Source organism: Pituophis catenifer, unplaced genomic scaffold (assembly GCF_029215685.1).
Source record: "Pituophis catenifer annectens isolate HBS135680 unplaced genomic scaffold, rPitCat1.0.hap2 SCAF_2, whole genome shotgun sequence".
NCBI classification, from domain to species: domain Eukaryota; kingdom Metazoa; phylum Chordata; class Lepidosauria; order Squamata; family Colubridae; genus Pituophis; species Pituophis catenifer.
Window position 1 is genome coordinate 99,013,251 of NW_027256882.1, and position 144,179 is coordinate 99,157,429.

A 144,179-nucleotide genomic window follows, 5' to 3' on the forward strand; every position below is an offset into this window, starting at 1 on the left:
AAATTTGTGGACTGATGAACGTAACCGACTGCTTGTATCAGTTCAAAGTGAACTTTGTATATTTTTTAATATTTCTCAACATTGTACTGAAATTAAATAATTATTCCTTAAACAGAAAGAATTGATCAAAGCTGCACAGTCAAATAAAAAATACCCACGACAGCAAAGTAAAATGTAATTTAATATTTTACATATTATTATATTTGATGTTTTGAATTTTAAGTAAAGTTTTGAAGTGATTATTTTAATACGAGTTAAAATGTTTGTAAGAAAATATATAATTTAATTGTAAAAATTTTTTAATTTTTTTACTACTTAACCCCCTCCCCCCCCGCTTGTCTGCTATTTTTTGGAAGCAGACCTGGCAACCCTACACACAGAGCCATATCAGTGGATACATGAGCTCAGCCATTTCTGGCCTCCGGGGGGGGAAGGAGGCTGTTTTCACCCTCTCCCGGCTCCTAGAAAGGCTATGGAGCCTGAAGAGAGCAAAAAACAACCCTTCTGGTCCCACCAGAAGTTGGCAAATGGGCTGTTTCCGGCCTCTGGTGGGCCTCCGGGGGGGAAGGCCATTTTCACCCTCCCCAGGCTCCTAGAAAGCCTCTGGAGCCAGGGGGGGCAAAAAACAGGCCTACCGGGTCCACCAGGCCATCGTGTTCCAGAAGTAGGGGGCGCGCGGGGGGCCGCACGAGCATGCATGGGGGACACATAGAATTATGGGTGTGAGCACACGTGAGCGCGACCCTCCCCTGCACCCCCCCGCTTTTGGCACACGATGGTAAAAAGGTTAGCCATCACTGACCTACACTATCTAACATAACGTTTGTAAAATCTTTATCATCAATTTCCTTGGAAGCAACGAGGTAATTGCTAGAAGGGGGTTTTGAGAAATGTGCATTATATGTATCTCAGCCTTTGTCCTCTCATTCAGCACTTCGTTTTCTGCGTTTCCTATCAACTTCCACATGCCATATTTTTATCTTTTTTACCTTTTAAGGTAAAAGGGCAGAGAGCAGAGTTCTGATTTTATTTTTCATACACATTAACTTTTATTATTGAAAACTGTTCAGAGTCGTGGAAGATGGGGAATATATCATATTATGTAAATAAATCAATAGATTAAAAAGAGGGGACTTAATAATGCAATGTTGTTTTTAAATGCTTTTTCAGTTGTATTCTGAAATGTTAACTCTGGTTTGTTTACTTTTAGAGGCAGCAACCTGACCTTTGCTGATGCAGTGACCAGAAAATAACAGGCTTTTGCTGCTCATCTGTCAATTTCAGTTTTCCAACTCTATGGGATGAAACCAGTTGCACATTCTATTCCCACTCACGCTACAGTATCTTGACTAGAAGATGTTTGTCCACTGAAAAGAGATGAAGGCAAAGCCACAGGAGAAAGTTAATTACCTTGCCTATAATCTTTGGCTTATTCACAATATTATTCACAGTAACTTGAAACAGATGGAATAGGATTTTGGAAGTGATTTTGATTATTTATGTGGTATCAGGTGGTTATCCAGCCGAAGAGGCATATTATGGGTCCTATCAGCCATAGACTTGGGCAGGACCTAGGAAGAACGTCTTTCTGATGTGGTTCCCCTATGGTAAAATAATTTCCTGGGAGGTGAAGCTGGTCCCAATCCTGTTGGCCCTTAAAAATGGTCTTTTCTACTAGCTGGGGATCCCATGATAGAATGGGGCCTGTTAGATGAATGTATGATAATTAATAGAATTCACTCTCTATTTTGCCACCATTTTCTTTTTCTACTTTTTACTTATTTTTTTAATTTAAATTGGTTGTTTGAATGGTTTTCATATATTTTATTTATAGCGTATGTCCCCTCACTATGTGAGATGGGCAACTATACAAATATGATTAAATAAATATCCACATAGATACATCTCTTCCAGAATGATCTCTTCCCAACCTGGTCCTTCTGATCTTTCAACATTGTTTCCCATGTTAGTTGTTCCATTGATCTTGGTAACCTTCCAACACAGTAATAATTGGAGTATTGATTTCTGGCTTCTTTTTTTAATACTAGAGAGATTCTCCTGAAATTTTATTCTCCAGCTTCATTTCTATTTCCTAGGCCAGTGGCTGCCAACCGTTTGGGAGTCAGGTTTTATGGACAGCATTTTTTCCACAGATGGCTGTGCATGTGGTTTTATGCGATATCTGCATCCTGTTTGTGTGCAGATGGGGCTTCTGTCTGTGGCTTGCGCGACCTGGTTCCTGGTAGGCCACAGACTGGTGCTTGTCTGCAGGCCTGGGGTTAGGGACCCTTGTCCTAGGTCGCACAACACAATGACATTTTCCTCCTTACTATTTTTAACTTTGGCATTTGAGTCTTCATTCACAAACAGCACATTTTGCTTGCACATTTTGTTGATACTCTCTAGTATTAACAAAATGTGCAAGCAAGATCTATTTGTGAATGAAGACTCAAATAAAACTCATCAGCCTCCTCCTTTTCCGCATCAGTGATTGGAGCATAAACATGGATAAATGTCACATTTGATGATTGTCTATGAAGTGTATTTAATCTTATTTAGTTATTGACCATATTGTACCCAAGTACTGGCTTTGTTATACTGCATCTTTCCTGACTATGAATGCGATGGTATTCTTCATAATTTCATATCTTGAATAGTAAACAATATGATTTTCTGACTGAAAGTGTCCAATCCACTCCCTTTCAATTTGCTGATGCCTAAAATGATAGTCTATCCATTAATACATTCAGATTACAGTATATCTTGCACAAGCGACTGGACAGGAATAGATAAAAAATATCAATATAATGATAAATAACAATTCAAACAGAAGTATAATTAAATAAATTATGCATTTAGGACATCCAAGTGGAAGGCCATCCCTTTATGCTGAGGTAGCATATTGTCTTTTGAAAATTAGAAAATCAATATGGCTGATATGTAAAATTTATTTATTTATTTATTTATTATATTTCTATACCGCCTTTCTCCCGTAGGACTCAAGGCGGTGTACAGTCAAGAAAAATATAGACACACAAACATCATAAAATTGCTAATTAAAATTGTTACTTAGTTTGGTCAATTAAATAAAACCCATTTAAAAATAAAAATGAATATTAAACATGCAATTTCTCTCATTTTTATGAGGGATTCAAGAATTTAGTCATTTAGAAATACCATAAATAGAATATGTCTGTAGAAATGCTCCTGTGGGAACTCACACAACTTCCTTGAATGAAATCATCATGAAGACAAATATTCTAGCCCTGAAGTGGAATTCCTTTGAACTCTTAGTTGCTCTACAAAGAAAAGTTTAAAAATGCAATGGGTATATTTATTTCCTGCATAATTCGAAATTGCATAGCTTATTCTTTCCGGTACAGTTTGAGTGGATTGAATGTTCCAGCAGTCAGTTAAATAGGATCAGCAGACATTGTTGCCAAATTGTCTGGGCAGTAAACATTCCACAAGAGCTCCAGCAAAAAGGATCACAGAAGTGACACCTGAAGACTCAACAAGTTTTTAAAACATTAAACAGAGAGCCAAGATTTTTGATTGCACATCTGGTATTATCTCACCGATTCAAAAAAAAATATTAAGTCACACCCAATAATTGAATGACCATTACGCTATGTTTTTCTCTCTGACCTTTCCTATTATTATCCCCCTTCCTTCGTAGGACGGTACCCCACGCATGTGATCATGTCTGTAGTCCACAAAAGTTATGCAACAGTACTTGCGTCTTTTCTTGGTACCAGAAGCTCATGGGTTTTCTATGAAAAAAGAGGCCCATACCTTTGCCCACAAGTGCCATTTCTGTCTTCCATAAATTGGGTTGGGAAACAACACTGTTTGAAATCCCCTGGGCTGGAACAATGGTCTGATCTGATTTCAAACCTTTCTAATTTGCCCTATGGGATTGTTTTGATAAACAGTAGCATATAAGTAGCACATAACTGGAGGCTAAAACATATGAAGAACGGTTGCAGGAACTGGATATGTCTAGTTTAATGAAAAGAAGCACCAGGGGAGACATGATAGCAGTGTTCCAATATCTCAGGGGCTGCCACAAAGAGGGAGTCAAGCTATTCTCCAAAGCACCTGAGGGCAGGACAAGAAGTGATGGATGTAAATTAATCAAGGAGAGAAGCAACTTAGAAATAAGGAGAAATTTCCTGACAGTTAGAACAATTAATCAGTGGAACAACTTGCCTCCAGAAATTGTGAGTGCTCCAGAATTGGAAGTTTTTAAGATATTGGATAACCATTTGTCTGAAGTGGTGTACGGTTTCCTGCCTGAGCAGGGGGTTGGACTAGAAGACCTCCAAGGTCCCTTCCAACTCTTGTTATTCTTTAAAAAAAAAAATCCCTGGGAAGAAAGATAAAAGTTTACCTTCCCAAGGTGGTGCATCAATCCTGATGCATTGGACTTTAATACTCCCCCCCCATCACTCCCCGCAGCCTGCCCAAAGGTATTGTGGGAATTGAAGGATGGCAAATGCTTATTATGAAGCCGATCGACTTATCGGGATGATGATGATGATGATGATAATGATGAAGACACCGTATCATTTGCTACGCTTCAGCCGCTAATTAGGGAGGAGGAACCTCTAGAAATCCCCAAACTCCACCTCTCGTTAACCACTCTGGTTGTGGGCTGCTGGGAGTTGGAGTTCGGGAACATCTGGAGGCAGACCGGGACGTAGGCGGCTCCTCCGGGGGGACAAAAAGTCCCTTCCTTTCCTTCGACCTCCCAGTCTCGTATCCCCCACCCCCCACCCCGTCTTGGTTCCACCTCGTGAGTCAGGGTGACGGCTGGAGCCAGCAAGAAGCTGGGAAGCAGCCTTCCCCCCCCCCACGCCCCATCTCCCCGCGCTCCCGCTCTCAGCCAATGAACCACCACCCAAGGGGGTTGGTCCAAGACACGTTATAAAGAGGCAGGCGAAGGAGAAAGAGGAGGTGACAGGGAGGTGTGCGGGGTTCCAGGCTTGCCAGCTACAGAACGGGGCTGCGTACGCGGTCGGGGACTAACCATGTGCGGTGAGTGAGGGGAGGGGAGGAGGAGAGGGAGCGGAGTTGGCTGGTTGCCAGCTTCTCCGCGCAGTTCGCGCGGCAAAAGGGGGTTGCATAGGCGGGCTCAAAGCAGGGGTGCAGTTGTTCGGATTTGGGAGTGGGGGAGGAGAGGGAGAAGGAGAGGAAGAACGTCTGCCATGTAAAACCTCCGCAGTTCCAAACGAGTAGTAAGATCAACCCTTCTTCCTTAGGAGGAAACACTGCTGCCTTTTGCCCGGTGGTCGGAAAGGAAATGGAAGCTGAATGCTTTACCCCCTCCCCCCCCCCTCCAACACTCTCCCCCACCGCCCCCCCCCCATAAAAAGCACAGGAGGAAACGTGTTTCTAAGCCACGGTTCCATCTCTTCCTTTTCCCATTCCCCTTCTCGTTTTCCTTTCTTCTTTATTCCTTCCACTGCCCCTCCTTCCCGCGGGTGGCCATTGGAGTGGGACGACCTGACCATGTGCTTGCTTAGCTTTGCTCCTCCAGCATCCACCTCCTTTCTTTAGCTTTGGATGGAGTACAGTAGTTTTAAGTCAAACTCAAGTTTTGCCCCATGGCTCATTGGGTTGATTCATTTTCTCAAGGGGAGAGAGATAAGGTGAGGGATGAAAGCAAGTCGGGGCAAGAAGGAGCTGCTTTCTCCTAGCCTTTGGCCTGAAATGTGACTGTAAGGCAATGGATACTGTAGAAAATCTAACCTCTGATTATTAGCAGGATCAATCTTTAGTAAAAGTGAATGTTGACAAGCAAAAGTGCCCCTTCAGGATTATTTATTTATTTATTTGCTAGCTGCTAAATTTTCATTCACAGATCTTTTTTAAATTTTCCTTCTCCAGGTTCCATACTTAGGGAATACTACTTGGGGAATGAATTATTTATTTAGTATTTATGGTATACTTGGTGAATATTTCTACTTTTAAAAAATGTTTTGTACTGAATCATCAGCAAAGTACACGTTTAGAATTATTCTTGCCTACAACAAGGAAGTAAAACTACTACAAGAAGAGTTTAGTTTCAGGAATTATTTGAGGCAGTATTGCTTGTTGGGACAGTTCAAGTATGTAGTTTCCTTCCTGGACTGCAATGTATTGATGGCAAATAGGTCCTCAGGCTGAGATAAATGAACTTTTGCACACCATTGCTCAAACTGCATTTCACCAGAAACAACAGTATAAGCCTTTTTCAAATTTGAAAAAGGTGTTTGAACTATACATGCACAGGGCCGAGGTTTCTGTAAGTGCGGATAAAGCCTTCCCCACATGCAGTTCCTCTGCATTTATTAAGCTGGGATGGGGAGGAGGGGGTAAGATTTATGTCCAAATTCCTTGCAATGCCTATCTTTTCATGCACTTTTAAGCATCCAAAAAAGACAAAGTTATGACAGTGGCATAATATAGAGAAAAACAGGACCAATGTCTATAAATATAATAAAATGGATTGTTTGACAGTGAGTAGGTATGGATTATACAACTGACTCATAAATAAGGTTTTGGATTGAGAAAAATCCAATGAAACTAGTTTTAAATTTGTATATTAGAACAGGAAATCAGCTGTTCTGATTTGTATATTAGAACAGGAAATCAGCTCCAGACAATTAATGTATTTTCTTTGCAAGATAAGCAAGGAATGACTTTGAGTTCTAAAAGATTATTTTGTTCCAGAAAACCAAATTAGTTTATTGTGTTGAAGCTGATAAGGAATATTTTGTGTTACCCTTAGTTACTCATTTAAGACCTAACAACAAACATAGTGAAATCACTTTATCTAAAGTGAGACATTTGTGCTTTAACTCAGAAATAGGGATGTTCCACTGCTCAACCAAATGCTAATCAAGAGAATTTATGGCTGAGTCAGAATACTAGGTCAAGGGTTTGGTGTGATTTCAAAGCATTTTCCATTATTGATGATGTCGAAAAGTTTGGTGAGGTAAAAATAAGATATAAATCAGAACTCTGTTCCAAAAATGTTTCCGGAAGTGATGAAGGGAAGCTTCCTACTTTGGGATGAAAATCTCTTTAAAGTATCTCCACCCAAAGGAAAGCTATGTAAAAAATGCAAAATATGTCTGATGTTTCACCTTTTCATATGTTGTTATACATAGCAATCTAGTTGTGTATAATTAGCATAAATAATAAGTCAAGCTGACCTTTTTTGTGCCAATCTTTTACTCCATATGTAGAAATATCAGTGAGTTTAATAAACTTACCTGTGAGGTCATTGAGACAAAAGCTTAGGTTTCTAAGTCAATACATTATTTTAAATGGAGGGATTCTCTAGCACATTAGAACTATAGTGCTCAGTTAAGCAAAAGAACCTCAAAGTCTAATGCTGATACAATCTTCTTCGACCAAAAGATCCCTAGATGTTTTGGAGCTACCACTTCCAGAATTCCACATCAACAGGATCCCTAGATGTGGTTGCCCTATAATGCTATTATTCCCAGCTAACATAACCAATGGGCATAGCTGATAAGAATCCAACAGTACCTAGGGTTACAAAGTTGGCCACTATTACATTATTTTTATGTAAATTATTTTCAGGTTTATGTCCTGAACTTCCTCCAAAAGTTCAAGGTGCTGGGCATGGCCCTCCATTTCCAACCTTGTACGCCTTTGAAGAATAAGGTGCCTTCTTGACCAATTATGGTTGAGATGGATTCTTTTTACAATGTCTTAACAACTGTTTTAAAGGATAATTTTCTGTCAACAATTCTGTCAATAATTATCTTCCTAAAGATAATCAATAGGTACATTTCACATTTGGACGTTGAGTAATTTGGCTAATTAACCACATGAGAATATAGGATCACTGTTTGTAGAATGGAGGAGGAAATTCAATACATTTTAAAAATGGTATCTTTCGAAAGAGGAAGCAAAATAGTTACAAGGAAACTTAATTATAGCCAGAGATGAATCCACTCAGCATACTGTCTTCATCGTGGAAAATAGATTTCTTGGTAAGGAGGTAAACTTTAACATAGTGAGCAATACATCATTTTCCCCTAACATGGCATCTCCTAGATTAGTTTGGATTAAAATGCCTAAGATTCCTAATCAGTATAGACAATACCTGAGAAATTCTGAGAGTTTCAGTGCATACATATCTGAAAGGCAACTTTGAAGAAGCTTCAGTACATAGCCAAGCAACAAAGATAAGGGAAGGGTTGCTGAGCTTACTTATTATGAATAAAATATAAAAGGATCCTAGCTTGATTCTGGTTAAATAAGCATTGACATTCTTGTGGAATTTCCCCACTCAGGGGTCTTTTCTTTACCAACCAGTTGCATTCCAGAAAAAGGAATCAAGAGCTTCAAAGTGTTTTTAGGATATTAAAGGGGGAATCTCAAAACAAAGGTTAACTTTGTTTTGTATAACTTCTAGTTAAACTCCCTGCTTGAACTGTTTTTTAAAAAGTATCACAGTAGAGGTGCTTCATTCAGTTATGGAGACCAAGGCCTTTTCCTGTGACATTATTTCTGTGCAATCATTTTAAAACAACTCTATCCATTTTGGTTTTTATCAAGCCCAGTGATTAGGTCTTCTGTAAGTAGAAGTACTTAAAGCCTTTTCTTATCTCTTGAATAATGAAAATAACATGCTGAAGAGAAAAGATTATGAGGTCAAAGGGGAAGTGGTCTAGTTAACAATAGAAGTTTATCTACTGGATAATGTTTGAACTACTACTTATTCATGTTTCTGCATTTGCCATAGCTAATTTGTGCCACAATAAAATAATGTCTACTTACACTGCCACAAAGATTTTTAGAATGTTTTCTAGTCTGAACATTTATTAAAAACTGTATATATTTTAAAAGTGTCTAATTTTAAGTGTTTTTAATGGTAATATTATTGCTTAGAAAAATAATAGCATTTAAAAGTGCTTAAAACTAGACAAATAAAATTGCAAGACTATAAAACTGGATCCTTCATGATAGGGAAAAAATAGGGTATTTTCAACTATGGTTAACATTTGTGACTTTCATTTCAGTAAGGAAAAATGCAAAATATGATACAGAAGTTTATTCTTTGTGAATTTAGAATTTGGGCTGTTCAGGTTTGATTTTTTTTATCTCTTGGAACTTCAGGATGATTTATTGTACAATCCAAGCTATTTCTAAACCAGCCTGAGCAGCACTAAAACAAGAGAGGCCCATCTGTTTATAGAAGGAGGAAAATGAGAAGGGGGATGCTATTGGTCACACCGACTATTGAACCATGGACTTAAGAATCTATAAGTCCTGTGGTCTGAACTTTAACTTTGTGTTGGATTGTGGCCTTTATATTTTGAAAGTGAACAGTCAATGCGGTTAATAGGAGGTATGATGGGATGTATATGTTGAAACTAAATTTTCTTTCCTCAAGCCTACACAACTGTAATATATTCCTTGGCAGTCTAGACTGCTGCTATCATTTTCAATGAAAAGTCTCTAGTGGCCTCTGAGTCTCTTTGTATGCTTAAATAGGAGCATTGCTAGAATTCAGTATAAACAAGGAATCTTTACCAAGCTCAGCACACTGCCTCCATTGTGGATAAGTCCCTCAAAAAGGCCTTTCCTGGAGTGACCAAAGCATAAAAATATTGCTTCAAATGAGGACTCTGTTAGATCTTTTATATGTGTATGCAAGCATGTATGTATATATGTGCATGTCTGTCTGTCTTTTGAGGGTATAAACTGCTGATTTATAAATACTGAGAATGTGCAAAAATGTTAGCATTTTAAATATTGCTCTGGAAAAATAGAAAAGAACTTGAGCTGAATCCATGAGAAAATTGTTAACAGCCCTAGCCTCAGGAAATTTTTGTGTTGAACTGGGGCAACTTTTCTGTTGTGATTCATGCCAGAAAACAGGATTTAATACGTTTTACTAGAAGTTTCCCTAATAGATTTGTGAAATACTAGCTGTAGTCTAGTGTTGTCCAGATAAGTTCTTGGCTAAATTCTGACTTAGGTTTGTAAATATATTTTTGGGAAGGCAGAGAATAATAGCTGTTGTTCCAAAAGTACAAATTTATGGTGCTAGATAATATATATTGCCATCTGTAGCTCAAAACCTGATTAGTAAAAGATTCATGTTATCTTATTTTAAATGAACTAAATCAGAAATAAGCAGTCAACCAAAATAAAATTGGTCAACCATAATCAAATAATTGTCAACATTTAAATACCTAAGATTATCAGGCAATAGTATTTTAATTATCCTTTTTATTAGTGAAACTATGTACAGTAAGTCATAAAGCTATCTTTGCAAGAAATAACATCATGATAAAATAACTGATAAGGTTTTATCTCAGTTGGTAAAGTTGACATGGGGAGGGAGGGAGGGAGGGAGAGAGAGAGAGAAAGAAATTTAGACACTTGGCAACTATTTATGACAGTTGCAGTGTCTCAGGGTCAGGTGATCACCTTTTGTGGCCTTTTGAAATGCAAAGTCAGTGAGGGAGCCAGATTCATTTAACAACTAACTAGCTTAACAACTGCCATGATTCACTTAACAAGCGCAGCAAGAAAAATCGTAAAATGGGGCAAAACCCACTTAACTGTCTTGCTTTGCTATGGAAATTTGGGAGTCAAATGGGGTGATAATTCGAGGACTACTTGTACTATAAACTAGGATAATGGGACAAGACGGAAATCATATTAACTTATGAATGGCAAAATATTGGCATTTCTTGTTTTTTTTTTCACTGCCCTTTCTTCAACAGGTATCTTTGCTTATTTGAACTACAAAGTACCTCGGACAAGGAAAGAGATATTTGAAACACTGATAAAAGGACTGCAAAGACTAGAATATAGAGGATATGATTCTGCAGGTATGTAAAATGTCTTACATGGACACTGACCATTGTTGTCTTATATTGCTTCTATTGCTTTTCGAAAAGCACGTTAGAAGTGGTCTCTGAATAGATTAGATACTGACAGGGTTCTCATATTGTAATTAACCCAGCCACAATGGCTTAAATACTGTAGCTTGTGGTTTAATGTGATGTGTGAACTTATTGTGGCTTATTTAACAGTGTTAAAAACAAGCCATGTGTTATTTCAATGCATGAAGCCCACTGTAAGGAAGATGAGTCAGTTCCGTCTTTTCCATAGGAAGAATTCTATCCTCATTTAATATTATTTTAATAATTGAGGAAGTGAAAGGTTACATGAGCTGTGTTTCTATCACACTGCGTCAGATTTCTGAAGAATTTTTACAATGAATTGCATGCACTTTCACTTTTCTCTTCCTGCAGGAGTTTATAATTAAAGCAATCAGAGGCTTGTAATAGGCAAATCAATGTTAGTTTCATTTTGTGATATATATTTGGTTCTTGGACAATGTTTAAAAATATACTGTTGAACCATTGACATGAGGTACAAATAAACTTACAAGACAATCTTAGAGTTTTATTTATTTATTTTGTAATAACTTTAACCTATAGGATCACTTAAAACAGGTTGGGTCAACTTATATACAAGTCAGGAAACCACAGTAAGGAGAGAACATGATGAGGAACATTGTCCATGGGGTCACGATGGGTCGGACATGATTTCGCAACCAACAACAAAAAGTTGGCAAAGGAGTGTGTGACAGGGCTACACTCTCTCCCCTTATTTATTCAATCTATATATGGAATACATATGTCAACCCTGAAACAAAGCTGGCTGAGGCTATCTTTGAGGCTTCATGGTTGCCACAAGGCAGAGGGGAAGAAAGGGAGCGGAAAAATTAGATAGCTTGGCTTTGCCATCAAAATAAAAAGTTTTATTGTGGGAACTAAGGTCATTCCAACAGGTGGCTGAGAAGAGGAGGAGTGGAGTAACCAGGCAACCTGCTATCACCACTATTGGACAATGTGACTGATGACCTGGGGGGAACTTTCACTTTTTAATTAGGTGAAAACCACAGAAACTTTCAGAGTCTGTTTTCACCAGTTGTGCCAATATGATGTATCCAATAAATTGTTCTTTGAGGAATCTACCTGCCTTGGAATTCTGCTTTCAATGGGTGCATTACTTGGAATGCTGACAACATATTAAGGAAAGCTAGATTGGAAGAATATGAGTATGATTTTAAAACTGGATGAAGAGACATCAATAATTTGTGCTAGGTTGATGACACTACCCTGATAGGCAAAAATTCAAAGAATCTGCAAGCTCTAGTACTAAGCACAATGAAAAAAAATTGGACTAAAATTAAATATAAAGAAGATTATAAATGGCAAAGGTAGGGCAACCAACTTTAGAATTATCAATGAAGATATCAAAGGATCTCTTTGGATCAACCTTCAACAGTAAAGCAGTCAAGAAATGCATTTGGTAGAGTAGCGATGAAAACCTTTATTCAAATGCCATGATCCTCCACGAAAGTTAGGCTTGAAGAAAAAGGATAAAAAGAAACGGGATAGAAAGAATACAGACACCTTTGAAATTTGGTGTTAGAAAATACAGTGGACAGCCAAGAAAACAAACAAATAAATCAACCTAGTGCTTTCATTAGAAGCGCAAATGATCAGGATATCCTATTTCTGATGTATTATGCAAAGACCCAGTTCTGTGAAAAAGATTGCAATGCTGGGAAAAATGGAAGGAAAGAAAGAAAGAGGATGCGTAGGAGGATGCTTAAGATGGACAGCCTCAGCTGCAGTAGTGATGAGCTGAGACTTGATAGAACAGGTTAGAAATAAATCATTATGGAAAAAACTATATGTGGTGACTAAAATTGAAAATGACTTGATAACACATAATAGAAATGCTAAGAGTCAACACTGACTTGCATGATCAACCAATAGGAATTTTAATCAGATATAAAAGGAAAAACAGACGAGGCAAGTTTTGAAGCCTTAGCAAAATGTTAAATACTTTTATGGCTATCTTTATAAAAGGATTTTCAAGGCAAATCATTTCATTAAAAAAAATCAATCAAAATATCTCATCTGCTGAAAAAAAATTCTGATATTCTGTTTAAGCAAATGTGTACAGTAAGTTAAGTAATCAGGAACAGTATACAATAAGATATACTTTATATTACAGGTGTTGCAATTGATGGGAATAATAATAAAGATAAAGAACGGTACATCAAATTGGTGAAAAAAAGAGGAAAAGTAAAGGCTCTTGATGAGGAATTGCAAAGTAAGTATAACAAAACTGCATTTTGGTATATTTATGGCCAATCTTTAATATAGCATGTTTATTTAGAAGTACCATACTACTAATAGTACTAAGAAGTACTATTAATCAATTGCCAATTGATGGGATTACAATTACACTTCCTTAAACAAAAATTTCATTTGTCTTAATTCTACATTTTACTCTCAAATGATTTCTGAACATTTTACTACCTTTCCTCTATAAATTTTATTCATGTGTATATAAGGGCAGTTATGATACAATATGAGATTGTGGAATAATATTCAATATGAATTATGTGTACATGCAATAGTACATCCACAAGCCAAGCCTTTTGCTAATATTTTAATGTCATTTTGAGACTAAACCTCTGATAGGAGTAAGAATATCCTAGGAAAGATACCGTGTTTCCCTGAAAATAAGACCCTGTCTTATATTTTTTGGAATCCTGAAATAAGCTCTTGGCCTTATTGCCATGCACTCAAAAGCCCGATTGGGCTTATTATCAGGGGATGTCTTATTTTGAGGGAAACAGGGTAGATGGAAATATACTTTCTACTTTGTGAAGTTAAATCTCCCAGTTATTACACAAGGATGATGTAAATCCTATTTTCATTTAAGATCTAATTAACTGTAACAGAAGTAACGCCTAAATCATAAGAAAAACAAGCAATACAAGTTATGTATATCATTAGCAAAACATTAAATCATTTAATAAAATTAAATAATAAAATTTAATAAAATGTCTTTAAAGCAAATTCTTTCATTAAAATAGAAACAAATAAAATAATGATTGCTGACTCCCATGCAGTGTTAGACATTTTCATCTGGATTTTGAATTTGCTCAGTGTTGGAAGTGATTATTTTGTACTGAGAAATAAACTCTGTGTGTGTGTGTGTGTGTGTGTGGTTTTTTTTTTGTGTATGATGATTTCTGCATGGAATGTGTTTACTGTAGAATTTGTGATATTATTAGAACATACTTTTATGCATGTAGTGCTCACTTAACAACCAGTCACTTAACGACTGTTCAAAGTAACAATGGATCTTCCCCCAAAAGATACTTATGACCCAATTGTAAAGTTCTAAGAACTGCACACATTCACAGACCACGATCACATTTTGGATGCTTGGCAACCAGTTCAAGAGCCATTTGTAATGTCCTGTGGTCACGTGACAACAATTATTATCCTTTTTTGCCAGTTTCTGGCATTTACTTATGGTGTCTGACAAAACCCACCCATTAGATAAAATGGATTTGCTTAACAACCACTGTGTTTGCTTAATGGCCGCGGTGTTTAATGACCATCACAAAAAAGGTCAGAAAATTGTGCGTGATTGCATAGTACCTACTTAACTACCACAATGACTTACAACTCTAATTCTGGGTTCAGTTATGGTTGTAATGCAAAAAAAAAAACCACCCCTTTTATAGCCACTAACCATTATTGAAAAGCTGGAAATTTAGAATTGCCTATCATTTTGAATATAAATTATTATACATTTGTCCTGTATAGAGCAAGAAGGTTTGGATTTAAAGGCAGATTTTGAGACACATTTTGGCATCGCTCACACTCGGTGGGCTACTCACGGAGTACCAAATGCTATCAACAGTCATCCCCAACGATCAGATAAAAGTAATGGTAGGTAATTTTTTTGGTGGGTTAACAGAAATCCTTAGAGGTAGTTGTTGAAACCAAAAAACCACCATCACGTGTTAGTGTATGTTAAATGAGATGGGTGATTCAGAAAGCAATTTTGCACGTGTAATATTGACACATGAAAGACACGAATCTGCTGAGTCCAATATTCTCCAAACAACCAATATCCTCTGATTTTTAAACCATTTTTAACTGGTTAGTTATACTACTTGATATCCATTGGGCTCCATCTCAATCTATGCACTCACAAACACAAAAAGGTGGTTGCAAACTTTATGCAGAAGTTTCTGAAGCTTGTGAGCAGCAAAGGAAATGTGAGTGCAAATGCGCGCACACACACAGAGACATGCACACTAGAAAAATCAAGCCACCCAAAGTCAAGCAACCTTGCCATGAGAGAGTCCCAAATCCAAAGCAGCCCAATGTTTCTCATTTGGAAGGGCAAGGAGCCTTGCAGAATGCCTTTGCTCTGCTCATTGCATGACAAGCCCTTAGACTGAGAGTGGATAGAAGCTCAGACTCCTCATTTTATGAATCTCCTGGTTACTGGGTGGTGCAGCCGCCTCTCCGTACAGCTGCTCAGCAGTTCATCTGGCAACTCTGGAACTGGCTGTTCATTGTCAGTCTCTTTGACAGAGACCAAGCTGGCCATGACTCGTTGCTGAAAGAACAGAATTCTATGAAACACTTTTCTAATGCTAATTTAATAAATACACAGCTTCCACCCACTTTTTAAATTAAAGTCTCATTGTTTGCTCTTACCTATGTATTTATTTCCATATATATTCCTTTCAGAATTTGTTGTTATCCATAATGGAATCATTACAAATTACAAAGACCTACGGAAGTTTTTGGTAAGCTAATCTAATGCAGCATATTGTAAAATTGTGTCACTCCAAACTGTGTGACGAGTTATTTTTATATGTAGAAGTAAAGCTTTAGTTCTTTAGAGAGATCTGTCCTTGCCTGCCATTAGATTTAACGCCAGATGACAAGTTCCAGATTCAGTGTCCCCTTATAAAAGAGAATAGTTTGTCTACAGCTTTTTCCTCTCCTTTCCTATGTGATCCCAGTGTTAGCACGGGGCAGTTAGAGCAGCATTCTCAACCTTGGCAACTTTAAGATGTGTGGAGTTCAGATCCCAGAATCCCGCAACCCAGATGTTAAAATGGCTAAGTGTGAGATGTCAAGATGTTAAAATGGCTAACACTGAGCTAGAGAATAACACAGTGTTGTTTCTGGCAGGAATTAATCTTGTGATTCTATATTGTTATGAAGCAACATTAATTTCATGCTGTTTCCATGGCATGATTAATAAAGTCCTAATAAATAAAATCTAAATAAATAAAATGTAGCTTGTGAAAGTGATCGTCCTGGGGAGCGGGAACTAGACCAGTAGTGATCAAGGCATTAGATGTCCCTTGATGCTATTGCATATGAATGAAAACAGCCTGAGGTAAGAAACTCGAATCTAACATTTTGTTTAAAACATTCTAGGAGACCAAAGGTTATGAATTTGAATCTGAAACAGATACTGAAACAATTCCGAAACTGATCAAATATGTATATGATAATAAAGAAACTGAAGACGTGAGTTTTTCTGTCTTGGTGGAGAGAGTCATTCAACAGCTGGTGAGTGAGAGATTCTCTTATTTCCTAGCATCGGTAATGTTTACATAATATTGAATTATCTTTCACCTACTGAGTTTAACCAAATGAGGTTGTTGGGTGTGTTTTAAAACAGAGACGATCCTTTTCAAAATGCCTTGCTATATTTTCTTTTTTACAAAAACACATAGTTGTCCAGAGCATAGGTGAAAAAGGAGACACAAACCCAAATGAAATCCAGATGCATTCCTATAATCTATTATTGTTTTCCTTTAGATTTGTCAATCTGATATCAAGGGTTAGGCCGCAGCCTGTAAATAATCACCTAATAAAGCTCAGTATATGGATTCTACAGCTGGACATGGATTAAAAATACAAGTCTTCCCACTGATAATCAGGAAACTAATTGTTCATCATTAGAAATATATCTGATTGAGTTAATTGGGGATCGTCCCCCTATGTAGATGCCAACATTGTTGTCAGTGAATGAAGTGTATTTGCTACTTTTTAAAAATTTACTCCCTTTATTAGGGATCACGAAAGATATGAAAAGGGAATTTTGACTAATATATTATCTTACTCATTCTTTAGATATTTTTGATGTGCATCCCATTCACTCTGTTTTTAATATTAATGTTCCTCTTACGTAGGAAGGTGCGTTTGCACTGGTATTCAAAAGTATCCATTATCCAGGGGAAGCTGTTGCTACCAGGTAAATAAACAAAACTATAAATTGGGCTATGATGCTAAATAAATATATATCAGCACAGAGCTTACACGGAAGATTAGATCTTTCAAGATCTAAATCTTCGCAAAATACCCGAATGTATTTCTTAAAATGAACATAACCACTTTCATTGTTGTTTTATCACTTGACAGGAGGGGGAGTCCTCTACTTATTGGAGTTCGTAGTGAATCTAAGCTCTCCACAGAACAAATTCCCATTTTATATCGAACATGTAAGTTATTATAATACTATCACCATCCCTGTATTTTGGGAATGTTGTGGGTTGTGGGGGAGAGGAAATCGATTATATTGGCCAGAATTCTTTCTTATCAGTCCATTAACTACAAATCCATGGTACTAAAATATTAACTATATTAAACAAACCCTTATTTCAAAATTGACAAATTTTATATTTATGTATTGAAATTAATGGTGTGTAACATTCTTTTCTTAGTAATTTTTATTCCTTTTAGTAGTTGCACTGTCCCTTATTCCTTCTTTTATCTTCCATCCACTTATACCACCCTTCCCACACCATATAGTATTCCGAATTTTCATCATCATTTAACTCATAAGTTAATTTACTCATCTCAGCGCATTCAAATACTTTTCTGATTATATGCTCTTCCGGTGGTAGTCCCTTTTCTTTCCAATATTGTACATATATTAATCTGGCAGCCGTAATAATATGTATGATTAGGTACCTCTTTTTTTTTTTTTCATATGTCCTTTTTATATTCCCAGGAGAAATGTTTCAGGTGCCAAATTGATATTTTCCTCAATTATTTCTTGTATCCATTTTTGAATTTTTTTCCAATATTTCATCGCTTTGGGGCATGTCCACCACATATGGAAGAAGGTACCCTGATGATGGCTGCATTTTCAACAATTTGGACTTGTAGTTGGATAGATTTTTGCTAATCTTGTAGGGGCTAAATGCCACCTATATAGCATTTTGTATTGATTTTCTTTGTACGCTACTGCTCTTGTCAATTTGTAGTTCTTGTTCCAAATTATTTCCCAATCATTCAAATTTATACTATGCCCGATGTTTTTAGCCCATGCAATCATTTGATCTTTAACCAACTCCTCTGCCCTATCGTATTCTAATAAGTAGTTGTATAATTTGGCCAAGATTTTTTTCTCCGTTCCAATCAATACCTTGTCAAATCCGTTTGATCCTATCTCTATACCGAATTCCTCCTTATCTTTTTGATATCGAGACTTGATTTGTAGATATGGCCACCAGTCAATATTAATGCATTGTTCTCTCAGTGTCTCATTGGATTTAAGATTTGCGCCGCTGTCTAAAATATCCTTATATAACATTTTTTCGTTTCCTAGCATGTTGGGGTATATCATGGCTTCCATTGTGGAAAGCCACTTCGGGACTTTCATATATTGCTTTTGCCTAATCTCCGTCCAAGTTTGTGTTAATGTGTCCCTTATTCTGTGTCTGTGTCCATTTTCTTAGTAATTTTTCAATGAGGTAGTAATGATTCTTGTATAATTCATGAAGTTTAATAATTTGATTTCAACTCTGATGAATTTGGGTACTCACTGCTGATTTAAAGATGTTACATGTGTATGCTTTTTCATTGATAGGTAATATAGAAAATGTAAAGAACATATGCAAAACTCAAATGAAAAGACTGGACAGTTCAACCTGCCTTCATGCTGTGGGTGATAAAGCAGTTGAATTTTTCTTTGCTTCGGATGCAAGGTAACAGACATAATGATTTGTAGCTTTAGCAGGATTGTGCAAAGCACGCGAGTCCAAGTGAAACAATGAAATAGCTGCAAACTCTGTGAATTGCTTCAGCAATTTTCCCCAGCTGCTCTGTTGACATTTCCAAAGAATGTCCTGTCCATGTCTGCAAATGCAGAGAACTAGAGAAAACTTACAGAGCAGCGGTACTCACTCTTCTGGGTGATGAGGATATTTCATTGTTTGAGGAGGGGTCCTTAGCTCAAACCAATTGAGTTTGTCAAGCACCTTTTAAAGCTGCTTTGTATAGCCCTAGATCCTGATTTTTTAGTTAGCCAGTGGTGCAAAATAATTCTGGAAAAACTGATCCTGCTCCTGGCTCGTATCTAAGGAGAAATAGCCTTTGGTTCTAAATCTAAATGGTAATTCATAAAAGTGTGTTTAGCGTGATCATATATAGTACAGTTTGGGATGCAGGAAATGTCAATAATATCATAATATCAAAGAATATAAACTGTTCTTAGTAGCTGTGTGCAGATTCCAGATTCTTTAGATTGTGCGGATGATCTATGACCTGACATGCATGTGCTTCAGTCAAGAACTGGATGATGCATAATTCATGCTTATGGTTATTTATAGCTCTTATGTACACCTACAGAACAAAGCTTTGTTGCACTTGAAAGTTCACATCTTACCTGGATTTTTTTTTTTTTAATGGGGCAGTGCCATAATTGAACACACCAACAGAGTTATTTTTCTGGAAGATGATGACATTGCAGCAGTGGCTGATGGAAAGCTTTCCATTCATCGGCTAAAACGTGCTGCTACTGATGACCCATCTCGAGCCATTCAAACTTTGCAAATGGAGCTGCAGCAGATCATGAAGGGTAAGCCCAGCAGAACAGCTTTCCTAGTATCAACTTAATATTTTTCCATCTGAGTTCAGATGCAGACTTAGCCACAAAAAAGAAGGTACTGATTGGGGGAAAGTATTGAAAGTGCTAGTTGTGACCTATAAAGTCTGATAGCCTCACAGCGAGATAGATGGCAAATAAATTTAACAAATAAATAATAAGTTAACATCTTGCATCTATAACATAATTCTGTCCAGCCTGTCTAGAGCAACCTGGAAAAAAGATCTGTTAGGATTTCATCTACATGAGTGTGTGAGAAGTTAGAAGGGTGGACTCCAATTGTAGAATTCACTCCTTCTGGAAATACACTTTGCCCCTACCCTTCCCATTTTTGGAAGGGCTTGAAATATTTTTTTTTTCATGGACAGTCTTCTTCCATAGGGAGTTGTTCTGGAAAACCATCTAGGTCAGGGGTGTCAAACTCGCGTTGTCACGGCGGTGTCACAGCATATTGCAACTTTCACTAAACTGGGCATGGGCGTGGTCAGTGCGTGACACATCTGACCCGTGGGCTGGGAATTTGACATCCCTGATCTAGGTACTGTTTCATATTAATATCAGTTGTAAAGTTATTAAGACTTCTGTTCTGACCCGGCTCCCAAATATGAATAGAGTAGAGTAGAATAGAATAGAAAATAGAATAGAAAATAGAAAATAGAATAGGAATAGGAATAGGAATAGAATAGAATAGAATAGAATAGAATAGAATAGAATAGAATAGAATAGAATAGAATAGAATAGAATAGAATAGAATAGAATAGAATAGAATAGAATTCTTTATTGTCAAGTGTGATTGGACACACAAGGAATCTGTCTTGGTGCATACACTCGGTGTACATAAAAGAAAAGATACATTCGTCAAGAATCATAACGTACAACAGTTAGTAACAAACCTTCTGTAGTTAACTAAATGTTTCCTTTATTAGGAGCATCAGCAGCCTCAGCAAAAAGTCTCTCTTTCTTACAACAGGCTAACAAGTGTATCGGGCAGGGAGATGAATGTCTGCCACACCTATTCATATCCACCTCTTGCCTTTTATCCCCAGAGCTAGGGTGGGGCTTTGCTAGCAGTGATGTGTCTTCTGTCCCAAGGACTGGCGTATATTTTTTCACTGCTCCCCTCTTCTCTGCCTTCTGCGCATCCACATGTCAGGCACTGGACCCACAACAGCTTCTGTGTATCATCTGGAATCTGTTGGGGTTGAATAGTATATGAATATAAACAAATAAACATTGAAACCATTTATATTCTACCTATTTAGCATTGGAAATTTATAGGAACAGCAATATAGTCTATGTATTGCTATTATAAAACTAAATACTGTATGGTATTTAAGACCTTTTTTATACATACAAGCTCATGTCTAAATATAAACAATATCATTTTGAAATGCCATAAAATGAGGTAAACCATGGTAGTTGTATAAATAGTCCTTGACTTATCATCGGTCACTTAGTGAGTCTGCAGTGAAATTACAACAAATCCTCCAAAAGGTACTTATGATCTAAATTTGAAGTTCCAACAGACCCACCCCCATTGCAGAATGATTGTATTTTAGGTGTTCAGCAACTCGCCTGTATTTAGGGCTGTTTGCAGTGTCCCACAGTCATATGATTTCTAAAGACATGATTTATAGCTTTTTTTTTTTTTTTTTTTTTTTGCTGTAAACTGGCATTTACGACTGCCACAAACTATATCATATATCATAAAATGGGGTTGGTCACATGGATATTTTGACTTACAATTGTCATGATATATAATGGAAATTCCAGGTTCTATTCAGGTTGTAAGTTGAGTATGCTTTAAAAAAGATTTTCAACTTCTTTATCTGATGTACAGATCCCATTATTAATGAAAAAAACTCTTTTAACTAGTCCTGAAAATTAAATGTTAGTAAAAATCTAATCCTTGGAAGTACATACTTCGGTAATGTAACAGCCAAAAAGGGCCCTGGGAGGACTCTCGTCATGGTCACATGATATGGGAATAGGCATTCCTTTAACCAAGTTTAAGCGACCAAGATTAAGGCTTGTGACTGAAATTGACATTCTGTCCCAGGTTATTTTGCTGTAAATACCATCCTTGATTAAATAGTAACATTAACAGACCGTTTTTATTCAAATGTAAAACAACAGGGAATTTCAGTGCTTTCATGCAGAAGGAAATATTTGAACAACCAGAATCTGTTTTCAATACTATGAGAGGACGAGTGAACTTTGAAACCAACAAAGGTAAATGAGAGGAAAATTCTAATCTCCCTTTATGTTACCATTAATGTCTGATAGGAACTTGCCCAGAACTAAAATCTTCATATCGTTTCTGTTTTGTGGAAATTATAGTTCTTTTAGGTGGCTTGAAAGATCACTTGAAAGAAATCAAAAGATGCCGTCGATTAATAATTATTGGATGTGGAACCAGTTATCATGCTGCTGTGGCTGTAAGTTTAAAATATTTCAACATATGAAAACATATGTAATAAATTTCTTCATAGTATGTTTATAGGAGTTTTCTATGTTTTAAAGAACAAGCTTTTGGAGTGGTATTAATCATAGAACTATGAATCTCTTTGATTGGGATTGATTCCAGCTTGATCCTTCAGATTTTCCAATAGTACATAATTATATCACCAGTACAATAGAATCCATCCACCTGTTATTTGTTATCCTCTTTCTCTTTCATTCCATCTTTTCCAGCATTGTAAATTTCATAAAGGAGAATAATTGTAGCTCAGGGTTGAAGTGAGGATTCCTTGGTGCTCTCTGAGCTTGGTTGTTTTATTGGAGATGTTCATTACCTAAACTAGGTAATATCATCAGTGCTAGTGTAGCACTGAAGTTTGGGTAATGATACACCTGCAAGAAAACAACCAAGCTCAGAAAACACCAAAGAACCCCTCATTGTAAAGTTCTCCAGAGAACTATGTCTTTGCATAATGTGCCACAAGTATGATAATTTGAACCTGGCAATTTGTGTCTTGAGTGAAAACTCTGGCTTGATTATCCTTTTGCTTGTTTTCTTGCCTACCCGTGGTATTTTCTGGAGTCTTCTCCCACCATTAGAGTTCAAAAGTGTTGAAACTCTTACCATCTTACTTCTTCAAAGTGCAAATATTACTCCCACAAACTGTTACAAACCTGCATGATTCTGATCTTCATAGTTACAGCCACATCCTGGATATGTAATGTCTTCAAGGCTGTTCTATCAAATGCTGGTCTGTGCTATATTTCTTGACAAATGCTGTCATAACCCAAGGAATATATTCAGCATATAGTTGAATAAATAAGCAGAGTGTATACAGGCCTAAGTCAGTCGTTTGCCAACCTGGGCTGAAGTCTTGTTTCACGGTGAACATTTTAGTGTGCATTAAAGCAGTAATTTGCATTATTCCTACAAAACTGATTAATTTTGCTTCACCCGGCTAATATGCTAATCTGACATGATGTCACAAAAGAATTAAAGCATTGTTTTGTTTATGTTTATTCAGACACGACAAGTATTGGAAGAACTGACTGAGCTACCTGTCATGGTGGAACTGGCTAGTGATTTTCTGGATCGGAATACTCCTGTATTTCGAGATGATGTGTGCTTTTTTATCAGCCAGTCAGGTAAATTGCCTTACATTTTAATTTGGGAAATATTGGGAATTTGACAAATGTGTGGTTTGTTTTTTTTTTTGGTATATATTATTACCTTCATTTATACCAAGATTCCTGATTGCAAGCTTTTAATTGTATTTACATTATGAGAGGAAGATCTTGTTACTATAATTCACGTTGATTTTTATTATTAGCATAAAGGGCTTTCCACTGAGTGTCTCAGAAACTGCATCTGGCAGTTTTGAAATGTAAACTTTTCAAAATTAAGCTTCCCTGTGCCTGTATTTTAAAGAAAATATTACTCCTATTTCTGGGGCCAATTTAAGATTTGATTTTGCACTCTAAAACACTAATCTTTTCCTGACCTGAGGAATACTCTATGATACTTTATCTCCTACTAAAGCTAAACAGATGGATGGCAGTCATTTTTAAAGATTTTGCAGATAATTTTCACTTCCTATTTATAACAGCCAAAACAAGAAACATAAAACTTTGGCAAGTTCACAAAACAGGAAAGTTGTTCAGTATCATGATGAATAGAGCAGATCAGAGCATTCTAACTTCGACTGCCATTCTAATCTAAGTAATAATGTCATTGTCGTAATGTGTTAAAGGAGAAACTGCTGATACCTTGATGGCTTTACGATATTGTAAGAATCGTCGAGCTTTGACTGTTGGCATTACAAACACTGTGGGAAGTTCAATATCCAGGGATACAGATTGTGGTGTACATATCAATGCAGGACCTGAAATTGGTGTTGCAAGTACAAAGGTAAGTTTCTTTTTTTTTGTAATTGACCTTCTCTTTTGGACCAAACCATAGCCTTTATTGGAGGGGCAATAAAGTATCTTCCTTGTTAAGAAAGCATTGTGTTGCAAGAAACTGTCAATACTATCTATACTAATACTATCTATACTATAAAGATTATACAGGATTTCAAAGCATCCCTTCTGCAGCTTATGGATATGAGTGACTGAGCCAGAATCTGATATCCACGGATATGGGCTGTACTTGGTCCATCTGGTTTCACCAAAGCAGATGCTAATAGATAGTCTTAGGCTCATACACTTAGGATCATACAACCAAATAAAGGATTTTTTTTTTATCTTCAGGCTTATACCAGCCAATTTATTTCTCTCGTATTGTTTGGTCTGATGATGTCAGAAGACAGGATATCCTTGCAAAAAAGAAGACAGGAGATCATAAGTAGTTTAAAGTCATTACCTGGTATGTTCATACGGGGAATTAAAGTTTGTTGTGAAAAGGAAAAAAATATTGTCACAAACTTGTAAATCAATTTTCAGTTTTGTAATTTTGAAAGGTATTCCATTATAGGATTCATATTATTTGCTTGCACTTTAATTTCTCTGTTGAGAAAGAGATAAGAGAACAAAACTGGACTTCACTCTTATAAAATAGAATCATGCTTTGAAGGTAAATGTGTGACGTATTGTTAATAGATAGGCAATTTTATAGTTATGTACTTTAAGCTAAGAGCTCTGCTTTTTAAATTAAAACCTCCCTCCCTCCTTCCTTCCTTCCTCTCTCTCTCTCTTTAGTGAAGGTTAAAAACTGTTCAGGATAAACAATTGTTGAAACTTGTACCCCTCTAAAATTTCATGAACAGATATTAGGTGCTATCAAAGGGTAAAATAGTATGTTTTATACTGTAAAGCACATAAATTAATTGATGTAGTCTGTCTATATTTGCAATTTTAATATTTTGAAATATTTTGAAATTTGATAGTATTGCAAGAATGAAAGTAATTCTCATTTTTAATTTGTTGGCAGAGATGATTAAAGAAGTACTGTCTTTGGATGAGAAAATACACGATCTGGCACTTGAACTATATAAACAACGATCACTTTTGGTTATGGGTCGTGGATATAATTATGCCACTTGCTTGGAAGGGGCACTGGTATGAATCCTTAACTTTGAATTTTTCAAAAGTATAAATAACTTATTATATGTAAAACATATTTGTAAACAGTGCTTTGGAGAAAGTAAAAAGATTTATATGTCTTTCAGATCAGGAATTATTTGTTCAACTATACATCTACACCCTCAAATTATACAAAACTATTGATGCTTTGCAACATCTGTTCCTTAAACCGAAATTTACAAGAGAGAAATCCATAGAATAAATTTTAAAGTGTACTGAAAGGATACATGATTAATGTTTAATGGATGGTTATTACTTGGGATTCTTCATCTTAGACTCAGCACATATTTGATGTTAGTTTTCATTTAAGAATTAGAATGTACAGTACCTAGGCAATTCCAAAAAATTGTATATCCGAGCAATGATCACTAATTAAAATTTGGGCATGCAAAAAGCAGCTTTGGGGTTCTGACTTTGGTGTTATTTATCTGTGTTTTAATTGTTATCAGCAACATAATGCATTTTTATTTTGTCCTTCGTGATTTTCTTTCATTTGCTTTGCAGAAAATCAAAGAGATTACATATATGCATTCTGAAGGCATCCTGGCTGGAGAACTGAAGCACGGACCATTGGCTCTGATAGATAAACAAATGCCTGTTATTATGATAATTATGAAGGATCCCTGCTTTACCAAGTGCCAAAATGCTTTACAGCAGGTCACTGCCCGACAGGTAAACACTGTAATTTGCATTTCATTTTTATGATTAATCTGTACATTTGTTGCAAGAATAAAATACAAAAAAGAATATATATATTAATGAAATATATTATTTATATATCATCATGTTTCAGCATGAATAATATGCAGGGTCAAAAGCCTGTCTAAATAGGAGTGCTTTTGCTTGCCTGTCACAGATGTCAAAAGAATAATTCTAGAATTATTAAGATGTTATATTATTAATGATTAAGAAGGAATTCTAGAATTCTTAAGAAGTCTACTGAGACTTGTAAAGCTTGCTAGATGAGAAGTTGCACTAAGCAAAGACCAAAATAATATTGAACTAACTGAACATAGATGAACAAGATCATCGGGGAATATCTGTAGACTGAAACAAAGCTCATCATTTTAAATTTGAAAGATTATTTGAAGAATGAAGCATTACCGACCTTAATACTTGGATCAAAGTACACTGTAAATCTTCTTAGTTCTCAGAAAAGACTTTATATTTTAAATAAAATGTATTACTGAAGGCCTGAACTATATATATAACTGGCAACTGGGGGAGATTAAACACTGCATAACTATAAACATTGTAAACATCTGATAGCGTACAAAAAATCCTCATATACCCTGTTTTCCCTAAAATAAGACATCCCCTGATAAGCCCAATCGGGCTTTTGAGCACATGCGCTAAAATGAGCCCCCCCCTGAAAATAAGCCCTCCCAGAAAATATTTAAACACATGCGCAGCCGGTCCCCGCCATTTCCTCTGGTTTCCTCCATGCGCCCCAAAATAATAAGACCTCCCCAAAAATAAGGCCAAGGGCTTATTTCAGGGTTCAAAAAAATATAAGACAAGGTCTTATTTTCAGGAAAACATGGTAGCAAAAACCTAGTTTAGCAGTCTTAGGATTTAAAAGCCAACGTTTCTGGACCTGAGTTTTGTCTGAATTTCAGGGTATAACATATTTGACTCCAAAACCAGGCAAAGTAATATTTTGCTGAATTTAATTGACACAACACAAATAGAACGCTTGTGAGTTCAGAGTTTGCTATTTCAGGTATAGAATTAATCCTACCAAGCCTTCTTACATGTTTTAATTTAATAAAAGTTATTTGAGTCACTAAGACTATGAGACCCAATGTGCACAATATTAATAATTTAATAATATATGAAGAACTGTATAATTATGTCATACTATTATGACCTGGAAGATCACTGGGAATGTGTAATTTTCAGCTGAAATGGATTCTTCAGAGTTTGGTAAACTGCTTAGAGCTTAATGGTAAGAGTGGGAGAAAAAAGCTTTTGTAAAAACTATCTTTTGAAGAAGACATATTTATTGCCTCTTAAATCCCTAAAATCTTCAAATGCTAATTAGTTCTAACTGGTAAGGAGCTTGCTAGCAGTGTATTCTGATGTTATGTTTTTATAACAGAAGTATAAAATATTTAATTATTCTCTTTACCATTCTTCTGTATTATAAAAACAAGATAAACTACCCCATTAGAGGGGAAAAAACCTTTTCTTTGTTATTGTTTTAGTCATCTATATTTAATTAGCTAGAATCTGGGGATTTCAGTGCTGTTAGCTAAATCAAAAAAGTTGAAAAAATATTCTCAAAAAGGCAATAGCAAACTACTTGTATATTGTTGCAAGGAACTATGTAGATATTTTCATGAACTTACTAAGAACAGAATTTTACTCAAAGGAGATTTTTCCTCTTAAAGGCATCTTAACAGCCACAGTTTTAAGTCAGTAGCTGTCAAAGAAACAAGAGAACTGAAGTGAAGCTAGTTTGATCTCCCTTCACAATGGAGTTACAGAGTTTGGAACTAGCCCAGAAGCTTTTCTTGTTTCCTTGTCTGGTATGCCTCTGATAGTGGATACAATGAAATTGTTCTTATTAAAACTGCTTTTAATCAATAATATAATTAATTCATAGATAATGGATACGATCCCTTTTTGATGTCAACTAACCTGGCTGCCATATTTTGTCATTTCTTATACTAGCCAATTGAATGAGGATTTTACCTGTTCTGAATGAGTGATTTCAAATTAGCAACCTTACAAGAGAAAATGGAGTAAATATTCCCATTTGCTCTATATTATCCATAAAGTTATAAGTTAAGAAGATCTCAATCATTACCTCTCCACCATTAAATTTACTTATTCCCTCTTAGGGAAAGTGAGATGTTGCATTTCTTGAATGTTGTAGTTCCCTTTTTTGCTCTTTCAATAGCAGTGCCTTCCTTGCTTTTGTGGCGTTTACTAGGAATTCTCTTTTCTTTCCAGGTTCTAGTTTTAGATAAATTGAGCATATTAATATGTCTCTATACTTTTCTATTTCCCCTGTTCCTGCCCCCCACCCCCCAAAAGACCCTTTTTAGGCATTGTTGTGATCAAATTGCATTGGATCTCAAACAATATATTTTTATATTGTCCATTATACATAGTTTTAATTTGCCATGCTTTTAGCTTGCTGAGAACTTGGGGGCAGGTGAAGACAAAAAAGTCATTTTAAAATAAAGTATGTTTCCTGTTTGTTAAAATAGTAATAATAGTTATACACTCCTTGGTTTATGCCCATTTGTTCAATGACTATTCAAAGTTATGGCAACACTGAAAAAAATGGATGTACAAGCAGTGTCTGAAGTTTCAGCTGTTGTAGCAACCCCACAATCAAGTAATTGCAATCCAGGTGCTAGGGTGTCCAGCTCAAAATTATGACATCCCAAGATCATGTGACTGCCATTTGGGACTTTTCCTGCCAGCTTTCCACAAACAAAGTAAATGGGAAACCTGGCAAGAAAAGTCTCAAGTCATTCTGGTAAATTGCTTCAGCCTGCACACCCACCTTCCCCTTGGCTCTTGTGGGACCTCCACTGGGCCTTCTAAGCTCTCCCTGGCCTTCCTTGATTTGCATGAGTCCGCCCAAGCCTTCCCGGTCCTTCCCCATCCCAGTGTGGCACCCCAAGCTCCTTACCTGAGGATCTTGCAACTTCTGATTAATGACCACACATCTCGAAGTTATGATGGTGATTGGAGCTGTCAGGATTACTATCAGTAATCAATGCAGTCAACATTGCACTTTGCAATTGCATCACCTAGTGATGGCAATCTGAGTCCCAATTCCTGTCGTAGCATGTGAACTACATGTAATATTATATTGGGTTACTGCAGCTGTAACATTTACCGGTAATGATACTAAAGCATTTAAACTGTTGCATTTTAGGTTGAAGCCAACATTATCAATACCTATATGTATTCTTTTAGTTTAAATACAATGGTATTTTCAATGTTGTTTTATTAATGTTCTTGCTACATTTATTTATTTATGAAAATAAATATGGCCACCCAACTCACTCTTGATGACTCTGGGTGACTTACAAAGATAAAAACCTAATTTAAATCTTATAGGGGAGGTGGACAGCATAAAAATTTAATAAATAAATAAATACAATACTAAAAATAACTGCTACATATTGGAAAATTGTTTGCAAAGTACAGCAAATCTATGTATAATCAATAATTGATTAATCATTAATATTAATCCATACTACTTGATTTGTTTCTTAGGGTCGTCCTATTATTTTATGTTCTAGAGAAGATACGGAGAGCTCCAAATTTGCTTACAAAACAATTGAGTTGCCACAGACGGTTGATTGTCTACAGGGAGTCTTGAGTGTGATCCCTCTACAGCTGCTTTCGTTCCACCTGGCTGTTCTCAGAGGATATGATGTAAGTTACTTCCATATTTAGTCATTCCAATTAAAGCAAGAACTGTTGGATACTTCCTGGTTTCTTCAAATTGGAAACAAGAATGAGTGATAGGATTTAAACAAATAGCTATAAATAATTGTGGTTTCTATAAAGATTAAGAAATTATTAGCATTTAGGCATCTTTTAACTTGAACCACAAACTTCAATAAAGATAGAACTAACCATCTTGCTTGGTGTGTGATTCCTATTATCCAAAATATAGTAATAAGAGCCAAGCAGTGATTGTGATAAGAGTATTTGCAGAATCACTATTGATATAGTATTTGAATACTGTAGACAGTCATTTTCTTAGCATGTAAAAGGATATCAAAGAATGTAGGGTCTGGGTCATGGCACAAATGAAATGAAACAAAGAAAAGTTAGAATCAAGCAGAAATCAAACTAAGCCAGCTACTTAGGGATATTAATGGTATTGGCATATATTTACATAGTTTGGGAAGGCATACAGCCATCAGGATATTTTATTTTCTTTTATGTTCCTTTTAAATGGGATAATTTTTATTGTGGTATGATGAAAATCTTTTTCTTTCTTTTTCCAGGTGGATTGCCCAAGAAATTTGGCTAAATCTGTGACTGTAGAATAAGTATTATGTTATAAAATATAGCCTGATAATTTCATGATGCTAAGTTAGGCTTTATTTAACCTAACTTTGGCTGGGTTTAGTGGATAAACTCACCACAGGTAACAAATCATGGCTGTTTCTTGGCAGTTTGAAGCCATGATCTGAAATCGATTTTCAAATCCTGATTTATTTTAATCAACTTGTTATGTTTAAACTTGGACTCCTGGTTTGTTTTTGAATTTTGTCAGTGCAATTTAAGAGTAGTTTTAAAAGATACCATTCATCAGGATAAATGCTCTACTTTCCCAAATCCTTAATTTTCCTGTTAACATTCTTCTTTCCAAGGTGAGCTCTCTGTGTGTAAGGCAGAGACCAAGCATCTCATTTTCCTAAAAGCTCAATATCCATTTCTGCGGAGGGAAACTAATGAAGCCCATAAAATATCATTAGGGAAAGCACACCTTAATATAAAATCCCAAAACCTTATGTAGAGGTTTTTACATTTTTTAAATGTAGCAGTCCAGAAGCAAAGCATATACCATCCTTCTTTCCAGAAAATACAAAACGCATACAACAAGCCCATTGTCCACAAGAACACAGGCAAAATGCACATATTATTAAAGAGACTAATAAACACGCAAACAACTTTAGAAATAAAAACACAACCATCCATATAAAATATATGTGCACACCTACCATTGCTACAGGCAATCCCATCCTTTATGTGATAGGATGCTTAGGAAATGGTAGAGAAAGAAATCAGGAGTTCACAGGACAACTCATGGTTATTTTTTGTCTGAGACATTGACTATGGTTTGTTTAAATGTCTTTTTTGGGTTTCAAGCAAGTATTCTAATTATTCTGACCCTTCACTTCAAACCATAACTTTTTTTACTGTGAGTTTTTTAACATGAGAGTAATGAACCAATAACCAGCATATTGTTAACTAGAAAATATTTGGAAAGATGTCCTTACTTTTTTTTTGGGGGGGGGGGGGGAGAAACTACTTAATGTGCCTTTAAATATTTGTTATGTACTTTACTAAGTGCTCTTGCTTGTAGCGTTATTGAAATAATCAAATTGCCAAAGAAAGAAAAAAAACTGTTGTTTACATATGTTTAATGAATAGTGTTTTTTTACAACTGTGCAATATATGTACATAGCTTTTTTTCTGATTTACTGTGAATAAATCAACACTATGAGCAGCCTGATGCTATACATGTTTACTCAAACTAAGTCCTTATGAAATTGGTAAGATTTGCTTTTGGGTACATGTACATACAATGGTTGTCTTACTTTTAAATACAAAGTATTTATAAATACACATGTATAGCATTTAAGTTATTTAGCATATGGATTACCTCTATTAGTAGATAATGCCTAGGAATTAATCCTTGTTAATTAAGTTTGTATTAATTTGTTACATTTACACATCTCATTAAGGCAGAATAAATGATGCAGTCACTCTCACCTGACCTCCTGCCAGAGCAGCTCAAACAACCATAGAATCCCATTCTGTGGTTTGGCTAACATAATTAAATCAGGAACTCTATTGTTCTGCCTGCTTAAAAACCAGAGTTTGAAGCTATAGGACAGCCAAGCAGAAATGTTGAATGAATGAGTCTGGTTTAAACATAATATGTGAATGCAGTCACTTGTATATTGACTATTTTACTTTGGGCAGTTGTACTTTTAACTGAATTTCTATTGCATTTACCTGACTTTTTATATTTCTGTACTGTTGTTAATGAAAACTTCTCAAACGTCATTTAAAGTTGGTTGTGTTTTTGTTGAACTGTTGTGTTTAGACAAAATTCATTATATATGCCTCAGACTATATTTTCTTGAATAGTTGTATTTAACCCTATAAGTTTACTGCATATTTTGTGAGTACGTTTCTACTTAACCATCAAACAACCAAAATGCTATGCAAATTAAAGAAATCATTGATTACAAAAATGTCTCGATTTTGCTGCATCTGATTTTTTTTTTTACTAGAGCTATTATATATAAAAGCTGTCTACAATATTCTGTGACTAAGCAGAATGGATGATATTTGATTTTTAAAGTCTGGAATCAGTGGCAGATTGTAAGCAAAAATTTGGGGAAACTGTTGGAAAGAACGCAAACCCCCAATCCCCAGTGGAATTCTAGTTAGGATGTTCTGAGTCCTTGTATCTGTCTTTGAAGGACATAAGCCTTCAGATGTTCATAGAATAGAGAATGAGAATATTCTCATAGAATAGATGCATGCAGTGGTAAGGACTTGCCATAGTTTTAATCTGGTCAGGTGGAAAAATCCCATTTATCAGAGGTTGAATTGATTATTTTGATCCCTTCTGTTGCCTTCGGCATGCCAGGATGCTTTATTGCCCTGCCTTCTGTTCTATCTGGACATGTAAAGACAATTTTAAACTGTACCATATAAAAATGTATAGGGATATGTTTGAGGCTGAAATACTTCGTAAATACAATATAGATGCTGCTAGCTAGAGACTGACATTTTTGTTTGTTACATATTAGCCTCCCACTTTAGGACGAGTCTTTATAGGGATTTAATAGGGATTTAAAATGAGTCTGGTACCTTTCCAATGCACACATTTTATTAAACAACGTAACTCTTTAGTGAGTTGTAACTGAGATAATCAAATGTATAGAGTGGTTGAACTGATGTAGCTTTATCGCTAATTAGATTTATATTCCATCTTTATTTTGTGTAATTCAAAGCAACATACAAATCTTATTTCCCCCCACAAAAACTCCTTGAGATAGGTTGGGCTAAGAGAGAATGACTGGCCCAAAGTCACCTGACTGGCTTTGATGCATAGACTAGAACTCCCAGCTTCTAGTTTAGTATCTTAATGACTACACCTAACTGGTTCTTGTTTAAAAAAAAGTATGAAACAGGAGCATGTAGGTAGAGAAATGATGATACAGATGCAGGTTTCACACTAGAGACATTGAAAATACTCATCAATTAGCATGTATAATCTGTTAAAAACCCATTGTATTAAGACCTAATAGCAGAATAACACAGTTGGAATGGACCTTGGAGGTCTTCTAGTCCAAACCCCTGCTTGAGGAATCTGTATGCCATTTCAGATAAATAGTTGTCCAATCTCTAATTAAAAATCTCCACTGATGGAGAACTCTCAACTTCTGGACTATCAGTTCTCTGCAACATGTAGGAACTACGGGAAGTACTCCTGAATACACTGGTGCCCATGACATTAGGTTGCAAACCCCTACTATTTTCATCATTTAAAATAGAAAAGCAGAAAGGTTTGATAGATTTTCATATTTGGTTTTGGGTCAAGGATGAACCACATAGTTGTCTTTGAAAAGATAATCCTCTATAGCCAGTAGAAATGCATCTTAAGAATAAAACAATAAAAACACACCTGGGCAGGCACGAACAATCAAGACCAAGAACTTAACGTAACGGCCCCAATCAGAAGGTGAGTTACTTTTTAAAAATTTGCTCCTTCATGGATTACTGCCTTGTCGTGGTGAAGGGGCTTGCATAGTTCAATGAAGCTATGAGCTATGCCATGCAGGGCCACCCAAGGTGGACAGATCATAGCAGAGAGCTCTGACAAAATGTGATCCACTGGAGAAGGATCCAGTATCTTTGCCATGAAAACCCCATGGATAGTACCAAAAGGCAAAAAGATATGACGCTGGAAGTTGAGCCCCTCAAGTTGGAAGGTGTCCAATATGCTACTGGGGAAGAGCAGAGGGCTAGTACTAGTAGTGCCAGAAAGAATGAAGCGACTGGGCTAAAGCTGAAAGGACGAACTGCTGTGGATTTATCTGGTGGTGAAAGGAAAGTCCAATGCTGTAGAGTTATACTCCATAGGGACTTGGAATGTCAGATCCATGAATCAAGGCAAGCTGAACGTGGTCAAACAAGAGATGACAAGACTGAACATCGACATCTTAGGAATCAGCGAACTAAAATGGACAGAAATGGGTGAATTTAATTCAGATGACCATCAGGTATACTACTACGAGCAAGAATCCCTCAGAAGAAATGGAGTAGCCTTCATAGTCAATAAAAGAGTAGGAAAAGCAATACTGGGATACAATCCCCAAAATGACAGAATGATCTCAGTTCAAATCCAAGGCAAACCATTCAATATCACAGTAGTCCAAGTCTATGCCCCAATCACTGGTGCTGAAGAGGATGAAATTGACCCGTTCTATGAAGCCCTACAGCACCTTATAGAATTAACACTAAAAAATGATGTCCTTATCATCATGGGGGATTGGAATGCTAAAGTAGGAAGCCAAAAGATAACAGAATAACAGGCAAGTTTGGCCTTGGAATACAAAATGAAGCAGGCCACAGGCTGATAGAATTTTGTCAAGAGAATACAATGGTCATAGCAAACACTCTTTTCCAACAACCCAAGAGACGACTCTACACATGGATATCACCAGACAGTCAACACAGAAATCAGATTGACTACTGTATGTGCTCTGCAGCCAAAGATGGAGAAGCTCTATACAGTCAATAAAAACAAGACCAAGAGCTGACTGTGGCTCAGATCATGAGCTTCTCATTGCAAAATTTAGGCTTAAATTAAAGAAAGTAGGGAAAAGCACTAGGCCACTCAGGCATGAACTAAATCATATCCCTGATGAATATACAGTAGAGGTGACAAATAGATTTAAGGAATTAGATTTGATAGACAGAGTGCCTGAAGAACTATGGATGGAGGTTCGCAACATTGTACAAGAGGTAGCAACTAAAACCATCCCAAAGAAAAAGAAATGCACGAAAGCAAAATGGCTGTCTGAGGAAGCTTTGCAAATAGTTGAAGAAAGAAGGGAAGCGAAAGGCAAGGGAGAAAGAGAAAGATACATCCAACTGAATGCAGAATTCCAGAGAATAGCTAGAACAGATAAGAATGACTTCTTAAATGAACAGTGCAAAGAAATAGAAGAAAACAATAGAATAGGGAGGACCAGAGATCTGTTCAAGAAAATTTGAGATATGAAGGGAACGTTTCATGCAAAGATGGGCATGATAAAGGACCAAAATGGCAGGGACCTAACAGAGGCAGAAGAGATTAAGAAGCAGTGCAAAATTACACAGAAAAACTATACAAGAAAGAGCTTAACATCCCTGATAACCACAATGGAGTGGTCACTGACCTCAAGCCAGACATCCTAGAATGTGAAGTCAAATGGGCCTTAGGAAATCTGACCAACAACAAAGCTAGTAGAGGTGTCAGTATTCCAGCTGAACTATTCAAAATCTTAAAAGATGATGCAGTAAAAGTGTTACACTCAATTTGCCAGCAAATTTGGAAAACTCAACAGTGGCCACAGGATTGGAAAAGGTCAGTTTACATTCCAATTCCAAAGAAAGGCAATGCCAAAGAATGTTCAAACTATCACATCATTGCACCAGGGGTGAAATGCTCCCGGTTTGGAACGGATCGCCCGATCCGGTAGTGATGGCGGCAGGTGGTTCAGAGAACCGGTAGCAAAAATCCCTGTGCCCCCCCCACCATACCCAGCTGAGCCTCACAATCATCAAAGGCTTTTTTTTTTAACTTTTAAAAGCATTTTTTCTACAACCTCTTCTGATGAAATCATCAGCTGGGATCATCAGAGGCTTTTCAAAGCATTTTTTTCTGCAACCTCTTGGCCGAAGAGGTGGTAAAAAAAATGCTTTGAAAAGTCTCTGGCAACTTCCAGCTGAGTTGCCTGATCGGCAGAGAGGCATTTTTAAAAGAGCCTCTCTGACGATCCCAGTTGAGTTCCTGATGGCAGAGAGGCTTGTCAAAGCATTAGAAAAAATGCTTTGAAAAGTTAAAAAAAAAAGTTGACCATGCCCACCCACCAAGCCACGCCTACGCCCACATTACCCACCCGCCCGCCCACGCCCACAGAACCAGTAGTAACAGATTTTACATTTCACTCCTGCATTGCACTCATTTCACATGCTAATAAGGTTATGCTTAAAATCCTACAAGCTAGGCTCCAGCAGTATGTGGATCGAGAACTACCAGAAGTACAGGCAAGATTTTGAAGAGGCAGAGGAACTAGAGATCAAATTGCCAACATACGCTGGATCACGGAGAAAGCTAGGGAGTTCCAGAAAAATATCTCCTTCTGCTTCATTGACTATGCTAAAGCCTTTGATTCTGTAGATCACAACAAATTGTGGCAAGTTCTTAAAGAGATGGAAGTACCAGATCATCTTATTTGTCTCTTGAGAAACCTATATGCAGGTCAAGAAGCAACAGTGAGAACTGGACACGGAACCACTGATTGGTTCAAAATTGGGAAAGGAGTCCAGCAAGGCTGTATACTGTATACTGTTGCCCTGCCTATTTAACTTATATGCAGAGCACATCATGAGAAAGGCGGAGATAGATGAATCAAAAGTTGGAATTAAGATTGCTGGGAGAAATATCAACAACCTCAGATATGCAGATAATACCACTTTAATGGCAGAAAGTGAAGAGGAACTAAAGAGCCTCTTGATGCAGGTGCATCAAGAAGGAGAGTGCAAAAGTTGCTTGAAATTCAACATTAAAAAAACTAAGATCATGGCATCTGGCCCTCTCAATTCCTGGCAAATAAATGGGGAAGAAATGGAGGTAGTGACAGATTTTATTTTCCTGGGCTCCAAGATCACCGCAGATGGGGACTGCAGCCAAGAAATTAAAAGATGCTTGCTCTTGGGAAGGAAAGCTATGGCAAATCTACAGCATACTAAAAAGCAGAGACATCACCCTGCCAACAAAAGTGCGTATAGTCAAGGCTATGGTTTTCCCAGTTGCAATGTATAGCTGTGAAAGTTGGACCATAAGAAAGGCTGAGCGCCAAAGAATTGAGGCAGGAAGGCCTGGAGGAACGTTGTCCATGGGGTTGCGATGGGTCGGACACGACTTCGCAACTAACAACAACAAAGCAACTTGGGGGTAGACCCTGAAAGTCCAGCTGTTAAAAAAGAGTACATTTGTAAGTGGGAGATTAAGGATTTTCTTAACAGTGTTCCCTGAGGCAACTTTTACTGTACAAGAATATCTCAGACATTTTCTTCCATTCTCTCCTTATTAACAAAAATGACGCCACCAGCCTAAAGAGCTGTCTAGTTTCAAATATTCAGACCAGCCAATCATTATTTTGGAAAAACCATTAAAACATAGCCCAATGAAGATCTTAATCCATATGATCCATACCATTTTTCCTCAGAATCTCTGCTTGTTTTCTTTACCACCAGTTTGTATTTTCTATTTTCAATAGATCCTTCCAAAGACGTTCTTGGATCTCAGTAGTCCTTTTATAAAAATGAAGGTATCTATAACTTTCTATGACGAGTATAAACTTCAATCCACATTTCAAAAACCATACACAACAGTGCCACTTTGAGACTGGGTAAATAAATACCCATAGTTAAAACAAATCAATTCCTCTTCCTTTACCCAACCCCAAAACTTAGTTTGGAAAAAAAGGCACAGAGGTTTCTGATGCAAGGATCTTCTGTAGTCTTACCTCTCATCTATTAAATCCTGCAGCTTTTTAACACAACTGGGGAAAGTGGTTATTCCTATCTCTCTTAAGCAACCTGTTTCAGGATAGTGCAATAGCTAGCTAGCCTAATTCTTCATACCAACTAGCAAGAGGGTATGGGATCAGAAGAGATGATGACTGCTGTTAAAATGAGCAACCGTATTATGCTTGCTCATTTTCATTTGTTCCTTTCCTTTCTACCTCATGTCAGGGAAGACCACTTTTTATTCAGGGATGAAATCCAGCAGGTTCTGACAGGTTCTGGAGAACCGGTAGTGGAAATTTCAAGCAGTTCAGAGAACTGGCAAATCCACCTCTGGCTGGCTCCAGAGTAGGGTGGGAATGGAGATTTTGCAAGATCCTTGCCCCAGGAGTGGGGAGGGAATGGGGATTTTGCAGTATCCTTTCCCTGGAGTGGGGAGATAATGGGAATTTTGCAATATCCTTCTCCTGGCATGGGGTGGGAATGGAGATTTTGCAGTATCCTTCCCCTGCCACACCCACCAAGCCACACCATGTTTACCAAGCCACGCCCACAGAACCGGTAGTAAAAAAAATTGAATTTCACCACTGCTTTTATTCAACCACATCAAGCATGTTATGGCAGGCACAATAGTTTCCACTGCCTTGTCTGTAGAGAAGGAGAGGTTCTGAAGCAAAAGAAGACAAATGAGCATTTCAAGAGAGAAGTAACCATTACCTAATGTTTATTCTCTGGGGAGTGAGAACACAGATGAGCAATAGGATGAGATAGCTGTTCTAAGACCAATCATTTGCCCTGCATAGCAGAGTGGTACAAACAGCAGGTCCTTCCTCTTGTGGTAAGAGAAAGATACCAAATAACCATTGTCCTACTTGCCAAAAATATATTGTGCCTACTGCCAGGTAGCCAAATGTAGAGGTGGCACTGTCAGAGGGAATCTAGGGGCTTTGAGTGCTGGCAAAAAGCATTCTCTACTGTCCATAAATCTGATGTTTTTATTATTATTTTCTTTTAAAGGTAGCATTAAGCATAGTTTCCAGCCAAAGGGATAAATTTCTCAGGGAGTTACATTCTTAGTTTGTGTTTTGTAAATGGTCCTTACCGACCAGTTACAAAAATGGTCGGTAAAGAGGTAAACTCTGGCTGCAACATGTACCTTTTGTGCTGTTCTGAGTAAGGCAGCCTTGATTTTGTATTCATGGTTTTGGAGATGTGGGTTTGGCGCAATAGTTGCCAAAGGTTGAAGCAAAAGCATGAGAGTTCAATTGAAGGCAACTGTAGAGTTGCATGGGCTAAATCCTCCCCACTTTGTCTGAACTCATGTTTAAGTTTTTGCTATAAACCACCCAGAATTACAGTATATTGTATGTAAAATAAGTGGGAAAATAAGTAAATAAAAAGAATTTATTAGACAATGATCAAAATATTAAATTCAGGGACATTTGGGTACTTCCTAAAAAGAGGTATATATGCCAACTTTTTTTAATGACACATCTGTCATTAGGTAGCACACTATATCACAATATATCCAAACACATTTTAATCTAGACTATTATGTGAACCTGACCCGAGTAGATCAGTTTATAAATACTATCTCTTACAGAAAAGGGGGTTGAGAAAACTACAGGTAAATACAAGTAGTTTACAATGGCTAATTCTGCCCATCCTACTTGCATTTACCCTACCTCATGCCATAATTAAACTAAATTAGTGCATTAAAAACGGAAGACTTTTTCTTGTACTCTTCTGTTGACTTGTACCATTTCTGTTGTTGTGAAAAGTGGACGATTACCGGGGAGCAGACATTAGTCATGATGTACTTTCAAACCGAGCAACCGAATCGGAAAACTCGTCTTAGCCAAAGTCACGCACAAGGCGTGTGGCATTTCAGCCTCCCAGACGCAGATAACTTCGCCTCCGAGGAACCCACCCAACACCAGCCCCCCCCCGCCCCCCCACACCCTCTTAAGAGGAAGGCGCCTGTCGCGCCTACTTTATATAGTGGTCTTCGGACTCGCCTCCGAAAGCTGGTTGGTAGACACCTGCCGAACGTCCGCGGCGATTGGGTGGCACGGCTGCTCATCAGCATGCCTGGTTCTGGTGCGGCCTGTGAGGCGCTGAGGGAGGCCATTGCGGCTCGAGAGTGTATGAGAGCTCGATAAAGACGCGAAGCGCCTCGCCCGGGGGCACCAGAGGAGGTGAGGCGGGAGCGGAGGGGGGGGGGGGTGAGGCTCTCTGCGGGGCGGGCAGGCGGGGCAGCCGCGGGGGCTTGGCGATGACAGCGGCAGAAGCAGCGCCGCTCTAGGGCTTTAGCCCCCCCTCCCCCTCCCCCACCAGGCGGTTTGCCTGGAAAGTTTCCCCGGCATCGCGTCGCCTCTTCGGCCTCCTGGCTGGGCGCGGGTACCGCAGAGGCTCCTCTCGGAGCCCCAAGGCGGCTTCCTGTCCTTGCGCTCCCCCCGCCTTGTTGCCGCGGCGCGCCTCTTCTGCGCTCGGGTGCCTTGAAAAAGGAGCCCTCAGTCGCCCTTGCGCAGAGCCCGTGGTGGTCCTTGGGGACGGAGCCCAGTCCTGGCCGTCTTGAAGGACCCCCGGTCGGGTGTCGTCCGGCTGGACCCCGAGCTCTTGTCTCGGTACGGACGAGCATATGTTAACGCCCGGCTCGGTCTACATCCCTGCCTCTCCCTTGGCGCTGTGTCCTTTCCTTTTACTATTGGCAGCTCGTCCGAGGTGGCTGCTGGTGCTCTGTCTGTCAACTGGAGTGATTGATCGGAGCGTAGAAGATCACTCCGATCTACCCCTCGGAGGCATTACAGGGGGTTGAACAACTTTTCGGGGCAAATGATTTCAAAATCGTGAGGGGAAAGCGGGGAAAGGCATTCCTTTGCACCCATGGTTTTTTTTTCTTTTTTTTTTTAAAAAAAACCTTTTTAGAGAGTAGGATCTTGTGCAGAAAAGGCATAGGGAAGTAAATAATTTCCACTCTTGAGTTGGGGATAGTTTTATCTCTACCATATCAAGCAACCATGCTTTCGAATTAACATGTTTCTATTCTGCCGACAGTCACCCCCCCCCCCACACACACTGATAACTGAACCACATGAGAGGTCAAACATATGTCAGTCATCATCTCTTCTACTCTGAACCAATTATAGATGAGAGAGATGTACACAGTGAATAGAACCTCATCTTATTTCCTTTTTTAATTTTTCGATAGAGAGTAGAAACTAACAGAGGGGTGAGGGACCTCTTGGCAGGAAATCCTCCCCATAATGTCCTCTCTCCAAGGTGAGATTTTATTTATTTTTTTTAAGTTTTTCCAAAGATGTTATTGCTTCTAAGAGTTTAAGAAATGGATAAGGCAAAAAAAGCAGCAGTAACTCCTGTTCCTGTCTTTTAAGGGTGCAGCTTTGGTTATAACAGGAAAAGGAAGGCTGGCCTCAGTGCTGCCCATTGAGAAAGCAAGAGCAGTTGTCGTTTCTCTCTTTACCTAGACAGCATACAGGGAAATCTCAGAAGGATGGTGTCACTTGCTATCTATATATTCAGATGTACTATCATTTTGAATGGTGTTGAGAGGATTACACTTAATCTCTTCAGGGGTCCATTATCACCAAGGGAAAGAAGGTTAAGGAGCAAGTTGGGTTGACAGTTTCTCCTCCAAATAAAGTCGTCTCTTGATAACTCCTCTCTTAATTGTTTGCTCTTTCTTCTTTGTTCTGCATAGTAAAATGAGGCAACTGAACAGTTACCTTATTTTTTCGGTTGACTCACTCTCAGTGTCCCTTTTAAACATCTGCATATATTGCCCAAAATGTGAGGCTAAGTTGACAAGCGAGAAATTAGACAGCAGCAGCCATGATTACATAGCTTTTCCTGTCCAGAAAATCTCAGGAAATTGGTAGATTACAGGCTTCTGACAAGTTACTCGCCCTCCGAGAAAATTCAGTTTACTGAGCTGTAGCTGAACCATTTTGCTACCCAGGAGTAGGAGTCCAGATTTATGTGGTAGAGAATAGTGTTCCTGCTACAATCCTGTTGCTTCATCAGTTAATAAGAGGAATAGTGATAACTGCTGTTATCTAAAGGAACAGGGCCCAGAAAACATGAACAAGAGGGATTGGTAGTATAAGATATTTTTTTTCTGCAATTAACATGCTTTTCTTAACAGTCATTCCCAGAACTATGCTATACAGGAGAAACGTGTTAAAGCTGTAGTCACTACTTCTATACAATCCTTCAGCTTTTTTTCATTGTATAATATGCTGCTTTGCATTCTATGACTTGGCCAATGCAACAAGAAGAATATAATTATATCTAATTCCAAGAGCAACCTGGATTTTATGAAGGAGTCACTTGGTTGGACCCAATCTTATTTGAAGGTCAGAGTAGTGGTTATGTTAATAATGTGAGTATAGTTGCTTCTCTCAGTTTTGGTCTCCTTAAAGTAAAAGGTGGGAGTCCTATAAGGTTCCTTCCTATCCAAAGCTCTTTTTAAAAATTGAGCCCTCAACTTTATAATTATAATTTATAATTATTTCTTTCAGTTTTAAGCAAAAAGTCCAAAGGAGGTTTTCAAATAGAAACAAAGCTAGACTAAGTCTTCTTTAATCAAAGCAGTCAGTTTTGCCATCTCTGCCAACTCCATTAACCTTATCATTTATTCTGCTATTGTGGGAATTTGTAAGTCCTTCCCTCTGCATACAAAAGTCTTGCTACTGTTGTCATATATAAAAACAAAATCCAATGGTTTTTTTCTGGTTTATCTATCAAACCTAAAAAATCCCATCTGGTTTCAATTGTACATTTATTTTAAGAATTCTCTGAATTAAAGTACATATCTGAACCCTATATTTCATACCTGCCTTATATGTCCACCAAAGATGGTAAAAGGTACCTTCACATTGATTATATTTCCAATATATATTTGACACATCCTTATACACCAACCTTTACATCTTCCCTCTTCCTCTTTGTTCCCATGATGGGTAAAATATATATTCTAGCTTTCTCAATCCAGCCTACAGAACTGCAGTTTCCTTTTTTATTTTTGTTATTTTATTTATTTATTTTATTTTTCCCTCTTCATCCCCCCTTTAAGTTGCAACCAAGGAATGAGCTGCTTTAATGTTGTGAAGCTGAATTGTGAGTTGTTTCCTGCTAGAGTTTCTGTTAACTTACTGAGAAAAATAGGAATGAATGAAAACCAACTTCTCTATTGCTTTGAGTATAAGAAGTCCTTGCTTAATGACTGCTCTGTTAAGTGACTATTCAAAATTATGGTACTGAAAAAGTAACTGTGTGAACTTTATAAACTCATGTTTATGACCATTGTAGCATCCCCATGGTTCTGGGTTCTTCACATCTGGTGAGCATTTACGATTACAAGCAGAGTCAGTGGAGAAGCCAGCAGTAAAATCACAAGTCACAGTCATGTAATATCTCACATAATGACCGCATTGCTTGGCAAGAGAGTTGCTGGTCCCAGTTAGGGTCATAAGCGAGGACTAACTGAACTGTATCCTCAGAGCTATGATAATACCATAAGAAGGAAAAAGGAGGCATCTGTGTCAATATCAGAGAAGAGAATTGTGAAGGGGAAGTAAAGTCATTTGTTTGTACAAATTTCTGTACAGGAACTATTGATGCGGGAGTAAGTCTTAAAAGGAAAAGGCAGGTATTGGTCACCAAAACCAAAACCAACCAGTGAAGTTTGCCTTCCCTGCATGGTTGGGAAGGGTGGAAGGCAGGCGAAGAACCATGCCAGTCTTGCAATGGGTTTAGTCCGTGCTGAGCAGCAGCCTGACCCATTGCCAGCTTGCTGCATTTTCTGATATTTTTGGAATTTGATGTTGTTGAAGAAACACGTGGGAGCATCATGGGAGGCAATTTGATATTGTTGAAGAAACGTGACACTTTCGGAATTTGATATTGTTGAAGAAACATGTGGGAGCATCATGGGAAGCAAGCAACTTAGCCTGCAATGCTCAATTATACTGAGTTGGATCCGGTGGGGAGGGAATAGTAGTTCAGTGGGTTGACTACATTGACTATATTGGAACATCTTTGTTCAGGTAAGATGAAAAGCACTCCTCTAAACCACTAAAAATTGCTCTCAGTTGATGTGTTCAGTATTGGAATTAATTGGACCAATAGTCTGACTCAGTATAAGGCACATTTCTAATATATTCAAAAGCCTCTCTTCTGCTTAGCTCCGATGGTGATGGTGGCCAGATATTTTTGTTCTTTTCTCACTAAGCAGATTCCTAAGCAAAATCTTTCCTTCCTACACTACCCACAGAGGCCAAGGAAGAAAGAATAAATAAAAGCTGGTGCTGCCCTCTCTTGTTTCCACACTTCTTTTTCATTTTCACTAACAAAGTGTTATGGTGAGGGGAGGAGCTGGAGACTTCCTGCTTTCTTGTTTTCTTTCAGCATCAGCTGTGGGACAGAGAAAATGAGGAACAATTGCTAATTATTATTTGATTACCTCTTCTCACCACTGGGTTTCCTTTCTAATAAAAGGGGCATTTGAAAATAGCCTTTTCAAATACCTGTACAAGTGTCCTCTCTAGTTTGGCACAGAGGAGAGAGAGGAAGAGCTCTTATTTTCCTGCCTTATAAAGAGCCCTTTCAGACTCTAATGGCAAGCCAAGCAAATAATTTTGAAAAACAAGAATAGTGTAAAACATTGGGAATGTAAAAAAAAAAAAATGCTGAGAGCCTTTGGGCATGCAGTACAGACATCACAATTATTTTTATTTCTCCAGAGTACTATTTTTAAAAATGTGAAAAAGCAATGTAAGCTGATATGCTTCCAGTTATGAACAAGGGCTTTCCATTCATATAAAAACATACATGCCCCATCACAAAAAAACAAAAAATGCTAGCATCTTTTTTAGTATTCTTGGATCAAAATATATTTATCTACTTTATGAAGTGCTGTTTTGTATTAAATGTTAGTTCATTAATAAAATATTATTTATGCTATACAATAATGAGATAAATCTCACTAATTGGTGACAGATCCTCCACATGTTCATTTAGGAAATTCATTGAATTTGACAGGCTTAACTTTCAAGAAAACTTTTGCCTAACCTTCCTTTTATCTAGCCACTATCGCATCTCTCTTTTGTGTCCATGAAGTGTTATTTAAAATACTTATCAATAGAAAGAGGATAGGAATTATCCTTTGAAGCTGTATTAATTGTGTAATGCAATAGGCTCTGCCTGGCAATATTTGAAGTCACTCTTGTGTGAGATTTATAGCTGTCTTTTAAATTAGTATAGAATTTTGATACGTTAAATAGTTCAGTGGGAAGTAGGATTAATTACGTTACAGAGATTTTTATCTTCTGTTTTTTATTTGTTGGAGTCATTTATTTAAGCTGTCATAATTGGTGACTCTGATATTCTAAATATCAGAAAAAGAACAATAAAGTGAAAAAAAAAGATATGTTCTTGTCACAGTACAGATTCATTGGAGGGGGAAAAGCCAGATCTTTAAAGCTCTATAGAAAGCTAAGAGGATCATCCTTATTTCAAAGGTCAGGCATAGCAACAGAGAAGGTCTAATTAGGTATTGCATCAGAGACCTGAAGCATCCTTATCTTCTATGATCTTATACAAATGGCCATTACTTGCTACTTATAAAGTGTATTATAGTTTTTTTTCTGCACTTAGTCACTGAAATCAGCAAAAAAAAAACCTTGCAAATCATGGTCACATGACCATGGGACATTGCAACCAGTTGTAAATGCGAACAAGTTGTCTAGTGCCTGAAATGTGACTACGTGTTTCTGTGGTAGCGTAACTTCAAGGATATATCATAAGTAGATTTTAAATTCTTATAACTTTGAAGTCATTAAATGACTAGTCATAAGTTGAGAACTATTTGTTATATGAACATTAAAAAATTAAGCCTTAGATCTATAACTAAATTCAGCTTCTAGTAATGTTAACAGCATTAATTTTAATAGAAAATAAGACTAAAATACTGATGTAATTACTAATATAAGAACATAGACTGCTAATATCAAGGTTAATATTCTCTGCATTAGAGGAAGGCAATTGTTAATAATGTGGCCTTGCATTTTTGTTGTTATTGTTCCTAAAAGGGACAACACATAACATTATATTCACTGAAAAATGTATAGTTATGAAAAAGTTGGTTGTATGTTTGTTGATATAAGAAAAGTGCATGATAATTAGCTTCAGTTACGTAATGTGAATGCAATTTCAAAGTTGGTTGTTGAATGCAATAAGACGGATGAATGATGGAAGTAAAGTATGTGATGAAATGGAATAAAATGCATAATACATAGTTCAACATTGAGTAAGGAGATACGTTTGCTGGAGATATGAATGTGTGTACACTTTTGTATGTGAAAAATTTGCAGTACATTCACTCCTCGTTTAGCAACCACCTTGGTTAGAGACCATTCATAATAAATGGTAGTAAAAAATAAATAATTTTCCAACTAATGCAGATTAAGAGCAAATTTTATGCACCTTACAACAAAAGCCTTCAATGTGAAGCTGATTAAGGTCTAGTCAGTTTCTGGCAGCAGCATCAGAAAACTAAGGTGTCTAATCAACTAATTAAGGCACAGAGCTGAACTTCTTAAGTGATAGCACTTTTAAAGGAAGTGCTGTGTGAGCGGGAACGAGCTCTATGCATGTGTTCATCATTCTCACATTCTTTTACTTCTTATACATTATAAATTGAAGGATTTCAGTCTTTTAAATAGGCTTTAATATGTTTTGCTATTTGGGAAAGGTTTTCCCATAAAACAGAAAGTTGTTTTTACTAGGTAAACTTCTATATCAACATATAAATATTTTTATTATATTTCATAAAATACATAAAATAAACTTCTGTCTTTTGTTTTCACAATAGATTTGTGACAGTAGCTATTTGATGCATTTGCAGTGGAACAGTACTTTACTTTTGATTTAGTCATTATTTGATTAACACATGACCGCTGTAGTTTGGTGTTAGTCACTATTAGAAGATTTTGCTTTGACGTTTCCTAGACTATTTAACAAAAATAGTATGAATTCATACTATTATTATGTCCTGTAATACAAGACATGGTTCTTACTTTACTGTTGAATTGCCAAAAATACTAAAATGTACTATTTCATATAATTTTTAGAGTGAGAAAAAATGGAATCATAAACTTTCTGATGTTGATACAAATATAGCAATGCATAAAATTCGAATTCATGTCAGTGATATTCAAAAACTAGTTGTCCATATTCAATCGTACTAGAAAAGTCTACAGCTTATACAGGAAGCTGGTTGATGGAAAACAGGAAGGAATAGGGAAGGAATATAAACAGAGTATCTTGGCATCTGTTCATTGCATAGAAAACAGTACACACGATATGTTCTTGATATTGACAGATGGAGCATGTTGAGAGTTGGGAGAAAAGCATATTTAAATATAGCTGTTTGTTCGCACATTTATTCCCTTGTTTTCAATTTTCTTCTTGGTTCTTTCAGAGCTGCCTGTTTCAGCTTTGGATGCTTGGAAATTACAGTCCTGAATTCTTGAAGCTTGATCATCACAATTCCAGGCCTAATTTTCAAAATAGCCAAAAAAAGTGGTAAGAATATGCCCTGTTAATACACACTTTCAAAGAGCAGGCAGAATTCACATAATTAACTACTTTTAGGTTCTAAAACATCCTGTCTACCAAAAAATTAGAACTGGTTCATACATGCTGAAGTATAATACGTGGATGTATATATGATAAGTTACATATTCATGTCAGTAAACTGTTTCAAAGGAAAGGTGTGATTCTATCAAGATAAGAAAAGTAATTTTTACCTTGAAGGAATATTTCTTAGCATCTTAAAATTTCTCTATGGTTTTTCTTCTGTCACTGCAAAGCTACAAGAGGCATCTGTGAAATGCATAGAAATCTTTTTATCCTGCGCTGGTAACTGCTAAAAGGAAAGTATTTCTTTGCAGTTTACCTACTCTTGGCATATTCAAAAGCAGGAGCCTGTAGCACTCACCCAATCCAGAAAAGGCTTCTGTGCAGTTGTTTGTAGAAGTCTTTATTGAATTTTCAAGTGCTAGAGAATACTGAGGAGGACTGCTTTTCTCTGCTCTTAAAAATGAAGGGTATATGTTGTTTATCAAGGGGGTGTTTTTCTTGAAACTTGAAACCTGAAGCAAAGCATCCTTTTGTAGATATGCACGATTATAGTAACTAGTCTGTTGTTTCAAACTAGCCATTAGTTTGAAAACAATAATTTTTAAAGTGTTGAGTTCCCTTACCATTGCTTGAGTCCATGCAATATCTCTCTTGCTTTCTGCATATCTGTAAGAATATTCCCCTCTTAAAATATTAGTTGACTGTCTTACCAAGCATTTCATTGCTATTAAGACTTTTAAATACACACGCTTGCTGGTACCATAGAAAATACAACCATTTAAACTTTATATGTTTTATGAAATAAAGCTTTCTATTTTTATATTAGTATTTATAAAAATTTCTTTGTGTTATATAAGATTTTTTTTGACAATATTTTGCTTTATGGAGCTGCTTAAATTGATAGCTGGAGGAAAGTAGTACCACAACACAGAACAGAAAGTTGCTTAGTTCAGTGCTCCAATCAGCATGAAGATAGACTGCTTTTGCCTGAATACCTAATTTCAAAGAATTGTCTTCTGCCCATGTGCATAGAAGATCATTGAAGGCATGCAAAACAGTTGTTTCAATACAATGGTTGCTGCTTTTGCAAAGTTATATCAAAGGAGCTCTTCTTTTCCTCACCTGGCATACTGTCTTTACTACAGAACAAAAAAAATTGTTCTAGCAACATATTTAAAAAATATTCCTTGTGATTCAGTGGCTTTCTATGGAAAGTTGATTCAGAATTTGAGTTTAGATCAGGAGTGGGCAGCCTATAATAACTCCTCTAGTGATGGAATGAGAGTATAATGCTATAAATCATTGATGTTTCTAAAATTTTCTTTACTAGTGCATGGGATTTCTGCACTTATGGATCATAAAGGTAGTCCTTAATTTACGACCACTATTGAGCCCAAAATTTCTGTTGCTTCTGTTGTTTGAGACAGTTGTTAAGTGAGTTTTATCCCATTAAAACCTTTTTTGACACCGTTGTTAAGCGAATCATTGCAGTTGTTAAGTTAGTAACAACTAACAGTAGTAACTAACAGTTAGTAACAGTTGTTAAGTGAATCTGGCTTCCCCATTGACTTTGCTTATCAGAAGGTTGCAAAAGGTGATCATAGGACACCAGGACACTGCAACTGTCATAAATATGAGATAACTGCCAACTCTGTGAATTTTGAACATGTGACCACGGAGAGACTGCAGCAGTCATGAGTGTGAAAAGTCACACAGGTGTCCTAAGTCACTTTTTTTCAGTGTCATTGTAACTTTGGTCACTAAACAAACTGTTATAAATCGAAGACTCTCTGTATAGCCCTTGTACAAGTACTTGCATTATAACTTTCAGTTATAACATTGTACAATCAAAATTTGGTGTCAGAATAGTCAAATTTTTGGCTTTGGGGGCTTTTCCAAACTCAAAAAAATAGAAATTGTGGCGTTATAATATTCTTTAATTGGCCAAATTATAGTAATATAAAATGTTATTGTTTCTGTATTGTTGATTTTTTTTGTTTTTTGAGTTGTATATTGTTTAGAGTTGAAAAACCAAATCTGCATAAAAAGATTCCCAATAAATAAAGCAATAGAACCCTGAAAAGATTACTGAAAAAATAAATGCATCCCACCTCAATGATATCTCCACACCATTGGATAACTTTATATGGTTCCTCTGTAAGGTTGGGGGATTGAATTCAGTGGGGGGTTGCCCCCGGTTCGCACCGGTTCTGTAAAACTGGGGGGAGGCCCTGCCCACTGACCCTGACATCATGAAAACGCTTCTGTGCTTGTGCAGAAGAGTGCACAAGCGAGCGAGCGTGTACGGCCCCGTTGCGAACCGGTAGTAAAGGTAAGTAGAACCCATCCTTGATTGAATTGTATATGTAATTTAAATGTTGTCCATCCTGATCTAGACAATACAAATATTGTCAACAGAGTAGAGACACAGAAGACTCTTCCTGCTCATTTAATATATCTGAACCTTATTTATTTATGAAGGAAAAACTTCCTTTATATCCAGTTGTGTCCATCCATCAAGTTTACAGACATTGCTGGCAGATCAGTTTTCTCAATCCTCTCTCTTGCATTCTGTGGAATAAATCTGAGATGTGCAGGAGAACAAGGGGAACTCCTTATGTCCATACAGTGGACATAATATGTAGATTCTTTGCATGCAGTTTTTCATGTAAATATATTCATCAATTGAGAGAAAAACAGAATGTTGTATCCAGAGATCGACAACACCTTTGTGGAACAGTGTGCTGGCAAGGCATTAATTAATATTTTTAAATACTAGCAGTTCTATTTACCCTAATACAATGCTTTGACAGTTTGGATCTGAGTTTTAGTATAAACTTTAAATTCTGTTAATTATTGCTACATATTGTTTATAAAGCACAGAAAAGGAAAGGTTAGGTTAATGAGCTATTGCTGTTTAGAGAATTGCTTTTACTTATTTTTTTGCTAATATTTACTGTAATTCAAGACAAATATGGTTTCTGACCAAAGCAATAACTTCACAAGTTTTATTTAGGAGCCATAGCAAGAGGATACCTAGCAATATCAGAAATCTGGATGGTCCTAACAGCAACGAAGTGTAGATTTATTTTCAGTTAATTTATCATACATTTCTTTTTGTGATAAAGTACTGTTAAATTATCCTGATAAAAATTCTTCATAATATTGGATTTCTGCCCTAAATTGGCTTCCTAGAGTATAGGGGAATGTTAACCATTAGAAAATATTAAAATTTTCTAATACAATATTCTGCCAAGAAAAAAAAAACCTAAGCGTGTAAGGTATATTATATAGTCAGATCTGAAATTAGAAGTTTGCAGACATACGTCTCTCTGACACTCTCTCTCATACACACATGTTAATCATATCAGAAGCATTTATTTATTATAATAATTAGCATTGTATGATAGATTTGTTATGATATCAAATAGCCAGAATGCCTTTAGGGGCACATTAAAGTTATGCATAATAGGTTATTTGCTACATAATGGAAAACAAGTAGTTACAATGATGCTAAAATTTCATTTAAGTACTGTGTTACATTGATCAACCTTTTAGATCGGGGGTGTCAAACTCGCATCATCATGGTATTGTTACGTGACATGTCACGACTTCCCCCCCTTCGCTAAACTGGGCATGGACGTGGCCAGCGCTTGATGCATCTGGCCCACGGGACGTGAGTTTGGCACCCCTGACCTATAGCAATCAAATTGCTACTTTGAAGATAATTTTATTTGTATGCTTACAAGCAATAATACTGGGTTCCTAGCAAAGCTTTGATACTTTGCTGAGCAGCTATGAACAAAAGCAGAACCAGGGCTTATATATTATTGGCCTGCTACATTACAAGGCAAACAAAGGCAACAGCAATACAAAGAAAAGGGAAAACATGATGGAACCTGTGAGATGTGGGCAGTGAATAGAAATAATTTGGTTTACTGGGCCACAGGTTCCTGAGGAGTCTTATCTCTGTCACCACTTGGGCAGTACAGCTTGTTGTGAATGTTTTCTTCAAGGGCACTTTAAGCAATTCATATGTGGGAGAGGCATCTTATAGGGTGACATGTAGAGTACTGTATGAGGAAAGGTGATACCTATTACCCATTAAAGATTGATTCATCGTACCTATAAAAATTTTACTTGGAAATTTTAAAATCTCCAAGTAAATCTGGAGCACATTATGAAAAGTTAACATTTGGAAGCAGCAGGCCCAGATAATATCCCTGGGCATGTTCTTAGGGAATGTGCAGATGAGTTGGCTTGTGTTCTTACAGATATTTTCAATCTTTCATTGCAGCAGGCAGTGGCCCCATCGTGTTTTAAGACTACCATTATTTTGCTAGTGCCAAAAAAGTCTACAATTACGGATCTTAATGTCCAGTTGCACTTACATCCATCCATCATTATGAAATATTTTGAGAGGTTGATAAAGGACATTTTTGCATCCAGCCTCCCTACAGCATTTGACTCTCTTCAACCTCGTCTTAAACGTAGGAAAAAAATAAAGAGATCATTGTCGATTTCAGAAAAGGCAAGCAAAGCCACACACCTGTGTATTAATGATTCACCTATTGAGATAGTTAGCAGCATCAAGTTTCTGGGTGTGCAGCTAATGAGTAGGCTAGCTTGGTCGCTCAACAGTGAGACATTTTCTGTGTCACATGAGAAAAATACATCTTCCTTTCCCTGTCCTTACCACTTTCTATAGAGGGACAATTGAGAGCATCCTGCCTTATGGCATTACTGTCTCGTTTGGAAGCATTATTGCTTCGGACAAGAAGGCAGTGCAGAAAATGGTGAGGTTGGCAGAAAAGATAATTGGTAGTTCACTCCTTTCTATCCAGGACATAGCATATAAGCGATGCTTAAGCAGGGTCCACAGGATTGTCTGGCACACTACACATCCTCTTCATGACCTGTTTTCCTTGTTACCTTCTGGGAGGAGGCTTCATGGTATCCGAAACAGAACATTTAGATTTAGTCACAGTAGATTTAGTTCCATATAGTATCAATCTTGTGAACTCTCAAGTTTCCTGTCTGTGGAGATTCTCAGTTTTCCAGGTCATGGTTGTCCCAAAGGTGCTTTTTCAAGAGGCAACAGGACTTTCTGTTTTTCTTTGAAGATGTTTCGCTTCTCATCCAAGAAGTTTCTTCAGCTCTCAGCTGAAGCGAAACGTCTTCAAAGAAAAACCAGAAAGTCCAGTTGCCTCTTGAAAAACACCTTTGGAATCTCAATTTTCTTCCTTCCACTATGTATTCAAAATGGACAGTGAGATGTGTGTGTGTGTGTTACATGTGTATATCTGTGTTATGAATGTGTATGGGTAAAGGTATACTTTCTTTTGAGAGGAGGCAACCGAATTTCATTTTTGATGTGTGCCACAGTAAAAAGTGACAATAAAGGTTATCTTATCTATCTTAAAAGACGTTTCACATTTCAAAAATTCTTTTCACACAGATCCTGAAAACTGCCAAATTCTGAGACAAAGACTACATGACACTACAACATGAGCGAGAATAAATGTGACACACAGTTTTACAGTGTTCAAGTTGCAGATTCAACATTCACTGTACTAAAACGCTACCAGCAATTGAAACCTATTGGCTCTGGGGCTCAAGGCATTGTTTGGTAAGTAGGCAAACAAATAGCAGCACCTATCTTTTCTTGGTTAATCCCAAAGAAATTTAGTGGGGTTATTTGTAACAGTAGGCTAAATTATTCAAAAAATAACCTGGCAGTTGACAATGGCAAAACAGTTAGATATTGCTAACAAGCAAGCTGCTACAGTGTGTTGGTCAAGTCTCAGGAAACAAGCTTGACTTGAGAGTCTTCATCTTTTATTTGCAAACACTAATATAAACAACTGCTAAAGTACAGTCCACCTCTAGGAATAGTAAAATAGTAAAGTGTTAAAATTACCAAAATTTTAAATATTTCATATATAAGAGAATTGTTAGATAGTTTGTGGCTGGGTCTTCCCAGTGCCAACCCCCCGCCCCCCAATCATGACAGTCATTCAGCCTAAAGGGATATGGGAAAAATACGACTGAAAATATGAGCTGGTTGCCAAGCACCAAAAATATGATTATGCAACTGTGAGCTGTGTGAAACTGTTGGTACTTTGAAACTTTGAAAACAGGCTATAATAGCTCTAGAGAGATCAGTTGTAACTTTGAGCAATTGTTAAGCAACTGGTCATTAAGCAAGGACTATATTTTAATTACTTGGCCGAAAAACAGCATCTAACTCTTGGCATTCACTTTAAGGAACAGCCAGATGAATTACATAGTGGCCAAAATTGTGGAAACCTTTTGGGAAAAATGTATTTTTGAGATTTGATGGCTAATAACACCAATTTTTTGGGGGAGTTTCAAGATAATCATATTCCACTGCTGGAATGGCCTGGGAATAGCCCAAACCTTAATCCAATTGAAGCCAACAATATGGAGCCGTCTAAAGAAACTTGTTAGTCAGAAGCGACCCAGCAATAAAACCCAGTTAATAGAAGCAATCATTCAATCTTGGTTTCACATTATAACAGCTGCAGAACTAAAAGACTTGATTCACTCCATGGGACAACGTTGTAAGGCCGTAATTCACGCTAAAGGTTACCCAACCATTAACTGACGTGATAATTTTTTTATATCTCGTTTTTTCTATGATGATAATTTTTATATATCTCATTTTTTCTACGTGTTTCACTTTTCTTCTTTATACTGTAATTGTTATTTTAATAACAAACCCTTCATAAAAGTTATTGCATTACATTCTTGATTAAATTATCTTTCCATTGATAAATAATTTTATGGTACTACTCCAAAAAAAAAAGTGCTGTTATTAGCTAGTCTTAGAAAATACACTTTTCCCAAAAGGTTTCCACAATTTTGGCTACTACTTTATATAGCTCTGAAGGAACAGGTGTTTGAGCAAATTAAAGATGGTAACAAAATAAGTAGATGAATTTAGATTGAGGAACAGATGAGGGAAGGTAGCTAGGATTGAGGCACTATAACATCCTTGGCAATTGCACAATTCGTAATTTACAATTGTATGTTTATGCCAGTGCTGTTATCCATGGGTGCAAAAATTCATGGACCAATGAATAGCTCTTCAAAATCTGACATATATTACCGCCATTTTAATGTTATTATTGAAGAGTTGCTATAGGTATGTGGTTTTTCTGGGGCTGGGAATCCAGGTTCCCATCTCATCTGGGACTGTTTAACCCTTTGCCAGAAAGTTCTTGGTATACTTCTAAAATTCACAGGGGTAGTCATTGGAGGGAATCCTTGCTTCATTCTGGAGCTCTACACAATCATTGTACAGTAACTGCACTGATGCTTGTTTGTCTCCCTATCCCTGTAGAATTTCCTTTGCACACTGGATGCGAATCTTATTTTTCCTCAGTCCGATATCCATTCACTCAGCTTAGCAGTACAGTATGCTGCTCATGATCCTGGTTGTTGGGAAAGCAGGAGTTTTACGTGCCCTGCTCAGAACAGGTTGCTGGCTGGCAAATGTTAGTTGGCTCAAGTTGTCATTGCTTTCAGCGTACACTAGTCTTGTTTTCAAAGAACCTGAGCTGTAATGTTTCTGCTTCAATGTTTCAGTGCTGCATTTGATACTGTTCTTGGAATAAATGTTGCTGTAAAGAAACTGAGTCGTCCTTTCCAGAATCAAACCCATGCAAAGAGAGCTTACAGAGAACTAGTGCTGCTAAAGTGTGTAAATCACAAAAATGTGAGTAAATTTAATATAGCATATTTTGAAAATATGTATTTTATATTGAAATCAAATGACTACCCAAAATGTTATGTATGTATGTATGTATGTATGTATGTATGTATGTATGTATGTATAGGGAGGAAGAGGGGGGAATCTGGAAATGTGAGAAATACTTAACAATAGTGTCAATAAAAACATATTCGTATGTTTTTATTGAGGAATTTTCAACCATTTCTTGCATTAGGCTTATTTAATATAATTATTGATATGATGTATTAGCACAGCAGCTTGAATTAGATTGTTGCTAATTTCATTTATTTTAATATTTTAATAGCAGATAGCTTACTGTATCTTTGTAAAGATTGCTTATACTGAGGTGTGAAGTTATACAAATAAGCTTTTATATGTGGCTAATAAAATAAAACACTTGAGCCAGTCATTCTCTCTCAACTCTAGAAAATAAACAATGGCAAACCACTTCTGAAATCTTGCCTGAAAAACTGCAGGGATTGTCTATGCAGTTGCTAGGACTTAACTCTGACATGAAAACACACACACACACACACACACACACACACACGGGACAGAAAAGTTTAATGATGAATATTATTAGTAGATTTGAGTGTCATAGAATAGCTGAAAACATTTACATTACAGTTTTGGAGTAAATATATCTGTCAGTTGTCATTACAGTCTAAGATAATATGTAGTAAATCTTAATAATTTGCATTAAAACTTTTCACCAATGTTAATGAATTATGATAACTATAGGAATTGCTTTCTATAAGGTGTCAAATGTGTAGAATTTATTGTTCTGAAAATAATTTTATTTACATTAGCTTTTGTTTCATTTTGTAATAATTCTACTCTGAAAGCTGTTTGAAAGGGTTCTTTTCTTTGATATATACTTCAACCGTAAAATTTCAGATATAATTATGTGCTCAGCGCAGCCATACAAAACTATATATAAGAAATTGAGATAATATTGTTGAAACACAGAAGATCTATTATTATATTAGAAGAAACTAAAAAAGATTTTTCATTAAAATCTATTTATCATATATATTAATTTTGCCAAACATTGCTGAAAGTGGAATGATGGTTCATTGGCTTGCATCATAAGTTTGCAACCAATATTTCTATAATTTCTTAAAATGGTCTAGACAATAACATCTTGATTGCTCTTTATGGTTTTGTCACCTTTCTTCAAACTAATATAGACTTGATTATACTGCATTACTGCATTTTACTACAGTATTTTAGAATCTTTATAGTGTACTGTATATTCTTTGATCTTAGCACTCCCAGAATGCTTCATATTAACAATTACTGAATGATCTGATTATTATATCATCATATAATAATTGTGCAATTTTGTGGTTGTGCTAATTTTGTTTATTTCCATCTGACTTCTGCTTTTACAGATAATTAGTCTATTAAATGTATTTACACCACAGAAGTCATTAGAAGAATTTCAAGATGTGTAAGTTTTTATTTATTTATTGAGGTGTTTTTATAAATATACATTTTGACCAACAGTAAGCTAAACATATAATTCTTCCTAATGTATCCTTAATGATCTTTCAGTAAATATGAGAAATATATGTATATATCTGTTTCTCTCCCTCCCTCCCTCTGTCTCTCTCTCTCTCATTTGTTCATTTTTAATCTTTACTAAACAAACCTAATTGTTAAAGATACAAATAGTTTTTGAATTAGAACCATTCATTTAGTGATCATTTGAAGCTGCAATGAAAAAATTTCCTTTAACACAAACTGGGCAAATGAAATACTTTAGGCTTTCCATATATACCAGATTTCTTCACTGTCTATATAAAGTTCAGCTAAGAATAGTAGTAAGACAAGTTATTTTCCCATTAAAGTGCATATTGGAAATGATTTTTGGGATACAATAACCTGTTTGGTATATAGTTCACATTCTTGTTTTAACTATATTCTACCTTGTTGTGGACAACATGCCGTTTTAAAAAAATCTATCATCTATCTATCTATCTATCTATCTATCTATCTATCTATCTATCTATCTATCTATCATCTACCTACCTACCTACTTAATCTTCTGTAGTTGTAATCCAAAGAACTCTCAGTTATTAATCAAAAATAACCCCCCCCCAAAAAAATACAAAGAATAACAGAAACTAACAATAATGAATTTATCTGTAACAGCAGACCACCTCTCCGATAATTCTCTCAACATTCTATAGAGAAGACTTGTCCTATTTGAGAAATGCTAATGCATTAGGTGTCGCTCCAGTCTTTGGTGGGAGACTAGTCCACAGAATAGGAGAAATTACTGGAAAATACTTTTTGGGTCCCCACTTTCCTTACCTCAGAAAAATTGATTGAGCTTTTGAGATATGATAATGATTATGATAATCCTTGATTAAAATGATTTCTGCATAAACATGCAAGTGGTCCTCGCTTAATGACAACCCTGTACAGCAGGGGTGTCAAACTCAAGGCCCGCGGGCTAGATCTGGCCCATGGGATGTTTAAATCTGGCCTGCGGGGCCGCCCTGGAAACGGCGAAGGACTGGCTTGTGGTGCCTCTGCCAACGAAAATAGAGCTCAGGAGGGCTGTGCGCGGCCCTCCCACACGCAGCCCTCCTGAGCTCTATTTTCGCTGGTAGAGCACTTGGGCCACCACAGGTGCCCCCGACACGAGTGACAGCAAGCTGGCCACACCTACCCTGGCCACATCCACCTGGCCCCCCCAAAGTCAAACACAACCCTGATGCGGTCTTCAATGAAATTGAGTTTGACACCCCTGCTATAGAGCAACTATTCAAAGTTACTATGCTGCTGAAAAAGTAACTGTACAATCAGTCATCATACTTATGATCATCACAAGGTTCCTGTGGTCATATGATCAAGATTCACGCACTTCACAGTCAGCAGGGACTTACGAAGTCAAAGTGTTTTCCAGTCATGTTTTTGCAATTTGTGTGCTTCACAGCCAGTTTCTAATAAGGAAAGACAATGGAGAAGTCAACTGTAAAATTGCAAGTTGTGGTCATGTGTTTTCTCGCTTAATAACTGGGAAATGATGGGAAATGGGAAATGATGTCAGAAATCCATCATGGTCATGTAATTAGTGACCACATAATTTAGTGATTGAGTTGCTGGCTCCAATGTGCTGAGCACATTGTAAGCCGCCCTGAGTCTTCGGAGAAGGGCGGCATATAAATCAAATTAAAAAAAAAAAAAGTGTTAATTAAGCAAGGACTATCTGTACTATAGTTTTAAGCCTGTGTTATCTCACTTATTGTACTGAAATTATTTTATATTGAAGAAAATACACTGATGGCTTGAACTGTGTATGCATGAAATAGAATATATGTTAATTACTTTTTAAAAAATATTTCAGGTATTTGGTTATGGAATTGATGGATGCTAATTTATGCCAAGTTATTCATATGGAGCTGGATCATGAAAGAATGTCCTATCTTTTATACCAGATGTTGTGTGGGATCAAACATCTTCATTCAGCTGGTATCATCCACAGAGTAGGTAGTGCTGTTATAATCACACTATTAATGTGACTTTTGATGACTATTGACTTTTATTTTACATTGTTGTGTCTATATCTTCTATAAATCTTTCTCTAGTTCATTTTTCTACCTGTTGAAAAAATAAAAGTGTATACGATGACATTAGTTTTTATGGATTACTTAGATGCACTGTTGCTAAGAATCTTACCTGCTATGTATTTTATCAAAATACATAGGTAAGGTTTTTTAGAGCTATACTGTTGCTTTGATGCTTGCCTGTGGATTTTGACATTAGGGTGAAGGTATTCACCCCAGGTATTTTGCACAATTTATTTATTCTGTTCCAATGCAAACAAAAGTGACTCTCAACAGTTTATAGGAATAATATTAAAATATATAATGAGAATCAAGTTATTTGCTTCTTGAGGAGAGTCTGTACTGTTTCCTCCTTCTTCATGGCAAGCAGCACCACCTTGTGTCCTAAGGATCCATTAATTGTCACATATAATCCAGCCTTTTATTATGTCCCTGGGGTGGAAATATTTGAAATGTAAACATAATATTGATTTGCTATAACCCCTCTCTATATTTTTTTACCTTAAGTTATTGTTTTTTCTTTTACAGAAAAGGGGAATCCATTAAGTAGAAAAAGATAGTGGTGCCTTTTTATTGTAGTGGTGTATGAGCCATCTCTCTGAAGGCATCCAATTCTTAAAATGAAATTTAGGAGAGTGTCTTCCTCCCCATCCCCCCAAAAAATTAGCCTCTACCAATACTGCACGTTCTTAACTATTACCTGTCATTTTATTCAGAATTAGTTAATAATTTAAGACTGTATAGCCCACCTTGATGTTCCATTTTTTTTTACATTAATTTTTTAAATTATGTGAGTGAGTTCCTCAATGTAGGCTACACTGTCAGTATTATTACACCAATAAACACCAGATAAAATTACAAAGAACTGTAAGTGCTTTTCCAACTGTCGAAAATATGCCACTGCTAAGGCAAAGTTTCAGTTACAAATAACTTTTTGAATAGAGGTAACTCAGAACAGGGTTCATTGGAATCAGCTGGAAAGCATCCGTGACACCTGTCAGCATCTGTTCAATGTGATTAATTGATCAATAGGTTTTGCCTAATAATGTGCTGACTTTTAAGGATTATGCTACTTTTTCAGCATTTAACTGGATTCATTTTTTGTCCATAGGATTTAAAACCCAGCAATATAGTAGTAAAATCAGATTGTACTCTCAAAATCCTTGACTTTGGACTTGCAAGAACAGCATGTACTAATTTCATGATGACCCCATATGTAGTAACACGATATTATAGAGCACCAGAAGTTATTCTTGGCATGGGATACAAAGAGAATGGTAAGTTACAGAATAGAAGTGACATGTTTGGAGTACTTGATCAGTGGTTAGATTTTTCTACTTTTTCACTGTCTTACCACAAGCTTACTGGTTTCAGACTGTAACTTAGTTTTCTTGCCCTGTGAGGTAAATTACCTGAGTCAGTTTGGCTAGGCTTGTTCAGAGAAGGAGTCTTTATTTTGAAGATGAAGATGGCATAATATAATATCAAGTGATATAACTAACTCAGCCATCGATACTAAATAGCCCCTTGGAATGAAGGGGATCTCATGCTTTGGCTAGTGTAGGAAGTAGCTTTAGTTACAGGAGAAAATGTTTTGGTGAGTAGAAGTTCCACACTTAACCCAGCTGCTCACTTATGCAACTTTAGTTCTCAGCACTATCTAGGAAGTACCTGCTGATTGCTTACAGTAAAAGTGGGACTTCTGTCCTTGATTACTGTATACATGATAGTTGACAGAAACTTTTCTGCAATATCTTCATGAGTACAGAATGAAAGCTAATGATAAAATTGATTTCCTGAATTGCTACATGGCAATTAGAATTTTAATGATAAAATGTGACACCTGCAAATAAGCCAAGTGTTTTTTAATTTTCACAATTGACTTATCCACATGTAGTGCATCTTTCACATTATTTTGGTTGAAAATACAGCTTATCCATGATTGGTTGGCTTTATCGGTAGATTTATATAGGATATATAGGTACTTTAAAAAAGTATTACCATGTATATTTACAGAAAACCCAAACTCAATACTTTGGGTATATTTTGGCATTTAAAATTCTTGGCTGATTCTTGAATATATGCAGTACATTTGCCAATGACTCCTTCACAGTGCAATTATTTTATGAAAATATATGTATAGATTTTTTAAAAATGTTTAATTTTTATCCCCATTACACTTAACATTTAATAGTGGATATCTGGTCTGTTGGGTGCATAATGGCCGAAATGGTCCTCCATAAGGTCCTGTTTCCTGGAAGAGATTGTATCCTTTGCAGCTCTTTCAGGGAGTTCAGATTATTCAAAATAAGCTTGACATGTATGTGTGTGCGTGCGTGTGTGTGTGCGTGCATGTATATGTATATGTGTAAAGCAAATTTCTTGTATGCCCAATATATATACATACATACATACATACATACATACATACATACATACATACATATATATATATATATATATATATATATATATATATATATATATATATTTTCCTGAGGTTTTCGCGGGTGTTTGTATGTAGGTCTTTGGTTATTCTAGAAGCACGAAGCCGAGAACACCAGCCTGAAGATGACGAATGAGACTTCGTCGAAATGTTGCCAAGACACCTCCAATTTTACGTGGGAGAAAACCCGAATAACCAAAGACCTACATATATATATATATGTATGTATGTATGTATGTATGCATGCATGTATGTATGTATGTATATGTATATGTATATGTATATGTATATGTATATGTATATGGGTATGCATAAGATTTACTTTTAATGGTGTTCTGGTTTTTTAAATTTGTAATTAGATCATTATTCCTGTCCATATTGTTCCAAAACATGTTAGCTGTTTTACTTTATGCATTGTTATGTTTTAAATGTAAAAATGTTTTTTCGTTTTCTGCTTTAGTTCATAACACTTCATAATTTTATCATTTCACTTTTACTTTCAGTTGATATCTGGTCAGTTGGTTGCATCATGGGAGAATTGGTGAAAGGTTGTGTGATATTCCAAGGCACTGATCGTATCCTTCCCTAATAATCTTTGGATCCTAATTCATATTTAGCAACAAGTTATTTGATTAATGGGTGTAAAAGATGCTAATCCCATAGCATCTGTTCAGTGGAACAGTTCTTTCTTGTATGAACCAAATTTGTGAAATTTGTTGTTTTAACAAAACAGCTAAACTTTTATTCTTATATTAATTGCATTAATTATAGTTTTTGAACATTAATTGTCCATTACAGGAATTTTATATTTTTACAGTTTTAATAATGCAACACATTTATTTAAACTGAAAATTCTGCAAACTGTTGCTCAAAATTTAAACTGATTGCTTTTTTCATTTTTCTGCACAATGGAAATGGACTCAACTATGGTTTTGTCTTGTCACTTCTTATCCTGCTACATACCTAAAGAAGGCATGAAGGTTAGAAAAGTATAATTACAAATGCTTAATTTTAGGTATTTTAATGGTTGATTATGTGTTAACCTATTAACACAATAAAAGAGAGGAATCTTGATTTTCATTTTTTTTTATTTCTATCCTGTGTATTCTTTTATTCTCTAAAGCCTTATGACCAACCTAACACAATTCTTCATGAATGCTGTGTCTCCTGTGGATTTTATGTTAATGCTGATTTTCATATTTGCTGTCTTCATATATGTGTCTTTCATGCTTATTAAAACTTTTTGCAATAAAAATATCTTGGTTATGGGAATCTTGCAACATATTACCCATGTTGTTACTTTTTATTTCTGAAGTTGTATTGGATCGAACATAAATTGCAGAAATAATTGTAGTTTCTTCAGAAATGTTATTTCTGTTTATGATTGAGCAGGAACAGATGAAAAAGCAGTAGTCTTCACAAGACTGGATAATATTTTAGGGTGGAGGCTGTAAGTTAGACTTCTTGATCTAGAACAGGCCTGTCAAATTGGTGGCCTGTGAGCCGGATGCGTCACATGCAGGCCACACCCACTCCAGCTCCGCAAAGACAAAAAACGATACATCATGTGATGCAATCGAGTTTGACACCTGTAATCTAGAGGATCATATATAGAGGATGTGGTGAAGTCATTAAAAGAGGTGTGACTGATTTTTTTTTTATATATTTGGCTGTGTGTGTGTGGGAAAGCATATTGCTACAATTCTCACCTTCTAAATTCAGAAGAGTGCCCCCAAATTTGTGCCCTTTCCCCGTCCTATAATTTAGCAGAATCTGCAATTTAACCTTTAACTGTGCTATTAATTCTCTAATCTGATGTTCTTCAGAAGTATAAAAACTTGAATTCCTAGAGATCAAGGCATGAGATTAGTCACATCAGTGGATGGAATAAAAAAGCTCAGAGATTATCTTGATAACTTCATATCTCCAGCATGAAAGGCACAGATTTTTAATTATTAGCATTACTTTTGAAATATGCAACAATTTCCTTCCATATTTATGTTAAAAATTCTTATCTTTATAATGTGAGCCTGCTATATTGTGTTTATCCCCCGCCCCTTTATATGGCGTGCTCTTCTTCAATATACTTTCTAAGTACTTTTTCCCTGTTCGATTCTCTGGTTGATGTAATGATTTCCTTACCTATCTTATTGATTCCTTGCAGGATCTGATATAATTATGTGGTGAGTATCTGTGTTCATACTGATCATTGTACAGAGTTTGTTTTATACTCTTGGGTAGAGTAAGAAGAAAAGTAAGACAAAGAAATGAAGAATTATTGTATTAATATTTTAAATAAGTTTATACACACACATACACATTTTTTGCTCCACTGATTGAATCCTTTAATAAAAATATTTACCAATACAGAGGAAAAACTGTTTCTATTTGCATAATTTAGGGTCTGATTGTTTTGATATGTTATAGTACTAAGTTTTGTTTATAAAATTTATATAGCCACCTATCTCCCTCCCATGACCATGTTGACCATGTTTCAAAGAAGGAACTTTCGTTTTGAGTCTTCTGTGTAATACGTTAATTCAGCTGACAATCAGCTGCAAATTGTCACATGGTTAGGGTACCTAGAAGCAGATAGGATGTACAGTAGATAAAATATATTAACTACCAGGAGGCAATTTGTAATTGGTTTCATTCTTACTGGGAATCTTCAGTTGTATGTAGCCATATCTTACTCTATAGGTAGTATATTAAAACCTACAGAGAAGGTGGATTATATATGCCATTCTGACAGAATCTATATTTTTGTTGGTCTGTCTAGCTCTCTAGCTTTCTAACTAATTTAAATAGCTACCCATCTCTTTCTGAAATACTGCTGATCAATAGGAGCTGGATAGTTTTTAAAGCTAATGCTTTGTATATAGTCATCTAAAGTGCAATGAGTTATGAGTTCTGATCCCAGTAAAGGGTTTGAATCCCATAAAATAAGATCTGCCTGCTTATATCTGATAGTTCCCAGTAAGGATGAAACAGGTCACCTACTGCCTCCTGGTGGTCAGTGTGACTGAACATACCCCCCAGGACATAAAATATGAAAATAGATAAATTTTAGAAAGAAATTGGAAGTCATGGAAGCATGACATCTATCTCTCTATCCCTCTGCTTAAGGGAAGATGAATAGAATAGAATAGAATAGAATAGAATAGAATAGAATAGAATAGAATAGAATAGAATAGAACAGAACAGAACAGAACAGAACAGAACAGAACAGAATTCTTTATTGGCCAAGTATGATTGGACACACAAGAGATGTGTCTTGGTGCATACGCTGTCAGTGTACATAAAAGAAAAGATACATTCGTCAAGAATCATAAGGTACAACACTTAATTATAGTCATAGGGAACAAATAAGCAATCAAATCATATTAGAAAACAGTCAGTATAAATCTTAAGGATACCAGCAACAAGGTTACAGTCATACGTGGGAGGAGATGGATGAGAGGAACGATGAAAAGATTAATAGTAATGCAGACTTAGTAATTAGTTTGACTATGTTGAGGGAATTATTTGTTTAGGAGAGTGATGGTGTTTGGAAAAAAACTGTTCTTGTGTCTAGTTGTTCTGGTGTGCAGTGCTCTATGGCGTTGTTTTGAGGGTAGGAGTTGAAACAGTTTATGTCCAGGATGCGAGGGGTCTGTACATATGAAGGAACCAAATATGCCATTCTGATAGTATATTAAATAAAATATCAGAACAATTAGCAGCATTAGTAAAGCTAGTTGTACAGATGCACTGAAATGCTCGTTGCCAAACATCCAGAACATATGACCATAGGATCATTGCAATGGTAATAAATGTGAGGACCAATTGTTAACTTTTGCCACTTTTTTCAGTGCTCTCATAACTTTGAACAGTTGCTAAATGAATGGTTGTTAAGTGAGGACTACCTGTACATTTCTCTTTCTTCTGGAAAATACATATCTCAATATGTTTTCTCCAAAATAGTGATATTAAACTGCGCATGAAAGCCATTGTGCTCTCCTTGTCAGTTGGGCTATGTTGTTTAATGAAGAGGCTCTATTTAATGAAGAGTCGGCAAACCTTTAGGGTAGAGGGATAGATTTGGAATTTTGGAACAGACTGTGGATACTCACACAAAACAACTTTCATGGTAGGCAAGGGCAGCAATAGCAGTAGCACTTAGAATCTTAGACTTATATACCGCTTTACAGTGCATTACAGCCCTCTCTAAGCGGTTTACAGAGTCAGCATATTGCCCCCAACAGTTTGGGTCCTCATTTTACCTACCTTGGAAGGATGGAAGGCTGAGTCAACCTTGAGCCTGGTGAGATTTGAACTGCCAAATTCCAGGCAGTTGGCAATCAGCAGAAGTAGCCTGCAGTCCTGAAATATCCATCCATTTACTTTTAGAAAGTATAAAAAGGTAAAAAAAAAAAAAAAAAAGCCTTGTATCGCCGGTAATCCTGTTATGTGTTATATTTAATTTTGTTTCAATTAAAATCATTTTTAAGAGTAGAACAGTAAGAGTGTTGGGAGCCAAAGAAAGTGTCTGCAGATGCATAAGTGCACATGGTTAGAACAGGCTTTATGCTCCAACCACTTCACAGGACTCCTGAAAGATTTTGTTATTGTGAATTAGAGATTATTCACATAAGGATTTAACAGAACTAATTTCAGCACACTCATTATAAATACTTAGCCCCCTTATTCAGTCATCCAAAGCAGTAGGCTGTATTCTGTGAATAAATGCAGTTGTTGACAGAGAGTGCAAAAAAATCTGATTTGCTTTAACTATTTGATTTTCAGGTGTTTTTAAAAATATTCAAGGTATCATGAAATACTATTGATGAGCATGAGTTCAGAGTGAAACAGAAACTAAAAACAAATCTAGTTCATATACCCTATGAATTTTAGCAGCATTATCCACAGTCAGTTTTGTGAACCTTGTTCATCCAAATTAATGGTTCTTGAGATTTTGTTTTGTTATCACAATTTCTGTAAGAACCTGTTTTGTGAAATAATGATGTTGTTTAAAATAGCACCTAATTTTCCCAAAGTTCCACATATTTACAATATAAAGTTGGAAAAAAATGTTATTTTCCTAAATGAAATTTTTGCAGATATTGATCAATGGAATAAAGTTATTGAACAATTAGGCACACCATCAGCAGATTTCATGAAAAAACTACAACCGACTGTACGGAATTATGTAGAAAACAGGCCAAAATATCCAGGTATCAAATTTGAAGAACTCTTCCCAGATTGGATATTTCCATCAGAGTCTGATCGTGACAAACTAAAAAGTAAGTTTATGTATATTTGTTTCAGTAAAGATGTAGGATTTTTGTTCTATTTTGCTACATTTTTATAGAAATGTGTATTTGTCAGGTTACAAGCCAGAATCTACCATGCTAACTTGATTTTATAATGGAAATTGTTGATTTATTATTTCATTTTTTCAACTGAATCGGTCTGAAGTTCCAGTGAAGTAATTTAATCTATGAAAATTCAGGTATCATGCTCCAAGATCAAACTTTGAATTTTTTTAGCATTTTGAATGATAGTTTAATTGTTGAACATTACTTATTCTAATTGATACATATACTTAATAATGTAAGAGGTATCTGTTTTTAATTGTCTGATTATATTTACAAGTAGTGCTCATATCAGTTTCATCATCTGATGTTGTGAATATCCCAAGTTCCTATATTTTTTTATTACCTATATTAATAAACAAAGAGTAAATGAACTTTAACAGTGAAATGCCTTTAACATGATAGATAGATAGATAGATAGATAGATAGATAGATAGATAGATAGATAGAATTTTATCTTTATGTATCAAAATTTTAATTGTAAGATTTTTCTTTTACTGTTTTCTAGCGAGTCAAGCTAGAGATTTACTATCAAAAATGCTAGTAGTAGATCCAGACAAACGAATTTCAGTAGATGAAGCTTTGCGACATCCATATATCACAGTTTGGTATGACCCAGCTGAAGCGGAAGCAGTAAGTGTACCTTAAGGTCTTTTTATTTTTATGTATATCACACTCAGTAACAAATATTGCCTTCTTCTTCATGAATTTAATATTTTACTACAATTTACATAACATGTAAGGAAGAGATAAATCATCTGAGGATAGCATTAATGCTAAGAATTTAAAATTCACTAAAAGATTTTAATATTGGAAAGACCAATAGGAATAGATGACTCTTACATTTCACCTTGATGAGTCATTTGATAAGGGTTGTTCATACAGGGCATTTATAGATAATCTTCAGTTCTCTGTAAAAAAATATTAATTCTAACACTTGAATTTGACTTGAAAACTTAATAGATTCCAGTTCAGATGCAACATATAGGCATATCATCATAATCACTACCACCACCTAAGGAGTGCACCAAAATACTGTTCCCAGCTCCATAAGCATTTTTAACTGTAAGATTTGCAGTTGTATTTATCAAAAGATAAAGTAGCATTCTTTCTTTGTTTATAGCCACCTCCCCAAATCTATGATGCACAATTGGAAGAAAGAGAACATGCCATTGAAGAATGGAAAGGTAAGTAAAACTTGCAATATATTAAGGAACTTTGATAAAATATTTTGCAGATATGCCATAAGTAACTGAGATAAAGTGAATACACCCTTTTTCATAAATCAGTGTCTGTTGCTACTAAGCAAATTTATATTCCATTCAGTCAATATTGATATTTAAGATTGGGTTGTTTTCATTTAAATGTCACAAGTCCTTTTCATCACCAACAATGAAAACATTTTCATCTGCAATAAAATTTAGAGCTTTAATGATTTTGTCCAAGCAAGACTTACTCCGAGAGCTCAGGACCATAATCCGTAGGTTGGTAATATGCAGAAGAGGCCTTCATCCTGCAGTGGATAGACAATGGCTAAAATGATGATGACAACGATGATATATAAGCAACAAGTGTATTATTATAACTTATGTCCATATTTGTTCTCTTCTTTATATGCAGAGTTAATATATAAGGAAGTAATGGATTGGGAAGAAAGAAATAAGAATGGTTTGGTAAAAGAACAGCCTTCAGGTTAGTCATTGATGTAATAGATTGGTTTTTTTTCTTTTACAATTTTTTTTAATGGTAGGTTGTTTTAACCATGGTTGCTAACAAAGGATATGTACCAAATAAGTTATATATTTTGCAATAGATAATATGCACACATGACTAAAAACAAGATAAAAAGCATATGGACAACAATAGCTTTTTACCAAAAAGAGGCTGCAAAGAGTTAAAGACTTTTATATGGATGGAGAGATACATTATTTCTTTTTTGAAACAATTTTACTTGGAATATGCTTGGTGATTGGGAATTCTGCTTTATTTAGAAATAATTTCTGGGGGGGGGCAGATTCATTGCTCTTGATGAGAAGCATCAAGGGAAACTTTGTGTTTACCACTGTAATCTCTCTTAACTGCAGCATATGACAGAGATGAATAAAAACACTGCCTGATTTGCACTCCAAGGAAGTGTATTAAGTGTTATGGATGACAATTTGCACCTAGCTTTCAGGAACAGATCAAAATAGTTATTTCTATCACTTTTGGAAATGCAAACTCTATTAGTATCCAAGCTATTACTGGTCCTGAGTAAATTACAGGCCTGTGACCTGGCAGATGGTATTACCAAAGGCATTATCTATTTGTGATGCTAAATGTGATTTTCTTGCAACGTTGTAAATAGCTACAGTTCTTTGTTTTTTCTTGTGAAAATTAAGCATAGAGAATGGAGCTGTTAATATGAAACTACAACATTCCTTGTAGAATAAGGTTATTATTCTTTCAGAATTGAAATCTGTTCTTTCCACACATCTTGCACATCACATAAAAGTGCATGTGTTTCTGTATTGACTATGTTTTTTTGTTACCTTAGAGACTACCTTCGAGAGAAAAATTTTCAAATTGGCATTGTTTCTCCATGCATATGTTTTTAAGTGCACATATATCTTTATGCCACATAAAACACCTACGCTTTCAACCATGTCTTGCCTCAGATTTTCTTATGCTTGGTTTACTTAGCACAGATGCAGCAGTGAATAGCAATACCAGCCCTTCTCAGTCATCATCAGTCAACGACATTTCATCCATGTCAACAGAACAAACATTGGCTTCAGACACGGACAGCAGCCTTGATGCTTTGACAGGAACACTTGAAGGATGTCGGTGATCAGCTTTGAAGATTAAGATTAGCAAAGAATCTTTGCTTCTGTTGGGCCTCTATTGCTTGTAAGTTCATGGAGCCAAATAGAAAACTTCATGTTCCGCATGTTCCTCTAAAATAATGCCTGTGATTTTACTCAGTTGCAGTAAAACTGTCTGCTTAATATTGTAGAGTGAATGCAACTTTGTATCTCAAGGCAAATGAAATATAAATATTAATATAACCTATTCTGTTTTGATCTATATCAGGTGAGCAGTTAAAATAACAAGATCAAACAAATCCATGGGCATTCTCACAGATTTTTTTAAAAACATGTTTATAAAACAAATGTGTGTATGTTTGAGAGAGGGAAGGAAGGAAGGAAGGTGTAAATCTTGTTGAATGTATATTCTGTTTCTTAACTATTCAATTGCAGTCATATGCCATTCTTAATATATCTTGCTGGTATTCTCAATACTGTATAATATAGATGCAATTGTTTTTCTGTATAGCACTCTTTTCTTGAGGCCTTTTTCTCTCCATCACCAAATAATATTGTACTCCTTCTCATAGAAGAAGCAAATTTGTGAATTTTTGCTTCACATTTTACATCTAAATGCGTTTTTGAATGTATTATTTCAGTGCTTTTCTTTGAAGAGTAGGTGGGATAAGTAAAGATAAGTCTTAATACTTATCAGAGTTAGGGTTTGTTTTTAAAATAGCAACGTTGGCACCTATTTTTAAGATGTGACTAAACACTTGTACGACCTGTCTCTCCATTGCCTTTTCCTAGTATTAACATAGAGACTCTGATGTTGACATCATGTTGGAGCTAACTTTGAGCCTCTTAATAGATATACCTTTAGTTGCTTTTGATATGTTTTAAGGGACCACTACATAGCTTATCATTACTTTCAAAAATTCACATATGGGAAAAATTGAAATACATTATAAAAAGTGAAAGGAGTCATTTTTAGAACTAAAACACAGAGGTAGGAATTAGAGGTAATCCTCGCTTAACAACACTAACTGGGACTGGGCTTTCCATTGGTCAGCGAAGCAGTCATTAGGCAAAACATGACATGGCTCCACCACTTCGTGACTGCAATTCTGGTAGTCTTACTTGCATGAGTTAGACAAGGACTTCATGCTTCTCCTGTCCTTCCATGCTCATCTCTGCTTTAACTCCCCTCACCCACCTATCTGGGTTCTTTTGGCTGCCTTGTGTTCCACCACTGCCTCATTACTCACAGCTGACCTCCATCTTCTTTCTCCCCCTGCTGACAAGACACCCTGCAGTCGTAAATGTGGGTAGCTGCCAAACGCCTGAATTTGGATCACATGATGGCGGGGGTGCTGTAGCTTTGTGCTATAATTATGATTCGTTCAGTGACAGTGTAATTTTGAATGGTCATTATGTGAGGACTACTTAAATATTATACCCAGTCTTGACTGTATTTGCTTTGCTTCAATTTCTTTCTAGCTCTGAACATGAGCAAGGTTGATTTAACAGGAAAATATTTATGTGACTATGTAGGTGGACTGGCAGATGAGCATTAAGTTTTAGAGAAGGTATGGTGGATGAAGCAAAGTTGTGAATCAAAGCCAGGTGGTACAGTTATTGAAGATTTCCAGGCTGGGGGAGGGGCAATTCCCTTGGAAGAGATTGGGAAAGGCATATTGTGTATTACCGCCTTTTTCTTCGGGCACCAGCACTTTACTAGCAGCAGAAACATATGACTGGGAATAAGTCCTATTAAGTTTAATAAGTGTGATATAGGATCACAGCATAAATTCATTGTTTTTAGAAAGAACATTTTTTTTAGCAATAGGTTCTTCAAAACACACTATCAGAATGAGCCCCACACTCCTAATTTCTCCAAATAGAATTTGCTATCAGATCTTTTGGCTATAAGATATTCATACAATTTTATCACTTGATAAAATTCAATTACTAAGTTGCAACTGAACATATTAATTGCTTTCCTTAAACATTCTACTTGAGATATGAGATCATATGAAATGCCTGTGAGAGCTTAAATGTAGCAATTAACAGAATGTTCATATTTATTCTTAAATGAATATAAATATACATTTTATGATGTACAGACACACAATCTATTATTTGCACTAGTAACATATTTCCAAAGACAATATTAATGAGTAAAATTAAATGAAATATATCTCATTGCTAATTAAAATAAATATAGGAAACAAAAGAAAGACTGAAGTGAAAGAACAAAGAAAGGTGTTTAATCATATCCAATAAAGCTTAATTTGTAACGTTGTTAAGCGTTCCACCAAACTATGTTGAAATAACTCTATAGCCCCTTTTTTTGCACAAAATCCATTCGATTTACCTGCATGAAATTTGGAAAGAGCATTTCTCACTGTAAATGCTATCTATTTTGAAATGTAATATTGTGTTCCAAAATAATCAGTTTTCCCCTGTAGTAGTGTTCAATCACATTTAGCGCATTGTAAAAAGATAGATTGCTTTTGATTTCATCCCATTCTGCCAAACAACCATAAAGCCACAGTTATATTTTTCTTAGGCTATGCTGGGGAGATTAAACTCTGAAATTCAGTTGGGATCAAGATCCCAGTTGGTACTGTATTTAACCAAAAAGAAGACAAGGATAGGAGTTAGACATAAAAGTATATTGATTAAAGTAATAACTACTAATGAAAACTCATTGCCTGTAAAAATTAGGTCCCTCATTCACAATATTAATTGATTTCCATCTCCATCTTCATATACCAACATTCGCTGATCCATACAACCCACCCCCCATCGCATACAGAATCATTCAACTACACAGATGTATTTTCCCCCTTTTTTCCAGCAGAAGCCAGCAATTGAACAAGAGGGATATAGAATAAGATGAAGGGATGCCTGCAGTAAGAATGGAAAGAAAGAGAAGGGGTGAGAGCAAATTGGTTAGAGATTGGGTGGTGGGTGGTAGATAGAGTTACTGAACAAAGAAGGAAAGAAAAGAAAGGACAAGTCTTTGTGGCAGCCTCTGAGATATTGGAACACTGGTATCATGTCCCCCCTAGTCCTTCTTTTCATTAAATCAGACATACCCAATTATGAAACAATTCAGCTGTTTCTGAATTCTGAAGGCATTATAATAGCGAGTATCTTGGCTATAACTAAACAGAGAATAATTATTGGCTAAATCCTTATTTGGAGAGAATGTGCTAAAGAAAGGGTAAGGCGTAAATGAGTTGATTATCATCTAATAGGGAACAATGTTTGCTGTAATTATGTTATAGCTTTTTTGTTTTATGTATCTGAGGAGACAGAAAAATGTGGTTGCATGTACATGTACTGTAGTTGCACTGGGACAACCAGTTAAGTGCGCTGCATACATAAAGGGGTAGGTAGAGGTAACTTTTATAGCAGCCATAAAACATTAATGCTATAGTTCAGCTATTTCTTTCATGCTTTGCAAAATCCATGACATAAAATTAATAATAGTAAATATCACTGCCCGTTAATGACACACACACATAAACACAATTTAAGTGATAGAAATATTTAACCACACTTGCCTAGATTTTTTCTTCTACATTGCTCCATACAATTTTATAACAGATTATAAACTGTTTGGAGGACATGGTAAATGAAGGTAGATTCAAACTTTTCTGCCACTCTAGATAATGTTCTTGTTGTAAATCAGTTGATAATGTTCTTTTGAGCAATGGGTATGGCATTAATTCATTAAGAAAAGCATGGACAACTCCAGGTATGAGAGGGAAGGAACAATGAATTAAACATTATGATTCAATGGCCATTTTCCATATCTTAACTAATGTTTGGCTAGCATTATATCATCACCAGGCTAAGTATGACTCTCTTCTAACATTTATTCATTGAGTTGAAAAGATAAAACTAGTCAATATTTTAAGTATAAGGACAGAGTTCTAAGCCTGAAGCATACATTTGCACAACTGATTTTCTTTCTATAAAAGAATGTAAGTAGGATGTAACATGGAAAGTTTTCCATGTTTTGTTTATAAGTTTGATGGTGAATCCTACATTTCAGTAGAGTCATTTCTTACTAATTTAGATCAAATAGTATATAATTACTAAATACTTTCAATCACCTGTAGTTTGATGTGTTCAAATTAGTTCAGTGTCACTTTTCCAAAAGCTAAGTGTGTATTTGTAAATGTCCAAGTCTTTCTGTAAAAATCCTGTCACGAACCTGTCTACTCTAGCATGCTCTGACATTACTGTGAAATGTTTTAATAGGCATAATGTGTGTACTTCCTGTACTTAACTGCTCACCTGAAAAAAAGGAGAATGAAGCAAATTGGCTAGTAAATGTTCAATTTCTGTCCTCTACATATTATTTTAAATATACTGAGTAGCTGAATGGCATTGCAGAGATAGAATGGTTTTCCAAGTTATTTTTGTATGTGCCCCTTTCTTTGTTCAGAACATTAGAGTCTGGATTGTTTGGAAAGTGCTTTAAGGAAATGAGTTTACACAAACTTGCATATTTATGATGAAAATTATATGAAGAGGCATGTGTCTGTGCAGATCATTTTCTTTTTAAAAGCCAAGAGGTACATTTCATGATGCAGCAACAAAGGAAGCAAAAAGTGTGTCTTACTAGGAAAATGGATGAAATGGCTTTTTGTTAATACTGCAGCACAGTTTAAAAGTGAAGGCAAAGTCAGTAGTGCTTCCTGCTGCTTCCAATAATGGGTGCCAAAGGCTTAAAGAAAGTTGAATAATGCTGTTTTAGTTTAGATTAAGTTGTCAGAAATTTAGACTACATTAATTAAATGTAATTATAAGGGAATATTTATGCATCCAAATGTTTACTTTTCAGATGACTTCAGTGTCTGTTTACATTATGGTTCAGAGTTGGTTTAAAGACCCTAACACCTGCACCTTCATTGATCCATTCTATCTAAAACCTTTTCTGCAAAACGGTATGCTGAAGTCTTTTGTTGCTGTTACATCATGTTTACATGATTTTTTTTATTAAAAAAAACATAAATTTAGAGAGAAGGGCTTAGATCATATTTCTAATTTAGGCCTGGATGTGCCCAGTGTGCCTTGACTCTCTTTTTCCTTTGAATGGCAGATCACAGGTCATATCACAAATATGTTTTTGAAACTCTGTTAGCTTCACAAGATGCTTGTCAACTGCTGGACTTGGGAAATTATGTTGAAAGCTCCTTTGATGTATGGAATTAAGTATAAGGTTTGTTGGATTAAGACTAAAGTAATAGGATATAATAGTATTGATCTGTATCTTTGGGCCATTATGTAGCACTCTATGAATTAGGGAAAAATTCATGTGTGCAGTCTACAAATTTGTGCTAGGATGTACTGCAAGTTGCCAAGTTAATGATGTCTGAATCCCAGAGATTCTGAGTTCCAAAACAGAATTGGTGACCCTTTTAGTTTGAGAATTACTTGCTGGATAAATTCCTAAAATGGCAAAATACTTTTTTTTTCCAAGTGCAGATACATTTTGCAGTAATGAGATCTATGTATAATAGTTGAACTGCAAAATCCAGAACTAAAGAAATGTATACTAAGAACCTTGATTAAATTTTATGAATCTAAAATCAATAGTGCCTGTAAAGCTGGTTGAAGTTGTGATGTATAAAACTAATCAGGGCATATAAATTTAGTAATTCTGTTGGAGCGGAATTTCTTCCTGGTGATGAATGTATTTGTAGAACTTAATTGAAGCTATGTATGTTTCACAGATTCCCAGGTCTAGTACTTGAGCCCCAAGTTAATTTCTCTCAGAAGACTCCCTGATTTTTTATGTCTTTCTTCCATCATGTATACTTCTGAGATCATATTTTATATGTTGGGACATGAAAATTTGCCAAATATTTAAATAATTTGCTTAGAATCTTTTTTAATGCCATTATGTAACAAATCTCATGATATATGCATTGTGCATGATAAGAACTTTGTATTGAAGAATTGCAAGCCATCTACTCCTTATATGTACAAAAAACCATTCTCATTTTTGAATTATAAAATTATATTTTATTTTTATAATTGTAATTCTGATTGTGAATTTCACTGCCACTAACTCATTGTGGATATTGTAGATAAGCTTGGGTCCTATATTTCAATACTTACACAATTTAAAAAAAAATAAAGTAATGCCTTGGAAGTAGTAACATTTAATTAAACCCCAAGTTTAATTGGTTCTTAAATTAAGAAATGAATTCTTCTAAAAGCCAAGAAATAAATGTTTAAAATGAGTTTAAGATTTACATTGTGTTATTTAAAATTTTAATGTTCATGTTGTCATGCTGCTGTTCAATTTTTGCACTCCAGTAATTTTTAAAAAAAATTTAAGCATGGTAATTCTTCTCAGTATATTCATGCCTCCTGTCTTTATTGGTAAATCATTTATAACATTTTGCATACTACAGTTGAGATTGATGCAATCCAACACAACTATAGCCCCAATTCTTATAGATACCTGTGCATTAAAGTAATATTTCCTTATTTTCAGAATTTATATAAAGCTGCACATATATATGGTCCTCATTTAACAATTGCACATTCAGTGACTGATCAAACTTATGATGGTGCTTAATGAATGGTAGTCCTGATTAGCCATCAGTGCTAATTTCTGTGGTCATGTGGTCATGATCTGTTTGCTAGTGCCCGTCTTGTAATTGCAGCATCCTATGTCATGTGATTGCAATTTGTGAACTTTCCTGCTGACTTCCCACAAGCAAAGTCGATGGGGAAGCCTGCAGGAAGTCATGGTCACAGGAGGTCCTAGCTTAACAAATAAATTTTCTTGGCATATTTATTTTCCACTAACTTCAGTTAGAAAATTACTAAGTTTGCAGTTTTTCATGATGACTTCAGAATTATGGCCTAGGAGTGGAGCAGTAACTTTAAAAATCCATATATTTAAAGTTCTGTGAGTGAAGTATTCGCTATTTTTTCCTCCGAAATCAATTTGCACTTAAACATTGGTTAAGTTGATTTCAGAGAGACCTAAGCGCACCTTTCTGGTTAGATTTAAAGAATTATTAGCATTAGTATTTATAATATAAACATAGTGCACTATAATACTATATATAATTACGTTATTTATAGTGTACTTTAAGCATGTCTGTATGTATGCAGTCACACATACACACACATACATGCATAAACAAAACCTTTGTTAAGAAAATCCTAAAGGTAAAGGTTTGTCTTGTCCAGTCGTATTTGACTCTAGAGGGTGGTGCTCATCTGTTTCTTAGCCAAGGGAGCCAGCATTATCAGAAGAGATTTCCATGATCATGTGGTCAGCATGACTCTACTATGAGGCACAAGGAATGCTGTTGCCTTCTCACCAAAGTGGTACCTGTTTATCTAATTGCATTTGCATGCTTTTGAACTGTTAGGTGGGCAGTAACAGAAGCTTACCCTGTCAAGCAGCACTCTGTCCTCAAACCCAGGCTGTCAACTTTCCAGCTGAGAAGCTTGGCATCTTTAACCTCTAAGCCATCGTGCTAATCCTAATCATGCTAATAATGTTGCTCTCTTAATTAAGAGAAATGACTTTGTTTATAGGACCCTACTGTTGCATGGTGTGCCCTAGACTGAAATATGAATGAAGGAAAGCCTTAGTTCTTTCTCCTTTAAGGTGAAGTATATACACAATGACCACATTTCACTGCTCTTGCAGGGCACATTGGGAGCAATGGTTCTTTCACAGTATATCTTATAATGGGAAACTACACTATACTTTTATATAGAAACAGGTAAGTAAAACATGCACAATATTTTAATGTTTAGGTGAGATTTTTCAACAGAAAATAATTGGTGGGAAGTGGAACCGAAGTGAATTCTGGTAAATTCAAAAAGATTAAACAAAACTCAACTTTTGACAAGGATGTCAACATATCAGCTGGTAATACATTTTAAACTAGATTCCCACTTCCACCCCCACCCCATAATCTTGTCACATCGAATTATATTCAATTTTAAAGCCACTATAAAAATTAAATGTTGATGAAATATGCATACAATCTCTCGCTCACTGATCTTTGTCTCTTGAAATAAATACCCTGTGTTGTTGGAATGGGTGGGGATCATACAATTATTTTCCATTATTTTATTTAAATTTGTATCCCTTATTCCATTTCTTAAGGAAATTAAAGCAGACTAAGGCATTCTGTTAAAGTTGGGAATGTTTTGAAAATAATTTGAAAAAGATACTTCAGAACCTGCAGAACATTCACTCTACAGTAAAGTGTTACCATACTTTTTCAAGTTTCTGTACAAGTCTGAGAAAAGGTTCTGCAGGTTTAATGAGTTTTCTGCTTATTAAAACAGTCACATCATTTTGCAAAATCTCATGGAGTCTTGAAAAAGTGGACTCTTTTAAAGCTGTATTGCAGCCATATGTTCCAAATTTATCTCCCCTGAATAATTTTCAAAGCGTATCCCCTACAAAATATAAATCAATTTAGAACCTTGTTTAGAACAGCACCTAAAATAATAACCAGTCTAACTCATAGACTTTTCTAATAACAAATTGGGGCTATGTGCAAAATCAAAGACAATGCATGCTAATGCTTGGAAATGAGGCACTTTGGAAATAATGTGTTTTAAGAGAGTCCCTCAATAATATTTTAGCGCTTAGAGAATTCATGAGGAAGGTGTTCTTGTCAGTCAATTGGCCTCTAAGCTAGCTAGGGTTGAAAGGTTAAAATCAAACTTAGCTGCTCCTGCGTTTTTGTACTACTTGAAACTTCTATATAATTTTTAAGAGCACCTCATTTACAGCACACTGCAGTAGTCTCCTTTTGTAACTTACAGAAGTATAGATAATGACTAGCAGATCCAGCAGGTTCAGGAACAGCAGAAACACTAGATTTAATACAATGCACTTCTTGCTGTAATCAATTTATTAATCAGACTTACATAGCCATTCATCTCACAGAAATGTCTCCGGATGATACAGAATAATAAAAAAAGAATGCATATATAAAAACTGGCCAGGAAAATCAGCATTAAAAATGGATGTAATTAAAACAAATTCTATACAAACCTCAAACAGATTGCACCAAATAGCTATCTGTTAAGGTTGCCAAGGTTAACAAGCACCTGGTGGTGTGGTTATTAAGGACATCTTTTTAAATTTAAAATATTTGTATTTTATCATGACATGCATCTCCATGATTTCAAGGAAAGCACTGTTTGATCTACATATTTTAATGCATTTATAGATTCCAAAGTAAGTACATTGTTGGCCTGAAGCTACAGAAAGAAACGTCAAAAATAAATATTTTTTGTAATATTCATTAAAATTAAACATCTGTATTTCAAATAATAATAGAAAAAAAGAACCTTTCTTTTTCTTCCTCTTTTTGTTGCTATGCCAAGATTTCCTATTACAAAGACATCTACAGAACACTAAACAAGAAGCTGATGGACTTTATTACAAAATGGAAAATTCTTCTGGAAAAATAGGCTCATTCAAAATGTCCTCATGATTATATAATGACTCCTACGAGTGAGCTTCAGTGACTTTGAACCTTGACATTTCTTAAGACATTTACCAAGATCCAAAATATGTAACCCACTAGATGCCATAACTATACTTGTAAAATGCAAAATGTACTTGTACTTGTAAAATGCAAAATGTGAGAGGGGAAATATTCTCTTTTACACACAAAAAAGCAGTTAAACTGTCCAGCTCCTTTTCAGCAAAACTGACTGATTGAATCTTGTGTATTAAATCAGCTAAATTGTAGAAATTTGAAGATCCCTCCTGTTAAAACATCTGAGGTAACTTTCAGTACTAGACCTCTTTCTGAATCTAACAGTCCTCTCACTAACTCCTCCTCCTCCTCCTAAGTGTTGGTTGCCCTGTACTAAGATCTATTATTACTTTCACATATATGCTTGTATCATTTTTAATGGAAGTCAGATCACATATAATTATAGTCTATCAATAATTGTAACAACACATTTGAATCTTGAGAGATGTTTGGATTCATTGCAGGATCCCAAACTGGATTTTGCAATTCAAAACAACTCTCAGTCTTTCTTTTTCTCCTCTTGCAGGGGATGCAAGAATGGGGCTTGCTGTAGAAATTCTGTTTTCTACTCTTAACAAATACTTATTCTAGATTTTTCTTCCAGTACATAAACCATTCCAGGCTCAGTTTTAAAAATGTAATTCTCTAACCATTCAAACAAAAGCTTACTAAACATTTAGTGTTTTAAAAAATGTAACAAAGAGGAACTTCATTTGTATTTTTACCTTTAAGTACTTGGATAATTAGTACATTTATAGGGTTTTTTTTTTTTTGTCAGATGAAGTTAGGATCAAATAGCATCTAAAAATTTTGAGTAATTTGCTCCGGCAATTTTTCTTCACTTGTCAGTTTTCCAAAAGTACAAAAAAACTCTTCCATTTCTCTCTGAAGTGTTTCATTTTTCTTCTCTGCATCCTTGCGTGCCCTCTCTGCATTGCATATTTTAATTTCCACTAAATGATGCCACTGTCGTTGCTGATTCAATTTTGAATGTAGATCCTTAATCTTTATGTCCCTTTCTTTATTCTGTTGCTCCAGGCTGTTGGCATAAAAACAGTATGGTTTTGCATTTTACAAGGGCTTCATTTCCCTGGCTTTATCCCGAGTTACGTTCATTTCAAAAGTAGAAAATACTTGAAAGGTTTTATTCTAGACTGTCAGTCATATAAATCAAGAGCCACAAGGTAAAAAAAGATGCTCACGTGTCATTGTAATAATTTGATCTAAAAAGTAACATCTCAGACTATAATCATATCTTTGTCTCCATTATCACTGTCATGTGTTGAAATCACTGTTTTCACTTATTCACAGGAAGAAAACGAATCTGACACTAGTAGCCCAAACATTGTACCAACAATTAGAAGACTTGTAGTTCAATAAAGTGGCAGTAAAAAACCCCAAAACTTCCCTGTGAAATGTGAATTAGGATGATTACTCAATACATGCAAATGATATGTGATTTATTTTTCTGTTTGCACTTGATGTTTACCATGCAAAGTGCAATCATATTAACTGGTCTTTCAAAATGCATTGCTAGAAGTATATAAAGCATGGGACAAATATTGGTAGATTTTAATCTAATTTATCATTATTCATTTCAACCAATCCATAAATTTTCTCATAAACCAATATTTCCGCTGCATTTCCGACAATAGCAGCACAGAAACCATCCAAATGCATGTTATTGTATGCTGTCTAGAATTGCTTTGTGTAAGATGTGCAGCCATATAAAGCTGATAAATAAATAAATACAGTAAGCCAAGCCCCAGTTGTTGACGTATTGTGGACTTGAATATTTACCTTAAAATAATAGCTTCGTACTCTGCCCTCTGTTGGGCCATCTGTCTCTTTAGATGGGCAAAGTGGCACCGCAAGAAACTTTGACACATGGAAACGTCTTTGTGTGAAATGGAGCATTCGCTACGGTTGTTCATCTGGCCTTGTTCCAAGCTGTCGACAATCCCTCAAATGTTTGTTGTCATCTTCTTAGCCCCTGGAAATTCTTCTTTATGCTTATGCCTGTTTTTTTTTTTAAAAAAAGCCAAAACCTCAGTTTTAATCCAAGCTTCGTATTATCTAGGTAATTATTTGATTAGATCTCAGTAATATGGTTGATAATCTTTAAGCTCCTTTGAAAAGTGCAAGCGGTTTTCTTCTAGGTGAGAAGTAATTTTTAATTTTGCCCGTTTTCCGGTTTGACGTTGGACATGGAGGTCTTATCCCAGCTGCAGCTGTCTGAAGCTTCTCAGATGCTTGGAAATAATAATCCACTTTTACAGGATCTTGGATCTTCTTTCATTCCTGACTTTGTTCTGGATAAGGAATGGGAAACATCTCACACTGCCACGCTTCCCATGTTCTCTTGCAATAAGGGCTTATGTCTATTTGCCACCACCCTTTTATTACCCTCCGTTTTCTCATATGCAGCGTGCGTGACCAACATTGGTGGGTGGAACTCTCTTCAATGAATTGTTATTTACTTACTGTTCAGATATCTGCCAAGCTGTTCTTGGCTGTGAAGCAGCAGCAGCAGCACAGCCAGAGTGTACAAGTTTTGTATAGACAATAGAAATATATTCAGCCTGTTTTAGATTCACTGGTTTAACAACCTAAATAATTGGGGGAGTGGGGGGGAAGGATAGTGATGCCAGTGCCAATGGCTGATATCAATACAACGTTCCCAAGCTGGTGCCATCATTACCTGACAATTCCCATCAGGGTAGTTGAGATGATAATTTTTTTGGGTAGAATACAATTAAAGGTCATTAGGCTAGGGAAAGCAAGATAAGATAGGATTACGTTTGTTTCTCACTATCTTTATTAAGGTTGTTGGCAATGCTGAAGAATCAATTCACACAACTCATCTGTTTAATACCAAGTAATAAAAATAAAGTACTTTGACATGTGCTTTTTCAAACTCAAGAAATACCTGTTACTGTTCCATGCCTGCCAGTTTGCCATCTGTGTTTTACTCATTTAAGCAAATAGCTTTTCTTGAAGAAAGAAGTTTATAAACTAACAGGAATATTATGACAAATCATTTACTATAGTATTCTTTCCTTTCCCACTTGAACAAAACTGGAGAATCTTATGCCAGCCATTCAAGAATTGAAACTAGAGAAATGAAAGTGTTCTCCTATTTTTACTCTTCAGCAAATATTTTCCAGCTCCAATGTAAACTTCACTTTTGCTGATGTTTGTGTATGTGAATGCAGAGAGATGTTCACACAGACAGGTATGTGTACATAAATGTAACCGTTTGTATTAATGTATCAGTACCTCATTCAGCTTGTTTGGGTATTGTGCTTTTTTGGAGCCTGAAAGAAGCAAAGAAGGTGTAATCGGAATATACTTCTGAAATGAATTCTGTGTCCTGAAGCCACACACCAAACAATCATGATTTGTTCCAGCAGTAAGGCTGTTCTTTTATTATCTTCCCCTTGTTGTCTATGTACAATGATGGTGAATTTTATCCACTGAATCTTGAAACTGACCCATAAAGAATACAAATGTGCAATATGTAATTTAAAAACAAGATTGAACATATTCTAGAGTTGCACATAAAATCATACTGGAACAACTCTGTGTTATATTTTGCAGTTAATTTTATAGAAATGAAATGAAGAGGTTCTTGTACTTTCAATATTCCTTGGAACATCATGTGCAATTTACTGACATTTTCAGTTATTTAATTTTACTTTCAGTTAGTTACAATTTTACTGTCCTCCATCCTCTATTCATAATCAAACCCATGTAGTTTGGAAAAAGTCACTGCAAATATTTTTTTTTCTAAGTTGTTTGTAAGATTCTGCCTGTGATTTGTTTTTTGAAATGGAGGAAGAGATATATGATTTTAAAATGATATTTAAAATGCAGTTAATTGGCATCTTTGAACTCTGCAAAAGTAGCAGAGTGGGTTTTGATAGTCCATGCCAGATTCATCATGGATCTAGTTATTTTTCAAGAGTTGTTTGAGAATTTCCCAAGCAGACTGGCAGGTAAACCTCACATGAACCCCACTAAGCTCTTGAATGGAGAGATGATGAGAGGAATTGCCTCCAAGTACCCTTTTTCTGTTCACCAGAGTGAAGACTCTTGACTTACTGGGGAGCTCATGAGATGATGGAGCAAAAAGTGAATGATTGAACACTGATGGTAAAAGATAAGAAGTGAAGATTGAGTATTTATTTATTTATTTACACAAATTTATATGCCGCCCTTCTCCCTAAGGACTCAGGGCGGCGAACACAGGTTAAAAACATACAATAATAAAAGGAAACGTAATTAAAACCAATTTAAAACAGCGACAATAAATAATAAAACCCAGGAATCAGAATCAACCCATTTGTTGAAACAGCCAGGTCTTTAGGTCTTGATGGAAGGAGCGGAGGTCAGGCGCTGTCCGAAGCTCGGTGAGTAACTCATTCCAGAGGGCAGGAGCGCCCAGAGAACGCTCTACCCCTGGCTGTCACCAGCCAACATAGCCTGGTCGACGGTACCCTGAGGAGGGCAGCCCTGTGTGAGCGGACAGGACGGTGGGAGGCGGGTAGGAGATGGTCCTGCAAATCCCCCGGACCTAAGCCATGTAGGGCTTTAAAGGTAAGTACTTGAAGCGGATCCAGAGGACCACTGGTAGCCAGTGCAGCTCACGTAGGAGAGGTGTACAGGAGTAATGGGGAGCTCCTGTAACCACCTGCGCGGCCGCATTCTGGACCAGCTGGAGCCTCCAGGTGCACCTCAAGGGCAGCCTCATGTAGAGGGAGTTGCAGTAATCCAAGCGAGAAGTAACCAGGGCATGAGTGACCATGCGAAGGGCATCTCAGTCTAGGAAAGGGTGCAACTGACACACCAGGCGAACCTGGGCAAAAGCCCCCCTGGTTACGGCCATAAGATGGTCTTCCAGAGACAGCCGGGAATCCAGGAGGACACCTAAGTTGCGGCCCTTTCAACGGGAGCAAACACCTCCCCATCAAAAGTGATGGCACTTCTAGAGCACGAGACGCCGGCATCCACAGCCACTCAGTCTTGGAGGGGTTGAGTATGACCCTGTTCCTACCCATCCAGGCCTGTACCGCTTCCAGGCAACGGGACATCACGGAAAGGGCATCCCTGTGGTGGCCCGAGGTGGAGATATATAATTGAGTATTATCAGCGTATTGATGATACCTCACCCGGAAACCACGAATGATCTCACCCAGCGGCTTCATATAGATGTTAAAGAGTAGGGGGGAGAGAACCGATCCCTGAGGCACCCCACAGATTAGGGGCCTCAGAGTGGACCTCTGTCCCCCCGCCCATACAAACTGCGAACGACCTGAGAGGTAGGAGGAGAACCACTGTAGAACAGTGCCTCCTACCCCCAACCCCCCAAGTCGTTGCAGTAAGATACCATGGTTGATGGTATTGAAAGCTGCTGAGAGGTCAAGTAGGACCAGGATGGAGGAACAACCTCCATCCCCGGCCTGCCAGAGATCATTCACCAGAGTGACCAATGCCGTTTCTGTGCTGTGCCCACGCCGGAACCCTGATTGGTACGGGTCTAGGAAATCCATTTCCTCCAGGAACTGTGGGAGCTGTTGCGCCATGGACTCAACAACCTTTGTTATGAAGCGAAGGTTGGAGACAGGCCGATAGTTATTAAGTGAGTCTGGATCCAGGGCAGGCTTCTTGAGGACGGGTCAAACCACCGCCTCCTTAAGAGAGGCAGGTACGACCCCCTCCCTCAAAGAAGTTTTAACAACAGCCTGGATCCAGTCTCCAGTCACCTTCCGGGCAGCCGAAACAAGCCAGGAGGGACACGGATCCAACAAACACGTGGAGTACGAGTTCAGGCTCATGCCTATACTGTAATGTGGGACACATAATTGTCTGCTCTCAATTAAATAATTGAATGTTGTCTTTTTTTAAGATGGCCCATACCATTTTTGGTAAGAGTGGATGAAATATTTTTATATCTTTGTAAGCTGCCTTGAGTCACCATGTGTGAGTAGGCAGCAATATAAATTTTCTATAAATAAATAAACTAACAAATAAATAAATAAATAAATTGCCGCTGTTAGCTAGACATTTTACCTTTGGAGACTAAGTGGAAATGTTAGTTGATACAGAATGTGACAGCCCATTTAAAGAGCCATGGTGGTACAGTGGTTAGAATGCAGTACTGCAGGGCTAACTCACTGCTCACTCCAGGAGTTCAATTCTCATTGGCTCAAGGTTGACTCAGCCTTCTGAGGTTAGTAAAATGAGGAGCCAGATTGTTGGGGGCAATATGCTGACTCTGTAAACCTCTTAGAGTGGATTATAAAGCACTGTGAAGCAGTATGTAAGTCTAAGTGCTATTGCTAGTTACACATGAAAACTTCAGTAGCGTGCCCCCTGAACTAAGGGTGTTGCCAATAATTTTCTGAGTTCAGAGCAAAATGCTGATTTTGACCTCTAAATCACTACCTGGCATAACCCTTCCCACCGCCCAGTGCGCTCACATAGGACTGCCCTCTTCTGGGTGCTGTCAGCCAGACAATGTCAGCTGGCGGCCCCCAGGATCAGGGCGTTCTCTGTGGTCGCACCGACCCTCTGGAATGGGTTACCCACTGGGCTCCGGATGGCCCCCGACCTCCACACTTTCCACGCCGACCTGAAGACATGGCTTTTTCAGCATATTCCCTGATCTGCTGCGAGGTTTTAATTGTCTGGGGATTTTAAATGGGTTTGTTTTAGCACTGTTTTATTGTTATGCTTGTTTTTATTCTGTGAGCCGCCCTGAGTCCTACGGGAGAAGGGCGGCATATAAATTTGATTAAATAAATAAATAAATAAATATTGTTGGGACCATGGTCTCCAACTGATCTGTCCATCCTGTGTGTTCAAACTCAGACAGGATATTTTAGTTCCTCTCCTGGGGTAGCGGGTAGGCAAGTGTTCTTGGTGTGGCCCCCATTTCTATGAAATAGTCTTTCTTCTGAATTTTGGATACCTCCTTTATTGGTAGCATTTAGGAAGGCCACGAAAATTGTCCTTAACTATTGGGTTTGGGGGGCAGGATTAAGTTGTTTCCTCAGGCCACTTAAATGTTTATATGTAATATGTATGTAATATATATGTAATATATATGTTTGTGGATGTTTGTGTGGGTGTTTATTGTACATCTGTTACTCCTGGCAACTGTCTGGACAAATCGCAGCAGTTTTCTTAGCAAGATTTCAGAAGCAATGTGCCATTGTCTGTTTCCTAGGGCTGAGAGAAAGTGACTGGCCCAAGGTAACCCAAATGGTTTCATACCAAAGATGAAACTAGAACTCACAGTCTCCTTGTTTCTAGCCAGATGTCTTAACAACTACACCAAACTGATTCTGGCTTTACCAAATGCTTATTTTTAATGATCCTAATTCTTATTTATTTTAACTTGAATCTTGGTTAATGTTGTTATTTAGAACTGCCCACTTTCATGAAATTCCTGTCCTGTGATTTCTTTTATTTTGGAATATAATTTCTTGCGAGACATCCCCAGTCCCAATCCCCACAAGTTTTGGCAAAAACTCTGCCCTTTTCTTTTCCATATGTAACATATTGTTACTGTATAGGTCAGCTTTAATTTATGCATTAGAGTTTGCCAAAATTGAAAGCAGGAAACAACATTCTTCTGGAAGAAAAGCTTTTGTGTTTGTGTGTGTGTGTGTGTGTGTGTGTGTGTGTGTGTGTGTGTGTGTGTTGTTTAATTGTCCAATCATTCTGACTTGTTCGTGAAGCATTCAGAGGGCATCAGATGAAAGACTCTGCTGTGCTTTTCCCATTCCATTAAAAATAGATAAGAAATAAAATGGATGCATAATATATTTTATGTATTATGGAACAGGAACAATTTCTCTGAAAGCACCAATACTATAGATAATGAATACATTCATTTAAAAAAATAATACCTAACTGAAAACCATTTCAATGAAATCAGTATTGTATCCCTGATACTGTCAATGGTAGCCACACGCCCTGGATCCTTACTGGTATCCTCAAACCCAGAGAATTTAGCTTTGGCATATCATCGTCACAGGCTGATGACAAAGGCCTACGTCTTATGAATGAAAGTTATGGAGGGAAAAGACTTGGGAGGAATTCAGCTCATCAATTTATGAATCAGCTTATGAATCTGTGCACAAGTGCATGAGCGATACACATCAGCATATTACCAGGTCATAATCACCAACTCAGGTATTAGAAATACGAAATTAATGTGCTGCATAATACATTTCCTCTCTTGTTCTTGCTGGTGAAGGCCATTAGGCTGAATCTGAGTGTGAGCAGTGGCAATAGCCAAAACGTTTAGATTAGTGTGCTCTCAGATGCATAGAATGAATATGTTACAAAGTCAAACAGATGGCTGGGTTTTCACTTCGCTCAGTCTTTCTACAATCATCAAAGTTGTGTCTCAAGGGAGCTAGATTCTGGTCTTCACCTCCAGGAAATGGAGTAGCAACTAGCTATTAAAATATAATTAGACTGGAAAATAATCACCTCCTTCAAAAGCATTTCTGTATTCCATTAGCACCAATAGGTGGGCTCCCGACAAAAATAGGATAAGCATCTTTTTTGAGCAAGAGACACATTTGGAAATTTGAGAGCTTGTGAAAAGCACACTTGGAAATATCCATTGTGGCTATATTGCCAATTAAATAACTCTAAATAGTATTTTGTTTAAGGAAGAACAGGTTGCAGATTAAATATATAATCATAATCATAAATTTATTTTGTCAAGCATATATAAAATAACAGTTAAAAGTATAAACATAATTTGAATACATGAAAAGAGTAAGAGTAAAACAGAATATTAGGACAGGGACGGTAGGCACGCTGGTGCACTTATGCACGCCCCTTACAGACCTCTTAGGAATGGGGTGAGGTCAACAGTAGACAGTTTAAGGTTAAAGTTTTGGGGGTTTGGGGAAGAAACTACATAGGCAATGTGTGTTTGTGTGTGCGTGTGTGCGTGTGAGCACACATGTGCAATAGCCTTAGACTCAAAAAAGGGGGTTACATGATTGAAATGATGTCTTGATTGAACTGTAATTCAATAAATAGTTTAAATATCTTGGGTTCCCTCACACATTTCTGTTTATTGATTCGTAGGCCCTCCAATAGAGAAAAAATATATTTGTTGTTAGTTGCGAAGTCGTGTCCGACCCATCGCGACCCCATGGACAAAGTTCCTCCAGGCCTTCCTGTCCTCTACCATCCTCTGGAGTCCGTTTACGCTCAGGCCTACTGCTTCAGTGACTCCTTGGAGGGAGACATTAGACTACTATGCACAATATTCTGCTTAATGCAAGAATCCAGATTAAAGCTCTCCTAGCAGATTAATCCAGATTAAAGCTCTTCTAGCCTCTATTTTACCACATACATCAGTTCACTCACTGCTCTTACTGTTAGGATATTTTTCCTAGCATTCAATTATTATAATCTGCCTTCCTATAAAATTAAATACCCTGTTTTTTATTCCATAGCTTGCGCTTTGGAATGATAGGGAACAAGTTTTGACCTTCTTTGGTGTGACCTTCTTTCAGATAGTTGAAGAATGCTATCATTTCCCTCTAAGTTTTTTCTTTTCCCAGGGCTAAATATGTCCATTTCATTCAACCTCTGGAGAAACAGGAATTCAGCAGAGCACAAAATGTAATCCTGCTCCCTCCCTTGTAAATTTATGGTACATGAAACCTACTGCAAAATAAATCACAGTTAAATCTTTGCAATTTATGGCAAGGAGAACCTGGAAATGCAATGTCAATAGAGAAGCATGAAATAGGCAAATACACAGAATGAAGTGACTTTCATGCCATGCTATTCCGCTAAAACCCCAGAAGAAGCAATTTGTCAGCCATTTCAATTTGTTTACTTTAAACCTTGAAATCAAAACGTATGAAAACTGTAGGGCTAGGGAGTGGCCACTAGGTGTCACTACCGGAGTTTATTTTCAAAATTGAAACTGAGGAATAAGAAATCAATACTTCCTCTCTTTTTAAAAATCTTTTGCATATCATTATTTGGTCTTTTCTGTCTTAAATTCTTTAAAGCTTGATCTGTGACACTTCTAGTTACGGTATATAAGAATAAACAAAAATGTCAGGTTTCTACCATCCTGAAACAAAGGTAGGATCTCAAGAGTGAAATGGAGAAAAATTTAAATAACAAATACGAGAATCTCTGCTACTTACAGGATGTCACAAAATGGAGTCCATAGAAGAAGTGCCAACAAAGGGAAAGTTAATTACAGAGTTATTTTAGGAATCTACAGAGGAAAGAGAGAGAGAAGGGAAGCACACTTCTTGGCCCATGCCACCTCCTCCGCCCCCTGATGCTCCCTCAACCTGTGCCATGTCTGAGCACTTTCCCCACTCCATACAGTACCTCTAGCATTGCCCCCCCCAAAGTGCTCCCCTCTGAACTATGCTGGCCCACCCTTCCTTTCCTGAACTGTACAGCACTTTTGTGCACCACCATATACAGTACATCGAGATGGATAGTTTGTCTTGTTACTCTTGTATATCCTGGAGGTCTGTAAAAAATCTTAGCCCATCTTCCTCCTTCCTCCCAAAATTAGCAGGACATGTTTGGCATTTTGCTGCTAGATTTCAGTGGCTTCATCTTGAAGAGAAACTTAGAGAGACCTGAACCTATGGATTTTCAGAATAAACATTTGGCTCTTCTTATGACATTTAGCAAAGACATTCTTGTCCATTGTGAGAGCTTAAATATTCAATTATTCAGGATCTAATATGCAGCTCTAAGAGCAGCACTGGTTTACAGTTTTGTCTACAGAGATTCTCAATCATCTAGGTCATGGTTGTCCCAAAGGTGCTTTTCAAAAAAGGCAACTGGACTTTCCTGGTTCCCCCCCCCCTTGAAAACACTTCCCTTCTCATCCAAGAAGCTGAGAACTGAAGAAGCTGCTTAGATGAGAAGCAAAATATTTTCAAGGGAAAAAGTCCAGTTGTCTTTTGGAAATGCACCTTTGGAGCTTACAGTTTTCATTATGGTGAGTTTGTGAAGTTGCTCTAATGCAATATTTTGGAGAAAACATATTGAAGTTGAAATCCACACTGCCCAAAGGAAAGAAAAATGGGTGGCCTGTTTTAATTTTCTCATTTATTTGTCTACATTTCTAACCTGCCCGGCAGATTGTAACCAAGCTAATCTTTAAACTAATATTGTAATTCTTTCTCCAACCAATGTTACATGCCAGTTATTCCATAACTGTATTTACTCTTACTTCTAGTATAAGGTGACCAGATTTTAACATTGGTAAAGAGGGACATTGTGGGCGTGGCTTATTTTGTGGGCGTGGCTAGCTGGTCATGTGACTGGGTGGGCGTGGCTAGCTGGTCATGTGACCGGGTGGCCATGGCTATGTGTATAGGGTAAGGTGAACAGATTTTAACATTGGTAAAGAGGGACATTGTGGGCGTGGCTTATTTTGTGGGCGTGGCTAGCTGGTCATGTGACTGGGTGGGCGTGGCTAGCTGGTCATGTGACCGGGTGGCCATGGCTATGTGTATAGGGTAAGGTGAACAGATTTTAACATTGGTAAGAGGGACACCATTGTGGGCGTGGCTTATTGTGTGGGCGTGGCTTGGAGGCCATGTGACTGGGTGGGCGTGGCTAGCTGGTCATGTGACCGGGTGGCCATGGCTATGTGTATAGGGACTACTCAGAGGGCTGGAAAGTCATTTCTGACAGGTCCTCACACTTTTGACTGGTCCTCACACTTATGACCATCCTCACATTTATGCCCGTGCAGCATTCTTAACAACCATGTCACTCATTTCACAACTGCTTCTCTTCACCATGGTGACAAGATAGGGCAAAAACGTAAAATGTGAGGACAGTCGTAAGTTCGAGGACTGGTCAAAAGTGTGAGGACCAGTCAAAAATAACTTTTTCAGCCCTCTGAGTAGTCCATATGCACAAAAGGACTAACCAGAGGGCTGAAAAAAGTCATTTCTGACAGGTCCTCGCACTTTTGACTGGTCCTCACACTTATGACCATCCTCACATTTATGCCCGTGCAGCATTCTTAACAACCACGTCACTCATTTCACAACCGCTTCTCTTCACCATGATGACAAGATAGGGCAAAAATGTAAAATGTGAGGACAGTCGTAAGTTCGAGGACTGGTCAAAAGTGTGAGGACCAGTCAAAAATAACTTTTTCAGCCCTCTGAGTAGTCCATATGCACAAAAGGACTAACCAGAGGGCTGAAAAAAGTCATTTCTGACAGGTCCTCGCACTTTTGACTGGTCCTCACACTTATGACCATCCTCACATTTATGGCTGTGCAGCATTCTTAACAACCACGTCACTCATTTCACAACCGCTTCTCTTCACCATGATGACAAGATAGGGCAAAAATGTAAAATGTGAGGACAGTCGTAAGTTCGAGGACTGGTCAAAAGTGCGAGGACCAGTCAAAAATAACTTTTTCAGCCCTCTGAGTAGTCCATATGCATAAAAGGATACAGTAATTGAGAGGGATGAAGGAAGGGAAGGGAAATTAGAGTAGGAGTGACGGTTAAGAGAGGGAGGAAGAGAGGAGGAGAAGGAGAAAGGAAGAGGAAGTAGGGAGGAGAAGAAGAGGGGGGGAAGAGAAAGTAAGAAGGAAAGAAAAGAGAGGTGGTAGGTTTGAGGAGAAAGATTGCTGTACAATAAAAAAGATGAAAGGGAAGAAAGCCAACCCCAAACAAATATAAAGATATTAAGATAAAGAATGAATTGTTAAACTTTAAAGAATAAAAGAGAACAAATATGAATAAATAGCAATAATTAGAAACACACATACATACAATGTATTTTCTTTGAACAGAATATTTGGCTGGTTCACAAATTTAAACAGTGTTTAGTCATTTCAATTAAATTTACAATTTCTATATTTCCTTTTTGCCATATTTATTCCTCATCTATTTTTTTTAAAAAACAATATTACCCTTCATCCTCATCTCTAATCTTAATCAAATTCAATTTTTCCCTTCTATTCTATTTTATACCCCTTCCCATTGTCATCTATTTTTATATCCATCCTCACATTGGTTAATTATGTAATTATGTAATACAGTTGTTTAATACAAATTCAACATTTAAAAAAAAAAAAAAAAATTCCTCCAAACCACAACTTAACCATTTCTGCTTTCAACACAGTATACAATTAATAATATCTCAATTATTACAATTCCCTAGTTAAAAAGAGCTTTTTTTTCTTTTGTGTTTTAAAATCTTGAACTCTCCTCTTTTGCCCTAAATAATTTTCCATTGTTTGCACTTACCTTTTTTGGTGAGGAAAAGGAAAATAAATCTGCTACCTAATTTTCCAACGTTGCAAGCAAACCGCAAAGCCAACAGCCTGTTTTACTTTCACTTTCGTTTTGAGCTTGGTTTGCACAAAGAGGAAAAAAAAACTGAGCAATTTAGCAAGAGCAGAGCCCTGTGCAAATCAGCTGAGAGGGGGAAGCCGAGCTAATTAACGTAGGGCGGCCCTTTGAAGCCCCGCGGCAAGAGTTTAAACAGGTTTTTTCCCTCTAGCCATCAGCGGGGATTCAGGAGGCAGCCGGGAACCAGGAGGCAGAATGAAAAATCAGACTTTTTTAAAACGCCGCGGGACGCGGGACAAATTGCTCAAAAGCGGGACTGTCCCGCCAAAAGCGGGACGTCTGGTCACCTTATTCTAGTATGAAAATGTCTCCACGGGGTCTGTATGCTAAATGAAGATTAGAATCATCTATTTATTTCTTTAAAGATTTATCTGGCTGCCCAATTTAAACATAATCTGAACAATTCACAATATAACATTTGCAGCTCCATCCACTTCGTGCTCTGGTTTCAGTGAGGGCCTCAGCAGAAGTAGAAGGGATCACTAAAGGAAAAGCTATGCCAGATGTAAACTGATCTAAGTGGAGTGATCAGTAGGTAGTGGTCTCATCTAATGGCTGACCAAAATGGATCTTGACTCTTCCTAATTTTTTATCGAATATAATGGATAATTCTTTCTGAAAGACATGTGCAGGTTTTTAACAGACATTCTGTACTGATGTTAATATTTTTTCTTTTTGTTGGTCTGTGTTTTATACCAAGAAATTTGATATGTGAGTTAAAGGATTGTTGAGGGGGAACTCAGGAAATGTTAAACTAATCCCAAAGTAAAGAAAATAAGTGGCGAAAATAATCCCTCCCACAAACAACATTTTCTTAGATTCCACTAGTGTTATATTTTACTAGACTGTCAGTAGCTGTAACTTCCAATACAGCTTCCAATAGTCCTTGACTTACAACTGGTTGCTTAGTGACTGATGTTCTGACAGACCTACTTGGTAGGTACTTACGACCCACATTTTAAGTTCTTTTTAAAATATTATTATTTGTTTATTAGTTTATAAACAAAATACAAAAATACCGAAGAAAATAGTAGGAAAATAAGGGAGAAAAAAGGGAAAAAAGAAAGAAAAAGCATTGACTTCCAACTCCTTTTGGTGCAGTAGAATAGCATAATAGCATCAAACCTCAACGGTTTTTTTTACATAATAATATAAACTAGCCATTTCTATAACAACAAACTTATCTAATCCTATCTAATCTAATCTGGAAACCCCAAAATCAAAGTTTCATTTTTTTCACCTCAAGCACAAAGTCCAGAAGAGGTTTCCAAGCAGACCCACATTTGAAGTTCTGATGGTTTCCTCCACAAAGACACGTGACTGCACTTGGGGCACTTGGCAATAAGGCTGCACTTATGGTTTTTCGGAGCATCTGTCGTGTAACTGTGTTTTATAACTGTTTTGCTGAAAACTAGCTTTTATTTCCAGTTTTCAGCAAAACTGCACCCTCAGGAAACCATTGGTTTGCTTAATGACCCCTGCAAAAAAAAAAAATGTTGAAAAATTGAGTTGGTTACCATTTTATCACCCTCATGACAGTGGTGAAATCTAAAATTTGTTACTACCGCTTCTGTGGGCGTGGCTTGGTGGGGGGGGGGAATGTGACTGGGTGGGTGTGGCCATTTTTTTTTTTACTTTTAAAACCTTTTTTTCTACAACCTCTTTGGTGAAGAGGTTGTAAAAAAATGCTTTCAAAAGGCTCTGACGATCCCAGCTGAGTTAGTTGCCTGATGGTCAGAGGCTTTTTTTCTTTTAAATGTCTCTGACAATCAGGCAACTCAGCTTGGATCGTCAGAGCCATTTAAAAGAAAAAAGGGGTTTTTTTTCTTTTAAAAGCCTTTGACAATCCCAGCTGAGCCGTGTGATCATCAGAGCCTTTTTTTTTAACTTTTAAAAGAATTTTTTTGGCCGAAGAGGTTGTAGAAAAAATGCTTTTAAAAGTAAAAAAAAAGCCTCTGATGATTGTGCAGCTCAGCTGGGCGGGGGGCAGGGATTTTTGCTACCAGTTCTCCGAACCACCCGCCTCCATCGCTACCAGATCGGGCGATCTGGTCCAAACTGGGAGCATTTCACACCTGCCTCATGAGTATGTGCATGATAGGTAGGCTCCATCATAATTTAAAGTCCACCTGTACAATATACAGCACTGGATGGGTTTCATATTCCATATGTTACATAGATTACCCTCCAAAACTGCTACTTGGATTCTTTGGATATGCTTAAAACTCAAAGTCAAATAGGTCAGCTACCAACTTTTTCAGTAAGGATGAAATTTAAAGCAACTGCTTCTTTGACAGATGCAGCTGTTCGGGGATTTTATGATGATGCAAAAAATCTGCTTACACTGGGCTTCCAAAGCTTTAAAACACCAGGCAAGTCCTACGTCTCCTGCTTCTTATATGAGCAGAGAAAATTTGTTATCATTGAACAGGATTTACAGCCCAGAAGACACATAAACTGCCTTTTGTATGCGCATCTCATTCGATGAACATATTTACAACACACTGCACATAGTGCAATAATTACAATTATTCAATTCTTCTCACCTTTCCAGAGCAGTTATATCTATTCAACGAGGAGGATCATGTTAAAATGCAGAGCATACAAATTGGCAGAGGTGTGCTTTGGAATCACTTAAGTCTTTCTCACTGCTATTCCTTATTAAAATTCCAAAATATTTTTAGCAGCAAAAGAATAAAACAATAAAATACCATGACCACTCTTCCAAGACACAAGTTAAATACGGTAGCAAGACAGAGTTTATTTTAACTACTGAGCTGATGTATTTTAAGGTAGGCACTTTCACAAGGCAGATCTAATTGATATTTGGTCCATTCATATTGGTCAGAGTTCACCTTTGGGGATCTTTCTTTTTATTTATTTAGCATATTTATCTCTAGTTTTTAGTTTTGGGTTTAATAAATGTGCATGATGGCATGAATAAAGATTAGAGGGGTTCATCATTGCTCTGCAAATAACTAGGAGAAAAAAAGAACAGTGAATAAGGATTGAATACATGAGAGGATGTGATAGAAAGAACTGTGCATGGCACCCAAAAAAGCACCTAGGACATTGGTGGTATATAGGATCAGGTATATTGGTCACTATCATCCATAGGGTTTCCATCATCTTCTTTGGCATCTCTGGGATGCTGGTGTGGACAAATACAAATTTGGAAGTTTTATACCTTGTGTTTGAAATTCTGGGCAGGCTGGGGTTCTACAGCTCCTTGTGCTGCCCAGGAGTTTTGCTGCCTGACATGATTAAGGCTGTCTCAGATTTAGCGTTGAAGATTCCCACAGTGATAGCCCTGAAGGACTTCAACATCTGTTGCTCTTTCTAAAAGAAATGCAGGGTTTCATGGTTGCCGTGACAACCTAACAAGTTTCAAAGTACTAAAGAAAAGTGGGCGGGTGCCGAATGACATAAACAGCAAAAGGCTAGTGGCAAACTTTCTTTCCAAGATTGGATGATCAAGAGAAAGCAAGTTATCGCCACCAAGTCATGGTGGGGCAGTGGGTAGAATGCAGTACTGCAGGCTAACTCAATGCTCACTCCAGGAGTTCGATTCTCACCGGCTCAAGGTTGACTTAGCCTTCCATCCTTCCGGTAAAATGAGGACCCAGATTGTTGGGGAAAATATGCTGACTCTGTAAACCACTTAAAGAGGGCTGTAACACACTATGAAGTGGTATATAAGTCTAAGTGCTATTGCTATTGCAAGCAGTCCAATTTGTGACTATCTTGGATGGTTGAATGAAGCCAAAGATAGGCAAGAAAGCAAACCAACCAACCAGATTTGTTCCAGATAAGTCAAGAGCTTTTGTGTTTTTGTGTATTTGCGTTAACACTGGAGCGTAAATTAGGCTACCTAATTTTACAGGTAGTCCTTACTTACAACCAGTGGTGAAATGTAAAATTTGTTACTACCGGTTCTGTGGGCGTGGCTTGGTGGTGGGGGTAATGTGACAGGGTGGGCGTGTCCAACTTTTTTTTTTTTTTGCTTTTAAAAACATTTTTTCAACAACCTCTTCGGCCAAAGAGGTTGCAGAAAAAAATGCTTTTAAAAGCCCCTGCCGATCAGGCAACTCAGCTGGGATCATCACAGCTTTTTAAAAGGAAAAAAAAAGCCTCTGCCAATCAGGCAACTCAGCTGGGATCGTCAGAGCCTTTTAAAAGCATTTTTTCTACAACCTCTTCGGCCAAAGAGGTTGTAGGGAAAAAAAATGCTTTTAAAAACCTCTGATGATCCCAGCTGAGCTACGCGATCGTCAGAGTCTTTTTTTATTTTTTACTTTTAAAAGCATTTTTTCGGCCGAAGAGGTTGTAGAAAAAATGCTTTTAAAAGTAAAAAAAAAAAAGCCTCTGATGATCTCACGGCTCAGCTGGGCATGGGGGTGGGCAGGGATTTTTGCTACCGGTTCTTTGAACCACCCGCCTCCATCGCTACTGGATCGGGCGATCTGATCCGAACCAGAAGCATTTCACCCCTGCTTACAACCATTCATTTAACAATAGTTCAAAGTTATGACGATACTGAAAAAGCTCCTCGCACTTATGATCATTTCAATGTCCTGGTGCTTGGCAACAGGCATGTATTTATAACAGTTGCAGCATCCCAGGGTCATGTGATCACCATTTGAAACCTTCCCAGGGGGCTTCCGGCAAGCAAAGTCAATGGCGGAAGCAAGATGAACGCAGTGGTTTACTTAACGACAATGACCAAAAAAAAGGTTGTAAAATTAGGCACAACTCACTTAATGACTCACTTACAACTGTGGTTGTAAATTGAGGGCCAGCTGTGATCCAGTCAGTAAACTGGAAAAATACAATTAGCCAAGGCATATTCTAAAAATAATTTTAAAACGTTACCGTTGTTAGGGATTCCTCTGACTCCAATGCTGAAGAGGAACAACAAGCAGACTCCATCAGCAGTTCAAGACGTAACAGACAGTCAGCGACCTCCTCCAAGTGATGTGACTGACTTAGTGCACTGGTGACTAAGGAGTAAGGAGTCGTAGCCTGTCCTTGGGAGAAGGCTAAAGAGGGCCAGCAGCAGAAGAGGACGGGATGCTTAAGCAAGGCAGGGATTTTGGCTGTGCTCCAGATCCCTCTTCTTGTTGGAAATTACACTTCAGCTTCTAATCTGTACTCCTATAGTATCCTGTTCGAGGTTCCTCCTGCTTCTAGCCCTGGGATCAGACCTTCTGTGGAATTTTCTGGCGTTGCACTTATAGACTGTCTTGATTCCTCTTGACATTCCTGCCTCTGAATTCTTCAAACTAGCAGCTTGTTCCTCTGATATAATTTATGAGGCAAGCAATCTTTCCTTCAACTCTCCAAGACCTTGTTTAAATTACTGGCTCTTAGCTCTGTCTTGGCTATGATGGAAGATTTATAACATGGTAATTAAAGTTTTAAGGTTTGTAATTGCCTTACTTTCTGCTTGCAATCTAAGGCTCACATAGGACAACCATATTAAGGACTTCCTCCACATTCATCTTTGAATCAATTATATGACTAAATATTAATTATGTCCACTAATATTCTAATATTATCCAAGAGTTGACTGTTTCAGGCTGTTTCAGAATTAACTATTTAAGGTAATGGTAAGGTAAAACCATTATTTAATGGTAAGATAAACCCTTTTTTAAGGTAAAAAAGACTTTGAGCCAATATCACAGTCAAAATTGGAGCATTCACATATTAAAAAGATTTTGGATATCTTCATCAGTTTTCAAAATCGGTTATAAAAGTATCAATAAAAGATGGAAAAGCTTGTACCAAACAATGCTGTGGTAAACCTCAAATAACACAAGACTGAGAATAAAATCAATAAAAACCTTGCACCAATCAATAGGAATGACATTTGTACCAGCTTTCTTACCCAAATTCATTAATGTAATAATATCCATTATTTCTTGAAGATGTAATAATGCAGCTAAATAAGTTGCTTGATCCTGAGTGATCTTTGGGAGATATTTTAACATTAAAACATTTTATTTTAACACCTAATGCCTTTAAATCAATGGGAAAATGGGTGATTTATCAAATTAGAATAATTATATATTCACCCTGAGATGGTATTCAGAAATTGCCATGTATCTAGAAAATCAAATTCCATTAAATAAATAAGGATTTAGCAATTGAAAAAGAGAATTTCATTTACCTGAAACTGTACTGTGATCAAGTAAAAAAAAATAATAATCCAAAGTTTGATTAAAGTCACTACTCATGATTACCATGATTAAGTGATTAAAATTAATGAAGAAAAAAATTTATATAAAATATCTGGGTGTTCTTAAATTGGACCATAGTGATTACTGTACAATCTTGTTACTCCTAAAATTTTAATATGAATAAAATTTTAAGGTGTGGTGAACAGGTGCTATGTTTATTCTTCATGTGCTCTGAAATATCTTTTTGTGATTGAATCCTAAATTACACCTAGCCCAACTAAATTGCTTTTTTTCAAGTAGAAAAGAGAGATCTAACAAACTTGTCATGTTGAGCATTTAGTATTCATCATGACATAGTAATTGGCGTGTTTCTGTTATGGGAAAAAAGAATCCTTCTATAGAGAGAGAGCCAGTTTGGTTTGGTGGTTAAAGCAACGGGCTAGAAAGCAGGAGACTGTGAGTTCAAGTCCTGCCTTAACCATGAAAGTTAGCTGTGTGACCTTGGGCCACTTACCCAACCTACCTCACAGGGTTGTTGCGGAGAAAATAGAAACAAGTTGTATTGGATATGTTTGCTGCCTTGACTTATTTGTAAAAATAATAAAGCTGGCTATAAATAAATAAATCTATCTTGTAAGCTAATTGACCACAGCTGCATTATTTTGTGAAGAGATTAGTCTAAGATATATGAATTTCCTGTGAAACTACACATAGAACACACAGCCTGCTTTGAGACTACAAAATGGGACCCAAGATCTTTTTCATGTGGGAATACAGGTATGTCAACCGAATATGATGATGTACTGTCCATATTATAAACCCTTTCATAAATATTTAAATGTTTAAGAAGATTGGTATGGAAAAATTATGGCAGAATAACAGAATTGGACAGGTCTTCTAGTTCCTATACCATTTCAGACAAATGGTTGTCCAATTCCTTCTTAAAAACTCTTCCAGTGTTGGATCACCCACAACTTCTGGAGACAAATCATTTCATTGATTAATTGTTCTCGCTGTCAGGAAATTTCTCCTTAGTTCTAGGTTGCTTCTCTCCTTGATTAGTTTCCATCCATTGCTTCTTGTCCTGCTCCCAGGTGCTTAAAATCTTTTGAACTCTCTCTCTCTCCCCCACTACCTCTCTCTCTCTCTCTCTCTCTCACACACACATACACATTTCTGCCAAGTTTTGCTTTAAGATTTAATTGTAAGCACTTATTTCTAAAAGAGTTGTTCTGTGGAGTGGGCCATTTGTAACTGCCATATTTAGGTAATTGATTATCAGTTCCTTTTTATTTTATCCATTGGGTGACAAGGCAACTGCAGTACGACCACAACATAGATATTTTGTACAATTGATATAAACACATCCATAGTTAATCAGAGTACGAACTATAAGGTGTAGATGTGCCAAAAGAATGGAAGATGTATGTAGCTGGGAGGGGAAGGAATGGGAAACTAAAACTACTTGCTGTATTAATTTGAAATATTATTGCATAGAAATAAGTATGGTGACTTTTCATGTGTATGGAACTACAGAGCCCAGAGTTCCCAGCCAATATGGCTAAGAAAATACTGGCTGTGAATTCTCAGATTTGCAGCTACTGTATTCCAGTGTTTTGTAAAGTTTGAAGGTACTTAACATTTGAATGATACACAGACAGGGTCACTATAAAGAAAGGAAGTTAGTATAACAAAGCACCAATCAATAATAAACAATTGTATCGAATAACATATGAGGAAAAAAGCAAATTCAGAAACATCTAAGAGAATACGGTAACTAGTTTATAATAGTTTAGAATTTTGAGTCCACCATTATGCTGCTCAACTCATCTCCAAATATCAGGGTGGACAGCGTTGGGCTTCAGGGTTTAATGATGGTCAAGATGCCAGTCACAGTTGCTGGTGAAATGTCAAGAAACCAGGCATTTTTTTTTATTTGATTTATATGCCACTCTTCTCTGGAGACTCAGGGCGGCTTACAATGTGTTAAGCAATAGCCTTCGTATTTTTGTATATTTATACAAAGTCAGCTTATTGCCCCCACAAACTGGGTCCTCGATTTACCTACCTTAGAAAGGATGGAAGGCTGAGTCAACCTTGAGCCTTGGCGAGATTCGAACTAGCAGTAATTGCAGGCAGCTGAATGATAATAACAGGCTATTAGTCTGCTGCGCCACCAGGCTCTTCTAATATCAGCAGAATAGAATATTTGTAACTCACAGTTGAACTTTGCAAGAGACCATCAAGGATCCCACAATCAGGGGTTCTCTGTGGGTACCCCTACTCTTCAGACAAGTAAAAGAAGCAGCTAGAATCTGAAAAGAACCCAGAAATAGTGGGGAAAAAGAGTGAATTGATCTGGAAATAAAAGCAGGATATATCAACATATAGGTACCGCAAGCAAAGGCGGGGAGATGCAAACACCATCCAACAAACAAGCATTTAGGTTCCTCTACAGCAGGGGTGTAAAACTCGATTTCATTGAGGGCTTCATCAGGGTTGTGTTTTGACCTGGGGGAGCAGGTGGGTGTGGCCAGGGTGGGAGTGGCTAGCTCAATATCACTCATGTCAGAAGCATCTGTTTTCGCTGGCAGACAGTTGCAGGAGGCTGTTGCAGCCAAAAACGGAGCTCAAGAGGGCCACGCCGAGCCTCCCAAGTTCCATTTTTGCTAGCAGAGACACCACGGGCTAATCCTTTACTGTTTCCGGGGAGGCCCCGCGGATCAGATCTAAGCACCCTGTGGACTGGATCCAGCCTCCGGGCCTTGAGTTTGACACTCCTGCTCTACAGCTTATTCATTTAAGTGGAGGAAGAAAGTAATGAAATCCCTAGGAGATAAAGTATTTAAGTTAGACTTTATTGCATCCATAGTGGTTTAGTTAGAGTTAAAAATTAGAGGAAAAAAGACCAGGATGTGAACAATAGTAAACAATAAGGTGGATAAAAATGTGGAGGAAAAAGGATTAGAAAAAAATATTTCTTTTTTAAAAATAGATTTAGTTCCATTGTTCTGCTTCTCTTTCTGACACTTAAGTCTTATTTTCCTCCTGCTGGACCTGTTGGGTTAATTAGTTTGGACACAGAGTATTGAATGTCTAGTGATTTTATTACAAAGAAGCTCTTAGTGATACAGAAAAGACAGGCTGATACTTCTCATTCAGGGGAAGATTAGGGGCAAGGTGAATAGGTTAATTACTTTTATAGACTTACCAAATACTTAAAATTGTTTTCTTTTATCTGTAATTAGTGGAGCTACTGCTCTAATCTTGCAGGCAGTCTTTGCTGAATAATTCACATCCAGACAATGCCTAGTCTGGCTATCTTTTCAGCAATGAAGAAAGACCTTGAATGTGTTGGAGAAATGAAATAGTTGATTTAAATAGTGCATCTCCTGAGAAAAGGCTACATTTCCATCACCTTCATGTAGCAGTTGTAAGAGCTAAGTTCAAAAGTGCTTCATCTCGGTCATTAAAAAATGAGAAAGCAACGGTCTTACCGATAGAACCATCTGGAACAGAAGTTTATCAATTAGTTATTTATTTGGTATTATATATTGTATCTATTTTGCTTTGATTTGTGAAATTGTAGTCCACATTTGTTATTTTAGTCCAATGTAGTCCATTTTTATTTTACAATGGACATTTTACTATACTTCTACGTTATTGCAAGTCACTGTAAGTATAAAAGATTTGGCTGCATGCAAATATAATAAACAAGCAAACGAAAAATAATGAGAGTAGCCATAGAAATATGCTTATCCTAATATTTAATGCAGCTAGTCCTCAATTTACAACTGTTCATTTAGTGACCATTAAAAGTTACAATGGCACTGAAAAAAGTGATGTATGGCCATTTGCTCCATGTAAACAAAAGAGTGTTACTACTACAACTATTTTTGAAAAAGATCTTTCTGTGGAATGTATTGCCTATAGTTGTAGATCACGAGTATCCAACTCGTTGCGTCACGTTGCCATCACGTGACGTTTCGTGACACTTTTCTCATTTGTGGAGCTGGAATGGATGTGGCCTGCAGGTGATGCATCTGGCCCGCGGGCCACCTGTTGCAGATAGTGATCATAGTTTACAAGTCTGAGTTTTAGTGAATTATAGATATTTAGGGAAATCAAATTAGTTTCACAAGTAATATACACTGCTCAAAAAAATAAAGGGAACATAAGCAGAAGACATCCGAGATCTGAATGAATGAAATAGCCTTATTAAATACTTTGTTCGTTACATACAGTAGTTTTGTGTTCCCTTTAGTTGTTTGACCGGTATATAAACTACTGTTTATATACTACTGCCAGTGCAGTTCGCGCAGGAGAGGTGTTATATGGGAGCGCCATGTCGCTCCCGTAATCACCCGCGCGGCCGCATTCTGGACCAGTTGGAGCCTCCGGGCACTCCTCAAGGGGAGCCCCATGTAGAGAGTGTTATAGTAGTCCAGACGAGAAGTGACGAGCGCATGAGTGACTGTGCATAAGGAATCCCGACTCAGAAAGGGGAGCAACTGGTGTATCAGGCGAACCTGATAAAAAGCCCCCCTGGCCACGGCCGTCATGTGCTCTTCTAAAGACAGCCGTGTGTCCAGGAGGACACCCAAGTTGCAAGCCCCCTCTGTGGGGGTCAATGACTCGCCCCCAATAGCCAGCGATGGCACCAGCTGGCTATATTGGGATGCTGGCATCCACAGCCACTCGGTCTTGGAAGGGTTGAGTCGAAGCCTGTTCCTCCCCATCCAGACCCGCACGGCCTCCAGACACTGGGACATCACTTCAAGGGCATCGTTGGGGTGATTTGGGGTGGAGATGTACAGCTGAGTGTCATCAGCGTACAGATGGCACTTGTTAAGGATATTGGTGTTGTGTTACCAACCAGCAGAGTAAATGAACAAGGAAACGTTGCTGAGAGCAATGAATAAGAGTTATGCAAACTGGTTTATCAAAAGCTTACTTTATAGTAGAAAAACAGTCTCATAGTCTTTAAACAAATTCCAAGTCTTTGCCAGTAAATCAGTCCAGTAGTTACAGAATCTTCTTACCCAACAAACAGTAGTTGGTTAGAATAACAAACTCACTCTGGTTCACAAACCACGATGGTTGCAGATCCATCCAACGATGATTAGCAGATAACAACTCCTCTCAATGGTAGCTTATCATAGCAGCTTCATCATCAATGGCAGCATATCATAGCAGCAACTGAACACGTTACAATACCTTGCTTAAATACTCTCACAACCAGTCATTACCTAATTACAGCATGACTCAGCATTAAAGTCACATAATACATTTACAGATTAAAGTTACAGTACACTTATATTGCCTGGACAACATAGTTAGGCTCAAACCATATCCTAACAGCACCGCACCCCAAATCCACGGAGGATCTCACCCAGCGGCTTCACATAACTGTTGAACAGGAGTGGCGAGAGGACCGACCCTTGTGGCACCCCACAAACAAGGCGCCTCGAGGTCGACCTCTGCCCCCCTGCCAACACAGATTGCGATTAAACAAATAGCACACAAAACTGAACATATTGAGATGGTTTTCATGGTCTCTGTTGCAATTTTGTTCCTATCTGTATTCTGGTTGGAATCAATGTAGATTTAGGGTAGTTGGAGACACAACCCTATTGAAAAGAGACTCTGTAAAGACTCCTGAAGCTACAGTGCATTCAGAAAGTATTCAGACTCCCTTCACCGTTGTCAATTTTGTTATGCTGCAGCCTGATTTTGTTGTTGTTGTAAGTCGCAAAGTCGTGTTCAACCAATGGACAATGTTCCTCCAGGCCTTCCTGTCCTCTATCATCCTCCGGAGTCCATTTAATCTCAAATCGACTGGTTCAGTGACTCCATCCAGCCACCTCATTCTCTGTCATCCCCTTCTTTTGCCCTTAGTCTTTCCCAGCATTAGGCTCTTCTCCAGTGAGTCCTTCCTTCTCATTAGGTGGCCAAAATATTTTGAGTTTCATCTTCAGGATCTGGCCTTCTAAAGAGCAGTCAGGATTGATCTCCTCTAGGACTGACTGGTTTGATCACCTTGCAGTCCAAGGGACTCACAGAAGTCTTCTCCAGCACCATAGTTCAAAGGCCTCAATAATTTGGTGCTCAGCCTTCCTTATGGACCAACTTTCACAGCCTGATTTTACAGTTGTTGAAATTCATTTTTTCTTCATTAATCCATAATGATGAAGTGAAAATGCCTGCAGCACAACAAAATTGACAAAAGTGAAGGGGATCTGAATACTTTCTGAATGCCCTGTACATGCCATTAGTTTTATGAGTCCTTAAAGAATGGTCCCGGACAACTACTGGGAGATGTTGATCAGATTCCAGTAAAATTCTCTGTAACTGAAGTGTCTCTGAACTGTTAGTGTCTTGATCATGGTTTGTTTTGTGTGTTTTGTTTCTTGTCTGAAATGGTATAGGGTTTCCTGTTTGAGCAGGGTGTTGGAGTAGAAGACTTCTAAGGTCCCTTCCAACTTTGTTATTCTGAATGAGTTATTATCAGTCTAAACTAGAAGCAATTTAAAGGACCACAATATTTGATTCCGTGAAGAATATATGCTACTATTCTTCTCATGAACTGTAGTATAATCAACCTGATCTATACGCTGGACAATCTGGTCAGATGCCTTTAACTAAAAGTGGTCTAAATGAGCCTGATCTGACAGCTTGCCACCATGTAGTAACATTTGCTTCCATCTACTATTGCCCTTGTCCCTGCTTGAGGACAAGCACATATATTTTAATGCTCAAGAATTAATTCCACGTAGATAGTGGTTAACCTGATTCTTATTGGGACCTAAACAAAAAACTTCATTGCTGCCACCCTGAAGGAACCCTTCCTCTTGAGATACCTGTCCAGCTCTCCTCCACACACTTTGCATTTAGCCATAATGTGGTTTGGATTTGGATTTTTTTTCCTTTTGGCTTTGTGGATTCAGCGTTAGCAATATGCTCAAGTTATTGCTCAAAGTTATATGAGGTCTATTTCATTTTACATGTTCTTTGTTTTTAACATTTATTCTGTCGGGGGTATAAATAAGATGCAAAAGAAAAATTTTAAACAATGAATCAGTGAACAGGAACAACTTATGCCCCCAAATTTGAAAAAACAAAGCAAAAGCCCAAACACTTACAATAGGGCAAAAGGAATGAATACCAACATATGACTTGAACAAGAAAATTTAAGTCAATTCAGATGCATTGAAACCCACTGATCGGCTAAAGAAAATTAAGACTGTTAACTTTAAGTACTTCCAAGAACCATAGAAGGTACTGGTTTAAAAAGTCAGTCTTTTTACTCTAATTGGCTGTCAATTCCTTTATGCTATTCAAATTAACTCTCAAGAAATGTCCTGTGCATTCCTTAGTGGTTTTCAATAAAATAATTTAGGGATGAACAATTCATTTGTTGTGAAGGTCTCCATTGTAAATTGTTTTCCAATTCGAGGTCAGATGAATTAAACATTTTGACATTTGGTTTTCCATTTGGAGACTGAGACAGCTTTCCAGGTTGAGGAGTTACTAATATTTTCTGGCAATCATTGTGACTTTGATTGATTGATATTAGCGATTCAGCTTTCAGGACTCCTGCTGCCATTGTTAAAGACTATAATCACTACCACCCCTGGACTTTATTACCTAACTACCCAAGTCTAAGGGAGCAACCACAATCATGGTGCTCATCAAAACCTTCTCAAAATTGGTACATTCCATTCCTTGTTTATGGTTATTCACAGCCAAAGAATCATCTCAAGTGTTCCTATGCCATCTGCTCTGGCTTCGTGGATTATGTGAACATCTGGCCTCAGATCATGTCTTCTCTACGCAGTTCAGAAGAATTTTAATCCAAAATCTAAGAGTCCATCTGTCATCCCTCAGTTTGATAGCCAGAAGCAACAAATAGTATCCTGGAATTTTTTCAATGCTGTATCAGTTTTCAAAAAGACAACTGAATAGAGCCGAGGTGGTGCAGTGGTTAGGGTACAGTACTGCAGCTACTTCAGCTGACTGCTAGATCAGCAGATCAGCAGATCAAATCTCACCGGCTCAAGGTTGACTCAGTCTTCCATCCTTCTGAGGTGGGTAAAATGAGGACCCAGATTGTTGGAGGCAATATGCTATTTAGTATATTGTCTTTGGTGTAAGCCATCCAGAGTCCTCGGAGAGTGGGCAGCATAGAAATATGAATAATAAAATAAAATAAAATAAATTGGGATGACATCTTCCTGAGCTACATCTGAATGTTGACTCAGTTTTCTGGATTTTTTAAAAAATGCTTTGGTCCCCCTTTGCCTATGTAACAGTTCTTGCATATTTCTGCCAAAATCATCTTTCTTATGCTCTACACCTTCAAGAGAATTTCCAAAAAACTAGACTATTGGTTTTCTGCACTCTTATTCTATCACATCAGCCTGGTGTCCTTCTGTGTAATACTCCTGTCAAACCTTAGACCAGGGATGGGTTCCACTTACCTTTACTATTGGTTTGTAGCGGGATCACACACGTGTGCTCTTCTGTGCATGCGCAGAAGCTTCTGGGAATGTGCAGATCACCAATGATGATGTTGTGGCAGGTGGGCGGAGCCTCCTGCCAGTTTTACTACTGGTTCTATAGAACTGGACAGAACCGGGAGCAACCCACCACTGCCTTAGACTAATTGTAGCTTGCATTGGATTCCCCCCCCCCCCCAGTCCTGAACAGGATAATATATAACCTACTTGTGTTGTGTTGTGTGTGTGTAAACTGTGAAAGTTGTTTTTTTGGGCTTTTTGTGGCTGTGTGAGGTTCCTGCTTGTTGCGGGGCCATTTTGAGTCTAGCATAGCTGCTTTTACATTGTGGTGAGCCAGTTGTGTTGTGTTGTGTTTTGTAGGTTAAAAAAGGGCAAAGAAGTGACATTGACTTGGCCACGCCCACCCAGTCGCCTTACCACCAAGCCCCGCCCACTAATTAAGCCACGTCCACAGAACCGGTAGCAAAAAAAATTAGATTTCACCCCTGATTTAAACTAATTATTATTCATATGTTTTATATTGTGAATTTTCTTTAGGAGCTTAAGGTGCTTTATATATGCATCCAATTTTTCACTATTACAACAACCCAGCGGTGGAATTCAAATTTTTTTACTACTGGTTCTGTGGGTGTGGCTTGGTGGGCGTGGTTTAACTTGGTGGGCATGGCAGGGGAAGGATACTGCAAAATCTCCATTCCCAGCCCACTCCAGGGGAAGGATACTGCAAAATCTCTATTCCCACCCCACTCTGGGGCCAGCCAGAGGTGGTATTTGCCGGTTCTCCGAACTACTCAAAATTTCCGCTATCGGTTCTCCAGAACCTGTCAGAACCTGCTGAATTTCACCCCTGCAACAACCTACATAGTAGGTTAGGCTGAGTGATTACACTTAGCTTCAAATAATCTAGTGAACTTCAGTGGTTGAGGAGAAACATGAGTCTGGGTCTTCTTGATTCTAGTCCAGCATTCTTAGCATTGTACTAGTGAGGTCGAATACAGAAGAGTATGTCCACTTCATTCCTGCATTTGAAATAGTTTCTTTTTTTCTCAAACATACTTAATTAGCAACTAAGTAACTAGAATGCTGGGCTGCATGGATAATTACTCTTGGAAATAGATTTGGTTCTTTTGTGGAAAGCTAATAATGACAAGAATAAAATGATAAAATATGCTATGGCACATTAGATGCTGTTGGGAGAGTTGGTTCATCTTTTGTTAGATTGCTTGTTTGCTAATGAACAGAAACAATCCATCAATTTTCCATCAAGTAGGGTTAATGAAAGGAGAAACACTTGCAACATAACACCCAGCAGGATTTGGTATGGGAAAATATCCTTTTTTCATAGAGGACATGATGATAATAGAAAAAGGCTAGGCCAGTGGGGAGGGGAATGTATTTTCCCCAGGGGTAGAATTCAATTTTTTTTTACTACCGGTTCTGTGGGCGCGGCTTGGTGGGTGTGGCAGGGGAAGGATACTGCAAAATCTCCATTCCCACCCCACTCCAGGGGAAGGATACTGCAAAATCCCCATTCCCTCCCCATTCCAGGGGAAGGATACTGCAAAATCCACATTCCCTCCCCATTCTGGGGCCAGCCAGAGGTGGTATTTGCTGGTTCTCCGAACTACTCAAAATTTCCGCTACCGGTTCTCCAGAACCTGTCAGAACCTGCTGGATTTCACCCCTGTTTTCCCCTCAATTTTTACATATCTGAGATTTCCAGATGAGATTAAGCTCATTGGATACCTAGTGTAGCTGTGGCACCAAGTGTTTCTTTCCTGTTTTTTCCTGTTTTTGAGTGATGGTGGTGCTTGCTGTTAATTTTATACTATTTTATATTGTTTTATTGGTTGTAACCCATCGAGGATTGTTTTTAAGAGGGATTGCTATATAAATGTTTTAAATAAATAAAGACCGAATATACCAAATTTCTTTTATTTCTAAGTGAAAAACTGGAAAATTTGTCATGTCCCTGGTAGTGGAATCATTGTGCTTAAGTTCATGTTTGGACTGATTAACCTTTGAGTAAAAATTGTGACAGAACATAAGTCTCGTACAAAGCCTAGAAATTAATTTAGCATTTAATGCTGGGTTCACAACTGGCAATAAAATGGAATTTTTAAAGCAGGATTACTGAACAAGCCATGGTATATTAATTCACCAACACTAAACGATAATGGATATTTCATGTGTTCTAAAGTAACACACACACCAGCATGCATACATAAATATACAACATACAATTGCTTTTTCAGGATTGGTAATATTACGCAAAACTCAGAAAAGGGCTTAAGAAATAATACTCTGATGGGATATGTCTACAAGTTCAAGAAATCTAATTGGAAGAGGTGAGACCCCATAACTTTCTGAGTTTTGTTACTTCTCTGGGGCCCATTTTTATTTACTTAAAAGATAGTAAAGAGCAATTTCCAAGCTTAATCAGGACACTTTTCCAATTCATTGATTATTTTGCATTCCTTTGGAAGTGCTTTTCCCTCTCAGCCTAATGCAAAAGTGCCAGACCACTTAAAGCCTTGGAGCAACTCTAAGAAAGCTCATCTTTGCAAGTTATGTTATGCGTGTACACAGTATCAACACAATCTTCTAGGTTCCTAAATACTAAAGCTACTCTTATATACTGTAGATTTAACAAAGAGGTTTACAGAATTTAATGGTAAACTTTCCGTATCTCTCAGTCAGATGAATTAGCAGTTGTTTTGGAACTTATTAATAACCTTCTGTCAGGTACAACTTTGATCCTGTTCTTCCTGTCTGCCTTTTGGCACAGCCTCCATGCTATCTGCATCGTTATGATGGATCCCATGGTGCTTTTCCTGGTCTCACCCTCAGGCAAATCATAGACTTCACACCAGCCATGAACAGATGAGCCTTCAGAAGGACAAAAGACTGCTTAATTCATTTTGGGATCACTAGCCATTCCTTCTATAGATTAAGCTCAACAGGCTATGCTTAACATAGCCACTAGAAATGGCATAGGCCATTGTTGCCATGGTAGCACCTTCAGCTACCTTCCATCCTCTGCTCCTTCTCAGCATTCTCTTTGATGTTCCAGCAGCATCCTGGATGGTTTCAGATGTCCCCTCTTTTGCCAGTTCTGCCTCTGCAGCCCCTCCCTTCCATGATGAGCACAACATCGCATGAGAATCTAAACAGTCATCTATTTCCAACTCCTTATCAGCAAAGCCTATTACAGAGAATTAGTACAGAGCTTGTTTAGGTGTCTGTATGCATGCACACTATAATGGAGAGCCAGCTCATCACCAAACTAAATAAATGAAAGGCATAAGATGAGGGCAGGAAAGAAATATAGCTAAATATAGTCAACACCATTCACCATTCCTCTCCATGCATTTCAGTCTTAGCAAACCAGCTTTTCTTTCATTGTGTTCATCCGCCATTTCATAAAGTGAGTCAAATTAACAACTCAGCATGAGACATGGAGACGGCTGTCTTAAAATCCCCATGAAGGCTCACAAAGGGAGCTATGAGAGAGTATAGTGTGCACGCACACAAGTGCAGGCACACACACACACACACACACACACACACACACACACACACCAAATACTATTGTCTAATCTCAACGCCCAAATAAGCTTACATTAGCCATGCCCCAATATCATTTTTCATGAATATGTTTGACACAAACATATGATTCCTCTTGATAATGATTAAATATGTTTCTTCCTCCACCAACAGAAGCCAGGTTTATACATCACCCTTATACAAGGTATGCAAATGTCACTTTAATTTCTTCTGAAATAGGGAACATGGTGGGACGATTAATTTTGTTTTCTCTCTCTTGGATGAAACATTGCTCTTTCCACCCCATTTTAAGGGAAAGGGAAGAACTGGTTGGTTCTTGAATAGTAGCAAATCTGGAAGATCATATAAATATTCAGATATGAAAGGAAATTAATCAGGCTCTGTCACTTTCCTACCTTTTTAACATGATGATATCCATAAGGCCTTTTTGAGAACCAGTGGAATATAATCTGTGAAAATTGGTTTTAATCAATCACAGGATCCAAAAGACTCCCTTTCTGTAATATTAAGCACACACTGTATTTACCAAAAGGCATGTTCAGATGTCCAACAAATTTTAGCATTGTTCTCCTCCATTTTCCGCTCAACCTGGCACACTCTGATTGTCTTGATTGTTTTACCCCACAAAAAAAGAAGCTGGGTAGGAGGCCAGTATGGAATTTGAAAAATGCATGTCAGAAGTGACATCAAAGATTTCATTTGTAATCTCTGTTGAGATTTTTTTTGGATGGAAAAAGAACATGAGGTTGCAAAAACAAAAACAAAAACACCCTCTTTTTAAAAAACAAAACAAAGCTATGCAGGCAGTTAGATATTCTTAAGTGACTTGGTTAAGTCAGTATTACTTGCTGCCAACAAGATCGTATTTTGACATATTTTGCAATTAAACTGGTTACCCATGAATTGTATAATTCAATTGTTTGTACTTGCTATTTAGTATCTAGAAAATAGTTGGTAGTATTTTAGCATTTTCGAAACATCTATTTAGAAAAGCCACAGAAGATGAATCTGTTTGATAACATAGCCAAAGTAGTTAATCTTTGCTTTGGTATTTTGCAAGCTTCATTAGTGTTATTTATGTAATAAATTGTTAAAGAAGAAATGAATGTGGAATATCATATTGCTTTTTCCAACTATTTTCAGGAACTCATTCAGGGGTGAAATCCAGCAGGTTCTGACAGGTTCTGGAGAACCAGTAGCAGAAATTTTGAGTAGTTCGGAGAACCGGCAAATACCACCTCTGGCTGGCCCCAGAGAGGTGTGGGAATGGAGATTTTTCAATATCCTTCCCACAGGAGTGGGGAGGGAATGGGGATTTTGCAGTATCCTTCCCCTGGAGTGGGCTGGGAATGGAGATTTTGCAGTAGCCTTCCCCTGCCACGCCCAACAAGCCACACCATGCCCACCATGCCACACCACGCTCACCAAGCCACGCCCACAGAAACGGTAGTATAAAAATGTGGATTTCACCACTGAACTCATTATTAAGAATGAGCTGGCAATATATACAGTAGGAACACACCAGTAGTTGGTTCCACTTACCTTCGCTACCGGTTTGGAACTGTGAGTGTGCGCACGGCACTTCTGCGCATACGCAGAACCTTCTGCGCATGCGCAGAGCATCCATGATGATGTCCGGGTGGGTGGGCAGAGCTTCCTGCCGCTGCCACAACCGAATCGCCCGAACTGGGTTCGCCTGAACTGGTAGAAACTCACCACTGGAACACACACACACACACACACACACACACACACACACACAGAGGGAGGGAGAGAGAGAGGGAGAGGGAGAGAGAGAACAAAATAGGCACCCCAATCAACAACTAAAAAGCCACACATAACCAGGTACTACATAAATACTACACCTAGAATAGCCCAAAGCACACATTTTGACGAGAAAGAAATTACCTGAGGATGGGCTCCAGCATGAATCTGAAAACTTGGAAGACTAAACCTCTGGTCCCGATGACAGACCTAGATTGGCTCCTGCAACATTATCCTGGGACATGTATATTAGCCGTCTTTTGTGAAACAAAATAGGTTTGAGTTAATGGCAGATCTGTTAGCAAAAGTAGCAGGTATACACAGTTTAAATACAGATGGACAAATTAGAGACTGGCCAAATTTGAACTCATAAATGTGCAGCATGAGGGAACATGATGGAGATCCAATGAATCATTAACCATAAACCAAGTTTTAAACCATACATTCCAAGTGATTTTCCCATGCTCCTGCATTGGTTGGCAGTTTGCTTTTGGATTCAGTTCAAGGTTCAGTTAGCAGTTGAATGAGAAAATCACCAGATCAGAGGTCTTCAAACTTGACCACTTTAAGACTTGTGGACTTCAACTCCTAGAATTCTCCAGCCAGCTATGCTGGCTGGAGAATTCTAGGAGTTGAAGTCCACAAGTCTTAAAGCGGCCAAGTCTGAGGACCCCTGCACCAGATGGTAGAGTCAATTGACAAAGAAAAAACCCAGAAGAAGGCAATAGGAAACTACATTCAGAAAACAGCCAGGAAAACCATGTGGATGTAGGCATTAGGGGTCTGGAGAGAGTTTATTTTCAAATCTTTTCACATCTTAATCAGCATCTGCTTCCCCACTCCACCTGTTACTCCTCTCCCTAACTTAGTGACTTAGCACTGCCGTGTAGAGAGCAAGGGATTATAACAGATGTTCAATATGTGGTTGATTAAGTCTTCTCCCTCACTGCTTGTTTCTAGAGAAGCTCAACCCCCCAGGAGAAATCTCATCCTAGCACCAAAAGGAAACAGCCCAGCAATAGTACAGCAAGAATAGAAATCCAGCAAGTGATTTTCTTGCATGATAGGTTGCCAGGCAACCATAAAAATGCTCTGTCTCCTGTCAAAGGAGGATGACCCGGGTGATGAAGTGGTGAAGACTCACATTGTGTAGGTACTAAAATGTGATCTTGTTGTGGGCTTTAATCAGACCTTTGCACAACTAATCTGATACCAAAACCAGATTGTTATTCTGAAAATCAACTCAAGATAAATTGATTGTCAGTGTCAACTCTTTGTACCACTGAGAAACAAACATACTGCCAGCTTCTGTTGCTACTACTTAAAATGAATTTTGTCTACTAGTGGCTTGTCTGTTCAAGACGTCTTACGGTTCAAAGGGAAAAATTGTCCAGATGGGAAAACTATTGTGTAGGCTGTGGTTTAAAGCACTTGTCCTACCAATAGAAGTATTATTTATTTGGCTGCTAGAGACTCAGGTGGAATTAACAAGTTTAGGTCTAGTTGATAAACAACAGATGGTAAAAATGTTGGATCTAAGCAAGTCAGAGAGAAATGTTATTTTTCTCACTTCCTGACCAGTATTAACAGATTCTCTTTAATGACCCAATGGATAGGGTTGACAGTGCTTCATGGTGGAATGGGACTACTCGCCACAGCTGACCCGCTATGGCCAACTTGCCGTAGGACAACTTGCTGCAGGACAATTCAACAAATACAAAAGTTAAATTAATTTTTGATAGAACTGTGGCCAATAATAATAAAAGAAAGAAAGTCAATCCAGAAATACAGGAGTTACAATAATTTCGATGAAAACGTGGTCACCAATAATAAAAGTACCTGAATGAAATGATTAATACAGCAATGAATTGTCCCACAGCGAGTTGGCTATTGGCAAGTTGTAGCCCTTTGACAGCAGAAGATCTCCAATTCAACATGTCAGCAGATCTGGTTGATACTATCTCCATTCTTCATGAAGTCATTCAGGTTCTTTGAAAATATGGACTGCAAACATTCCTACCTACTGTGTAAAGACGTACAGGCAGTCCTTGATTTATAACCATAACTGAACCCAACATTTCTCTTGCTAAGCAAGACAGTTGTTAAGTCAGTTTTGCCCCCATTTTATGATTTTTGCTATGCTGCAATTAAGTGAATCACTGCAATTATTAATTTGGTAGCACAACTGTTAAGTGAATCTGGCTTCCCCATTTATTTTGCTTGTCAGAAGGTCGTAAAAGGGGATCACATGAGCTCAGGACACTACAACCATCAAAAATACATTGTCAGCGTTCCAGAAAACCCCCAACTCCCAGTAAAGACACGGAAGCAGGCATTTTCCAAAGTTCTCTTTACTAGAATAGGCAAACTGGCACATCTGGGAAATCCCGAATCTGAAAAGCCCGGGCTTTCCTTCAGTAATTCAAAACTCCCAAAACCAGATAAGCTGCAATGATCATAAGTGTGAAAAAAGTCATAAGTCACTTTTTTTTCAGTAGCACTATTGTAACTTTGAATGGTCACTAAAGAATGGTTATAAATCGAGGACTACCTCATAGAGATGCTTTGAAACCACTTTTTGTGGAATTTTCTTTTATTTTTGTCTGAGGTTTATCGTTCCCCCACCCCCATCCCCACCTCCTAAGCAAATATTTATTTCCAAAGCCTCTGTGGTATTCAAGATTAGGAAAGCTGAGGTACAAAATCACATCACTCTTATCTTAGGTTATTCTTCCACTACAAAAAAAAAAAAGAAAGAAAGAAAAGGGTTGCATGACAATATAATAAAATGTGGCCGGAATAAACCTAAAGGGAGGAAACATCAAATTGCATTCTGTTATGTTCCCTGTGGCCACACATTTCTACATTCTAACAGCATGATGCTAATGCATTAGAGCATTTATGGCACAAATTAATGTTCTGTCTATAAGTTTTTGAGGGGTGGACTAAAATAATCTGCTCTGTTGGTCTCCAATTAATTAAATGCTGACAGATCAGCTAAATGCAGACTAGTGAATTTATTTCTTGCCTTTCATATAAGTTAAGACATACCTAAGTTCATAATGAATATGTTCCATTAATTAAAATCAATATTGCAGAACTCTTTGAAACTATCCAACTATATTATAAAAAGATTATTTCCCCCAAAAAAATATTTGATGTGAGGGAGTGAGCATTAAATGCTGAAGTAGAATCTTTAAAGGTTACCTTGCTTTTAACAAGTTAATACCCTATTCTGACCTTGTTTAGAGAAAAGGCTTTTTCCCCCAAGGATAAAATCATTTGCCAACATATTCAATTTGCCACTGGTTAAAAATGAGTAAGAGATGGCAGAATGGAGAAAGAGAAGTTGATTCATTTGTTGATCTATTAAAAATTAGAGATTTATTTCCATGTGAACAGAGGAAGTCCATTTGTCTTTGGTACATATGCTCTCAGTATATCTAAAAAGAAAAAAAATGCATTCCTCAAGAATCGTAAGATACAATGCTTAGTGATAGTCATAGGTTACTAAATAAGCAATTAAATCATACTAGGAAACAAATAAAACAATATAAATCGTAGAGATACCAGCAACAAGGTTATAGTCATAAGTGGGAGGAGATAAGTAATAGGAAGGATGAAAGAATAATAGTAATACAGTCTTAGTAAATAGTTTGACCGTGTTGTGGGAATTAGTTGTTCAGCAGAGTGATGGAATTTGGGAAAAAACTGTCCTTATGTCTAGTTGTTCTGGTGTGCAGTGCTCTGTAGCGTCGTTTTGAGGTAGAAGTTGAAACAATTTATGTCCAGGATGTGAAGGGTCTGTAGATAATTCTGTCCAGGATGTGAGGGGACTGGCTGAGAATAGATAATTCACTTTTAAAACTTATACATGGTATAAGACTGGGTTATCCAAATACCACCTTCTCTCTAGAACATCTTTCACACCACATGCTTCCACAGATAGAGCATGTTACAGTGTTCTTCATTTAACCACTGTCATCTTGTAGGACCAAGGTAGTGTACCTTTTTAAAGGCTATCCCTGTTTCCCAGAGGGATGCCCTTCCTTGATACATGATGATACCCCAGGCTCCTTGCCTGTAGAAAAGCTGTTAAAATTTGGCTTTTTCCTTAGGCATTGGAGCCCCTCTTAATTCTTCAATTATCCCCTTTGGGTTACCATTTTATATTTTGGAGGGTTATTTTAATGAGATAGGGTTATTTCATTACTGTTTTTTGTTGTTGTTGTTGTACGCAGCCAAGAATCAGTTGAGAATGAGTTGGGTAGTCTTTAAAATTTGAAAATTCAATTAGATTCAGAGAAAAAACCTCAAAAATATTCTGCTTGGACTGACTACAGTATGAGCTCTTGGACAGCAAGTAGAAGGAACTTACTACAGAACCTATTTGTCAGGTTTTGATATTTAAAGGCAAAGAATTCAGTACTGCAATTAAAAAGGCATGTATTCTGTTCAGCTTGGAGATAGAAGAATAGAGATTTTGCCAGAGGCCCCTCTGGATATATTTTGAAAGCAAAGAGATGTGAGATTTTTGACATCCTGTCTCCATGAAAGAAAGATCAAAGTCCCATGGGCCATTCCATTTCATCTCAAGGTTTTTATGGATGGTGGCAAAGCAGAGGACACTATTAAAGTGCTTGAATCATTGTCAGCAACAGAACAAGCCCCAAAAGATCCAGAACAGACAGATGATCAAAACTAGATCAAACAGCAGCTCTATTTTCATAAATTACATTGATAACTGACATCCTGGATCAAACCAAAATATTCTTATCAAACATTAACGGACTGAATGTGGTACTGTATTTAGAGAAAGAAAAAGATAGCTTTGAAATTAAAAAAAGGAAAATGCAAATAAAAGTTCAGAAGACATATATTTTAAAAGATAATTCTAGCATTTTAGAATGCCTTTTAGGTAAAAAGAATTTCAGCCTTGATAGACAGAAAAAATGGAGCATAAACTTCATAAACTCGCCATTGACTCTGGAAAAAGGGAATGGTAATGGACTCCACTGTGTTTCAAAGGGAACTTAGGGGTCTTCATGAAAGTCTGGTTCATGACCTGACCAAAATCTTGGCCACTGCTTGGAATAAGAGGATGGCTGGAACTTTGGATTGCCTTGTTCCCATATAGTTCTTCTTTTGCATATCCTGGGTTTACTGCGATGCTGAGGGAGATGAAGCAGACACCTATATCACCATTGGAGAATGACAAGGAATGAACCTGACCAAACATGAATGAGAACCATGGTTAACATGGAAACATCAGAAGTTGTCCACCTTTATTGCCATCTGCAAATAACTGCCAAGTGGGCCTGCTTAGAATGACCTGACTCTTTCTAGGAAAGATTGAGTTACATTTATTTATTTATTTATTTATTTATTGCGATTTATATGCCGCCTTTCTCCCTAGGGACTCAAGGCGGCTTACACAATGACAACTTCAATACAAATCACAATACAATACCAAATTAAAATCAGTAACCCAATTAAAAACGATTTAAAATTATACCAGTGTACCCCCAACCGGATCAGTTTAATTGGCGGAAGAGCCACGTCTTCAGCTCGCGACGGAAGGAAAGAAGGTCGGGGGCTGTCCTGAGCTCAGTGGGCAATCCATTCCAGAGGGTCGGGGCTCCCACAGAGAACGCCCTCCCCCTGGGGGTCGTCAGCCGACATTGTTTGGCCGACGGCACCCTGAGGAGGCCGACTCTGTGAGAGCGCACAGGACGATGGGAGAACGGCTGGAGATGGTCCTGCAAGTACCCCGGGCCTAAGCCATGAAGGGCTTTATAGGTGAGCACCAGCACCTTGAAATGTATCCGGAGTGCCACCGGTAGCCAGTGCAGCTCACGCAGGAGAGGTGTTACACGGGAGTATCTAGACGCCCCCGTAACTACCCGCGCGGCTGCATTTTGGACTAGCTGAAGCCTCCGGACACATCCCAAGGGCAGCCCCATGTAGAGGGTGTTACAGTAGTCCAACCTAGAGGTAACAAGGGCGTGAGTGACCGTGGCGAGGGCATCCCGGTCTAGGAACGGGCGCAACTGGCGCACAAGACGGACCTGTGCGAAGGCCCCCCTGGTTACGGCCGTCAGATGGTCATCTAAAGACAGCCGAGAATCCAGGAGGACACCCAAGTTGCGGACCCTGTCGGAGGGAGCAAGGGTTTCACCTCCGATCATTAAGGATGGAACCTCCAGATCCCGGGATGCCGGCATCCACAGCCACTCAGTCTTGGAAGGGTTGAGTCTAAGCCTGTTCCTCCCCATCCAAACCCGCACCGCTTCCAGGCAGTGGGACATCACGGAAAGGGCATCCCTAGGGTGGTCAGGGGTGGAGATGTAAAGCTGGGTATCATCAGCATATTGATGATACCTCACCCCAAAACCACGGATGATCTCATCCAGCGGTTTCATATAGATATTAAAGAGCAGAGGGGAGAGAACCGATCCCTGAGGCACCCCACAAGTGAGAGGCCTCTGGGAGGATCCCTGACCCCCCGCCCAAACAGACTGTAGACGGCCCGAGAGATAGGAGGAGAACCACTGTAAAACAGTGCCTCCTAACCCTATCCCCCTGAGCCGCTGCAGCAGGATACCATGGTCGATGGTATCGAATGCCGCTGAGAGGTCAAGAAGGACCAGGATGGAGGAGCAACCCCCATCCCTGGCCCGCCAGAGATCATTTACTAGGGTGACCAATGCCGTTTCCGTGCTGTGGCCACGCCTGAAACCAGATTGGTAAGGATCCAGGTAGTCAGTTTCCTCCAGGAATTGAGGGAATTGCTGTGCCACCACGGACTCAACAACCTTAGCTAAAAAGCGAAGGTTGGAGACTGGACGGTAGTTGTTAAGTACGTCAGGATCCAGGTTAGGCTTCTTAAGGAGGGGTCGAACCACCGCCTCTTTAAGCGCAGTGGGAAAGACCCCTTCCTTTAGTGAAGCGTTGACAATAGCCTGGATCCAGTCTCCAGTCACCTCCCGGGCTGCCGAAACAAGCCAGGAGGGACAAGGGTCCAGTAAACATGTGGAAGACCCCAACCTACCCATAATCCTGTCCACGTCATCCAATGAAACAGGCTCAAACTCAACCCAGATGACTCCACCGAGACTAGGCCCTGTCACCTCAACGGACTCTGTCCAGTCGGAGTCCAACCCGGTCCGAATCTGAGTGATTTTATCTTGCAGAAACTGTGCAAAATCCTCAGCATGGCCCTGTAAGGGGTCCTCCCTCACTCCCTGATTAAGGAGGGAGCGGGTCACTCTAAACAGGGCTGCTGGGCGATTTTCTGCAGATGCAATGAGAGTGGCGAAATAGTTACGTTTCGCCACTTCCATCGCCACAAGATAAGACCTAATATGGGTTCTTAGTTGTGTTCGGTCGGACTCGGATCGGGAGGATCTCCAACCACCCTCCAGGCGTCTTTTCCGACGCTTCATATGTGTTTATTCCAGGTCCCTTATAAGGGATTGGGCAAGATATATGTTGGAGAAGATCACTTGAATTTGGTCTAAGTTGGACTACAGTCTTGAAGCAGATTCCAGGATGGTTACAGAGACCTGGTGTGTATACACGGTTCTTGGAACTATTAGGTCAGCCATTTGTACGCTGGACCCATATCTCTCCTAATCAGGAAAAGCTAAGGCTTTCCATAATATTTTTATTATTAATTTTTTATTATTAATTTTATATACCACCCATCTTGCTATCAAAAGTGATATATTTGATTAACTCATGAATTTTTTTTATTATTTTTTTTAATTTGATTTATATGCCGCCCTTCTCCGAAGACTCAGGGCGGCTTACAATGTGCTCAGCAATAGCCTTCATCCTTTTGTATATTTATACAAAGTCAGCTTATTACCCCCACAAACTGGGTCTTCATTTCACCTACCTTAGAAAGGATGGAAGGCTGAGTCAACCTTGAGCCTTGGCGAGATTCAAACCCTGCAATAATTGCAGGCAGCTGGTCTTAATAAGCTTAATAACAGGGTGCCTTAAACCCCTGTACTACCAAGGCTCTTATTATTCATTTTTGAGAGGGAGGTTGGTTCTATAATGCTTAAAGATGTGGTATTTTATCTCCTCTGTAAGAAGTCATTGCTGAAGCCAACGATTCTGGATAATTTTTGTCCCATCTCCAGCTTTTTTTTTTTTTAGGGAAAGTTGTTGAGAAGATATTTGCACTGCAACTTTAGAAAATCTTGAAGGAAACAAATTACCTGGACCTTTTCAGTTGTCATGGATAGGAAAATGAAATGGCATTGATTGTGCTTATGGATGACCTCTGGCAGGAACAGGATGGAAGTGGTTCATCCATCCTGGTTCTCACTGATTCCTCAGCACTTTTAATACCATTAATCATGGTATCCTAGAACAGCTCTGGGGTGGGATTGACAGTTATACACTGATTCTTCACCTTCCTCCAAGCCAGTATAAATTTAGAATGTTTTTTTAGATTTATTTATCCTGCCTTTATTATTTTTTTATAAATAATTTAAGGTGGCAAACATACCTAATACTCCTCCCACCTCTTATTTTCTCCCCAGCAACAATCCTGTGAGATGATTTAGGCTGAGATAGGTCCGCTCCAAAGTCACCCAGCTAGTGTTGATTGGAGGAAAATATCTAGCCCAAGGTCCTTCTCTGTAGGTCCCATCAAGTCATGAAGCTCTCCTAGTTAACATCTACACAAAGTCACTGGGTAAAGTCATTCAACAGCATGATCTAAACTAAGGTCATCCAACATTATGCTGATGAGATCCAGTTCTACATTTCCACCCTAAGTTACCTAAGTAATGCCCTATGTCATGGTTCATTGCTCATCTAGAGAATAAGTAAAATGTACAAGACCTTGGATTCAGTAAGTAGATTGAACAGCATAGCAAAGACACTTAGTGAAACTCCTTCCCAAACAAAGGTGTACCTGCTTTAATTAAGGACAGCTGGCTGCAGCCTGATTTAAAAGACAGCCCTGACCCAAGTTTCCTTGTTGAAGACAAGCATTTGATTTCTGACATGTCATTGCCTTTTGCTTGTATAAGCATTTGCAACTCTGACCCAGACAAACTGACAAACCTTGCTTGACTCTCCAAATGTGCATAAAACCTGATCAATTTATTTACAGAATTTATATGGCTGCCCATCTCATAAATGACTTTGGACAACTTACAGTGTTAAAACAAATCTGCCAAACAGCCCCCAACCAAATGTGGATTATATGAAAGAAATTCTGAAAACTTTCAAATATATAGTTCTACACTGTATATTATTACTTTCCTCCTTAGATGAAAATTTAAATGTCCTTTGGAAAAATAATATACCTTTCTTCGGCTCACAATACTTGCTCTACAATAGGCATGTGTTGGATATCTAACTCATTGTTAACTATGCTTACAAATATGGAAGTTGCAGCTCTTATTTATGCAGATCATAATCCATTAATAATTGTAAGACTGCACTGGGGGACCTTTAGTTCAAAAAGCTGGAGATTGAATTGCTTATTATTTTAATAAAATTAAGTTAATATTAAATTGAAGTGTCAATTTGAATTAAAGAGCTTGTTTCAAACTCACACCACTTCCAGTTTTAATGGAGCAAGTGAATGAAGATAAATATATATCAGGAAGATTAATTTCATGAAATAGAAAAAAATGAAAAAAGTAATAGATCAGACAAGTTGTTAGCTTATCAACAGATGGAGGGAGGGAGGATTATTTCAGTTTGGGATGAAACTAGAAATGTCTTGTCTCCAGAAAACATAATGATTCAAGTTGTTAAATATTATTCTTAACAATACAGAAAACAGACACCAAGTCTGGAGAAGATTACAGAATATTCAAATGCAACACAGAATATGAAATTCACAAATCAATAAAAGGAGGCTCTAAATAAGCATAAAAACAATACAAAAGTAAAATGGAACAAATCCCAGACCTTAATGGATTTTCTGCAATAAATTATAAGACTTTAAAAGAAATGCTGATAAAACCATTGGCCCAGCTAATAGATGAGATATAACAATATCAAATCTTTCCTTCTTTGTGGCAAAAGGCTTTTATTGGCTTTGATTTATAAAGAGGAAAATGTTCCAACTTGTCCAGAATCATAAAGGCATATCCTTTCACTGAATGTAGATTATAATCTTTTTTATAGCTGTACTTGCAAAGAAGTTACATGGCTTTCTAGCTGCTCTAATTCACTCTGATCAGATCAGGTGTGTCACAAAGAGATATATGAGGGACAATATTAGATATACCTTGAATGCTATTGAAAATATAATAGTAATCAGAAAAATAAGAAAGCGGCAGTGGTGGGTTGCCCCTGGTTTGGACTGGTTCGCAAGAATTGGTAGTAAAACCGGTGGGAGGCCCCGTTCACCGTCCCATATGTCGTCATCGGTCATCTGCGCATGCACAGAAGCAAGGCATGCACACAAGCGAAGCAAGCGCATGCTTGTGATCCCGTTGCGAACTGGTTGTAAAGGTAAGTAGAACCCCTCCTGGAAAGCTACTGTGATATTTCTTGATCTGGAGAAAGCTTTTGATAATTTGGAATGGGTTTTTATGCTCACAATTTAGAAGATGAAATCCAATTTGAATTTTTCCACATGAATACAGAATATATATAACCCTCCTATCCTAAAGGCTTAAAGACTTTCCTCTGCCAGTTGGCCTGGGGGATAACACAGTGGAGGTGGTTGATCAAGTAACAACAGTTCCCCATATTCTGCCCTCATCTTCCCCTCATGTCCTTAGGTTTTAATCCTTGGTTTTAATTTATTTCTGTTTTACTCCCAATGTCCCACATGCCATTACATCATAGGACCAGCACAACAGGTGTTTAACTCTTAAGTGGACCCAAAGGCCTTTAGCCAATAGATACTTTGAATAATCTCCTTTGCAGATCTGCAAAGGTTCCTTTGAATACCAAGGAGGGACATCATCATCCAAAAGGGGAGCGTTGGGCAGACCCAATACAAATGGAAAAATGAACATTTTTCACTGCCTTTATGCCACAAGGTATTCTTAATAAAGCCTCTTTATTTGTGCTCCATTAGAGCCACTCTTCATCTTCCTCCTGTGACACTCTAGGCAACTCATATGCCACTTCATTTCCTGGAGTTCCATAGATTGAAACTAATTTCAGATATTGACTTTTCCATCTTGCTGGTTTTCTGTTGAACATCACTAAATCTCAACAGAGGCTTATACAATATGCATTATTGACTTTGTATATGATAATTGTTGCTAGGATACCTTATGCTTCTTACTTGAAATTACTTACTTGAAACATAATTCCTTCCTAAACTATGGGAGCATGTCTCAATATGAAAAGATCTGATCCTGAATTTAATTTAACCTGGAAACCATTTATGGACTGTGCCACATTGAAAAATTAGGTTTTTCTTAACATAAAACTTTAAAATATTATATTTTGCTTCAAGTGTTTTAATAAGGGCAGATTTTCTCTGCTTAGATAGAAACTCCTCTTAATTTTTTTATTCTGGTTCACGATTCTTGTTATATTGTCTATCTTTTGCTAATTATTGATTTTATTTTAACAATGATGTTCAAGTACTAAATTAATCGTAGAAGAGCTTTATACACAGTACTAATCTAATATTCCTTTGAAAATTCTTATTCGTTTGCATAAAATGGAATAAGAATTCTTTTCTATTTTTTTTTTTGGCTCCTTTATATTTCTTTTCTGTGTTTTTCTTGGATGCCTCTGAATATGTGATAAAATAAAAAATAAAACTCTTACAAAGCTATTCAGCCTCTAAAGAGTGATAATTTTTTATATGGAGGGTCTCACTTCATAAGAATAAAGTAGTAAGTAGCTGCTTCGATTTTTTTTTCTTTTAACTGTAGCATAATTATTTTTAATGACCACTTGTCCTTTTATTTTAATATCCAAAGTGCTGAAATGCTCCCTCTCTATGGAAATCAATTAAGGGCATTTCTAGCTTAGTTTCCTGTTTTAGCCATTAAACTTGCTGCCCAGCCAGAGTACTCAAAAATTATCCACACTGGCAAATTGGTCACTTACTCCCTACAAGATGCCTTGTAGTGCTGAGTATATTATTTAGTAGGACAATCCCCACCAAGTATAGGAACTCTTCCTCCTCCCCCCTCTCCTCCTCCTTCCCCCTCCCCTCTCCCCTCTCCCCTCCTCTTCTTACTTCTTACTCACCCCCTCTTCCTCCTCCTCCCACAATCTATTTTCAGGTTTTCTGTTACTAAATCAGCATGCCTTTATTCTGCTGAGAGAGAGGAAAAAAAGGAATAAAATATGCTCCAGGCTTTTCTTCATTTGTGAACACGTGTCTGACATTGCACAAATGTATTAATACGTTTGAGAAGAGCTAAATCAGAGAAGGTTAAAGATGAAGAAATGTACAGAAAGCCTTCAAAAGTCTCTTGGTCCTCTCTGCTGCCTCTGTAATTTGCAATTCCAACAATTCGTCGGGGCACCTTTCCCCCCACTTGATTGGGTGAAAGGGAAGAGGAAGTGAAGGAAGAAATGATCTCCTACCCACTGAAAACTTGAAGAGTGGATCATCAGGTTCTGTGACAGGCTGTGGCAAAGGAGCAAAATTTCATTGTATCTGCTGTTATGCAATGAATTCAGAAGATGGAAGTCATTCTCTTATGCCAGACTCCATGAAGCAAGAGTTTTCTGAAAGGAAACCCAGGGTGCCTCTTAAAATGTAAGACAATAATAATGTGCAGATTTTTCAGTGAGTCATTTACAAGACCATAAAAAGATTACCCTGGGTATGGATAAAACAGCACTAGCAATAGCACTTACTTATATACCACTTCATAATGCTTTACAGCCCTCTCTAAGCAGTTTACAGAGTCAGCACATTGCCCCCAACACTTTGGGTCCACATTTTACAGACCTCGGAAGGCTGGAAGACTGAGTCAACCTTGAGCCGGTCAGGATCGAACTCCCGGCTGTGGGCAGAGTTTGCTTGCAATACTGTATTCTAACCAGTGGTGGGCTGCTCCTGGTTCGCACCAGTTTGCAAGAACCGGTAGTAAAAATTTGTAGTAGTTCTGAGAACCGGTAATAAAATTGGCTGGCCACGCCCCCGAACCGGTCCCCGGCGCAGTCGCCGCTCGCTTACCCCCACCCACCTCATCAGGTTTTTTTTTTCTTTTAAAAGCATTTTTTCTACAACCTCTTCGGCCGAAAAAATGCTTTTAAAATTTTTTTAAAAAAAGCCTCTGATGATCCCGCGGCTCAGCTGGAAATGTCAGAGGCTTTTCAAAGCATTGTTTTCTGCAACTCTTCGGCCGAAGAGGTGGTAAAAAAATGCTTTGAAAAGCCTCTGACAATCCCAGCTGAGTTGCCTGATCGGCAGAGGCTTTTCAAAGCATTTTTTTCTGCAACCTTTTAAGGTTGTAGAAAAAATGCTTTTAAAAGTAAAAAAAAAAAAAAAAAAAGTTGGCCACGCCCACCCAGTCACATTACCCCCCCCACACCAAGCCATGAGCACAAAATAAGCCACGCCCACAGAACCAGTAGTAAAAAATTTTAGAACCCACCCCTGATTCTAACCAGTTGTTAAGTGAATCACGAGGTCCATCTTCTCCCACTGATCTTGCTTGTCAAGAGCCAATAGGGAAGGTTGCAAACGGTGATCGCACTTACTTTACTTACTTTACTTTTATTTGATTTATATACTGCCCTATTCCCGAAGGACTCAGGGCGGTGAACAACCAACAATAAAATACATATATACAAAATTTAAAAAGCAGAAATAAAATTGAATTAAATAGTTCGGCCCAGACAAATTAAAAAACCCCAATCAATTTAAAACAAATTAAACTTTGAATATTAAAAATATTTAAAAATATTAAAAAAATATTTTTATTTATTTTTTAAAATTAAATTTATAGGCTGCCCAATTTGCAACCCTGGGATGCTGCAACCGTCATAAGTATATGCTGGTTGCCAAGTGTCCAATTTTGATCAGGTGACCATGGTGATGTGGCAATGGTTGTAAATGCAAGGACCGTTCATAAGTCACTTTTTCCCAGTACTGTTGCAACTTCAAACAATCACTAAATAAATGATTATAAGTCAAGGACTATCTGTATTTAAAAGCAGTTTGTTATGTCTGCCATGATCACTGCAAATCTTTGCCACTCTAGCCACAGCGTCCATCATGCACTCTGAGTCTTTTCGCAAAGGTAAGGCAGGCATTTGAGATTAAGTGCATTCGTTTGCAAATCAATATCCCATCACATATTGATGACATAATGGAAATTGGCCATTCTTATATAAGGAAGACTAGTTACCCCTCAATACAGGGCACATGGGTGGCTCGTGCTGTGCCTGTATTTTAATAAGCTGTTCAAAAACAAGAGATCCAACCAGAAATATTATTTTATAGAAAGAATGTCATCAGGATCAAGTGATTGAAAATACTTAAAATGGAAGAGGGAATCCCCCGCCTCCTTAGCGTTATCTACATGATTGCTTTTCATTGCCTGTGTATTATGGTTAGCAGAGCAGCTATAATGTGGAGAGCAAGGCATAATAAATCTTGTTTTGTGCAAGGCATGCTTTTCATCACAGTGTTTGAAATTACAAGGTAAGCATTTAAAACACACAAAGAGATGCACAGACATACACAGCGTTGCTTGCTTCCAAACAATATTTAGATCATTAAAAAAAAACTAGTATCTTGTGGGGATAAGGGAGAGAAGAAAGAGAGACAGAAACAACTTTCTTTGTTTCATGCTCATTTTGTTGAAAATTCTAACCAGGCCACTGAGAGGTTTACATTGATGGATCATATATATTGCTATCTGTGTAAACAAGGAATAGTATCAGCACAATGAGTTAGATCACGTCAAGGAGCAACCAGCATGGGGTTTATTTATTTTATTTTATTTTATTGATTTATTTATTTGTAAAATTTATTAGCCACCCATCTTGCCATATGGTAACTCTGGACAGTATACTAAAGGGGTTCCTGGAATGCTGTTATAATGTGGTATAATAATAGAATCCTGAAGATCTATGGAGATTCTCAATCAGTGGTGGGTTCCAACTGGTGTTACCACCGATTCTCTTTGCACATGCGCTTTGCGCACTCTGCCGCGGCTATCAGCTAGGCTAAAAAAGACAAATAAAGATAGATATAATGCGGGGGCAGGCGGGAGGGCCCAGCTCACAGTTATAGAGAACCGGTTTGCTGACATCACATCATGACCACTACCAGCTCGGTTAAACCGGACCAAACCAGGAGCAACCCACCACTTTCCTCAATCATCTAAGTCATGATTGTCCCAAGGTGCTTTTTCCGAAAGAGAACTGGAAATTGTTGGTTTTTTGTTTGAAAACATTTCGCTACTCATCCAAGAAGTTTCTTCAGTTCTAAGCTTCTTGATTGAGAATTGAAACTTTTTCAAGACCCCCCCCCCCAAGAAAAGTCCAGTTGCCTTTTGGAAAAAGCATTTTGGGACAATCATGACAATCATGAAGGTTTCTCTGTTCCATCTTATAATTTAAAAAAAAAATCAAGGCAGGATTATTCTGAATTTCTTTAGGATGCTTGCTTCAAGCTCTGGACTCAAGCTCATACCAATGTCAAGTCTACATTTCTTTCCAGGTGGGAAGTTGCTTATTCAACTCCAACTTCCATCATACATTGAACATTTTGACATTCCCTTGAATAAATCCAATTTTAAGTAACAACTCTGTAGACATACAGTCAGTGTTATTTAATTGTTAATTCATCTCTCTTTTTTTGAGCATTTTGAAGTTCCACAGTCATTCTGGCAAATTCCTTCATGTAAAAATACTTGAATGATTCCAGAAAGAGCAAAAACAACAACAACAACAACAAAAACCCATCAGACTGTTTCATTTTGTGGCATGGAGAGAAATCTGGCATTTACAAAAACAATTCAATTTCATAAGAAGGAATTTGTTTTAAAAAGATCTGTCAAAGGAGAAGAAAACTTTTGCCAAATCAAGAGAGAATGTGCTGTTCTTGTAAACTAAAAGATGCCAATAAGTATGTAAGAAGATTCTTTTCTACCAGAGTCTCCCCAGCAATCTGCAGTTTCTTTGGTTTTCCATATATCAGTAATTGTGTAATTACATAATTGTGTACTGCTAGGAATAAAATGCCCACAGATCAGAAATGGTTAATCAGAAATGGTTAGGATGGTCCATATATGAAAGAGTGTATAGAAGAGTGACAAAGATAATTGAGGGGTGGGGGGAAGGCTAACACATATGAAGAATGGTTGCAGGAATTGGGTATGTCTAGTCTAGTGAAAAAAAGGACTAGTGGTGACATGATAGCAGTGTTCCAATATTTGAGGGGCTGCCATAAAGAAGACGGGGTCAACCTATTTTCCAAAGCATCAGAAGGCAAGACAAGGGGCAATGGATGAAAACTGAACAAAGAGTGATGTAACCTACAGCTTAGGAGAAATTTCCAGACAGTAAGAACAATCAACCAATGGAACAACTTGCCTTCAGAAGTTGTGGACACTCTAACACCGGACACTCTTAAGAAGGGACTGGACAACCATTTGTCTAGAATGGTGTAAGATCTCTTCCTTGAACAGGAAGTTGGACTAGAAGACCTCCAAGGGCCCTTCCAACTCTGTTATTATGTTATTCTGATATGTGCCTTGTGAGTACATTTGCAGTGTCTCCTATCTAAAGCCATTTGACTTCAGTTTAGAAGCCTGACATCTAGATCTACATGGATTAAATGTTTCTTCCTTAAAATCAGAGGGAGGGAGGGAGGGACAGAGAGAGAGAGAGAGAAAGAGAGAGAGATATCTTTCCCCAGATAAATTACAACCATTTAAAAAGAGTTACATGAAGTGCTTGAAAATGCTATTGTTCACCCATGTTTTCATACATTAGCATAGAAAACTGTGTCCCCTCAGCAATACAAAGAAAATCAGAGCAATGGTAAGACAGATATGGATTTTCTTCTACTTCAGGTCACTGGTGCAGATAATGACTAGTAATAAGGAAAATATTTCAAGCTATCCCTTGGGCTTAACAAGATTTCAGATCAACAGAGAAGAGTGTATATATTTAAATGAATAGTTTATGGCTAGTTTTGCACAATACACTTAATCAAGTGTGTTAAAGACATAACAACTGCATCACAAAGTATGCAAAGCTTGTTTATGTTCCTCTTGATTTGGGTCTTTCAGAGCAAACTGTGAACTAAGAAAATGGCTTACCTGAATAACCAAATAAAGCATGTTCCATAAACCCAGCCAGCCATTACGTTCCTATAATATAAATTACAGAGAAATTACTCCAATCTCTATCTTTTTGCGGATATGATTCACATTAGTGTGAAGAGCCCTTTTTGTTAGTGTGAAAGACAGCCAGGATTCAAATTCATGAAGTCATCTGAACAATTATGGCTACCCTGAAGTACTGAAATCTTTTGGCAGATATGGGTGATGTGGTTGAGGCAGGGCTCACCTTGGCCTCTGGATAACATGGTTAGGGATAAACTCCTAAAAGTGTTTTATATCAGGGATAAAATCCAGTAGGTTCTGACAGGTTCTGGAGAACCGGTAGTGGAAATTTTGAGTAGTTCGGAGAACCGGTAGCAGAAATTTTGAGTAGTTCAGAGAACCGGCAAATACTACCTCTGGCTGGCCCCAGAGTGGGGTGGGAATGGAGATTTTGCAATATCCTTCCCCCAGGAGTCCGGAGGGAATGGGGATTTTGCAATATCCTTCCCCTGGAGTGGGTGGGAATGAAGATTTTGCAGTATCCTTCCCTTGCCACGCCCACCAAGCCACGCCCACCAAGCCACACCATGCCCACCAAGCCATGCTGACAGAACCGGTAGTAAAAAAATTTGGATTTCACCACTGTTTTATATATATGAAATATGAAGAGTGAGCTGGATTTAGGAATAGAAGTTGTACCCACAAATCAGTGTTTTAAAGGATTTAAATCAGAGGATTTAAAGGCCAAATTTGCATTCAGCAGCCCACATACTGTAGTTTGAAATCGGAAAAAAATATTAGTTTATAAATGGTGGAATGCATTACCCAAATTTAAATAAAACAAACAGAAAGTGAGAGTAGGATCCAGATACATTTGAGCACTTTTAGTGTAAGAGGAATTTAAACATATGCTAAACTTCAATGAAAACATTAATCATTCTGGCTGAACCATGTGCAGAATTTTTAGAAGTAGCCGCAACTGGAATTTGATGAGCTCCTTTAATGAAGAAGTACATCCTGAAGCCCCTTGAGCTTTGAAAATAAATATTCATGGGAGAGGTAACATATTGCAAAACTTGATGACACTTTGTAGCACAGAAAAATAAAGTGGAGGCATGCCAAGAGAGGGTTTTCCAATTTTGTGCAACCATTGGAAGAGTAGGACAATTAAGTCTGTTTCATTCATCAAGCAATTGCGTCTAACCAAAAATTTCCTGTGTTTGGAATTGCAGCATTTATTTTCACTGATATATCCATACAAGAGTCTCTTATGTAGTACATTTTCTGCATTATGACATGTAAAATTAAAAGTTATATGCCAGCCAAAGATAAGACATTTTGGCTTCTGCTGAATTTAACACAGTAAAAGCATTAAACAGGACAGTATTCTAAATGCCTAATGAAAGCAGTTTATGCCTGAGTAAGTTAGTCTAAATCTGTTTCGAGTTCAAAGAAAGTCAGACATTCTTATTAGTAATTAATTTATTACAATTAATTATTGTCAATTACACAAAATAACTGATGAATTAGTCTTTGTCATAGCCATGTATTAATTTTATTAAAAGTTTTAAAAAGATATAAACAAACAAAAACTAATACAAAGTGAAGAAAGAAAAGAAAAGAAATAGGAATGAATGAAAGAAAGAAAGGTGCAAAAAGAAAAGATAAAAAGAAATAAAAGGAAATTTCCAGGTTCTTCTGCAATAAATACGATTGCATAATTATTTTTTATTCTAAAGTTACAAAAAAAATATCCTTCTTTTTTCTATTACCTAATATTTTTCAATCATCAAAACCATGTTCATCTTTTTCTAAGGTTTTCATTATTGTCCAGGTAATTACAGATTCTGCTCCACTCTTTGATCTTTGTTTAGAAAATACAAATAGCTTGGGTAAGATTTCAGAGCAGTAATGAAAGACACAAAAATACTGTATTTAGGTTTTGCTTAGCTATGAATCCCTTTGGTTTAAACATATGCTCTAAGGGGCATTAATGCAGTCTGAGACTTGGATATAACAATAATCCATGGTTTATAATGGCAATTAAAATTTAAGGCATACGCAAAAGGGGGGAAATGTAAATTCCAACTAGCATTTTACTAACAATATGAATACTACTTTTACAGTGTCTATTCTGTAACAATTTTTTAAAATCTCTCCCTGGTGCCTTTTATTCTGAAGCAATTATCTAATAGAGAACAGTGAATGTGAATGTGGAAGAGAAGGCAATGTTGGTGAAAAAAGAAACGTGAGGAACATACAAATGCAATTAGGGTCCAAGTCTATAATTGTGGCAATTATTTAATTACATAATTGTGTAAGTGTTGTCACTGTACATCACCACAGGTTGCTGAAGGAACCTCTGCTAGCAAGAAACTACTTACATCTAATTATGGCGTGGCCATCATCTGAATTGATGGTGGTTACTTAAGACAGCCAATTTGGGGTCGTGTTTAAGGCATCAGGCTGGAAACTGGGAGACTGTGAGTTCTAGTCCCACCTTAGGCATGAAATGGGCAATTTGGACCAGTCATTCTCTCTCACCATTAGGAAGGAAGAATGGCAAACCATTTCTGGAATCTTGCCAAGAAAACTGCAAGGACATGTCCAGGCACTCACCAGGAATCAACCCAAAAAAGATAGTCACCTAAATGAACCAAATATGTACTCCAAGTCCAGGGAAGCTGTCGAAAGCAGGCTGCTGCAGATGATAATTATCTCCCTTGCATCTACTTGCCAATCTATTGCAGGCTACACATATTTATGTGGGAGATCAGAATCTGTAGTCATCTGTAGCATGCAGATATGTGATGAGAGTATCATATTCCACAATTATAATTGTAATTGTGAGGCAAGCCCAATTAGTGACTGGACATACACCAAAACCAAATTTGGTTTTCTTCGTGGGGTGTTGTGTGGTGCCAACTCAGTAGTTTTTTTAAATTAATAAACTATGGTTAACAAATATATTGGGTCACGATTGATAAACCAGCCTCTGGCTTAATATTAAATGCAAGAAACCTACAAGTTAACAAAATTCAAGGGACTGAAGTCTCATCTACTGTCTTCTTTTTCTGTACTTCAGATACTGTACTGGAAACTCTATTTTTCTCTCTCTCTCTTTTTTTTTGCTTTAATTTATATGCCGCCCTTCTCCGGAGACTCAGGGCGGCTTATAATGCGTTAAGCAATAGCCTTCATTCTTTTGTATATTTATACAAAGTCAGCTTATTGCCCCCACAATCTGGGTCCTCATTTCACCTACCTTAGAAAGGATGGAAGGCTGAGTCAACCTTGAGCCTGGTGAGATTTGAACTTGCAGTAATTGCAAGCAGCAGATGTTAATAACAGTGCTTTAGTCCACTGTACTACTACAGGCTCTGTAGTACAGGACTCCTGTACTCAGGACTCCTACTTGTGTAGGACTCCTACTTGTGTAAGAAGACATGAAAGGAGAACCAACAGAGTCACCCCAAACAGCTAAATGGATGGTATATAAATTAGATAGATAGATAGATAGATAGATAGATAGATAGATAGATAGATAGATAGATAGAATGTGTGCCATTCCAAATTTACAATTTCCTCTGTGGATAAAAAATATTCTATCTTCTGCACATCTCACTTTGGCATTCATGGTTCTATGAACCCCAAGAAACAGAAAGGAACACTGTAATCATCAAATTGATATGTTACTTAGCACAGGAAATCAAAGTAAAGCATCTGAGGCAAATGGGAAGCCTTTCTGAGGAATTGGTTCCATGATCAAAAATATCTTCATTCTAGTAAGAGTATTATTATATATTCTAATAATACTCTTACTAGAATGAAGGCTTTTTCTTCTTCTTCTTAACTTTCCCTTAGAATCTGCCTTTTTATAATTATTCAGCATCCTGAACTTGAAAAACGAATAAAATCTGGTTTTAGCCTTCTTCTGTCAAAATATAGTACTATTTTTTCTTTCAGATTGGCTTCTAAGTTTCTCTCTTAAATTGTAGGGATATAGTCCTAAATACTAAACTAGATTTATTAAAATAATCCCTGGTGGCATAAAAATGGAGACATATTTTACAGCTCCTGTTGTAAGTGCAGAGACCTCTAAAACCTTTTCAACAGATGGCTACCCAGCCTCCTTCTGAAGATATCCAGTGAAGGGAACTAACCATTTCATGAAGCAATTTATTTCATTCATTGACAATTCTTATCCTCAGGAGATTCTTCCTAAAATCTAATCTGCTTCCCTGTAGTTTCGACCCATTCATCCTTCTTCTGCCCTCTGGGATGACAGAGGACAAGTCTGCTCCTTCATCTATTGATATCTGAAGACTTATGTTGTATTTCCTTTCGCTCTTCTCTTCTGCAAGCTAAATATACCCAGTTCATTTAATTGTTTCTTAAAGGATTTTCCAGTCCCACTCACTTTGAACTCATGCTAGTTTATTAATGTCCTTTTTAGATAGCAGGCTCCCAAACCAGACACAATGTGTCCTTCAAAGGCACAATAGAGTGGAGCAATTACTTCCCATAATTTGGGCTCTCTACTGCTATTAATGCAGCCCTAAAAAGCAATTGACTTTTTAGCAGTTGCATCACGTGTTCTTTTTGTAAATTATGATTACTCAGCTTTTTTTTTGGGGGGGGGGGTTATTATTGCCAAGCATGGCCTGCTCAATCTTCCATTCCTTCAGGTCTTTATGAATTTATGAACACTCCCTAGATACAGTCATTTATCTGGCTATGAATCCATCTTATACTTCTGTCATCTGGTCCACATTTGTATTAAGCAGAATCTCATGAGCCACCTTGTTGAAAACTTTACTGAGGTGAAGCTATGCTATATCCATATATGGTTCTACTAAGCTAGGAACTCTTGTCAAACAAGCAGATAAAGTTAATCTGGCATGATTTGTTTGTGACAAACCCATGCTGGAGCTTGTTATTTGTTGCATTCCCATCCAAGCAGTCACACATATTCTGTTTAATACGCTGCTCAGGGACATTGTCCACCGCGTCTTCTACCACATCAGTACATTCTTTGCTTTTTGTTCTTTAAACTTCCTATCTCTCACTTTTGGAAGATCTCATTAATTGCATCCTACCACGTATTTTTCAGCATTGCCCTTTCTCTCAACCCCTGTATCTTTCTTCCATCCAGCAACATGCAGGTGGTTGTCAGAAAAATCAAGATAGCAGCTAGCTATTGAATTGAATTGAATTGAATTGAATTGAATTGAATTGGATTGGATTGGATTGGATTGGATTGGATTGGATTGGATTGGATTGAGAGCTTTTCATCACGCACACATTTCAGACCCTATCTTTGTTTCAATCACACACGATTCCTGAGTGCCCCATTCCTAATGCATTCAACTCCTTTTTACATTTTTCTTCATGGGTGCTATTCAGCAGGTTGTCAGCATTCCAGAAAAACTCCCAACTGTCAACAAAGCTGACACAGATTCTGACAGGTTCTGGAGAACTAGTAACAGAAATTTTCAGTAGTTCAGAGAACTGGCAAATACCACCTCTGGCTGGTCCCAGAGTAGGGTGGGAATGGAGTTTTTGCAATATCCTTCCCCCAGGAGTGGGGAGGGAATGGAGATTTTGCAGTATCCTTCCCCTGGAGTGGAGTGGGAATGGAGATTTTGCAGTATCTTTCCCCTGCCACGCCCACCAAGCCACACCCACCAAGCCATGCCCACAGAACCGGTAGTAAAACAAATTGAATTCCACCACTGCTTTTCTTGACATACTCACGCTAACATCCATATTGCAAAGTGTCTAGAAGCACGCTTTTACACAGAGCAATTTTTACTTCTTTTAACAAGCATTCATTCCTCACAGCAGATCACATGATATCTGCCATCTTTCTGCCAGTATTGCATACTGTACAATTTCTCCATTTGTTTTCTCATCTTTAGTAAATAGTACATTCCAGAGAAATGCCCAAATTCACCTATTTGTCCCCTCCCTTCTTTTTGGCATTTATGAGTAACCTGCAATGGTTTATTTCATTTTCTTGGTCATTAATTTTCAGTTCTATTTTGCTCAGCATCCAACCTATCTAAAATTTACTATAAATCTTCAGGGTTCTCAGCCAAAACATGACCTTGTCTGCATACCAAAAGACACCCCAACAAAGACATCACTAACATCATAACAATCATTCTTTTATATCAACCCATAAATACATTAGCAATCATAGGACTTCACACATTATTTTCTTATTCAATGTTGAATGGTTCAATTTATTCTCACACATGCTTTACTTCCATCATAAACCACTTTTATCACATTCATAAACTACTTTTATCACCTTCCCTTCTATATTCACACAAAGCTTTTTATAAATCAAACGCAAGCTTTCTTTAGATCAACAAAGTACAATGAACTTTTTCACATTAAGGATTTTCTCCACAAATGTGTTAAAGAGCAAACCTCTGTCTTGAAACATTTTCCCCTGGGAAGGTGTTTGGCAGAGTTCTGATTAAAAGATTATGGGAGGTAACCATGAGAAAAACTTGTCAGCCTTCTCCTTCCCTGGCATAATTCCACACATTTTGCTGACGCAAATTCATCTCCCTGGAACTTTTGCATTCACTTTTTGCTATTTTTAACTTTGTATGAAAGATGAACAGCAGCATCTTTCTATTTTAATTGTCAGTTTTCATGCAAGCATTAAATAAATGCTTCCACATTTTAACATTTCTGCAATTATACTACCTACATGTGCAGCCTTAGCATTTTTCCATAGTTTTCTTAACATTTGTGAGTTCCTTTTCATTACTTTTTTCTTGGATTAGTTATCTATTTAAAGCATTATTCCAATTGCCCTCTTTGGCATATTACTACTCATCCCATACAGACATTAAAACTCTTCCTTCTAGCATTCCCTTTCTTCAGTTTCATTTCACAACATTTATTTTAATTTCCATTCATTTTTCTGGAGGCTCCTTGTTTAGCCCTTTTCTCCCACTTTAAAAAAAAACCCACAATTTTATTTCTATTAAAGCATGCATTTTTTCTGGCTCTTTTAATGATAACCATTCCTTGCTCTCTTTGACTACACGTTTTAGAAGCGTCTTGTTCTTTGTATATGCCATATACCATACCATCCTCTTTTTGTCTTCATTCTCATTTTTTGTAGCATTCAATATCTTACTTTTTTTTTCTTCACTCACAGACCTTCCTTTTCATGTTTCACATCAGTGTAATTCCCTGTACTTCAGGGGATTTTTCTTTTCATTTTGTCTGGAGCAGCATCCACATCCTTTTTCTCTGTATCCCTTTTCCATTTATTCTGTAGGTGCATTTAATGTTCCCAAAGAATGGCCCATCCAACATTCAGAACCATTCAGTACTCTTGTAACCTTTATTAATCCTCTCAAATTTTGCATTATAAATAGTAAAATGATCCATGCTTTTATATGTATAACCATGTCATGTGTATGCAGCAATAGACAAAATTTTAACAAGCAAAATGTTATAGGGGCTCACCTATCACCCTGTTGCAAGACCTGGGAGAATGTCCATATTTGCAATGGAACATCATTAGTTTGGGGTTGGAGCCATAAAGGTCTCGGGTGGAATAATTATGCATAGTACATGTCCAGTGTTCCAGAAACAAATAGTTCCCATTTCTGATTTGAAAACTCAGCTTCCAATGAAGGTTGGAATAGTTACAGCCTTTCTCTGCAACCTGTACTTTTTCATAATGTGACTGACAGTTTGGGGTTGGTTTCTTGCCCAAGCTATCATTAAGAAAAGGAGGGAATACAGAAGAAAATAATTGTTCTGACAATCTAATGCCAACAAGTTGCTGAAGCAAGCATTTTCCATTAGTAGTTCCTGGCATGTATGATTGGCAATTGCAAGCATTCCCTATTAATTCCTAAATGATCGATTAAATTCTGATTCTTAATTCAGTCAAGAAACTGCAGTAGTGGAATTGTTTTCAAAACCTTCTCCAAATATGGGGCCATCAAATATGAGCCAACATAATATAAATAGAGTCACTTTGGGTGAGTTGATCCACTATATAAATTTGATAAGTAAATAAGCAAACAAGCATCTGAAGTACTGCGAATGCATAAATTGTGCTAGGAGCAAAGCAGAGTTGAGATATAATCTTGATGTGTATATCACAATGGTGTGCTAATTTCTGTGCATTTACATTTTTTGTATCTACTGAACTATATACATTAAACTCTGGAATTTGCTACCATGAGATATGATGCTGGCTACCAGTTTAGCTGGCTTCTAAAAGGGATTGGACCAATGGTGGGATTTTTTTACTACCGGTTCTGTGGGCGTGGCTTGGTGGGTGTGGCATACTTGGTGGGCGTGGCTTGGTGAGTGTGGCTTGGTAGGCATGGCAGGGAAGGATACTGTAAAGTCTCCATTCCCACCCCACTCCAGGGAAAGGTTACTGCAAAATCCCCATTTCCTCCTGATCAGCTGGGACTTGGGAGGCAGAGAATAGATGGGGGTGGGGCCAGTCAGAGATGGTACTTACCGGTTCTCTGAACTTCTCAAAATTTCCACTACTGGTTCTCTAGAACTGGTCAGAACCTGCTGAATACCACATCTGGATTGGACCAATTCATGGAAGTCATGGGGATTCCTAAATGATGGATTAAATTCTGATTCTTACTGGCATGGAATGGCATGACGTCAAGCAAGCTGGCCATTTTGGGTTTCTCAAGACACTACATCTTGCCAAACATCAGTTCTGGTGGCCTTGAATGAAAACAGATGTAGGAACCTACATGAAAAGCTGCCCAGTCTGTGCAACCTCAAAGTATTGTTCAGGGAAGCCTCCTGGTCTGTTACAGGTGGTAGCAGACCCAACCCAGCCATGGAAAGACATAGCAATGGATTTTGCTGTTGAGCTGCCGGAGAGTAATGGCCATACTGTTATATGGACCATTATTGATCTCTTCTCCAAGCAAGCCCACTTCATGCCATGCCCTGGATTACCGTCCACATGGAGGCTGGCTAAATTATTCATCACCCATGTCTATTGTCTCCACGGGGTGCCCCAGTGGATAATATTGGACTGTGGGGTACAATTTACTGCAAACTTCTGGCAGGAGTTTATCCAGATGATTGGTTCATCTCAGGGTCTTAGTTCAGCCTTCCACCTGCGTACCAATGGGGCAGCTGTGCAGACCAGTGCCATGATAGAATGGTACCTCAGATGTTATATCACCTACCAGCAAACCAACTGGGCAGAACTGCCATTTGCGGAGGTGGCATATAACAATGCAGTGCACTGGCTTCACCCCATTCCAGGTGGTCAGTGGGTTAGAATTTGTGCCTATTCCCGAATACCCCCAGGAACCTCCTTCCCCTTGCCGGCCCAACGAGTGGATGGACACAATACAGGGAGTATGGAGTGCCATGAAAACAGCACTAACAAAAGCGGCCAAAACCTATAAAGCCCAAGCAGATAAAAAACTGGCCCCTCACAAGCCTTTCCAGGTTGGAGGGAAGGTGTATGTGTCAACCAAATACCTCAAGTTTATTTATTTATTTATTTTGTCAGATTTATATGCCGCACTTCTCCCGTAGGACTCGGGACGGCTCACAACAATAAAACAACCCGACAATAAATAAGAATTTAAAAATATTAAAACCAAATTAAAATCCCCAATCCCCAAGTTAAAATCCACAGCAGATCAGGGAAGTTGGTGAAAGAGCCATGTCTTTAGGTCGGCGCAGAAGGTGCGGAGGTCGGGGGCCGTACGGAGCTCGATGGCAACCCATTCCAGAGAGTTGGTACGACCACAGAGAACGCCCTCATCCTGGAGACCGCCAGCTGACACTGTCTAGCCGAGGGGACCTGGAGGAGGGCAGCCCTATGTGAGCGCACTGGGCAGTGGGAGGCCGGTAGGAGGTGATCCTGTAAATACCCCGGGCCCATGCCATGAAGGGCTTTATAGTTGAGAGTACTCTGCAAAAAAAACTGGGTCCAAAGTTTCTGGGCCCTTTTCCCATAGTAAAGGTAATAAACCCAGTCACGGTGGAACTGAAACTGTCTCACTTGTTGGGATGGGTTCACCTGGTATTCCACAGCAGTTTACTAAAGTCGGTGGAGGTCTCCCACATCCTGCCCCTTCCGCATCCACCAGGACCCATCAGTGGGTATCAATATGAAATTGACCAGGTGCTAGATTCTAGAGTCCATGGGAAAAAGTACAATACCTGGTGCAATGGAAAGGGTACCCCTCTACAGATGCCTCCTGGGTGGCAGAGAAGGACATGCAGGCTGCCCGACTGAGCTTAAGAATATCCCAACCCTAACCATTATAAGTATTAGAATAGAGGACTCCAATGGAACATTTTTTTCTATTTTCTATTTCAATAAATGCTCTGTGAATATCTGTCCTGCAATTATAAGAAACAAACTTCTGCTTTTTCTGTCCTCTCAAAGCGCTTGATAACTTTTGGTGGTGTTTCTGAGTTTATGTTATTGTCTATTAATATTTCAAGGATGTGGACCTGGTGCTACTGTTCTGCTTTCAATTCAATATTATTCCATCACTTAACCCTTCCAAACCTGATAAAGCTCCATGGTAGGTCCTTAGTAATCCAATGAAGAGTAGGAAGCCAGAGGTGTTGCTGGAGTGACAATTAGTTGTCTTGTGGCCAAAGAATTGCAAGAACATCACTCTGAAATTCTCTTATCTTTGAAGAGAAATTTAAATGCCAATTATTTTTCTTCAAATTGAATAACAACTGTTAAAAGAAATGTTGGAGAAGTTGTCTGCATGGAGCTAACTTCAAGCCTTTGGTGTAAGACTAGTTCAGTTATAGCAGATCTAAGACAACTCCATATTGGAAAAAAAGGTGCCTACCATGACTAAAGGTATATAAATAAATACTGCATGAATAACTCACAAAAAAGGGGTTCCATGGCCTGCACAAATATCTATGGCCAGAGGTCAAATATGTGGGCAAGACTAACTTTGTAATATGGAGTAATGAGCAAAGGGGGTTGTAAAGAATAGGAAAAGGCCAGAAAGTAGATTTTAAAAGTTCAAAATAATTTAGAAAGATCATAAAAGTATAAGCAGAATAATTCTATATTTTATTTATTTATTTTATGTTTATTTTATTAAATTTATATACCGCCCTCCTCCCGAAGGACTCAGGGCGGTGAACAGCCAAGACATAAAATACACATAATACAAACGTTAAAAAACCATTTAAAATACATTAAACACTTTGGCCCACGAACAAATTTAAAACACCCCAATTTATAAAACAAATTTAAAACAATTTAAAAGGGAGGTGAGGCCAGACCAGCCTGCTGGAATAAGAATGTTTTGAGGGCACGGCGGAAAGTACGCAAATCTGGGATCCTCCGTATCTCCGGGGGGAGCTCATTCCAGATGGCATGTGCCCCCACAGAGAAGGCTCTCCCTCTGGGGGCCGCCAGTCGACATTGTTTGGCCGACGGCACCCTGAGAAGACCCTCTCTATGGGAGCATACTCTATGGGAGCATGAGAGGCTACTGGTGGCAGAAGGCGGTCTCGTAGGTACCCCGGTCCTAAGCCATGGAACGCTCTATAGGTATTAACCAAAAACAATATTTTCATATATAAATCACCTTGAGAATTGCAACAACAACAATTTGTATGGGAAAACATCAGTTTCCATGTTTGCAGCAATGCAAACTTTATAAAAGAGCATAATTGTTCCTCTGCTGACTTTACTGAAGTTAGTCAAGCAATGAGAGAAATTTTTTTAAAGTGGCGGCCTTTTTAATATTTTCTACAGTTAGAGATTGTCAAAGTCTTTTTTTACTGTTCTTGTTTTTAGGATTTTTATGTTGTCTACTAAACCCAGCCTTACTATATTAACAATGAGATAATCACAAAGAATCTCTTCCGTTCGGTTTAGAACTGGGAATTTGAGGGTGTCAGCCAATAATCTTTCACAATTTTATTCCCAATATCACTTAGCTTAGACACAGAACAGTCTGGCATTTTCTGCAGGACAAAACAGAGCAGCAGAGATTTTCATTTCATCATAGGCTTCATGAGCACTTCTAAATTACATTAACATTGTCTGCAAATGAATTGAAAACAATAATTAAACCGCATTGTAAAAAATCTATAATGAAATGACGGATCAGTGTTTATGAGCGAGAGTTTATGCAAATATAAGAGAACAATTTAATTGAGCTTTTAATCAAACCAGTCTACATTTGACAAGGGAGATCAGGAAACAGCTAGCTTCAGTATCTTTGAATCATCCATTATGAAATCCCCAAAGAGGAAGAGTATCAGCCGGTGCCAATTCCGCATCCCACTATATCCTCTGAAGTGCTGGCAGACGAAAAAAAGAAGAATGGCAGGTCTGGGTGGGACAAATGATTTTGCTGCCCAACATTTTGCAAGCGCTCAAGGTAAGGCTTTGTTCTCTCCTAGTGCAATGAAGAACAATGCGGATAATCTGGGGATTTATGAAAAGACTTGAAGAAGGGAAGAGGTGGGAAGAGATAATAACTTTTTTCCTGAAGAGATGTCATAAAGAAGAAAGACCACAGAAGGCAGAACAAGGAACAATGCACTTGTTACCAGAAGGAATATCATGGTTCAATGTTAGGAAAAAAGCAAAGGGTAAGGGCAACTTAACAGTTGAGAAACAATTAGCTAGGAAGGTAGAAAAATTCTCTTAATTGGAGGTGATCAAGCAGAGTTTGGGCATCCATCTGTCGAGGCAGTTTTAATTTATATTTCTGCACTCAGCAGGAGATTGGATGTAACAAGATGAAAGAATTCTCCCAAATTTATGATTTTATGATAGTTCAATTTCAAATCTTTATTGTCAGTGCACAACATATGTACAATGAGCTCCCTCAATGCACCCCCCCCCAATGCAATACAACTCACAGTGAAGACAGAAAACAAAACACCCGGTCCTATTGCACCAGTGTGAACATGTTACATGTTGCATCGGCCCTGCAAGTGACACACAAAGACTGACGATTGAAACATTTGGACATCTATGTACCCTGTTTTCCCCAAAATAAGAATACCCTGATAATAAACCCAATCAGGCTTTTGAGTGCATGGCAATAAGGCCAAGCGCTTATTTCAGGGTTCAAAAAAATATAAGACAGGGTCTTATTTTCGGGGAAACACGGTAATGTTTTTTCCTTTCCCCTTATTAATAAGTAATAATATTTCTGCTAAAATCTGACTTTTATTCCGTACTGAAAAAATTCTTCTAATATTATGAACTAATTTTGTTGTCAAAAAATGACTATAAATTTTGTACAATAATATTGGTCAAGAGACTTTTTTTTTTTTTTACAGAACTTTATTCATGATGATCAATCTGGACTTTTACCTAGAAAGCAATTAAGGGACAATGTGAGAACTATATTGGACATAATAGAATATTATCAACATCACAATGAAAAACAAGTTGCATGCATCTTTTTGGATGCAGAGAAAGCTTTTGATAATTTGAATTGGGATTTTATGTTTCAAGTTGTGAAAAATACGAATTTAGGAGATAACTTTTAGCAAGGGATTAAGTCAATTTATATATCCCAAAAGGACATATTATTGTTAATGTGATTTAACTGAATAATGTGAGATACAGAAGGGAGATTCTCTATCACCTCTACTTTTTATCTTGGCTTTGGAAGTATTAAACGGAAATATAAGACAAGATGAGCAAATTAAAGGTCTGTTAAGAAGGAAGTTAAAAGTCAGAAAGTTAGCATGTGTGAAGAAAATCTTTTTTTTTTAATTGAAAAAGTTTTACAATTACATTTTCTCCCCATTTCCCCCCCAACCCTCCCTAACCTCCCTAACCACCCTAACCCTCCCTAACCCCCCTAACCCTCCCCAACTCCCCCTAACCAACCCCTCCCCCCCGGACTTCCACAGAATATAATCCAATCAAAATCCCCTTTTTATAAAACTTGAACCCCTCCATCCCCAATATGATTTTTCATCTTCACAAAAGTCAAATATTTCTATCTTTATATAACACTTTCAGTTAAAAGCTATCTGATACTTCCTAGTTTGATATTTGTTCTGCACATAATCTATCCATTTTTTCCACTCCCATTCATAAGTCTCTTGTGAGTGATCTTTTAAATATGCTGAAATCTTCGCCATCTCTGCAAAACTGGCCATCTTCAAAGTCCATTCCTCAATGGTGGGCACAGCTTCATTTTTCCAATAATGACCTATCAGTAATCTCGCTGCTGTTATCATATACAATATCAACTTTGTTTCACCCAATGTAAAACCCTTAACTATACCCAATAAGAACAGTTGTGGAGAAAACTGAATTTTTTTCTTTAAAACATTCTGCATAACCCACCAAATTTTTATCCAAAAAGCCTTCACTTTCTTACAAGTCCACCAAATATGATAATATGTAGCATCTAAGCAGTCACATCTCCAACACTTTGGTTGAACATTAGGGTACATGCATGACAATTTCTTAGGGTCTAAATGCCAT

At 37.6% G+C, this 144,179-nt stretch overlaps 2 protein-coding genes and 1 pseudogene across 2 annotated transcripts; all 3 read left to right on the forward strand.

Moving 5' to 3' along the window:
- The first annotated feature begins 4,971 nt into the window (after positions 1-4,971).
- On the forward strand, positions 4,972-31,280 carry GFPT2 (glutamine-fructose-6-phosphate transaminase 2). The gene is made up of 19 exons (XM_070933880.1): positions 4,972-5,040; positions 10,761-10,868; positions 13,075-13,173; positions 14,688-14,813; positions 15,627-15,685; positions 16,329-16,463; positions 17,090-17,151; positions 17,319-17,398; positions 18,772-18,889; positions 19,598-19,761; positions 21,925-22,020; positions 22,129-22,226; positions 23,274-23,394; positions 24,000-24,157; positions 24,499-24,613; positions 25,178-25,305; positions 25,834-26,001; positions 29,572-29,733; positions 30,315-31,280. Exons 1-19 carry the CDS (start codon positions 5,034-5,036, stop codon positions 30,357-30,359), a joined length of 2,049 nt encoding a protein of 682 aa, XP_070789981.1. The 5' UTR covers positions 4,972-5,033; the 3' UTR covers positions 30,360-31,280.
- A 2,705-nt stretch (positions 31,281-33,985) lies between these two features.
- On the forward strand, positions 33,986-34,947 carry LOC139310236 (craniofacial development protein 2-like; annotated as a pseudogene).
- Positions 34,948-47,430: 12,483 nt separating this feature from the next.
- Positions 47,431-75,824, forward strand: MAPK9 (mitogen-activated protein kinase 9). Its single transcript, XM_070937261.1, has 14 exons — positions 47,431-47,460; positions 52,976-53,146; positions 55,129-55,258; positions 56,668-56,726; positions 58,632-58,770; positions 59,963-60,128; positions 61,801-61,872; positions 66,397-66,579; positions 67,160-67,284; positions 67,775-67,838; positions 68,272-68,343; positions 69,339-69,540; positions 74,302-74,404; positions 74,560-75,824. The coding sequence occupies exons 2-12, from the start codon at positions 53,025-53,027 to the stop codon at positions 69,479-69,481; spliced, it is 1,275 nt and encodes a 424-aa protein (XP_070793362.1). The 5' UTR covers positions 47,431-47,460; positions 52,976-53,024; the 3' UTR covers positions 69,482-69,540; positions 74,302-74,404; positions 74,560-75,824.
- The last annotated feature ends 68,355 nt before the right edge of the window (positions 75,825-144,179 follow it).

Excerpts from the sequence above, each read along its gene's own strand:
- MAPK9 (XM_070937261.1), top strand. The coding sequence starts at position 53,025 with ATGAGCGAGAATAAATGTGACACACAGTTTTACAGTGTTCAAGTTGCA. Across the intron at positions 55,259-56,667 it reads AGTGTGTAAATCACAAAAAT|ATAATTAGTCTATTAAATGT; the intron begins GTGAGTAAATTT and ends CTGCTTTTACAG. Across the intron at positions 67,285-67,774 it reads ACCCAGCTGAAGCGGAAGCA|CCACCTCCCCAAATCTATGA; the intron begins GTAAGTGTACCT and ends CTTTGTTTATAG.
- GFPT2 (XM_070933880.1), top strand. Across the intron at positions 22,021-22,128 it reads GAACTTTGAAACCAACAAAG|TTCTTTTAGGTGGCTTGAAA; the intron begins GTAAATGAGAGG and ends TGGAAATTATAG. Across the intron at positions 26,002-29,571 it reads AGCAGGTCACTGCCCGACAG|GGTCGTCCTATTATTTTATG; the intron begins GTAAACACTGTA and ends TTTGTTTCTTAG.